At 42.2% G+C, this 144,179-nt stretch overlaps 2 protein-coding genes across 7 annotated transcripts; one reads left to right on the plus strand and one right to left on the minus strand.

The window, feature by feature from the left end:
* Positions 1–27,489: 27,489 nt before the first annotated feature.
* TMEM178A (transmembrane protein 178A) lies at positions 27,490–69,770 on the plus strand. The gene is made up of 4 exons (XM_008162216.3): positions 27,490–27,892; positions 57,558–57,671; positions 59,337–59,474; positions 69,529–69,770. The coding sequence occupies exons 1-4, from the start codon at positions 27,490–27,492 to the stop codon at positions 69,768–69,770; spliced, it is 897 nt and encodes a 298-aa protein (XP_008160438.2).
* A 17,484-nt stretch (positions 69,771–87,254) lies between these two features.
* On the minus strand, positions 87,255–110,705 carry THUMPD2 (THUMP domain containing 2). 6 transcript variants are annotated; one of them, XM_008162215.3, is made up of 10 exons: positions 110,555–110,705; positions 107,088–107,223; positions 105,321–105,730; positions 104,151–104,228; positions 102,350–102,402; positions 98,705–98,792; positions 93,364–93,435; positions 92,795–92,909; positions 89,968–90,076; positions 87,255–88,040 (listed from the first exon to the last, which is right to left on the minus strand). In XM_008162215.3, the coding sequence occupies exons 1-10, from the start codon at positions 110,687–110,689 to the stop codon at positions 87,716–87,718; spliced, it is 1,521 nt and encodes a 506-aa protein (XP_008160437.2). In that variant the 5' UTR covers positions 110,690–110,705; the 3' UTR covers positions 87,255–87,715. The 6 variants fall into 6 exon arrangements, with proteins under 6 accessions (XP_008160437.2, XP_054584394.1, XP_054584395.1 ...); XM_054728419.1 differs by lacking the exon at positions 110,555–110,705 and adding an exon at positions 110,147–110,371; XM_054728420.1 differs by lacking the exon at positions 104,151–104,228.
* Positions 110,706–144,179: the final 33,474 nt, after the last annotated feature.

Below are 144,179 nucleotides of genomic sequence, written 5' to 3' on the forward strand. Positions count from 1 at the left end.
AGAGCTGACAGACTGATTAACCCTGCCCCATCCCTTGCCCAGCCAGTCTACCCCCACACTTTATCTTCCATGACAACTGCCATTCATAGTTCCTGAGGATAGCGGAAATTCAAATGCAGATGAAGGAAAAAGAAATCGTTTCAATCCAGTGTTCTCTTAACATTTAATTCCAAACCTATGCTGTTGGATTAGCAGCACCCTCGTGATGTAATAGCGTCATGATTAAATCAAGTCTAAAGACAAAAAGGATATGTACAGCATAGTAACACTAATGCATATTTGGGGAGAAAACTACCGACTCAAGTGCAATATACATTTATTTCAGCCACATGAACTATGGTGGCTGCTATTTGTTTCTTCCTGTTCACTCGGGGATTAAATTGAGTTTAAGCAGCCTGGAACAGTTTGATGACTCATTTTTCAGCCACGGAAGGTGCCAGGTGTCCTGCCTTCAGAATCTGACAGCCTATCTGTGAATCCACAACTGAGATACTTTGACTCTTTTTAGGCCAATCTACAGACTGATTTATGCTAGACTTGGCAGTGACTTGAGAATCAGAGTGATGCAGAGCTAAGAACATGAGCTTTGGAGTCAAATGGTCTTAGGTTCCAAATCTTCCACTTCCTAATGGTGTGATTGGGAACTCCCTGCGCGGCCTCTTTCAGGTGATGATTAAACAGCATATGACAGGTGGGTAATAATAATGATAGTAGTAATAATGATAATTATTAAAGCAGCTATCATTAAGTGAGTGCCTGCTACACACCAACCACTGTGCCAAGTGTTCTCACTTAATCTTTGCAACAGTAGGAGGGAGGTACTACTAATTGATGTATACCTAATCAACATCAGTCGCTTTCTTCCTTGACTGAGCAAGGATTTACGGAGTGCTGGTTACATGCAGACATTGTACTAGGTGCTGGTGACTCACCGTCAGATAGGCCATAATCCTAGGGGGATGGGGAGAGAAGACAAAGGAAATACAAAGACAATGGCTATCCAGAGCACGATGGCAGCTATCCAGAGTTCCGCTATCCTCAGGAACTATATGGAGAGGAGACTATAAAACAGACTGGAGCCAGGAAATGCTGAGTCCCTGTGTAGCCAGACTCTGAGTTCAAGTCCAGTGCCCTCTACTAACCCCTGCTTCCTGGAAGGGTATCTTCCTAAGACAAGGCTCTGTGAAGCTTCTTCCCAAGAAAAGGATTACTTTAAGAAAAAAACAAAACATGTTGATGGTGAAAGCTTTCAGATTCATAAAAAAACTGAAAATAGAACAATAGACCCCTTTGCCAATCCCCAGAGCTGACAGTTATCCACATTTTGCCACATGAGCTATGTGAAAAGGACACTGTCATTGGGGGGGACACATACACGGGATCCTCTCCTCTCTCTTTGTCATAGAGACACTCCCCGATTCTAACAGGGATGTGAGTAGATCCTGGGATTCAACCTCCATCACTGCTGGAGTAAAACAGCCCATACATATGCTGGAGAAGCATCTTTTTTTGAACCAAAAGAAAGCATTCTTAGTGCTGTAATCAGATTTGCATTCTACATATATGGTGCCTTTTTTTTTTTTACATCGTTCGTAATGCCTGGTTTGGTGAACAATGCCTTAAATCATCACGTGGTCAGGGTAGTATGGACAGCTTTAACAAATGGATTAGACACAATGGGCATCTTAGTTAAGATGCTGGCCCTCATCAGGTAACTGTTGTCACCCACATCTATAGCTTGATAACCATCTGGTGAATGCTAGATCTGATTGTGAAAATAGATATAGACTTTGTCTTTTTTTTCCTCCTTTTTCTCCTTCAGTCTCCATCCCAGGAGAGGAGTCTGTGTCCAGATAGCATGCCCTGAGTGGTGATTCTGAAGGCAGGGGGAAAAAATAATAGAGCTTAGATTACTAAACCCGTGGAATTTATTTGTGATGCATTTTTAAAATTTTTTTTTTTGGGGGGGGGATTACAAAAGATTTGATTGAGCTTATGAAACAAGAGTAAGTCATTTCTGGAAGGGAAATCCTTTTTAGCATCCAGTAAAGAGACCTACTGAAGTTTACTAAGATTAGATAGAGTAGGGCTGCTTTTGTTAAAAAAGAAGTGACAGGAGGAAGCGTTTTGGATTGTCAGACAGGAGTCTTAAGTTCAAGTCCCAGGCTATACTTTTGATGAGCTGGGCATTTGGCAAGGCATTTTACTTATACCTCTGAATCTCGGTTTCCTTACTTATAAAATATGCAAGATCTTTTAGTCTCTGATATTTTGTGATTTTTAAGAGGCTTTAATGCAATGCAGTGGTTAAAAGCAGAGCCTTTTAAAATCAGATAAAGCTGGGTTTTAGGTCTGTGTCAGCTGCTTGATAGTTGTGTGATCTTGCAAAACTCAGGCTTTCTGTTCTCCATTTTTGTCATCTGTAAAACTAGTACAACAGTAATAGCTGCAGCCCAAACTTCTCATAAGATTAGCATAATGACTGGCACATTTATACTCTCAATAAATGGGATCTATTATAAGTATGTCTTCTTGTTACCCTTCATACCATATTCTACCTAACCAAATAGAGATACAGGCAGAAAAACAAAGCTTTTGACAAAATTTTATAGAAAAAAATGAAGCAAAATACTGGTCCTCAGGTAACATTATTTTCAAAAGTACTTTGCTCTGATGTCATGCTAACATACATGAGGAAACGATGCATTAATAGCTCAGTGCCAAGTCTATGGCTTATTTCTAATTTCATTCAGCATTCACTGAATGTCTTCTGGGTTCTTGACATTCTACTGGCTTCAAAGATAACAAGGCAAATATGACATCTTTCTTGCTATTACAGGGCTTACAGTAGAGAGGGCAGAAGTGGACTTAAACGATATTGTCACATTACCTTGTTCACCAGGTCTTTCTTTCCTTGTGCTTTGTGGAAATCTACTCAAATTTGGAACTCAGAGGCTGGTGCCAGTTTTTAAGGTTGCCCCAAAGTCAGATTTCTCTGTGATCGCCTTTGGTTCAGATGTGTCACTGCTTATATTCTCAGTCCACACAACTTCAGATCTCCCGTGTTGAAGTTTAAAATTGGTAGAATTCTTCTCTTTCAAATAAAGAGTTTATTTGAAAAAGTATTTGGAATAAACTGGGGGAATGTGCAGATGTTTGTACAGTTTTTTGAAACAAGCGTGCAAACAAACAAAAGGAGAGGGAGCCATTGGGTTCCACTTTAAAAAATAAAATGTGGTTAAGTAATACTGAGCACTCACTATGTATAAAAATCCATTAATCCTCACAACAGCCATAATAAGTGGATTCTAGGATCATTTTGCTGGTGAGGAAAACCAAGGGACAGATAGGTTGAGTAATTTGCCAGTCAGACAGCCAGTACATGGCTAAGTTGGGATTTAATCTCTTGCAATCGGACCAGAATCAGGCTCATATCCAGTAGTTTCTGAATGGCATGAGATACTGGTAGGCTCTTGCCAGGTAGCTCAGTTGATTAGAACATCATCCTGATACACTAAAGTTTCGGGTTCAATCCCCGGTCAGGGCATATACAAGAAGCAACCAATGAATGAATAAATAAGTGGAATAACAAATTATTGATTCTCCCTTCTCTCTCTCTTTTTCATTCTCCCTCTTTCTCTCTCTAAAATCAATTAAAAAGATACTTATAATAATTTTCTATTGTTTTATTAAATATTGAACTCAAGAAAATTAAATCACAGCAGGCTGCAAATATAATTCAAACTTTTATTAAATGTCAGAATATTGGATCATTGGATGCATTTCGCTTCTGGGCAATTATCCAGGTTTGAAGCATATATTTTCGTATTTGCTGCTATGATTATTGCATTGAGTTATAGTGACAAATCAGATTACACAGTGAGAAGAATCTCATTACTGACACACACTCTGAGGAGGACACCTTTTGATCTTGGTATGTGAGTTCAGATGTTGCCTTATAACCAGCAGGCCTTCTCCAAGCCTGAGTATTTCTTTTGAACTACCTGCTCTGTTGAGAGAGCTGTCATTTCACTTGGAACTGGTGAGTTCTGAAAGGGAAATTTATCCTTTTTTCCTTCACCAAGGTGCATGCCCACTGTAAATAAATGCTCTTGGTTTGTGAGTAAACCTGTAGATCCTATCTGAACAATTTTCTGTTTAGTTTGGAAAACCTACAATTGCTAACTATTCCACCATTTTTTCTTCTGGTCCCGGGCTTAGTCTCGGGCAGAGGTCAGAGCTATCGGGGTTGACCAATTGGGGCGCCCACCAGGTGGGAACGTCATAGTGAGGCCTTGACAAAGGTTGCTGGATTTTAAATGGTCCCAATTCCCACCTCACGTTCACTTCACTTCCAAAATCAATTCTGGCAGGAAGTGTATCAGCCTCGCTTTGAAATTAGTTCACACCTCCAGTCTGGGTGTCCTGGGACGGGCCACAAAGGCTAGGCTCTGGTGTCGGCTCTGAGTTCTTCCTCATCGCCCAGCACCAAGCAGCAACCTCCTGCCTGACATCACCGCTGAGCCTGCCTTAGGAATCTCTTGCTACTGTGTTCCTCCCTTTGGGCTGGAGTTCCACGTGGCCACAAACTCTGACCTGTGCCTGACTTCATTACGGCCTTGGATGATTATGCCTCAAGACTGACTCTCACTGCCGAGAGCCAAGGGCCAAGTGTACCCGTAAGCTGGGAAGGTTGGGCTGGATGCTCTGTTGCCTATGGGAGAAGTTACAGGAGTGAGTTCCGAAGACAGGCTCGAGGGACCACGATGCTCACAATTCTAGAAAAGTAGTTTAAGTATCACCAAACGAGGGAGAAGAAATGCCATCAGCCTAGAGGTGAAGGGGTGGGTTGCTGTACAAAAGAACAGGTGCCCAGAGGTGCCCAGATTGAAACTGGGGCTGAAATGAATGGCTGGCGAGCACAGAAGACAGTTAGAGATCTGGCAGGAGGAGGGGTGGGGTGGGGTAGGGTGGGGTGGGGTGGAGATGAGTGGGAAGAGTGAATCTTGCAGGCCTTTCGACCCTTTACATGTGGGCAAGTGTGCACCTGTCAGACTGGACTCAGGATCGTCACGTTTGCAGCTGGCCCTGCTTGGACTCTGGCTCACGATGCCCATTCCTGCCTGCCCTTTGCTGCCAAGGTCTCAACGAGCCTCTTGGCTGCCAGAGTCTGGGCTCTGTCCCATTTTCAGTTTAATAGAATTGATGTTACCCAGTGCTCCCAGGACACATGGCATTGCTGTGTTTGGCTCTGGCCCTGATTTCAACAGAAGGGAAAAAGAAAAGAGGACTGCCAACACGGCCATTTCCTTCAACCGTAAGTCCCACTGAGCCTCCTGCTGCTTAGGAGCGACAAGCCTGAAAAGATTCTGAGTAGGATTTTTGAATTAAAATGTTTTATTTTATGTTGTCTATCAGAGAGCATAGGTAGCAGAGGGATGAGATGATCTTTAATTGAATTCAGCAAGTGTTTATTAAATGTCTAGTATTTATCTGTATTACTTACATCTATAACCCTATTAGAGAAGTCACAGAGGCAAAAATAATATAAGATGTGGTTCCAAACTTCAAGGGTATACCCAAAAGTCATTATAACTTACAATCATCTAATGCATATGAAATGTAACTCGTATTTCAATATGGTTCAAAGATGTTGGTATACCATGACTCCAATTATGCCAGCTGAAAAGAAACCACACAGAGAACCTCTTATATATTTTTTTTCTTTCTTTATTGATTAACGTATTACATATGTGTCCTTATTCCCCCATTGCCTCCCCGCCCCGCTCATGCCCTCACCCCCCTGGTGTCTGTGTGAGAGCCATTGTTTTAGTCTTACTTTCCAGCATCAGTCTTTACAAGAACTCTAACTTTAAGCTCTAAAGTTCAATGAGTCCTTACACACACACACACACACACACACACACACACACACACACACACACACACACCTAACAAGTCGTATCGGCCATAAAGCTGGCCAATGAATAGCTACTGACTAGCTGGATGATCAGGCCATACATTGCTTGGCAAATTGGATCAAGTCACAGAAAAGTAGTCTCAGATAAAGCGAATGATTGAACATAATTTACTTTCTCATAGTGAGAGGCTCTATTTAATTTTCACACCCCTGTGTCTGATGTCTTTTCATGAAGTATTGTAGCCTACTTTTCAAAACTTCCCTGCTGGTGAAAGACATGCCTTTATTTTTTAATACATTCTTAATTTCCGATCTATTGGAATAAACCAGGCCTGTGGGAAAGAAATGCATCGCATGAATACACTTTGTGAAGGTAAACACACAGAGACATTCTGCTTTCTGTTAATTAATGACAGCTATGCCAAGCTTTTATAGGAAACCAATTTTGCTTTGAACACCAGGGAGATCTCTGAACATAAGGAACATTTCAATTTAGAAAAACTATAGCAGAGCCAAAAGTCCAAACGTAACAGGTGAATTACAGTTGGTCTAGAAAACTGGATGCATCATGAATGTTCAGTAAATACAAATAGGCTCCTGAAAATATTTTCTTGAAGCTGAAGACTACTCCAAAAGTTGGGAATTGTTCCAGCATTTTCCCAGGCATTAGAGTTCAGATAAATAAGCTTGGACTGTGGGAGCTGAGAGGCTGGAGTTGGAGAGACCCGCAGGGTAGAAGTGTGCCGTGGGCTGATGCGTGGTCGATATTCTCTGTCTCCAAATAGACTGAGTCTGACATTTTTGCAGAATGGGAGTTTTGTCTTCTTCTTATTTTTATTCATTAGAGAGTTACTTATGAATGCACACTATCTGTGACACGACCTCCATGGTATATTTAAAGCAACATAGGCTAGTGCTGTCAAAAGTTTCCTTGTACACACAGATGCCACAAGTCAGCAGGAATGCGGAGTTGGACAGGGTGAGAGGCAAACGATGTGAGGGCTGAGTCATTCTGCAGAGCCTGCTAGATAACCCCTCTTATGCAACGGGTTCTATTCTAGTGCCATTACCGACTCTGCACCATCTAGACTGCATCTGCCGTGGGCTTGTACATGATTGTCTGCCTGGAGGCGCAGTGGGTGGGAAAAGACTGATAAAAGTCAGGCAGGACAGTTTCTTAAAATGAAAACAAATGTCTGGGTTCTCTGAACCCTCCCAAAGGTATCTACCCTCTGACTTCCAGGAATCAATTCTACAGAAATGCTCAAACACGTGTCCACTAATACATAGCAATGAAGTTAATTATCGCACCGCATATAAGAATGATAAATTGGAAACAACCTAAATGGGAGGGGGCCATAATGATGATTCATTCATGCAACGGAATATTATATAAATGGAAAAACAGCCAGACGGTTCTCCATAGATAAAGTTGTCATAGATTGCTGAGGCAGAAACATTAAATTATGTATATAAAATATGATCCCATTCCTCTGTGATGAAAACTGTGTATGTAGCCCAGCTGGTGTTGCTTAGTGGTTGAGCATTGACCTATAAACCAGGCGGTGATGGTTCAATTCCTGGTCAGGGCACATGCCTGGGTTGTGGGCTCGATCCCCAGTGTGGGGTGTGCAGGAGGCAGCCAATCGATGATTCTCTCTCATCATTGATGTTTCTATCTCTCCCTCCCTCTCCCTTCCTCTCTGACATCAATAAAATGTATTATTTAAAAACTGTGTATGTAACAGTGCTACCTTTGGGGTTTGGAGTTGGGGAAGTTGAGGGAACGATCTGGCTTTCCATGTTTGTGTTACTGGGAAGTTTGCAATTAACACGTGTTACTTCTGTAACTAAATATATATTTGCAAAAGGAGATAAAATAATTTAAACGCTTTCCAGTCAAGATTCCCACAGTAATTCTGGGATTACACAGTAGCCAAGAGGAATAAATCCATAATTACAAACAGAGGTTCTCTAGTAGCTCGAGGCTGTTGGATGAAACTTTTTTTCCAAGTGTATTTCTAGGATACGTGTTCTGTCTTCTGAAAGAAAGTAGGACTATAAGTCAGAATTGTTTATTGGGGGCTCCTTTATTCTAGTGGCTTAATGATACTATTAATAATATACATTATTCATTTTCTATTCTGTAGTTTACAAAGCACTTTTTGCTTGAATCTTGAATAATACAACAGAGCTGTGAAGGGGTACTATTATCCTCGTTTTCAGGAAAAGTAATTGAGGTTTAGGGAAATTAGTCGACGTGCTCTAAATCACACAACTAGTTGGGGCAGAACTGCAGTAGAAGGCAGATAGGGACTCCATCCCCAGTTAGCCATTAATTCTAGATAAATTACTGTTTTTCTAGGTCTCAGGATCCTCAACTATAAAACTGGGATGGGGAAGTTTTCTACGGATAAAAGTATGCAGTTATTTAAATGAAACCTTTTAGGCACTTCCTATTCCCCCCTCCAACACCCCCCCCCCCCACTGAACTTTGGACCAATTCCATGGATGTATTTAAAATACGTTGTCACACGTACACCTGGGTCTGGGAGAGGCCAAGCGCCCCTGGGTCCAGGTGAGACCATGGGTCCCCGGATCCGGGTGAGGCCTCGTGCACCTAGGTCCAGGTGAGGCCACGTGCCCCTGGGTCTGGGAGAGGCCACGCACCCCTGGGTCCGGGCGAGACCATGTGTCCCTGGATCCGGGTGAGGCCTCGCGCACCTAGGCCCGGGTGAGGCCACGTGTCCCTGGGTCTAGGAGAGGCCAAGCGTCCCTGAGTCCGGGTGAGACCATGTGTCCCTGGATCTGGGTGAGGCCTCGCGCACCTAGGCCCGGGTGAGGCCACGTGCCCCTGGGCCTGGGAGAGGCCAAGCGCCCCTGGGTCCGGGTGAGACCATGTGTCCCTGGATCCGGGTGAGGCCTCGCGCACCTAGGCCCGGGTGAGGCCACGTGCCCCTGGGTATGGGAGAGGCCAAGCGTCCCTGGGTCCGGGTGAGACCATGTGTCCCTGGATCCGGGTGAGGCCTCATACACCTAGGCCCGGGTGAGGCCACATGCCCCTGGGTCTGGGAGAGGCCAAGCGCCCCTGGGTCCGGGTGAGACCATGTGTCCCTGGATCCGGGTGAGGCCTCGTACACCTAGGCCCGGGTGAGGCCACGTGCCCCTGGGTCTGGGAGAGGCCAAGCGCCCCTGGGTCCGGGTGAGACCATGTGTCCCCGGATCCGGGTGAGACCTCGTGCACCTAGGCCCGGGTGAGGCCACGTTCCCCTGGGTCTGGGAGAGGCCAAGCATCCCTGGGTCCGGGTGAGACCATGTGTCCCTGGATCCAGGTGAGGCCTTGTGCAACTAAGCCCAGGTGAGGCCACGTGCCCCTGGGTCTGGGAGAGGCCAAGCGTCCCTGGGTACGGGTGAAGCCAGATCCTGGGTCCGGGTGAGGCCGTGTGCCCCTGGATCCATCCGGGTGAGGCTGGGTCCCAGGCCCGGGTGAGACCACGCGCCCCTTGGGTAAGGGTGAGGCCACGTGCCCCTTAGTCCGGGTGACGCCGTGCCCCTGGGTCCGGCCGAGACCAAACCAGAGGGAGTCGGACCTCCGTTACCACCATTTGTCCACCATCCAGAGCTGAGGGGTCAGTGCTGACATGTACACATAAGGAACTGCTGGACATTGAAATTGGGTCTCAAAAGAACTGTTGGTCCAGGGGGAAGCTCGCTACAGACTGATTCATTTGCCTGTCAACATAACTATTATTGCTCGTCTCACATTCAGTTCTTATAAGTATATATCTAGTGACATATGATCTCGCTCATCTAGGGGAAATGATGAACAACATAGACTGAGGAACAAGAACAGAACCAGAAGCAAGGAGGCATCGATCGGACTATCGGGCCTCAGAGGGAGGAGAGGGGAGGGTGGGGGGGGGGTGGGGGGATGGGGAGAGTTCAACCAAAGGACCTGTATGCATGCATATAAGCCTATCCAATGGTTAAGTTCAACAGGGGGTTGGGGCATGCGTGGGGAGAGGGGTGGGATGGGAACGGGGGGATGAGGACAAATATGTGACACCTTAATCAATAAAGAAATTAAAAAAAAAAATACGTTGTCACTAAAAAAACAAACAAAACTTATGTTGTAAAGACAGGGCAGACATTCTTTCTTTTAGCACATTTAGGTGTGAGGTAAAAGTCCGTATATTTGTGGAGTGATTTGAAGGACGAATTATTGCAGATTGGTTGAAAGGAAGCCAAGTTGATATGGTCACATCATCCCTGCTATGGCCCAGACAGGAAACCGGGAAGCTCCCGGACATTGTCCCTCTGTACTAACTCAGGTGGCCACGGCCCACCAGAGGTGAACTGCGGTTCTTCTTTCCTGGCCTTGGTAGTTTCAGCTTGCTTATATAAAGATTCCATTTTAATTAGAGAGATGGCTTTACGCAGATCTAGTTGGTACGTGGTAGATCTAAAACATTTGCCAAATAGCTGAATTTGCAGTGTGAATATTTGGCAATGGGTAAATTGAGGAAAGAAAAAAAAAGGCTTTTCTTATGACATCATGTAGGCCAGGCGTCCTCAAACTACGGCCCGCGGGCCACATGCGGGTGTTTTTGCCATTTTGTTTTTTTACTTCAAAATAAGATATGTGCAGTGTGCATAGGAATTTGTTCATAGTTTTTTTTTAAACTATAGTCCGGCCCTCCAATGGTCTGAGGGACAGTGAACTGGCCCCCTGTTTAAAAAGTTTGAGGACCCCTGATAGGCTTTCTTAGTACCATCTCCCAAACAGCTAAATCCTAATTTTTAATCAACACAATTTTCTTTTTTTATATATATATTTTATTGATTTCTTACAGAGAGGAAGAGAGAGGGATAGAGAGTCAGAAACATCGATGAGAGAGAAACATCGATCAGCTGCCTCCTGCACACTCCCTACTGGGGATGTGCCCGCAACCAAGGTACATGCCCTTGACCGGAATCGAACCTGGGACCCTTGAGTCCACAGAGCCAAACCGGTCTCGGCTCAACACAATTTTCTTGAACCTACACCCACAGAGCTGTGTTTCAGATGTTTAAGAGGTTTAGTTTGTATTCAGGTATGCTAAGGCCCATAGATCAAGACATGGCTGTCGTGGGAAAGATAGTTTGTTACTCACAGTTCCCAAGGGAAGGGCCTCTGCCATGCCTTGCGGTGGATGTGGAGCATATAGGGCAGCACCAGGATCAGCCAGAAGGTAGAGGGAGCAAAGGGAAAACTTGGGCAAGAGTCCTTGTTGTGGTTTCCAGGAAAGACACAGGTGAGGCAGGGATACAAGTTTAGGATTGGCTAGTTTGAATAATACCAGCGGGTTCTGGGGAATAAGGACTGTCTATTGGGCGATACATAGCTCTTAAAGCAGGGCGATGGGGGCTCAGGATGTGAAAGCTCAGTAAAGGACCGGGTTGGACTGGGATCCGGATTGGTTGGTTTGCATCTGAAAGGTGTGCTCCCTGGGCAGTTCGGTACCATCTCTAGGAATTGATTAGCCATGGGAAGGGCAGTCAGCCCCTCCAGAGTCAAAGGCCCTAGATGTCAAAGCATCAGAATAAAAAGACATGCTTAATACTGGCGGATATAAACTCAGTTAGCCTTAAAAGAAAGCAAAGAATTGGCAAGCGGGAGAGTTAATAAAAATTGGATTGCCCTGACTGGTTTGGCTCAGTGGATAGAGCATCGGCCTGCGGATTCAAGGGTCCCAGGTTCGATTCCGGTCAAGGGCATGTACCTTGGTTGCGGGCACATCCCCAGGAGGGGGTGTGCAGGAGGCAGCTGGTCGATGTTTTCTCTCTCATTGATGTTTCTAACTCTCTATCCTTCTCCCTTCCTCTCTGAAAAAAATTAATAAAATATATATTTTTTAAAAATTGGATATATAACCTATTAGTCTGTATAATATTATGTGAACTAACATATTACACTTTCACTGCAGATCACTGGTTTGGCATTAATAAGTATGGGAACATTTATATGTCTTTTTTCCCTCCAAAATCACTAGATTACTTTATCATTTGAAACAGTTTATTTTTTTTGGTTTTCCTGAAATTAAGCTATACAATTACCAGGTGGCAGTGCGTTCTTAATGGTGGGATTTTCTAGCCCCTTCCATCATACCTTCATATGTATAAACATATATAAGTCACTTGTCCAGTTGAGAAGCAGTATATATTTACAAATGTGAATAACTGGGTGCAAGTTGATGTAAACACGCAAGTTTCATTGCCTACCTTTCTTTAAGGGACAGAAAGATGCCATGGAATTTCAACAAAAACGCATCTTACAGTTGAAAAAGATATATCACATTATTGCCCCTCCAACCCCACCCCATGCCTGCCCCTTCCCTTGTTTAGTTAGAGAGAAAAGGTCCCTGAAAAATGTCTTTCATTTTTTTCAGGAATGATTTATGTTAAGATATCATTGAGATCAATAGATTTGTTTGCTATACCTTAAGCAAGTTCCATCAAAAATTAGACAATTGAACATTGGTTTTCTTTTTACAATGAATGATGATTGATTGCCGTTGACTCTGTTCTCTTCTCTATACAAGTGCGTGGGTGGGGACATCCTCCTAACACCAGTGAGGCAGGGCAAGCTACAGACTGCCACCGATGCTTTCTTCTTGGGCTGGACTCTACAAAGCACTAGAGCACTGAACTGCTTCTTGGCCTGTGTGCCAAGGATTTCCTTCCATGCAGGATGGGCAAGACAAGGCTTATATACAAAAACATTTTTTAATACCTATACCCATTTGCTTGTTCGACTTGAGAAGCAATAGGTCTCTCTGCTGAAAGGTTCCGAATTAACCCTTTATTTATTTCTAATGCATTTTTATTGGTTTCAGAGAGGAAGGGAGAAGGAGAGAGAGATAGAAACATCAACGATGAGAGAGAATCATTGATCAGCTGCCTCCTGCATGCCATCCCCTGTCATGACTTCCTGGTTCATAGGTCAATGCTCAACTATCTGAGCCACACATGCTGGCCCAAGTTAACCTTTAGACATAACTGATTTCTTTCTCTCGTGACCTCACGCAATTCCTCCCAAATCCTACTCAGGTCTCCTCTCAGAATGGTGTTAATTAGATTCATGTAGCTCAACTTCTAAAAACTAATGTACTTTTTTCTTATCAGAACATCATTAACAAAGGGAACAAGACCCAATGCTGGGGCAACAGACTGGAGCAGGTGTAACTCAGCTTCAGTTGAACCCTCTATGTTCTATGCTTAAACCTCAGTGGTGTTCTTGACACCTTTCACTTTTATGATGCTAAGAATATAAACATTCTTCAGTTTCTCCCTTTTGTGTGTGTTTGTTTTGGCTGTTTCTACATAAAGCATTCATGACCTCTCCACATTCCCCTAAATCTATTAACTTAGCTCCTTTTATTTCTACTAGTTAACCTTGATGTCGTTTCTTCCTCCTGTACAATAAATCCCTCCTCTGATCAATACGCTCACTCAGTACGTACCTGCCTTATAAGTAACTCTCAGAGAACTTGGTGTTGGGTTTTTTTTTTTTTTGTCAGAGTCCATCTTCAGAGCCCAAAGGCGATCTCTAGGGCCTTGATAACTTGGGTTCAGGCAAGTAGGGCGATAGCTACATGTGCTTCATTCTGTTAGCTGCCAGGTGGAAATTCATTCTGATTGAATTCAAAGTGAAGATGAGAGAAAAAAAAACACAGTCTTCTCAGCTCATTGTTACAGGAAACAGCTCCTGGTTCTGCACACGTCTGAAGAACGCACCGAAGGCACCTTTCCTGTGACTGTAACAGACACAATCATTTGCACTCGGGCTTCTCTGTGGCTTCCTGGAGCATCCACCGCAGTCATTTCTATTCCTGGATGGCAGATAGAGTAGCACCTTGGGCGAGGGAAGAGTGCCCGGCTGAGCTAAATGCCTGAAGAAAGAGAAAGCCTGGAGTTCAGGAGGATTGGCTCAGACATTCGCTCTCCAGCTGTCAGGAATTTTAATTGTCGTATCTTTTGGAACTCAGTAGACCCTTAGAGCATGATTAAAGGGGGAGGAGGGGAAGTAGTGGGGAGCTGTCTGGGAAAGGAAGCAGTTTAACCACTGTATTTGTTTCCGATTGCTGCTATAACAAATTACCACCACCTCAGGGACTTACAACAAGACAATTTATTATCTTATAGTTCTGTAGGTCAGAAGTTCAAAATTAGTCTCCCTGGGCTAAAGCCAAGACATTGGCAGGGTTGAATTCCTTTCTAAAAGCTCTAGGGGAGAATCTGTTTCCTTGCCTTTTCCAGTTTCTAGAGGCTCCTGTATTCCTCAGCTTACTTCCTCTATTTTCAAAGCCAGCAACAGTGCATCTCTACCCGTTTTCCCATTGTACACCTCTCTCTGACTATAGCCAGGGAGGTTCTCTATTTGATTTCCTTATATGTAGAATCTAATGAACAAAATAAACTGATGAACAAAATGGAACAGACTGACAGAGGTGGGGAGGTGGGGATGGGAAGGACTGAATAAAAGAAGGTGAAGAAATTAGCCAAAGAACATATATGCATAGCCCATGGACACAGACAACAGTGTGGTGATGGCCAGAGGGAGGGGTGGGGATGGGGTCTAGGTGGAGGTAGGTAAAGGGCAGGGGTTGAGGGACATCTGTAATAGTGTCAACAATAAAATAATAATAAACAAACAAATAAATAAGTGCTTTGGATTAGATTGGACCTACATGGATAATCCAGTATAATCTCCTCATTTCAAAATTGTTAATCACATTTGCATAGTTCCTTTTGCCATTCTATATAATAAAATGCTAATATGCAAATCGACTGAATGGTGGAATGACCAGTCGCTATGATGTGCACTGACCACCAGGGGGCAAATGCTCAATGCAGGAGGAGCACCACTCAGCCAGAAGCCGGGCTCAAGGCTGGCAAGCACAGTGGCAGTATCGGGAGCCTCTCCTGCTTCCACGGCAGCACTAAGGACTGGGAGAGGGCTGATGGACCCTCCCCCCCACTCCACCCCCTACCTCCCCAACACACCCCCCCACCCCCCCCCGCCACCAGTGTACAAATGTCATGCACCGGGCCTCTAGTATAAGATAACATTTTCACCAGTTGAGAGATTAGGGGAATTATTCTATCCTACCACAAGTACAAAGTTGATATCCTCACTGAGATAGAAAATAGAAGCTTCTACATTTAGACCTATCCTTTTTTCTTTTTTTCCCTCATATCTAATGAGATATTCATAGATTTTCTTTTTAATTGTCTATTTGACATCAAATCAGTCTGTGACAAATGAAATTTGATTAAAGGCAACTAATAACATTAATGATACCATAATTTTTCTTTATTCAAATTATTACTTTAATTTCAGTTTTAGGGGTAACTTTGGTCTTTTCTTCTCTGTGTCTCTTCTTCAAACATACATGACCTTCCTCTTAAAAAAATTTTTTTTTATCTTCCTGACCTCTCTAGGTATAGAATGAGTCCTCTCCTTTCTTTGACTGCCAAAGTTCTCAAGAAATTAATCAACATGTATTACCTTTTATCCCCCTCACCTTCTATTCATCCCTCAGACATTGGAAGTTTGATGTGTCCTAATCTCTCTATTGGCACTGACCTTATGAAGGTCCCAGGGGTCATGTCACTGAGGCCCCATCTCTTCCTTCTGCTGCCAGTTGGATGTCCCTGTAATTCTCAATACACTGACCAGGCCCATCTTAAAACTCCCCATTGCTGCCTCGTGTGGCTCTCCTGATTCACTCACAACATGCTGCCAGACCCTGGTTCCCCATCCTCCTGCTAGCCCTTGCCTCCACACATGGCCTCTGCTCTTCTTTTCTACACTAACTTTCACAGACTTCTCTACATAGTTGCCTCTATGTGGATACCTGCCAAATCTACTTTCCTAACTATCTGGTGTTAGCTTAAATTTCCAAATTTGTCCTCTCTTCTGGTTTATTTACATACTTGCTTATATGAAGGTTATTATTATTATTTTTTTTTTTTTGTCGACAAATCCGCCATCATCTTAGTCATCTTGTCTGGATCTCCAGCATTTGTGTCTGACTCTTTTTCCCCCCTTTGGTTGACCTATTCACTATTTTCATTCAAACTGTTTCTGGCAGCTTTTCCTTTCCTTCCAATGCTGCCATCATGACTCTCATCATCCAGGCCTGAGTGATCTGAAGTTCTCCTCACCAATTACCTTATCACCACTGCTAAATTAATTCCCAATCTCTCTTCTATTACGTCATTCTTTTCTTCATTGCCTAAGACCCAATATTGTTTAAACTCTCTGCAGTCTGAATCAAATCAATATTTCCAAATTTATCCTAAACTTTTCAATTTCTCCAAACTCTCCGTGCTCACTGTCTTGTGAACATGGCTTGTTCATTACTATCTCTGGGTTCACATGGTTTTCCATTCCTGAAATACTTTCTCTCTCTCTACCAGTTTGCTCTCATAAATCTTTCAAAGCTCAAGTTCCAATTTCCCCAATCAATGCTTTTTGGCCATCTCTACTTGAAAGATTTCTCCTTCCTTTGAACACATTAACATTTGCTGCACACATTATAGACTAGCAGAGAATTTCTAGAAGGTCCAGTCATCCACCCACCCAACTTCCTGCAACTGTCACAATTCCTCAATTCTTTCCACTGTTACTACAGAGAAACTCTGCCTAAGACAACTTCTCCTTTACCAGATCCCTTCGCTCATGCCCATTCACCAAAGACCTCCACCTTGCTAAATTCAATGCTTAATTCTCATTTCTTACTTTGCTTGACCAATCAGAAACTTTGAGATCTTGATGACTCTTTCCTATTTGAAACCCTTTCTTCACTTGGCTTCTAGGACTCCCATCTCTCTGGCCACTCCCCCTCAACTTCTTTTGCTGGTTTCTACTCATCTCCTACATCTCAACTAGTAGCAGTTCCGTGTCTCAGTCCTTGGCCCTCTTACTCCCTGGGTGACAACATCCAGTCTCATCGTTTAAGTACCATTTATGTGTAGATTCTGTTGGCTCTCAAATTTATACCTTTAGCCTGAACTTCTACCCTGCCCACTCAGCATCTCCACTTAGATATACAATAGGCACTTTAAATCTAGAGCACCCCAACTGAGCTATTGTACTTTATAGAGCCTTCCCCCCACGAAAGATACTCTATCCAGACCCCCTTTTTCCTCTCTCACCACACATTGTACACATCAGAAAATCTTGTTGGCTCTACTTTTAATATCTATCCAGAATCCAAACCACTGTTGTCACTCCACTATTATCATCTGATCTCTGCCATCTCTGTATAAATGATGCAAATAACAGTAAGAGTGTAGGCCCTGGAGTCACATCTTGTAGGCTTCTATCCCCCATCTGACACTTCCTAAGAGTATAACCTTGGGCAAGTTACTTATCCTCTCTATGCTTCAGTTTCCTCATTTGTAAAATAATAGTAATAATAATAATAATAACAATAATACCACTATGATTGTTACAAGGATTAAGTGAGAAAAACATAAAGAGCTTAGTAGAGTGCCTGGCAAAAGTATGTGATCAGCAGTAGAGTGCCTGGCAAAAGTACTCAGCAAATGTGATCAGCAAATGTTAGCCACATGCTATTATTCTATGAAGCTATAAAAACTCCATGATAATAGGTGGAAAGTAGTAGACAAGAAGATCGGGGAAATGTGAAATGGCCATTCTCTTAAGCATAAGCCATCCAAATCTTTCAATACCCAAACCCACACTGAACCATGTATGGAATTATCTTTCCAACCCATTCTGATTTGTGCCTACTTCTTACTATGTTGCTTATTTTGCAGAGCTTTTACTTATAGATTTAGAGATAATACAGTTGACCCTTGAAGAACCCAAGAGTTAGGGGCACCAACCCCTGAGCAGTCAAAAATTCACATATAACTTTTGACTCCCCCAAAAGTTAACTATAGTTATCCCTTGATATCAACCAGGGATTGGTTCTAGGACTCCTGTAGATACCAAAATCCGCAGGTGCTCAAGTGCTTATATAAAATGGCATAGAACATGCATAGAGTTGGCCCTCTTCATCCACAGACTCTTAACTGTGGATGGAAAATACTATTTTCAATCTGTGATTGGTTGAACCTGCAGGTGCAAGAACCAGGGATAAGGAAGGCCATCTGTATATTTATTGGGGGGAAAAAAATCCCATTGTTTTCAAACTTGTGTTGTTCAAGGGTCAACTATAGTGTAGCTCACATTTCTTGATTTTGTATTATTTGCTATTGTCACCTCTTTTTCCTTTGTCTTAGGAGTAATTTCTATAGCTCCTCTTCTCCAAACTTCCTTTCAAGTCCCAGGAACCTCAGACAGTCTTCTTCCTGATTCTGGCTATCTTCTGGGCTGGCCTCCCGCTTTCAGGATTCTATATTGAGTTTGCTGTCATTGTTACAAATATAATATTTAAACGAGTGCTCTATAAACCCAGTTAACAATACTGGTGTGAGAGATGTTTTAAGTTCTCACTTTATTGACACAAAGGAACTGGGTTTCTTGGCAAAAGTGGTTAATCTGGAATAGAAAAGGGTAAACTGCTGAGTGAGAATGGAAAAAGCAAGTAATTAAAACTATACCCTGCCCTGGCTGGTTTGGCTCAGTGGATAGAGTGTTAGCCATGGACTAGAGGGTCTTGGGTTCAATTCCTGGTCAAGTGCACATACCTAGGTTGCAGGTTCAACCCCTGGCCCTGCTCAGGGCACAAGTGGGAGGCAGCCAATCAATGTTCTCTCTCTCTCTCTCTCTCTCTCTCTCTCTCTCTCTCTCTCTCTCTCTCTCTCTCTCCTCCTCCCTCCTACCTTACACACTCTCTGAAAGTCAATGGAAAAAATATCCTTACTCCTCAGGTGAGGAATTTAAAGAAACACACAAACACAACGTAAAACCATGCCCACAAAATGTAGGACAAAAAGAGTCAGACAGCTTCCAGAAAAGGAAATTGAGAAACTAAAGAATTTCCCTAAATATCCAGAAAATAACCTCTTGAAATTAGGATGAAACTTCAATGTTTAAAACTCTGAGGATTTATTTAGGCTACATACAAGGATCCTTAGGAGAAAATCCCTGTTTGTTGTACTTTTGTTTCAGCAGGATTCATAAGGGCATATGGTGATCTGGTTGGAAAACACTAAGAGACATCTCCCCCACTGCCAGCCCCTTCTCTGACCAGCCACTCACATAATCTAAGGATCTTGATCACATACAGATTGCAGACAACAGATAAATTAGGCAGATGGAACTCATACATCAAAGCCACCTACTTGGATTCCTTTTTGGCCATTGGTGCATTTCCTTTCTCTCTCTCTCTTTTAATTAGCCTCATAAATCTGACCCTGACAAGGTCCTACCTCTCCATACCAATAGTGGAGGTGAGATGGTAATTTGTCCTCAAGCTTTCATTTACTTCTCCACTTGAGTGACTGTCAATGCCATGTGGCACCCATTCATTACAGGGGCTCAGGTGCAGCTGTGGGGAGGTGTGTGCCAAGTCCTGCCAAACTGGATACTCCTTCCAAAAGAGCAGGATGGTTCTCCAAGCACTGTGCACATCAGATGATCACACTCCATGGGGCCTGCTGAAATCCTGGCATGCTGAGAGCTGTAAACAACATCACACATGGTTATGTATCCTTCAGAGTATTGGACTTATATTGGCTATTCACATACTGATGAACGATTACCTGGACTCAAGTAATTTTTCAAGAGGTTTATCCAAATCAAGAATTAAAGATAAAAACAGAGTTGTCCAGGTTGGGGGCCTTGCTGTGATGGGGGACCTGTGTTGAATTCATCATTTTTAGGGACATCTGACTCAATCTTTGTCTCCTGGTCTTGACAATGGGAATCTGGAATGTTGACCTAGCTCATGTGGGTAAAGTTTGGGTTTCTCATTATTCCTGGAGAGCTGCCTTCTATGTTCTAGTAGCTGCATCTTGGCTGAGTCTTGGGTCATTCCTGAGTCTTTCCCTTCTCTCCCTGCCCTTTTTCTTCTGTCATGTAGATGCTATCCACAGTTGGCTTAGCGTCCCCTTATCCTCTCAGGGCTTCCCCAACCCCTTGCACGGGGAGGGGAAGGTCAGGCACTCCCTGTATTCCCCTAACATGATTTGCATCCCCCAAAATGCAGTAACTATGAGCGGGCATTTTCTGCACAGGCTTTTCTATCTAGTCCATTTAAAGTCCTTGAGAAATGGAGATACCTCATCGCACTCTGACAGCTTATTTCGGCTATTCACAAAGCAGTATTAAACCTCTTTTTATGGGCTCCTAACAGCCTATTGAGAGAGCATAATGGTTTCTCATACTTTAGAATGCCCACCATTCCACCAATACTATAGACAATTTATGTTTTTAGGGGCCTTATGGTAGGCCTCCATGCTTTCATTAGGGCATAATTCTTGGGAGAATAATGTTTTGTACTGCACCTGAGATCATGGCTGGCACATATGAGCAGTCACCAGATATTGTTGGTGATGATAAATGACAGCAATGACAACAGCTGCCATTTATATATGGAGCACTTATATGTCAGCCTTTATGGTCACTCTGTGCTAAGTGCTCTATATTGATTCTCACAGAGACTTTAAGAAGGATATTATTGCTCTTATCCCCATTTCACAGACAAGAAAGCAGAGGCTTGGAGAGACTAAGCAAATCCCTCTCCCCACACTAAAATTTGAACCAAACTCTCTATGACTCCACATCTCAGACTTTATATTGTCTTGTCGCTGTCATTATTGTGTATCATTAGACTCCCCTGTCTTGGCTTTGGGTACATGCATTTTCTTGGTTTTCCTCCCACCTTCCTTCCCAATCTCCCCGTAAGTACTTGAGTGCCTCAGAGCCTACCTTGACCTGAACCTCTTCGTTTTCTAGCTACACTTTCCCCTAAGCAATCTCATCTAGTCCCGTGAATTTAAATATCAAGATACATATAACACCTTTACGCTGACATCTCTAAAATCTAATCTTCTTTCCAGACTGCTTCCCTCCCTCTCAGTTTCATCAGTCCAATTGAGATTTCTAAATGGCATCTCAAAATTAAGTTCAAAACAGAGTTTCTTTTTTACTTCTCCTCCAAGCACGTTCCACTTCTCAGTGCATGATACCACCATGCAATCACTCAGACCAGAAGTGTAGGCCTGGTTCTTCATTTCTCCTTTCCCTTAGGAGGTGAAGTCACAGTAGTTCTGATTTCGATCTCTACTCTTCTCTGTTTCTGCTGCAGGCTCTTTAGTCTAAACCAATGCTCGGCAAACCGCGGCTCGCAAGCCACATGCAGCTCTTGGGCCCCTTGAGTGTGGCTCTTCCACAAAATTCCACGGCCTGGGCGAGTCTATTTTGAAGAAGTGGCATTAGAAGAAGTTTAAGTTTAAAAAATCTGGCTCTCAAAAGAAATTTCAATCGTTGTACTGTTGATATTTGGCTCTGTTGACTAATGAGTTTGCCGACCACTGGTCTACCCGATTAATACCCCTGTCTGGACTATTACAGCAGCCTCCTGACTGGTGTTCCTGCTTTCCACCCCTAGTCTCAATTCATTTTTCACCTAGTCTTCTGAGTGACATTTAAAACATGACTGAATTCATTCCCTTCCCCTGCTTAAAACTCTTCAAAGGTTTTCTTTTGACTCAAGTCCAAACTCCATCAGATGGCCTTCAGGACTGTGTGTGATCTGGCCATTGGCTGACTCTGCCGTGCAATCTCATACCACTTGCTGCCTCACTCACTGCTCTCTGCTTGTGGTGGTCTCTTTTCAGTTCCCAGTGGCACAAAGCTCTTCCATGCCTCAGGACCTTTGTCCTGGAGGTTTTCGCTGCCTGGAGTAGAACTCACTGTCCCACAAGTGCTCAAATGTTAGTTGAACAACTGAGAATAGTAGATTGCCTCTCCTTATATGAATAATATAAATAATAAGCACATTGAAAAATGTTATTATCAACTTATTTAGCCATTTGTATTGATGACATTTAAATTATATGGGCTTAACATTATTAAGCAATAAGTTTTCTAAAGCATGTTTATATGTTTACATGAATGGAGTAGGGAAGAGAAGAGAGCAGGAGCGGGAATGGGAGGAAACATAATTAGCATGCGATAATCATGAATCATTAATCCTGTGAGACAGATGTTAATGTCCCTGTTCTTCAGAACTCAGGTGATTAGAAGAGGTTAGGTAAGTAACTGGCTAAGGGTGAGCAGGTCAGAGGCAATGGGTCTGGAATTTACAGGTGGTCTGACTCCAGCAAACAGGTGTGGTCCCCAAGTCCTGGTGCCTTGGAGCAGACACAGCTGAGAGATGAGGTTTGAGGGTGAGAAAAAGGACACAGAGCTGGAAACACTGGCTTTTTTGTTCACATGGGAAGCAGCACCGGCTGCTGTGAGTTGGAGAGACTGGACATCTTAGTTATATCCCATTCTGCCTTGGTTGTCAAACATGGCCTGTAGGAGCTGAATCAGGCCCCAACTTCAAAACCCAGTATCCATACACACAGATAAGGTGGGAATACAGTGAGGTATGACAATTAATAAGCCGCCATCTGCTAAACATCACACTCTGAGTGGGACTTAACATGGTTATGGGTTTCTTTGAACATTTTTTTTTTCACCATATGTGCTTGAAGTCTCTAAAAAGGAAACAGCTTAATCCAGGAATGTGAAAAAGAATGGTGACATTCTGTAGTGTGTCAGTGAAATGAGAAACTTATCAGGCACTGTCTATTTTGGGGGTTTTGTGGTATTTTATGGTTCCAGCCTTCCAGTTAGTGACAAAATGGCGCTGCCAAGATGACTGAGCACATGTGTGGGGTGGAGAAGAGCAGTGTGGTAGGTGCTACTTCTAAAAGTTACTTTTGGCTTTGCCCTGGACTAATTTTGACACACATACAGAAAATACCCCTTTTCCTCCAAAGCCTAACGGAAATAACATCTAATCTGCTTGGCTTACACACGTTCTTCCTGATGGATAGTATCTCTCTGTTGCATTGTGTTTGCACCTCTGTGCTAGCACTCATCCCAGGCCATCCCTCTTTTAGCCTCTTGCATTTCTACCTTCCTCCTCCACTAACCCACAGCTCCTGAGGGCACAAACCATGCTTTTTGTCATCTTTGCATACTTCAGTGGGACTTAGCACAATCCCTTACACTGGAGGTGCTCAATATACTTTGTTGAATTAAAAAATAAAATTATTTTAGGAAAACAATTTAGAATCATGACTGTAACACAACATTCCTCAATTATTTATAGATATGACACACTGTCGATCGAGAACATAATGGACTATATTTTTACATTAAATGCTAAAAAAAAATTACCAAGAAAAAAAAAATCTCCACTCATTGTGAAAGCCAGTGTGTGGTTTAGGTTAAATTGCATTGAGTAAATTTTGTGGAATCCAAATGTTTGAAATAAAGAGTGATGTTGCTTTTGGTCTTGGCACTGGGGCAAAGGGTGAAAGCCTTTTAGAATATTCATGGTTAGCTTAGCATAGGTATGTCAATAAATCATGGCCATAGCTCTCTGATGATCAGATCTCTCTCTCTCTCTCTCTCTCTCTCTCTCTCTCTCTCTCTCTCTCTATCTCTATCTCTATCTCTCTCTCTCTCTCTCTCTCTCTCGACATTTTTATAGAGAAATATTATTTAAAAACTTCCTGACTGTAAAGAGAAATACAATGAATGTCATAAAGCACCTATATATTATGGTAAGTGTGTTTAGAGCAGGCAGAGTGTTTTGTTTTCTAAATATTTAAACATAGCCAACACATTAGTTGGGATGTTAAAATGCTATGGGAATACTGACAGCAACAAAGAAGGACTTTAGAGCAAGATAGTAGATAATTCTCTCTAACCTAGAAAGGAGAGTGGAAGATGAGGGATTACATAATCAAAGTAACATTTGAAGAAGATGCATTTGGCCACAGTATACAGGATAACTGCAGGCAGGGTTGCTCCTGGGAGGGTGGGGACCAAGGAGGAAGCTGCAATAAGAATGCAGATGTGAAGTGAGAGAGGCATAGTGACAGCAAGTAGTAGACACATAGAGGAAAATTTGGCTATTAACGACACGTGAAAGAAAAAACCCCCACGACTGTGAATGTGATAGATATTTCTAAAATAGTGAGTCTGAGTGACTTGAATGATTTGTCAATACATAGGGAGGGGTAGCTGAACCACAGGGAAATATGAGTTTACTTTTGGACATGTTGAGTTCAATCATACAGTGAGATTCCTAGATGGAAATTCTCTGGCTCCATCCTGTCATTTTAGGACATTGTTGTTCTCAGAGGGATGCATGGGGGATATCAGATCTGGAGACGGCAAAGAGATATTTAAGACAACTGAAGGACAAGCTAAGTTTGAAAACGTTGAGGTCACAGCACAGCCACAGCTGAGAGACATGCTACAGTGTTCTGGCAGGATATTTGATCTCACAGCATGCTGCCTCCCTGCCAGGCTAAAAGCCCTCATACATTGACTGTATTCTGGCCTAGACTTCTGTTTCTACTCATCTATAAGTACTTAGCTTGTAGTCAGGCATTAGAACATGACAACTTTAGAATTTTTTAAATGTGGGGAAAAAAATCCTTATTTTACAGTGGCCTGAAATATTGAAGCCTCCAAATTTGCGAGGTAAACATGTAAATCAAAGAGTTAATATTCTGACCTAATGACAATATGCCTGTCCTAATCCTCCTGGTAAAGTTTAATTCATCCTTCAAGAACTCAAAGGTTACTGTCTCTAAGTAGCTGCTTGACGCCCCCCAACAGTTAATTTTTTTCATTGTCCATAGTCCCACAACTCTTGGTTCTTTCTTATTTCTCCTAGAGCACATAGAACAGTCTGTGTGTCTATGGGTTGCCACTAGACTGGGAGCATCCCGAAGATGGGAACTATTTATCTGTGTATTCCCCACTTCCCTCACACAGTGGGGGTTAGTGGGTGGCATTTCATTGTTGGAAATACCCAAAAGAGAAATCTTAAGGACACGGATGGAGCAATGTGCAGTTGCCGTAGCAAAGCCTGTGTACGCATCATATGTCACATCCCTGCTGATGGCGTTAATGCTGCACCAGCAGAGGCAGTGCGCTCATTACATGCTGCTGGCCCGTATTTGTAATGTGTGACATTTTTTAATGAAATACTGTCAAGGGTAATTCATCATATAGTAACTTTTGGATTACATGCGGAGGCTGGGCTTACACATAGACAGACACGTTGAACTTCGAGGATAATGCTGTTTTCGAAGGAGGGCATGATCCAAAGGTTCTGGCTAGGAAAATGCGGCTGAACATTATGCTCTTTTAAGTTCACCAGATGTGCCTGAAAAAGAGGTTTCCTTTTGCCTACTCCAGTTCAGGACAGGGGTCGTTGTGTAAAGAGAATCAGGTGACTCTGAAATGTGGCAGACTATTTCTCTCCTGCAGGACATCAGTGTTTGAAAAGGGAGTGAAGGCTTGCTGAAGGTTTGTAATCACTTTATCTCAAAAGGCGTTTTAAAAAAATAAAAGGGCACGTGACAACTTGAGTGAATTTCCGATGTCAACTGTTAAAGGTATTCTCTCTGCGTATCCACAAAGATCTAGGATTTTACACATATTACAGAGAATAAGTAAAAGGAAGTTTTAAGTCTCATCATTTTTGTGTTAAGTCCAGATAAGACGCCTTTGATGAGCTTAGCATTTCCTTTTAAGGGAGAGCTTATAGGTGAGAGGAACACTAAAATTATAATTCTTTGTCTTCCTTAATTAGACTGGAGCTTACCACAGATCTTGCTGAAGCTGTGAGAAAATCCAAGCAATAATTCACATTGTCAGGTCAGCAGAAATGGGCACGGGGGTCCAATATGACTGAAAGATTTGCTTAAGTGATCTATCTATTAACTGCACAGCTCAGAAGGGGTACAAATCTTCATTGGAAATACACCCTCTGAGGGTACTGAGTACAAACAGCGATGAAAAAAAAATCTGAGCAAGATTCTTATACCACCTTTGCAGATGTCATTCTAGAGGAACTATATAAATCACATTAATACCAATTGATGTGGGGGCACTAATTAATAAGCCCCATTAAATGGTGGAGTAATGACATTTAGCATCTAATGACTGCCTCATAATCTTTTGAGCATTAATATTTCATAGCATAAGAACACAAGAATTGGCATCCCTGGGTTCATGCAGCACGGCTGCCCAGTCTCTGACATGGCCCCAAGGGGACTAAGTGGCACAAGGACTAAGGGTATTGCACCTCTGTCGTGAGAATGCACAACATAAGCAATTAACTCTTTCAGTGCCCTGGGTCCTAACATTTCCTCATTTTAGAAACTGTGCATCTGCCTGCCAGTCTCAGAATTAACATCTGTGACTACTGCGTGCCCTGAAGACCAGAAGGGAGCTGACATGGGGGACTTGGGTGTGTAGCATTGCTCTGTTGTTGACCCTCCCAGCTCATGCAAGACACCTGCACAGGAGAAAAAGCATTACTCTGATTTATTACCAGGGCTTTCTTTATTCAGAGGCAATAATCACCTCCCAGAGCAGGTGCCATAGCAAGGGTTTATTGATCCGCTGCCCTCCTAGAAATTCCAGGAGGATGCCACTCTGGCAGGAGATGGAGATTTTTAACGAAAAAGGAGTCCTTCTCTGAGCAGGCTGCAGCGAAGTGGAAGAAACTCTCTGGCCATTGGGTTTACCACTCAGAAGAGGGGCTGGAGCAGAGAGAACTGGGAGCTTGCAATGGGCACGTGAGAGGGAAGGAGGAAGGCGACAGAGCTGCCAAGGGCGGGAGAAAGGGTCTTCAGCTCCAGATCCAGCTTCCAAAGAGTTAAATACTACCAAGCAGCCCGACCTGGGTGGGATTTGCTTCTGGGTATAAAACAGGGCACTGATCAAAATCGAGTGGGACAAGTGACAAGGCTGAGTCTGATGCTGGTGGATGTCTTGGACAGGAGGCAGGCAGTGTGCTCAGCCAGTCCAGGGCAGGGACCAAAAGGGACGCGGGGCCGGTAAAAAGAGGGACAGACGGGAGGAGACAAGAGGGAAAGAGTTGAAGAAAAGTAAGGGGAAAGTAGGAACTGGGGTAAGGGGAGAGAGGAGGCTATGAGAGAGCACCGTGAGGGCGGCGAGGAGGGATTAAGAAGGGAAGGGGGATCGCTGGAGAGAAGGGCCCACAGTTCGATCCGGAGGAGGGGAGAGGGGCGCGGGGCGTGAGCGCGGGGTGGAGTGGGGCGCGGAGAGTGAGAAGAGGGGCTGGGGGGGGGGGGGAGGAGGGCAAGAAAGTGCGATCGCACGGCGGGGGGAGGAGGGGGCGAGGATTCTGGGCCGGGAAGGGGCCGGGAGGCTGGTGGGGAGGGAGAGAGAAGAAGGGGAAGAGGGAGACGCGCGGGGCCAGCAGCCGGGTGGGCGGGGAGGCGGCGGGAGGGAGCGCGGAGGAGAGCCGAGGCCAAGTGCATTGTGTCTGGCGGCGGCGCGCGAGCCCACCGGCGGCGGCGGCGGCGGCGGCGGCGGGGCTGCGGCGGGGCGGGAAGCCATGGAGCCGCGGGCGCTCGTCACGGCGCTCAGCCTCGGCCTCAGCCTCTGCTCCCTGGGGCTGCTCGTCACGGCCATCTTCACCGACCACTGGTACGAGACGGACCCCCGGCGCCACAAAGAGAGCTGCGAGCGCAGCCGCGCCGGCGCCGACCCCCCGGACCAGAAGAACCGCCTGATGCCGCTGTCGCACCTGCCGCTCCGGGACGCGCCCCCGCTGGGGCGCCGGCTGCTCCCGGGCCGCCCCGGGGCGCGCGCGGACCCCGAGTCCTGGCGCTCGCTGCTGGGGCTCGGCGGGCTGGACGCCGAGTGCGGCCGGCCGCTCTTCGCCACCTACTCCGGCCTCTGGAGGAAGTGCTACTTCCTGGGCATCGACCGGGACATCGACACCCTCGTCCTGAAAGGTGAGCGCCGGGCGCGCCTCGCTCCCGGGGCGCGGGCAGTGCCGCCCGCGGCGGCGGTTCCCCTGGGGCGCGCCGGCCCCCGGGGTCTCACCTCCCCTCTGCGCCCCAGCCCCCGGGCCCCGCTCCCCGGCACCTTCCTTCCTCCTTCCCTGCCGCCTCCTCTCTCTGTCCTTTCCCCTTTCCTCCCCGTTTCTCCCGTCTTCTCCCACTTCTCCCACTCCCGCACTTCATTCTTTCCGCAACTCTCTTCTTTCCTCCCCCTCCTGTTCTTCCTTTTCCCCTTTCCCTCCAGTCCGTGCTTTAGCCCCCTCTCCCCCCGCCTTTCTCCGCTGCTTTCCTTCCCTCGCCTCCCGAGTCCCCGCTCCTCGCCCTCTCCTCCCTCTCCCCGGTCCTGCACACCTGCCTCACTGGGAACGCGTGTCCCTTTCCCTGAAGCGGCTCCCCCCTGGGCTCCCAGGAGGCTCCGTCCCTCAACTTGTGCTTCCCTTTCGGAAACGCTGTTGGAGGAAAAGTGGTGCAGACCTGGGAGGAGGGGGAGAGGGGCTGTTTCTGGGATGGAGCTGATGCTGGTGGCAGAAGGAACTGATGTGGTAGCTGGCAGGCTAAGGGGGAGCTGAGGAGGCCCGAGCCACCTTCCCCCAAACCCCCTCAATTGCCGGGTTCTTAAGGGATTAGACCTCAAATAACATCCTCAGGGCATTGGTGGAACGCAGCCGGACGCAGATCGGACAGCTACTTTTTTTTCCCCCGCCTCGGTGGTGACACTGCACACCATCCTCAGTGTCTAGGCACACCCGGGTGAGGAGAGGAGAGGACCTGCGCGCACCCCGGAAAGTAGAGCTTCCAGGATCTGCGCGTGGAATCTCTGCATCATCACTCTCTTTCACTTGCGTGCCAGCTTTGTAAGGCTGTGTCAGTCGCTGTTTTGTCATTTGGCACCGAGTTGGAGAGAGAGCATCAGCTTGCTCCTCTGACATCTATGCAACACCTGGGTCCTATGCATGGAATCACATATTTTAAAAAATAATCTCATTTATTCAAGGTGACAATCCTATTGGGGAAGCTCATTTCTAATTTTCAGAGCTCCAGCCTTAATACACTTTTTAGAGATGCAATAAATAAGTAAATAAATAAACCTTTCTCTTGGACTAGCAAAAAAAAAGGAAAAGAAAAGAAAAGAAAACGTCTAAAATCAGTACATGTTTGTATTTAGTAGCCATCCAGGAAAACAAATGAACAGACTAGTGTTGAATTCCACTTTGGAATGGAATTGCTTAGAAAGGAGGAAGTTAATAATATTTTGGCCTTCAGAATCTTGTTAGTTGGCATAGTCTTCATTTCTCAAATGTGTTGACTTCCTGCTTCCTATGGCTAGCTCAGCTGGGGGGCTGCCATCTGAAACCTGTCTGTTCCTGGAGGGACTCCAGCGCTTTGGGGGATCACATACAGTCACCTTCCTTTGGGAAGTGCTCCTCTTTCTTTCCTCTCCTAACTTGCATCCAAATCTGATTTCTCCTCATGAAGATGCTGCATAATTAATTCTGATAGTAGCATAGCACACGAACAAACTGTAAGCGCTGGATTTGGAGGCTCAGCTACGGAATGCTCATTTAGGCAAGGCCATTTAGAAAGATAAGCAGTGTCGTCTGTCTTTGGGAATGACAGAGCTGCGTTTCCTTACACTCTTTCTGTGCCTAGAGTATTTGGTTGCAAGTAGATTGGATATAGAGTCATGCCTGTACCCTCAGGGCAGAGTCCAACCCAACTGCAGGAGAGGGACCCCTCCAGGACACGGCACAGTCCCCGCCTCTGCAGGTGCCCTGGCTCGCTGAGGTGCTTAGCTCCTGGGTAGTCCAGAATCAAATAATCCTAGAGACAGGGGGACTTTAGAGGTCATTGCATTCAACCTTCCATCCATTGTTCAAACTCCCTTCCTCTACCATCTTTCTGACAAATGGTTGTCTAGCCGAGTGCTTCCATAAGACAGAATTTATATACTTTATAGTATTGATGGTGTGTAGCCAATCCTTTGTGCAGAACACTAAAAAGTCCTAGTTTGTAATCAGAAGGCATGGGCTCAATTGCTGGCTCTGCTGTTCAATTGCAGTATAGCCTCCAACAGGTGGCCAGGCCTCCTTGGTCTTCAGTTCTTGGCTATAGTATTAGAAAGGCTGTCTATTCTTTAGGGCACTTTGTAGTTCTGAAAGCTATCATTGTTGTAATCATAACAACGTAAATTTAGCTTCTTGGGAAATTAATGAGCTGTCATTATTAAGACAGGAGGAGTTTGGAGAAAATGGCAAGACATCAGTACATTATGGAATCATAATTTGTTGTTTGGGAGATGGCCAAAAATGCCTCAAGGACGTTCAACATTGCTACTAACCTACCTTAGGCTAAGTAAGTCTAAGATTTAGGTAACCTAAGTCTTCTGGATCTCAGGTTCATCTGTGAAGTGAATGGATAAAATGAGCAGCTTTAAAATTATATGAATAATTTGAGAAAGGCAAATGTTGCTGATATTTTCCTTTCTCAAAACAGATGATTTTGGCACCTGTATTAGGTAAACAGTATCACCTTTGTTTTGACGTCTGACATTAGTGGCTGTGGTATGAATTTCTTTACATGAGTCATATATAATTAGAAATTGACATCACATCCAATAGAAAAGTTGGATAAGTAGGGTCTCAAGTTCCATTCTTATTTTCTTCTCTGAATTACCTTGTTTATGAGTCCTAATATTTAGAAATTTTAATAATAGGAACTCAAAAATATAGACTCAGATGGCAGAGTGGGGAGGGGTGGGGAAGGGCTTCAAGAACCACTTGGCAGAGCTAGTGAGCTCTTGAGATAAAGGAGATCAGCCTTTCCTTATTTGGACTCAGAGGGCAACGCCAGGAGGTGAGCGGACATTGCAGAGGAAAATGCAGAGTTGATACTATGGAAAACATTCTCACAATTGGAATTGGTTGCATTTCTTGTTACTGGAGGCAAGTATTTTTGAGAGATGTATAGTAGAGGAGATACAAATAGTCAATATGGATAGTGAGAGGTTAGTTTAGACAGAAAATGTGAGACTCTATAGTCTTAACCTCTTGCACTCGGATGTCGAGTGTGACTCGACACGGTTAGCATCGGTAGCAGCTCTTTTTATACTCTTTGAATGTATCAATAATTTGAAATATAAAAAAATCCAAATAAGTTTGTATGAAAAGAAACCCCAGTTTTTTATTCTACTGCCGCGCTTTGTAAAATCTGGGGTATTTAAAAAATTAAATCCGAGTAGAATAAAGGAATCGAGAAAAAAGCAAGCGAGTGCAAAGGGTTAATCCACTTAAGAGAAATCACGTGAGCCAGAAAAGCATTGATCTTAATGGGATAAATACAGTAGTTGGGAAAAATCATCAAATCCTGATTGTTAGCCTTTCATTATGATTCCTGTTCACTTCTAGCCCAGAGTGAGCCTCGAAGGCCTAGATTGGGCCTTCACCCAGGACCTTCAATGAGAATAGAGGTGAAGTTATTGATAAACCCATAAAGAACCAAGACTAGAACCCATAGTCACCCTACCAGGCTGACTTTTGGTGCTAAGGAAGCTTTGCTGGTCATAGTAAAGACTGTCTCTGACAAGTATGCAAATGAAGTTATCCTCTACTCAGCGATAAAAGGGTAGAAAAGTTGAGGGAGCCTAGTGGTAGGAACTTGAGAGAATGGACTTTGGAGCCGCAGGCCCCTTAGTACTTCTGGGGCTGTCAGGGGTTTGAAAGAAGCCTTTATAAATAAAAGCTACAGAAAGGCAGACAAGTAGGAAGGTGTTATGGATTGTATAAGGAGTCTAGGATATGAGAGGAGGTGCCCTAAAGTTAGGTTCTTTATTCCACATCACTTCCCTATCCTAGAGGTGGCTTAACATTAAATTATGGCCTTACCTTTATGAAATTCTGTAAAATGGGGCTGAAAATACTTATTCATTCATTCATTCACTCAATTTAGTTACTCAACCAATATATATTGAGTGTCAGGAATTGTTCTAGGCATAAAAGATACAGGAGTGAACAAAATGGATAAAAATCCCTGCCCTCATCGAATTTATGTCAGGTAGTGGAGTTATTATACAGTAACTACTCTTAGTAGGTTATTGGATGAGCACTTTGGGAAGGCTGCTAGCATTGGTAGGCAAATGACAGAAAATACAGTGCAAAATGATGGAGCGCTTTGGGGGACTCTCAGTCATTCTGTTCCAAGTGCAATTCTTATGTTTAAACTACTGGATAAACAGTAAAATAAGAGGACAGATGGAAAGAGACTCAGATGGAAACATTATATAATGCTTCTTTCAGTTACTGAAAACACTGACTTTAATAAATAAACATTGATGAGACTAGTGAGTAGAGGAGAAATTAATTTTGACTAGGAATTTGTCATTGAAATTTATTAAAAGTTCCAACTGTTCTTGCTAGCCTTAATATTAGACTGTAAAAATTTTTTAATTAAAATTTTTCATTAAAACAATTAACATTACTTTTCAAATATATGTACCTTATTTATGTAATTCAAATTTTAATATTACATATTGCTTGCAATAAACAAAAGGAAAATTAATGCTGTAGTAATTTGTTTTTATGAAATTTAAAATGAAAGCATTCCAGAAATGTGAAAATTGTAATTCTGTATGCCTAATGTTAACTCGTATAAGTCATTTGGGATTGAATTCTTGAAACTTGAAATAAAACATGTCCTTGTAGTTTCAGAAGCATTTTTCCTCTAATGAGATAAACAGAGATGTCAAAGACAGTGGGACATAAATACTTTGTCATTTTGCTCTCTGCAAGAAAAAGAAAGGGAAATTGGTAGGAATTTACTGGGTCTGCTCTTGACTCTGCCAATGATTTATCTGTTTCCCCTGTTGCTTATTTTCCATGAAATTAATAGGCTGTACAGGACCCACCAAGTTCTACCTGACACAGAAATAGATTGATGATTTTCTTCAACTCATTTGTAGACCAAAGTATCATTTGTGTTGGAATAATTATCTTCTAAGAGCAGATCTATCTGAGAGGCTAGGCGCTGTTTCTCCTTTCTGACCCCCTCGTTCACGTACTGTTCTCTAACCTTCTCTTGGACCAGAAGATGCTGCTGACAGAGGTGCTGGGAATATCATTAAGACTTCCTTTTTATTTCTTTACTTCTTACGGCAAGTGGTCTCTGAAATTATTATTATTTTTAATACATATATTTAATTGATTTTAGAGAGGAAGGGGAGAGAAAGATAGAAACATCAATGATGAGAATCACTGATCAGCTGCCTCCCACACGCCCCCTATTGGGAATCGAGCCCACAACCCAGGCATATGCCCTGACTGGGAATTGAACCGTGACCTCCTGGTTCATAGGTAGATAGATACTCAACCACTGGGGCACACCAGAAGGGCTCTCTGAAATCATTTTGAATATCACTTATTATGTTTATATTTATTCATTTTTAAATCATGTGCTTAAACTGTGCTAACAGAGACATCATTAAGCAGAAACAAAAGCAAATTTTGAAGGGATGTGGTCATAAATAGATATAAATGGCAGTTCAACTCTTTCACCCCTCATTCCAAAGGATTGCTTGTGTACTCTCGGGCAGGTGCACACTTTGAAGATGGCTTCTCTCACTGCTTAGTAGAAGAGCCAAGTTTCTCATCTGAGCAGGGGGAGGAGTGATTGTTCCTGTCATGGCTGAGATTTATAGCGGGTCCCCCAGTGCACTGTTACATCACACACATTTATCTTGCACGGGGGAGAGAAGAAGATGCACTTTATTTCTGTATCCTTTCTGACATTAGACACAGGATTAAATGAACCCTTGTCATTTAAACAACTGCCAGCTCATAGCACAAATGATTAGATTTGTAGTTTTGTCCCGCAGTGTTTTGAGGCTCACTATACCCACGTGTGATACTCTGTGTTTCAACACATTCTGTTGTTACCACTCCTGAAGGTTATGTTGAACAGAAATGAAATTCTTCCTTGCCGATTCTGTGCTCAGAAGACAATACTTGCTCCCATTCTTTCCATCGGAACACAAGAATTGTCTTTTAAAAGTAATTCATAAACACAAAAGTGAATGGTGCTTTAAGTGGTTTGTGATCTCAATTGCCAGAATAAATGACATTTGTATCCTGCATGTTTCATGGATAACACTCAACCATGGCCTTGAGGGGAAAAGAAGAAGAGTTTTTGCTATGTCATAGAAAGTTCACATCCAATTATACCCAAGTTGCTATGTGTTTTTTTCCCTTAGCTACTGATTTTTCTCCTTCAAAGCTCAAAAAAGAGCCCTCAAACTCCATCAGGCAGACTGCTCATAATTGCAAGTGTTCTTGATTGCCATAGACGATAAGCTTTTGTTGGGGGAGCATCTGGATGTTACATTCCATTGAAGGAATGACCCAGACTCCCAATGTCAATGCAAAGTGGGAGACCAGAAGGAGTGGGAACGTTGAAGGAATTTAGGCTGGTCATAGGGTTTTCCCACTAGTGACCAAGAATGAACTCTCCTTCCGTCTTTGAGTACACCTGCAGTATACCCTAGGATTACTGATCTGTGACCTCTGACACGCAAGCCCTGACCTTGAGATGGACTATCTCCTTATTTCCTGAGCTCGTCTTTCTGTGCCCACCTATGTTTCAGGGACAATCCACCCTCCTTTTTTAATACTCAATTGTGTGAACATCTGGGGCTCTTTTTCTTGTATTTTTTTTTTTGCTGGTTAAAAAGAATAAAAATAATCAGATTTGGTCAAGCTCCTCAATTCCCACTCTCTTGCAAAAACAACTGGTGAAATGGAAGGAAATAGACAACCAAACTGGAGGATTGGCAAATAATACAAATAGCAAATATACCTATGTTGGAGTAAAACATTAGCTCAATGTTTTGGAGGCAATTCAGATGAGATCATTTTAACCATGTAGACGTGCTTTAAGTTAAAAAAAAATGGTTTTTCTACAGTTATTACTTTTTTAAAACCATCACACCATTGATATACAGCTTAGCACAACTGGTTGTAAAGATTGTTATCAAAATAAAGGGATTTGTAAATAGAAAATGGTCTTTATCTTCAAAACCTGGTAAAATTCATGACAGTTCATTTTTCCCCCCTGCTCTTTTATAGTGTTTCCCTGTGGTTTAAAGTGATTGCAGTGATTAATCTGTTTTACAGCAAGTTTTAACTAAAAGGAAGTAACTGAACTTGGAGCAGGAGCGAGCCAGCATGAAGCTGACAGCCTTTGTTTGCTGCAGAGTACCGGGAAACTGCCTGCTGCACTCCATCTTTCTTGTGACTCAGCCAGAGAAGCTGATTGCAGACCAAACAATAATGTCATGGGGACACCCATCGGGGAATTCATTAGCAAGTGAAAAAAGGGGAACGCTGCAAACCAGATTTTAGTTCCCATTATTTGAATGACTGACAACACACTGAATTATTTTCTATAACTTGCAGGCTGTGTCCCCCAGTGCTTAGACTTTTTAATATGTTGTTCATTGGTATAAAAAAATCAATCAATTCATTCCTCCTCGAAGGATCTAAAGGCTGCAATATGCTCCCTTTGGGTTCTCCAAGTTATTTGACACTATGCAGGTAGACAGGGAAGAGGTTCCAGAAATACAAGTGTATAGGTAATTCTAGAAGGCTTAACCGTCCCTTTAGAACAGGTCGCTCAACTACAAATTAACACTGATGCTTCCATCTGCCTTGCCGACAAGCGTTGATTTGCAGATTTAGGGTCTATAACATCTGAACAGGTAGGGTAAGGGGAATTGGGGGGAGGGAGAGGCGATACTTGATTTGGATCTCTTTGGGCTGCATTTTAAGGAATTTTTGTTTGGCATAGGGGATGCGAGTATTTGCTTCACTCAACCGTCAGCCAACCCATGTTACTACTGGGTGTTGGAAAAGAAATGTTTTTGAAAATAAGAGGCTGCTTAGTGAAAAACATGGGTGCTCTGTCCTTCTGGTCCCATGGGGTTGTACTTCCCCTGACCACACCCAGAGCAGTGAGGAAGGGTGTCTGAGTAGGCGGCAGAGGGCTGTTGGTCAATTTGAGTTTGAATGCCATTTCTTCTCACAATTTTGAAAGCTGCTTCTAGTAATGGGTATAGTTGTCATGGGATTTTAAGTATGTGCATCCTGTTAAATGGTACTCCAATGAAATTATCCTGAAAAACAACAGATCATTTTCCATGTGATTGAAAAATTGTGGAGCAGATCATCAGAGTGACAATTTGACATAGAAGATAAGGGGGAAGAAACAAAAAATATAATGGCCAATGGGAATAATTGAGTCTAGGCCAGTTGGAGCTCAGTATTTGTTTTATGGCATTGGTATTTAAAAATCACTTATCTCAGGTGATTTAATCCTTAGTATCTAACATATTGTAGGAAAAACTTTTGTTTGGTGTTCAGAGAGCCAGGGTAGGCCTGACCAGGTAGCTGAGGTAGTTAGAGCATTGTCCAAGTATGCCAAGGATGTGGGTTTGATCCCTGGTCAGGGCACATATAAGAAACAACCAATGAATTCATAAATAAGTGGAACAACAAATCGATGTGCCCCGTCCCTCCCCTCTAAAATAAAATTTTAAAAAATGCAGACAGCAGGGAGTATTGACTGAAGGAACCTAAAACTAACAAGTACTAGCAAATAAAAACTAAGCTGAACTGAAGAGTGACAGGAAAAACAACAACAACTACTCACACGGACATTTCTGAAAAATGCTATCTTTTTGTTCAGGTGTTTGAAATAAACCAAAAGACACAAGGAAACTGTTTACTATTCAGCAATAAAAGATAAAATACAGCCAGAAGATGTCCACCAAAGAAGCATCGAAGTCATGTTATATTTCTTTATTTTCTCAAGGGTTACTTACCTTTTCTTCCTGAAACTTAAATTGGTAGGAGGAAAATGGGTAAGCATATATAAAATCAAAGATTTATGCAGTGATCCTTACCTGATTTTAATTTATAAAACAGAGTCTATCATTTGGACAGGGGCGGCCCTTGAATCTTGCACAGAAGAGGCTTAGAGACAGCAGTCTGATGGGCAGTGTGGATGGGACTTTATCCAGACTGTGTATTTTTTAGGGGTGCGGGTTGTAAGGGGAGCTGATGGGTATTGTGAGTATGGGTGCTTCACCGCCCGAAGTCATCCCCAGGTACCATTGATTTGGAAAACTGGAAACTATAAAAATAACTTATTACCTGTTAGACTTCTGATCCCAACATACCTGATTTGCAGGCGGGGGGCGGGGGGGTGGCACTTTAATGATGGGGGAAATCATAAAAGGTCACAATTCTGTATGCCCTCCAAACGTGACAGAGTTATTGAACTAACTATGTACGAGAGGCATGAAACAGAGCAGTTCAGTAATATTCTGATGATGCCATGAGGGAAATTGCTTCTTACTAATAGGCTCCAGATTTTCATTTTGGAAATTTGTGGCATGGGTGTTCTTTAAGAGCATGTTTTTATTTCTAAATTACCACAGAGTTCTTGCTTTAGCACTCTTCTAGTTCTGTTTTCAGGCTGAAATGGTAGACTTGTTTTCTTCCTGCTCCCCTCCCTCCCCCCAGGTATTCTGTATATGTAGTTTTCTGGAGTTGTTATTATTTCTGGAAAAGCCAGGCACAGCAGCATTTCTGGTTAGGTATGAAACCTTATCATTTGGGTTGTGGGTCTAACTTTTTAACTGCAATTAATAAAGTGCTTGATAAACACTTATCCACTCATGTGGGTGAGTTTATCAGTGAAAGATCTTTTAATGCCAAATAACAGAAAACCCAAATGAAAATGGACTTACCAGGAAAATGTATTATCTCCCATAACAAGAAGTCTGGAGGAGGCCTGCTCTCAGGCTGATTCAAGATGCAGTGCTGTTGGGCTTCAGTAGTCCTAACATGGGTGATTTGCCTTCAGGCTTGTCTCTTCCTGTTCGCAGCAGTGCCATGAGCCACTGCCTCACACAGCAACAGTGCAAAGGCTAGGAGGCCAGGGAGGCCATGCCCCCTCCTTCCCCCGCCCCCCAACACACTTTCTGTGAACCTTTCTTACAATGAATCTAATTTCCCAGAAGTCTCCCAGCAAACATCCCATTGGTCAGAATTATGTCACATGACCACTCCTAAACCAATCCCTGACAAGTGGAATGGAATCATCATAATTCCCTCATACCAATCAAGCTTCCCTCCCAGCGCTGGGGAAGGGCCCTGTCTCCCCAGGAAGCACTTGGCTGGCTGCCTGACACCTGAACAAAGTCTGGTTTCTGGGGGCTAAGGAAGGGAAGCATGCCTATGGCATACAGAACCCTGGTGCTGCTGCCGCAGGGAAGTCCTCATGGCCGTCCTGTCCTTCCTGTGTGATTCCGTAGGTGAAACAGGACTGAGAGGAGAACCCAGATTGCCTGCAACCAGAGAGACTCCACATCCTGCCCTGATACTGGGGAGGAAAAACATATTTTTCCCTCTATACTCCCAGGTTCCCCGGCTGGAACCCTGTACTTTAGACCGACAAAAGGCAGATTAACAAGAGGAAAATAAGACACATGGACCGGGGAGCACTCGGAGATGAGTACCTCAAAGAGGTGGTTAAAGCGTGGGCTTTTATGGCATCTTAACAAAAGACCAATACATTTTTAGAGAAGTGACAACACAAAGGAAAAGGACTTTGAGTGTCCAGGGCTGGCCAATTTGGGGAAGGTAAATCTACGGGGGAAACTAATGGTAGAGGTAAGGGTGAATTTTAGCAATGTTTTTATGTGGATTCCTCTGGTACTCTCTCAGGGCTGATAAAGGTCTAGAGTGGTCTCCAATGATTAACTTCTATCTTTACTCTTAGAGAGGGGATGTGGGGCACCTTTTCAAATTTATGTCCTGCTTTTAGCCAAGTAGGAGTGGGGCAGAGAGCTTTTTGTACCTACTTCTTCTCAATCGCTTTCAGCTCACAATAACACTTACGTCAAAGTGGCCTGTTTTGGGGTGGCGTGTTCTGCTACCCTTCATGGGTACATGGACGTTCCCTGAAAGTCCTGTGCTTTGCTTTTGTGACTCTGTGATCTCTAGTGACCCAGAGGCTGCATGGCTGTTTCTAAGGAGGCTTATTTATAATTGTACTTTTAAATGGAATGTAAATTGTTCTAAACTGTGCATTTTAAGGGATATCAATGAACTCTAAGATTTGGTAGTGCAGTTCCTGTAAATTTAATACACCCTGGTTTGGTGAGCTCAGGGCCTTAGCACTTCCCAGCTGCACATCCAGTGTCCCCAGACCTTCAGGGTCAGGGCAGTGCACTCCAGGGCCAGCTTCATGGAAATCATTATTCTGAACATGTCCTCCCCCCGCCCCCATCAAGCCAGTTTATAAAATCTGTTTACCCCCCAATAAGACTTGTTTTGGGTTTTTTGTAGGAAAACAAGAGTGACAATACCATATTTCAGTCCCATCCCTTGACTGGTAACTGAGTGACCATCATTATGACTTCCAAGTGCACCTGTAACTGTAACAACTTTGAGACAGAACATCAGCACATCGCTCTTTGCTATTGCCCGATGTGTGGGCAGAGGCACACATTCCAAATCTGAGAAACTAACCAATTCTAGCTGGAAGAAAAGCCACTTCACTTGTGTCTGTATTGGGCTTGAACAATACTTGAAATTTCTGTCAAGAACTGTGTTTGCTTTCGAAATCACAGCCCTGGAAGGCCACCTGAGAAAGTGGTGGTTTAGCAGAGTCTGATTCTGTGTTTGGAGCAGGGGGATGCAGGGGGAGGGCATTAAGATGAAGCCCACACATCTCATCAGGAATGTTCATGTTAGACCAGTCCAGGGCGCCTCACGTTTCCTGAGGGGACCTCCGTTTGAAACTGAGAGGCCTATTTATTAAAGCTTGATGCCTCTTGAGAGCAGGGATATCACAGCAAGAAAACAATCTGAACTGCTGCAGATGGGCTGAGCAAGCAGGATTTTAGCACAGAAGCCTCAGAAGATGGTGTAGAGCCACAAGGGATGTGGGTGGACATATATTTGGGCCACCAGATTGCATGCCAATTTGAAGGTTCAAATAGAAAAAAAAAAAAAACACACACACACCAAGAAGAAAACAAGAGAGCAGGCAGGAAAGAAAGGAAAGCAGGAAGGAGCAAATGAGCAACTATTTGGTGGATATTTGGGCACCATTTCTATGGGATCTTATTTCTTTAACATCTACTCAGTACATTTATATTTCTAAAATACAATCAGATCCTTCCTTTTATTATAAATCCACCTGACGGTTTCCTCAGTAAGTTAAACAAAGGATTACCAAATGATCGAGCAATTCCATCCCTAGGAATATGCCTAAAAGAACTGAAAACAGAAACTCAATGTCTACATAAGTGTTCATAGCATCACTGTTCACATTAGCCAACAGGTGGATACAACCCAGATGTCCAGCAGCAGGTGAATGGATAAACCAAGTGTGGTATATCCATAGAATGGAACATTATTCACCCATAAAAAGGAGTGTGATGTGCTGACACATGCTACAACATGGATGAGGCTTGAAAACATTATACTAAGCGGAAGAAGCCAGACACCAAAGGCAGTGTGTTGTAAGATTCCATTTATAGGAATATCCAGAATAGACCAGTCCATAGAGACAGAAAACAAGGAGGGAGGAATGGGAAGTGACTGCTTAATGGGTACAAGGTTTTCTTTTGGGGTTGATAAAAATGTTCTGAAAATAGATAGTGGGAATGGCTGCACAGTGCACTAAATAAAATTGAATTGTACACTTTAAAATGGCTAAAAGGGTAAAAAAAAAAAATCTCTAATGGTCTCCCGCTGCTTACAGCTACAAGTCTAAATTTCTCAACAGGTCATAAAACAGCCTTCACTGTGTGGCTATAGCTACCTTTCTGGTTATATACACCAGTCACTTTTCCATGACATCTAGGATCAGGTTACACCAGCCCATTTGCCATTCCCTCAGAGCATATACCCTTCATTCACTCTCTATGACATTGTGTGTCCTATTTCTTATGCCTGGAATACCGCCCCCCTCCTCCCCCCGCTTGTCCATCTGAGCACTCTTCCTTGAAAGCTTAGTTCTATTGTTATTTTCTCTCTAAATTTCCTTGACTCTCTCCTTAGCCCCTCATCCCTGCAGAATTAATTGTTTTATTAGCTGGGATCCCAGTGTGCCTTATATGTACTTCTATTACAGTATTTTCTACATTGTACTGTGGTTTGTTTTCTTATCCATTTTTCTCCCTTAAGGCCAGGGACAGATGCTAGTATCAGACACATGGCTATCTTTCTATAGATTGGCTGCTGAAAAAAATTACATTGGATTGATTCAAATCACAGTCATATCTGGTCCATTTTCTTCTCACTCACTTCAGTTTTTGGTTCAATTCCAGGGCAAGGAGTAGACAGAATTATTCTGTTTTCAAAGAGTAGGCCATTAATAATTAATGCAAAAAAGACAAAGTGCTTGGTATTTGAAAAAAAGTAGCAATAATAGTAGAAATAAAAAAACACTTGGGTATACTTTTAGTTTTGAAGTATTAAAAAAATCGGTGTAAAATTAGCAGAGTGCTTCTTAATGGGGGATTTTCCTCCTACAATGTTCTGAATCCTTAACTAAAGGATTATATTCTGACTGAGCTTTTCTTGTCTTCCTGCTTATCTCCATAGGAAGTCCCTGCCTTGAAGGAACTGCTCCTTTGTCTCTCTTCTCTCACAAGCCCTAACAGGGTGGTTTTTCAAATACTAGTAACTCAATACATAGGTGATGTTTTGTCAGGTTCATTCTAAGTATTTTCTTGTGCCGTCTTGGCATATTAAATATTCTCTATTTTCAATGAAATTGTTGCAGTTCCAATGGCATCCTTTGGCCAGGGGGCAGCATCCCTGGGATGGCTGCTGGAAGCCTCCGGTAGCTGCCCTTCCTCGGGCTCTTCCCTGAGCTGTTCTGCGGTGTCAGCCTTGTTTGGGGTGGGGGGGGGGTGGCGGGGGGGGGCTCTCCTACACTGAGAAAGCCTGCAGAGTCACATGGGGAGCCAGTGTGCTCTTCAGACTCTTCCAACAGAGCCAGCTCTCCAAGAGACCTGTGACTTCGCTGGCATTCTGAAGTGATCTCCCTCCCAGCACGTTTATTTTGCAGTTTATTGAGGTGACGGAAATCAGCAGACTTGGGGCATCTTCCCTCCGCTATGAACTAGCTCCGTGACCTTGGGCACGTCCCCTCCCCTCTCCAGGTCTTCATTTTCTCATTTATAAATATAGAGGCTGGATCCGTGTAACCTGTTGGGTCTCTGGCAGCATTAACCAGCTGTAATTATAGGATGCCCAGAAAACAGCAGCTTAATTAACTCTGCAAAATGTAAGGAGAGTAAAAGGTCAGTTCTCTGTAGGAGCAGGTAAGCATTAGCACAGTCCAAGTTTGAGAGTCCTTTCCTGTTTTCAGATTGTTCACCCACATGCCTTTCCTTTGCCCTTTCAAATGTGACATGATTTCTTATTGCTAATTTTCTTTTTCATTTCCTGAGGGTTTCCAAGGAGAAAGCAGGACTCTCTACATTATTCCAGCAATTCTCTTCTGTGGGAGCAAGGTTTGTCATTTAGTTGGAAGGACTCAACTGTATAATTTTTTTTCTTCTTAGATGATTTCCCAGGGAATCGGTAATAGTAAGTTATGTCTGGTTTTAGGAACTGGAGTTCCAGTTTATAATAGGGAGCAAAAAGGAGTACCCTTTAGAAAATTGCATAGTATAATTTACATTTTGCCGTACTTGCTCATTTTAAATTTCTTTGAAGAAGTTTTGAAAAGATCTTGATGAAAGAAATATACTTTTTTTTGTTACTACAGGAAAAATTTCTAGGTTTATTTCTTCTTTCCTTCATGAGAGTATTTAATACGCATAATCTACATGAGGTAAATGTGAAGTCTTCAATTATGTGTCATGCTTCATTTTGTTCAAAAGTTTTGGAGATGTGCCTTCTGAAGGTAATAATCCATTAGAAGTTATATTTGATCACTTTCATTTAATTTGTATTGTGAATCTTGACTATTCATTTCAGTTTCTTCTTTGTTTCCTTAAATGGTATTTTAGGCGGCTTGCCCCATCGTGTAATTGGCATAATAGTTAATTTCATTGAAAGCCCTCTTTAAAAAATTTGAACATGCTATGACTTTCTTGACCCCCAAATTTCCTCCTTTATGCAGAGGGAAGGATTTAACCCAGGTAGCCTTTTCAGTTATCGCTGGTGATGATTATCATGTTAGATCTGTTGCTCAACTTCTGATTCTTGAGAGGACCAGCTGTTTTTACTGAAGTCTCTCCACACAAAGCAGAGATTCAGTAGACAAGTCAGTCATCTGCATCATCCCCATCAAGGCTGGGCTGGTGCTTACTGAGAGAGCAAGAGTGTGACTCTCAGAAGACAGACTGAATAGGGTCAAGGTTTTGAGCCTTTGCCTGTCATAAGCATTTTGGTCATTTGGAAAGCTTATTTAGAAGATTATCTAAGAGAAGGAAATACGCATATTTAAAGAAGGTTAACTAACCTACACTGAACGGTGATGGGAAAGATGGGGAGAGGCAACTCCGTGGAGAATGGGAGGAGAACATCACATAATGGCCTTAACTTTGGTCTCTTGATATGGAATATATTTCTTACAAAGTTTCTTCATTCTTCAGGGATTTTGTTTGTTTGCTTCCTTTTACAAACAGTAATAACAGGGAAGAGCCTTACAAAGTCCATGGGAGATTATGAACTAGGGAAGTGAAATTACTCTGGAGTGGCCATATGAGCAGGAGTGCAATACTCCTGGAATAGAAGAAAAAGCACCTTAGATGCACACAGCACATTGCTTCCACATAACTCAAACCAGTTTTTACAAAGAGGAAAAGGAGCCCTGCTCCCTGACTAAGCATGTGTGATGGAGGAGAATAACATGGAGACTGCTGGTAATTACCATTTTCGTACCGAGGGTCACGTGTCCATGTGGTAGGGTGGGGGGACATGAGGCACCCTGGGCACCAGGAGCTACAGGCCTGGTCCTGGCTCTTTGTGCTACAGATAGGAGCTTGGCCAGTCATTTAAACCTCTCTAGATCTCAGTTTCTCGTTGTAAAAGTGGGAGGTCAGACTTCACGATTTCTAAGAATTTTCCAAATGATTACATTTATGATTTACTTAGAGCATCGGAAAGTAAAGGGTGAGTTTTCCAGATAGCTAAAACCTACCTTTCTCTGTGTCAAAGCGTGCCATTGCCTGAGGCCTCTGGGGTGTTCTCCTGTGTTGCAGTAAGCACAGTATCAAAGAACATGGCACTTCCGATTTACCAAGTGATGTCAAGCTTGTGACCATCTTTACTAGAGGAGAAAAGGAGAGAGCAGGGTAAGAATGACTTTGCCTAAGGGACTACAAGAAGGCTCAGAAATAGAGAGGGGTCGCCAGGAGGGCAGATGGGCGTGTCTATGAGAGTGCCCGGGTGATTGACAGGCACAGCCAGGTCTCATTTGCAGGGCATCCCACCCAGTCATCCTGTTCATGGCCTTGGCAGACTTTCCCATAACAGCCTATTACTCCCTCCTTTAGAAAAAGCAGATACAGGGGATTGGCTGTAGCAAGGCTCAGTTAGAACCCATGGACGCTGAACTTCTTCTGGTTAATTGTTATCCTATTGATCCTCAGGGCCACTGGCCGTAGATTAAGAACATGCACATTGGTTATTCATTTTCTGTGTATTTACATGTAAATGCCACTTTATTGACTTGCAAAATACAGTATTGTCCATTTCAGCATAAATTTGGACACTGACTAATTTGCACTTGTTTAATCTGCAAGCTTGGCAATTTGGGGAAGCCTCCCACCTCCTCCTTTCGTCCTCCCCATAGTCTCACCTCACCCATGCAGCAAAGCCAAGAATGGTATTTTAGGCTATAAAAACACCACTAGATTCCTCTCTAAGCTTTTCTGAAGTTTTAAAATAAGTAAATAAAAATAAGTATCACATAGGCCAGTCTCCCAGTGGGGCCATCTTTGCTGTGCTTTCTGGGTTCACATGGAAGAAAAGCCTTGTGCTCTCCTGTAACCACAGCTCCCTTGTCCAGGAGGGGGACAGGAGCTCATCCAGACAGGAGGGAGCCAGGAGGGTCTAATATCGGTAGCTGCGGCCTCATCCAGGATTGTGTTTATTCAGCTCTTGAGGGTGGTGGCAAGATGTGGGGAAATGGCCAGTAAGTAAAGAAGCAGGGCTGTGTGTACTACGGCTTTGGGCATGGGAGTGAAGCGTGCCACGACTATCCTCTCTGCACACGATCACCATGGGTGAGGATGGGCAGGCACAGGTGGAAGCGGCTTCTGCTTTCTTCCCTTCTCATGCTGGTTCCTCTTTGCTCCTAGAAAAATGCTGTCATAATTGAGCTCGGGATTCTGGAATTACAGCCCACATAGCAGCGTAGCCTGCGGCCTTATTTATCCACGGCTGTGGATTGACTTCTTTTTTATTGATCTAGGCCGATAATCAGGCAGTCTGTTGGGCTGTCTCTAATTATTTTGGCTCTCTTAATTATGGGATTGTGCATGATCCGTTCTGTTCAAATAATTTCTCAGCAAAAAGAATTGACCCAGCTGAGGAGTGCGCGCACCCACCCGGTTCCTATCTGCTCTGCCTTAGCCCTTTGTGTCATGTTAAATGAATCATTTTGCTTCCCTGTTTTCCATTCTCCCTCTCTGTGAACACAGAGAGAATGATATTTATCTTGTGGCTTAAGATTTGGGGTCACTAAATATCAGGCACTAGCAAAATGTGAAATTGTTGCTGTCAGTTCAGTAGGGCCATTCACGCCGACTTCATGTAGTTCAAATCTTTATTTTTTCCTAATTATGAACTTTCATACATACATGCTCATTGTCGAAAATGCAGAAAACTGCAGAGAAGAAAACAAAAATCATCTAGAACCCTGCAAGTTAGTTATATAACCCTGTTAAAAGTTTGATTTATTTTCATCCAGTCTTTATGCAAACATATACACAAGCACTTATTTGAGACAATACGATATATGCTGCTTTGAATCTGGGATTGATCCAAAAGAATTTTCCAATTTTAATCATGTAACCACTTGCATAATATTTTAACTGGGGATGCATAGCCTTCTAGTTAACAAATCTTTCCTGCTTCCATATCTCCTCATAGGCCTTCCCCCCCTCCCCCACAAAAACTGACAGAACATCTATCTGAAATGAAACTTGATCTTATCACTTCTCTGCTAAACCCTTCTGTGGCTCCTGATAACTTCCTGGATGAGGCCTTGTAGTGTAGGGGAAGGGGCTCTTCCTGCCTGGTCTCTGCCCGCCTTCCCTCTTAGAGCTTTAGTTCTTGCCACTTTCCCTCTCATACTTTATATACCTGCTCCAGCCATACCAACCTCCTGCCCGCCAGTCCCTGTGAACACTCCTTCTATACCTTCCCTTTTGCTGTTCTTCTGTCTGGAATGCCCCCTCCTTCCCCAAACACCTCCCACCTCCTGCCCCAGACCTGGCTGACGACTCAAATTTCAAATTCAGAGGCCTTCTCTGACCCCCTCACTGGGAACCCAGCTCTCAGGGATTGCTGTTCAGGAGGCTGTGGTCTGCTTGAATCCCCATCCCTTCACTGACTTCCAGCCCTCTCCAGTCTGTTCTCCACCCTGGGGCAAGAGTGAAGTGTCTTACGTGTGTTTGTTTGTAAAAATCAATTTTGATCATGTCTCCTCCTAGCTAACAATCTGTGGTGACTTCCATTGAGGCTCGCAAGAGACCAAGTCTCACCCTACCTTCAGGCCCTGTGTGGTCTATTCCTCATTTCCCTCTCTAGCACACATCTTCCCTGACACCCCCTCATGCTCTGTCCCCCAGTCCTGCAGGCCTTCCTCTTCAAAGCCCAGTACCTGCCCTTCGTCCTCAAGGACAACCCTGTACATCCGAGGGACTTCTGCCTTCTTGGACTGCCTCCTGTTCTGTGGTCTCCTTTCCGTCAGACCTATAATTTTACATCTAATATTGCTGTTATTTCAATAACGCCACTGCCCTTCACTAGACTCTACACTCTCTGAGGGCAGAGAGTTCGTTTTCATTCGATTTGTAGGTGGGACTGGATGGGGGGAAATCACAAGATCCAATAACTGAGGCTAGACAAGCAATCAGGCTGGAGAAGACCAGTTAGTTCAAGTGGGGGGAGACAGGAAGCCGGACTAAAGGTGATCAGGCATAAAGAGTGCCTGGTCTCTCGTGGTCCTTGCAGTATCATTTGAAATGAATATCGCCAGCCCCATTTTACCGATGAACTAAGAGAGAATTTCATAAAGGTAGCAGTGGGAGGGCCACAATTTAATGTTAAACCAACCTCCAGGATAGGGAGGTGATGTGGAATGAAGAACAAGCTGGTCCAGGCTGTTTGTTAGGAGGTGGTGGGCCTCCTGGCATGGGGCTTGTAGAGTCCCACATGTTCACTTGCCGGTCTCAGGATGTATGTTGGCAGCTGGTAGGCTCAGTGCATGGCCTTACACCAGCCAGGCAGCCAAGTGGTGCAGCCAGAAGCAGAGAGCACTGCGGAGGCTGACTTCATCTCTGCACATGTGTGCTCCTGCTAACTAACGGCGCTCCCTGAGACCGTTTGCGTTGCTCTGCACAAGTGGGCACAGCTGCTGGCCGGAGTGCCAGGGTCCTCAGAGGGCACTGTGCTCAGTCCCCAGCAGTCACCAGGTGCTCAGACTTCAGAAAACCCGGGTACTTGAGCCCTGCAAGGAAATGGAGGTGCCCTTTGCCTGCTAGTCCAGGGCTTTTTAAGTTACTCTTAGAGTTGGCCCGGGACTGTGGGATACCCTGGAACAGTGGTCGGCAAACTCGTTAGTCAACAGAGCCAAATATCAACAGTACAACGATTGAAATTTCTTTTGAGAGCCACATTTTTTGAACTTAAACTTCTTCTAACGCCACTTCTTCAAAATAGACTCGCCCAAGCCGTGGTATTTTGTGGAAGAGCCACACTCAAGGGGCCAAAGAGCCCCATGTGGCTCTCGAGCCGAAGTTTGCCGACCACGGCCCTGGAACATCAGATATCTAGCCCCAGGCTTTGAAAACCAAACAAAGCAAAACAAAAGTCACTGGTGAAAGAGAATAATCCATAAAGGATGTTGCCAGAGAGCTTAAGAGAATTTCTTCAGAAGTTTCTTAAATTAGATTGTTTCTTTTAATTACCTAGTTATCCTTCGGAAACTTGGAACAGTCCCATTTCTTATCAACATATTCCTTGTCAATTATGCACAGGCTCAGGCTTATGGTGCCGAGGGTGATGCTTAAGTACAAGGCAGCTGGAAGTTTTCCCCCTTGGGTTGAGGGGAGTGATAAGAATGCTAATGTGCTGGGCTGGGCTGAGCTGGTGGCACAGAGCCTGGGGGCAGGGTGGGGAGCCGGTGGGGGGCCCTGGAGGGGCAGCTGGGGCAGGGCCGCCACCCCTCAAGGCGAATGGGCGCTGGGTGAATCTTTGATTTTTGTGATTCTGTCTGCCCTCGGTTCTTTGCACTGTATCCCCAAATAGCTGATTTAAGTGATGCTTAGTAAAACTGCTTATTTGCACTTTCTCTTCTTTCTGCTCAGTTGCCTATATCATTCGTGCTGCTGGATGTAAAATTAGGGCTGGGAAACATTGTGTGGGCACTTTCTGATGAGATGTGGGCTGAGATGTGGTGGTGGTGGTGTGTGTGTTATAAGATGCCATGAGCGGTCGTACAGTAGAGCTCTGAACTATATGCAAGTTATCTCGGTCTCTCTTTGTCCTCCAACAAGGATGTGATAAGCACAGGTGGTAAACAGAAAGAGGATTACAGCTCCCCTTCCTGCTGTCATTGGAACCGGACCAGGAGTACATTTGTATTTCAGGCTCAAGCACCTCATGGTTATTTTGACTGTTTGAACTATGTGGTTCGGTAGAATGGGGACTTCAGTTCAGAGGATATGCAGGTGGTGGGTGGGTGGGACAGGTTCTTTCCTCACGCATAGAGAGATCTCCACCAGAGATGGCAGCTCCACTTGGTCAATGGTGAGGTTTCCCCTTCCTATCCTCACTTGAGGGTTAACCACTCCCCCACGCCACCCCACCCCCAACCTGCCATCTGGGGCTCATGTGTGTCCAGGGGCCCTGGGGTTACAGAGAGGTGGAATCTCTTCCCCTGGTGTCCCTCTCCCCGCTCCATTCTTCCAGCACCTTCTTCTCTTTCCAGAGCCTTTCCTCTGCCCCTTCTGGTTTTCCTTGGCCTCCGCCAGGGATTTAGGCACCTGAAAACCTGTTCAGCCAGCAGGCAAGGAAATGCATCCAAAGCTTTGGACCCTGCTTTCCTGGAGTCTGTTTCTGCTTCCTGGTGGGTGGAGGGCAGTGTGAGCACTGGAAATCCACAGACTAATATGATAGAAGCAATGCCACATGTCAATCCTCGCCTGCTCTGTCCTTGTCCATTTAAAGGGACTCATTAGGCATGATCAGATACAGTCATAGTGATTCTCATCTGACAAAGTCTGTGAAGATAGCTGCGAATTGGTTTTTGGAGGCAGATGCTAAGTTCAATGCCAGCTCAGTCACTTGTTAGCCGTGGGACTTCAGGCAGACTATTGAACCTCTCTGAGCCTGTTTCCTCCTCTGTAAAACAGAGGTAATGACAGAACCTGCCTCATGGGGGGAAATGGGCGTAAAGCTCTCAGCATAGAGTCGGGCATGTGGCACGCCCTCAGTAGGTTATCATTTCTATTCAGATCAGCGGTCGCCAACCGGTGGTCCGGGGACCACTGGTGGTCCGTGAGGTCCGAAAGGTTGGTGACCGCTGATGTAGATCCCTCAAGTGGTCGGTGCCTTGTTTTCCTTATATGTAAAAAGGGAAGAATGTCTGCCTTTTGTAACTTACAGAATGTGTGAGAAGGCACTTTGAATACAGCCTAAGAGGCCATGTAATAAATAAGAGTGTGATTATCCTTTTTCCTAGAACTACGCTAACGCAATTCTGGCGGTCTCAAAAGTGTGCTTATCTGCGGCAGATTTCGGTCATGATTTAGCAATGCCCGTGGAGCTGTTGGAGGAAGCAGGGCACATGGGAAACAGTGATAAAGGCTGCCAGAGACAGAGGGCCCTGCCCCTGAATCTTTTGCAGCTGCTACAAATGGCTTTGGGATCTGGCTTCTTCCTGCCGTAAGGTTCTTGCCACTGGAAGGTGGTGAGTGCCGTTCTCTGCTCTCGTTGGAGTGAATTCTTGGTCACCCATCCAATTTGGCAATTTCACTTCTTGTCTCTGGTACCTATCAGACCACCTAATCATGAGAGAGTAAGCTGAAGAAGCTAAAGAAAATGAAATTCGGACTTGTCAGTTTAGCTTGATGATGGCTGAGCCTTTATCTTGACTTAGAAAAAGTAGAGAATATTGTTTAAAATCCGTTTATTTTTTATTTTTTTTTTTAAATGGATTTCCATAACCTGTCAAAGCCCAGGGGTACGACTCTATCAATTATGGAGCCAGCTACCGCACAGGCTCTCTCTTTAGATCCTGCAGGGTGTTTTAAAGGGGCTCCCAGTTTCCATTTATCTTGATATGTATCTGTGACACATCCCCTCATAAATCCAGCAGCCCATCTGGTGAAGGGGACATGAGAACATTGTTCACAGTAGCAAATGTGTTTACGTTTTTTTTCACAGTCTGAGCAGAGCCATTGCCCTTGCCTATATTTTCATGCATTAGCTCTGCCAAACATTGCTTTCCCAATCTCTATATACAGGAGTAATTAGTCAATTCAATTTGATCCAGGGCTCATTCTCATAAAGGGAACAAACTCCTGACAGTGCCACTCCATTAGAAGGATTCTATCAAGACACCTGGAAGGGGCTGACAGTGCATTGTTTTGAAGGACAATTTGCCCGGAACACTGCCAGCCCATTCTGAATGGGGCAGCCTTTCTCCACTAAGTTGCTCTTTTTTGAGTATTTGGGAAATTGCTAACTCCATCAGTGTTTATAGGCCATCAAGGCGCAGGTGGGACACCCCTCCCCATCTCTCTCCCTCCCTTCTTCCCATTTCAGAGTTACAGTTTGTTTTGTTTGTTTTTGTGGTGTCATATTCTAGATGCGGAAAGTATGTCCTCTGTCTAAAAGGCACTTGCTAAATAAATGTTTGTTGAACAAATGAATAAATGAATGCGTGAAAGAGAATAAATGATTGACTTTTGATGGCAAAAAGTAGTGGTTGAGACTTGGCAACTTACTTCCTCCCAAATGCTGAAGATGAGGATGAAATTACAAGTACAGTTGACCCGTGAACAACTCAGATTTGAACTGCTCGGGTCCACTTATATGTGGGTCCCCTCCACCCCCCGACCCATATGTACATTTGGCCCTGCAACCCATGGGTTTCCCATCTGCAAATGCAACCAGCCTTAGATCGAAAACAGTATTTTCACATTCACAAACATGGGTTCCCAACTGCAGGTGCAAAATACTGTTTTCCCTTGGGTCCCAGGTTGTTTGACTCAGGGATTTGAAAGGCCCATGGAGAGTCAACAGTTAAGAGGATTTTCAAATGGGAGGGGATCGGAGCCCTAACCTCCCCTCCATGCCCTCCCCCCACCGCCACAACATTGTTCAAAGGTCAACTGTACATTCGATCCTCATGACAATTCTGTGAGCTTGTATTACCCTTATTTTACAAACATGGAAATGCAGGCTCAGAGTGGGTGAGTTTAGTGCTCTAAGTCACACCGCTGGTTTCAAAGCCAATATTCTAGTTTATACCCTTGCCTGCTGCTTCTTATACACACATATTACATGCAGGGGGGAAAAAAAACAAACCATATTGCCAAGTTTCTTCCTGTTTGAGGGTATACAGGCTTAACCTTTTGATTCAAAAAACAGCCTATATTCACTGATGGGCACATTCACTGAAAAAGTCATGCTGGAGAGAGAGGAAAGCTTAGATTTGCTTCCCACGCTGACTAGATGCCTCCCTGAATCCAGGAGATTTGAACATCAGGTGTGTATTAACAGCAGCTTTAGACCCATGTGCGATTAAGACAGCTTTTGTTCAGACTGTATCGATTCTCTGAGGTCAGCATGTTGTGACCAGACCGAAAGTAACCAACAGCCACTGTGGGTCTGTCCCTGTAACTTGGTATCCCCTGTGGGAAGGAAATAACACAGTGTGTTGTGGTTGAGCATCCACTGAGTCGATGGCTGTATTCGATTTCACATGGGTTGGGGCTGAGGGAACAAGGTACGGGACGGGGTGTCTGTTCCTGTCTGTGTCTGCCTCCCACAGAAGGAATGACATTATCCAATGCCATAATTATACCCCCTTCCCCACATTGGCAACTTTGAGATGGAGACAAAAGAATAGGAATTGCCTCCACACTGGGGTTCTCCCATCTCCAGCTAGAGAGGGAAGGTAAAAAGGAAGGAGAAAATAATAATGGGGAGGGAAGAAGAAGCAGAGAGCAAGCTGCCGGGCTGAAATCCCCCATAGGCCACATAAAATCGCATCCTCTCCAGTGAAGAATACCCATCCCCACAGCTGTGTCACCGACTGTATGTGCCGGGATGGTTCTGAGAAGCGGAGACTCTCTGGTTTTAAATCTTTTATTACGTTTTAGTGTAGATACCCAAAAAAGTACATTAAAGGAAAAGTAAAGCTTAACTCAGGGAAACCAGTGGTCATCCAGAGAAGAGAGTGTGAATGCAGATACTAAAGCTCCACATTACTGAGAAGCTGATTTCTGCATTAGTAATACGAGACAGCTACCGACAATTCTCGAACAAGAGAATATATTGTGGAGAGAGGATCTAAATAAAGAATGACTTTCACATCTTTCAGGTACTTCCTACACCCAAAAGTCTTGCTTTTCACTGCTTTTACTTGAACACCTTCTCCTGGAAATCTCTTCTTTCGTACAATAGCCACCAGCCCCATGAGACCACTGAGCACCTGGAATGTGACTTGTCCAAGAGACGTGCCGTAAGTGGAAAACACACACTCCGTTTCGAAGACCTCGTATGAAAAAGGGATCTAGACTATCTCAACAATTTTCAAAATATCGATTGCGTGTTAAATGAAAATATATGAAAGCTAATCTCACTTGGTTTTTTTTTTGGTGTGGCATTTCGAATATCTAAATGTGCCTTGCACTGTGTTTCTATTGTGCCATCCTAGAGGTACTCATTTTGTACCTCTCGCCTTTCATTTCTGGAGTCTTGATGATGGGGGCTTCAGGACTCATTTCAGCCATTTGAGGCTTAAAAGACAGCACTAAGCCTATTATACACCCACTGCACTTGGTTTATTTATTTTAAGTGTGGGCTGTTCACACCCATGAAAGGAGATGATGAGGACAACCTTTTCTTTTGCCTGCTTAGCACCGGATTCCTCTGAAATCACATCTTTCTGACCAGAACATGGCAGCTACTTTGCCCTGTGACCCCCACGATTGATCTTTCCTTTTAAACTGGGGGGGTGTGCAGTCAGAGCTGGTGGGAAAAGAGTTCTTTACTCTTCGGCCCACGGGTCAGTTCTGGAATTCCCAGTGGCCTTTGAAATGTTTAGGAAACTGTTCACTGACCCTTCCATCCGCTGGAGAACCCGGAGCCTCGGTTACCCTGCTGTTGTCAGCAACTGTTGTTGACATGTCTCTGAACTGTCACGAGCCCAGGAAAAGGTCACGGGCTCAACTCTTAAGGAGTTTGGGAAATCCAAAGGGAGGCCGACTTTCTGATCTATAAGGAAATGACCAAGCCTGAGTACCCAAGCCAGAAGGTGTGGCTCAGCCTCGAACAGCAAACTCAAGCCAGAGAAGGGGGAAGCTGCACGGGCTGCTGTGTTTGGGGAGGGTTTTTTGAATGTAGGCAGCGGCCTGGAGGGACAGTAGGTTTTGGATTGTCCTAAGGCAGTGGTTCTCAACCTTCCTAATGCCGCGACCCTTTAATACAGTTCCTCCTGTGGTGGTGACCCCCAACCATAAAATTATTTTCGTTGCTACTTCGTAACTGTAATTTTGCTACTGTTATGAATCGTCATGTAAATATCTGTGTTTTCCGATGGTCTTAGGCTCTCTACAGCAGCGGTTCTCAACCTGTGGGTCACGAAAATAATTTTATGGTTGGGGGTCACCACAACATGAGGAACTGTATTAAAGGGTTGCGGCATTAGAAAGGTTGAGAACCACTGTTCTAAGGTGTGGGTGTAGGTAGAGGAAGAAATGGGCACCACCTGGCCAGGGCAGGGGTCTGGGAGGTGTGGGGTAGCCCCTGGGGGTCAGTCCCAAGTAAATGTAAGTGAGGTGGGGAGCCAGGGACAGATGCTAGGTACCTGGAGCCTGGGTTTGATTCAGGGGGAAGCCAGTGGTGTGTTCTTGAACAGGGGTGAGACAGAGCTGGACGCTGCAAACCCAGGCTTACTGCTCCCAGGGACCAGCAGGGAAGTCCCCATCTTCTCTTTGCCTAAGTGTGGAAAGTGGCACATCGGCAGGACATTAAACTATGCAATGAACCATTATGTAGCACTTACTCTGTGGCACTTTATTTTTAAATAAACACATAATTCTAAAATAAATACATAATCACATTACGGCGAGAAAACTATTTCCCACTTATAGTGGCCAATTTAAAGAAACATGCGAAGTTAATGATACTGTACAAGGCAGGTGGATAGTGTAAAGCCTAACGGTTCTCACGCTGCACGTAGCGGATGAGTGACTGAGGCTCCAGAGGCCGCCCCGTCTGCACACAGCAGGTTTATGAAGCAGAGGCAAGGCAAGGTGGTCGGAGGGTGGAGAGAACAGCGGCAAGGAGGCCAGTTAGCCGGCTTCCAGGAGTGAGCATGGAGAGGAAACAGGAGAGGCGTCGGGTGGGCCATTGTTCAGGCAGCTGTTGCATGTGTCTGCCTGGGTGCATCTGTGATGCCCATTTCACAGACTCCTCGTGTGTGGCAATGGTTCTGCACAGAGAACGTGGGCAGGTCCCAAGAGCTAACTCATGATTGAAAGCTGACCTTTATTTGACAGTGGACCACACCCTACGAACTAAGTCCTTGAATTACCCTCTTTCATTCCTCACTATAACCCTGTACATTGTCTGCCATTATTCCCCGCTCTTTTCCAGATGAGGGGGCTGAGGCTCCGAGAGGTTACATTTGCCCAAAGCCACGCAGCTGGGACTCAAACTCAAGTTCGTCTGACTGCAAGGCCTTTCGCTAGCACATCTGCTGCCTCCTTCTTGATTGGCACTAACGACATTTTACGGCACGTCCTGTTTCTCACATTTCTCCCTCATTTAACCTGGAATATGGGTTTCTATGACGAAGCTTGGAATTGGATTCATCTCTCTAAGCACCAGAAACAACAGCCATTCTCCAGCCCATAAACCCCGTTCCTAACCCCTGTGCAGCATATTAATAGATCTGATTCTATGGTTAATATCGTCATTAAAGTGGCTCTCCTTGGCCCTTTAAGAAGCTCATTAATCACTAAATATAGACCACAACTCGTCCTTTTCCACCCTCCGCATGCTGCTTCCCCCCATTGTGTGATGCCATCTGGTGCTATGAGATCATGCTTTTTGTGTTCCTTTCCAGAGAGCCAGATTCATTGCTCTCTAAACCCGGAAAGCCAGTTAATTCCAACTGCACGCATGGCTTTGAAAAAATTTGAATCTAATGCCTCCTTGTGGACTTTCACTGTATCACTCTTGACCGTCACATCACATGGAACTTCTGTCTTTACCGCCATCCAGGTACCTGTGTACGCTCCGTCTTTTTATCAGAAGGACCTAATTTGTCTTTGATAAGCCATCAAGAAACTACAGGTCTTTTCCTGTGTGCTTTGTGTTAAGCTTCCATGTGTCAGTTGTGCGTGTGTGCTGGAGGAAGCCAGACCTTAATCATGCACTTTCCTCTTGTAATCGGTTAGACTTTCGGCTATGACAGTGGAACAAGCTTTTCAGAACAAGGAAATAAAACAGCTAATGGCAGGCCTCTGACACTGCTGCTGATCTGTCCTTCACTCCCACGTTCCCTTCTAATTCTGCCCGAAGTCTCTAATCGTCTCCAAGGGAGGGGAGCATCAGGGCTGTAGAACATTTTCTTGCAAACTCAGCTGAGGAGCCCTGGGCTCATCATCAGACTCCCAGTCTTAGGGGTCTGTGAGGACTGCTTGTTACTACTGTCCAGGGCAGACCTTGCCACTCTCCCCACCTCCTTTCTCTTCTCACTCCAGGGGATCCTGGCAGTTTAAATTTAGCCTGGGGGCCTGGCGGGGAAGGAACGGTAACGTGGTGATATGTGCACTGCTTACGTCATTCCTGGCACCGGCTGGACTCCCCTAGGGGAAGCGGGGAGGGGGACTGGGCAGGCTGCTCCCCTCCTTTCTGCTACTCTCCCTGCCCACTGGGATCGAGCCTGTTCCCAGCAAGGGTCAGAGGAGGCGATGGGCCCTGCGGATATTTGCAGTGATATAAAAGGGACCCACACACTTCCTTCCCTAGCACAGGAGTTGTTCCAGAGCCAGCCCTTCTGAGTCTAGAGCAATTTCTCCCCAGTCCACATCCCATCACCAGCATTAAGTATTGTACTTACCGAAATTCCACTGATTATTTTGCATTTATAAGGATTTTTTTTTTAAACAGCTGCCAGGATTAAAGGATGAACATTCACTCACATCTCTTTTAAAATTAATCTAATCAGATTGCATTTATCCCAACAACTGACCAAGATGATTTACAATGGAAGAAGGAAGTCCTGTTGTGTTTTAATTTGAAGGGAGGGTAGATACTTTTATAGGATTCAGAAGGCTTTAGGGGGAAAATAGTCCCATATTAAGTTATGCAGTAAAAGTATGGGTTGGAAGGGAGGACAGTAGAAGGTACTAGAAGTAATGGATACACTTGCCCATTTCAAAATATTGTGCCTCGGGCAGGGAATTTTTCAATATCACCCTTTCTCCCAGGACCCAGAGTTCGGGTCAGTGAAATTCATGTGTAGGAATTACATCAGGTGGCCTGGGGTTAAAGAGGCTCTTTCGGTTGCCTGAAGACCTAATCACCACCTCAGCCGCCTAGCAGAAGGTTGTCGTTATAGAAAAATGTCTCTGGTTTCCAAAAACACACACTTCCTAGTGAACTTTTTGATGCAACCCATTTGAGAGTTAGTGGTTGGACCAGATTCAGACCTATGCAATTTATCTGTGTTAACTTCCTGTTTCAAGCTGATTTCTCCCAACCATCTGTATACTTTTAGGCCATTTCCCCTTGAGGAGTTTTGCATTTAGTTAACACAAACTCAGGGTTGACATGCAATAAAAGGAGTTTAGATCTTTATCCAATTGAATACATTCAAAAGTGAAACGTGGAGTTTTTTTTTTAAAGGTAGCACACTGTAAAAAAAAAGAAAGAAACACGATTTAAAAAAATTATTTCATGTTTTAGGTTTTTACTGCTCTGACTGGCCTCTATTAATGAAAATAATCAAGACACTCCGACGCCCTCCCCCATCCCACTCAGTCTGGAAGACGCTATTCGGCCTCGGGCCTCCAGAACTCCATTACAGATGCAACTACTAAATCACTTCTCTTGTTTGCCTCAAGGTATTGCGCAGCGGTGCACAGCGATCAAGTACCACTTTTCTCAGCCAATCCGCTTACGAAACATTCCTTTCAATTTAACGAAGACAATACAGCAAGATGAATGGCATCTGCTTCGTGAGTATTTCTGGGCAAGGGCCAGAGAGCAAATGGTGTCTTTCTGAACAACAAGTATTCGTAGGCTTGGACGGGAAGATGTTGTGTTGATCCTACATGGGCCTCGGGGCCAACTCGACTTGGTCCGAGAGACTCAGGGAGTCGGTTCCCTGTGCCGTGGTCACGCCTCGTTGACACATCAAATGTGTGAAAACCAGGCATAAGGGCTTCGTAAGACAGGGCAGCATGCGTGGTGCCCTGGTGGCTTCCTGAGTCCTTTCTCTACCGAGTCATCAGGAATAAGGACCTGCAGGTAGCGGGCCACTTGTCTTAGTACACCAGAGAGGTTACACCTTAGGTCCTGTTTTTGTTTGGCTTCTACGCTATTCATTGTAGCTGCTGTGTCTATCTCAGACCTTGGTGTTTCTGCTGCACTATTTTTATGAGCGTATGTCCTAAGCTTCTCAGAGGGTGTCTGTTACCTCTGCATTTCAATGGCAGATGCTACCCTTTTTCACTGTTAGGAAAACGTGAAACCCTAGAAAGGATCATGCAATGTGATGCTTAAGAGGGCTGATGTTTCCTTGAAAACTGTTGCTCTGTGCTGCCTGGTGAGAGAGAACTCGGGAAAGCAAAAACGAACGCATCTAACAGTGGGGTGTGTCCCTCATCCTAGCTCCATGTGTGCACAGGTGTGCGCAGACCTGTTGCCTGGCCCCAAGGGCTGCAGACCTATCTTTGGGACCTATTGTTTTAAGAAGCTAACGATTTAAAAAATTGGCTTTGTTAAAAAAAAAAAAAAAAGGCAGAGGGAAGGAAGGAAGAAAACAGAAAGACGCAAAGCTAGCAGGACAGTCTGAGTGCTGCTTTAGGGTAGCAATCAGAGTGGAAAGGGGTCCAGGTACCTGTAGACAGTCCGTCCCTTGGTTTTGCCTAGAAGGTGGGGGAGGGGCTGTGTTCCTGGCCCAGTGATCACAATTGTGTTTTTGTGATAGATGAAACCTGACAGTTGTGGATACAGTGGGAATAGTCCCTCCTTAACCTGGGGCAGTGAGTGCTTGGGTGGCAGGGCCTATGTTTAAGGGGGGGAGGGTGGCTATGAGCAGATGTCTCCTATGTGCTCTTTGGGCCCTATATCAGTCACCACAATGGCCTTCACTTTCTCCAATCCTTTTTGAAAATAGGCAGGAATCGATATAAATGGAAAAGAAAGTAGCTGGCATCCGTGGTGCTCAGGTGAAACCGTATTTCACTATAACTCGCTATTCAGGCTCTTTCTCCAAAGTCAGATGAATCACAGCCATTGCCATGGTGGAAACCTGCATTTCTATTGCGCTTGTAAAGATAATAAAGACATTTTGCACACCTACCTTGCTCTCAGTGTACTAAGTGACTTGCTATCTGTTATCCAAGTTGACCCTGGCGCTGTCCTCTAGTCTCTTCTCTACTTGGTATGGACTTCTCCACAGACTCGCAGAGGGTAACGCCGACCCCTCGGGGTGTTACACCCCATCTGTCCTCTTATGAAATGGGAAGGAAGTGCCCGAAACCTCGATCGTGTAGGCCCTAAGCCTGTCTGTGCAGCTTATTAATTTTCATAACATATACAAAGCTCTTCTTTCTCTAATTTCCAAGGACTCTCCTTCTGCTTATTATTTTGGATGTCTGTTTGTGTTTCGAGATTAGATTTGAGAAGAATCACCGCCGGCTTCCTGGGCATGGCCGTGGCTGTCCTGCTCTGTGGCTGCATCGTGGCCACGGTGAGTTTCTTCTGGGAGGAGAGCCTGACCCAGCACGTGGCCGGCCTCCTGTTCCTCATGACAGGTACGTGAGCCCCTCAGACGCCTCTCCCGGCCAAAGTGAGGCTGCTCTGGAAGCCGCTGGCTTCCCTTTGTTATCTCTTCATTTATTCTGTTTTCACTCGTGAGAAAAGTGGCCCGAAGAAGGTTCGTTTGGCATTGGTGGGTAATACAGAATTTAAAGAAAGAATAGTGTTCAAAATGCACCCCCAATTTCTTCGTTGTGGCCCATTCGAAGGTTGGATGGCAATATCTTGGGTTTGAACTCCATATGAGTCAGCTCTGATTTTTCTGTCCCATTTTTGCATACTGCACCCCAGCCCTGGCCAGACTCTCAGCAAACAAGGAGCCCCGAGGAGAGAGAGGAGAGAGAGGGTCCGTGAGGGGCGCAGCCCATCCCCCCCAGGCTGAAAGTCAACTTCAATGACACCCCTTAGTGATGGAGTCATCGGTGTCATGTTTCGACACAAAACCTTCATTCATTTCATCCTACACGTTGTTTTTTGAGGACTCACTATGTACCTACCACACACTGCTCTAGGCACTAGAGACACACAATGAAATAGGCAGACAAAATCCCTCTCCATTTTTGTTGTGGGGAGGCATAAACTATTCATGAGAGTGATAAAAGCTAGGAAGAAAATAAACAGGGTGGAATAGGGGAACCCGGAAGGCCTTGCCGAGGCAGCGCTGCAGCTGAGGAGAGTGGGGGTGGGCGGGTGTATTTTGCACCACAGAAAGCGGACTGGTGTGGCTGGGGGCAGGGAAAGAAAGGGGAGGATCACATGAGAAGCAGGCGGTGGCTTGGATTTAATTTGTGGGTGATGGAAGCCACCAGAAGGTTTTAAGCGGAGGAGTGCCTTGATCTTAAAGCAGGAGATTGGAAGGGGGTGGGGTGGAGGGTGGAGGTGGAGACATAATTATGGCTTTTTTGATTAGCAGGGGAAGGACATTTTTGTCTAAAAAGGAGGCAGGATCTAAGTTGATGGTGAACACTGAGTGCAAGGAAGAAATCTTTCGTCTGTTCCTTATCCTATATCCTATATAATAAAGAGATAATATGCTAATTAGACTGAACAGCAGAATGACCATCCAGACGACCGTCCGGATGACCTTCCGGACGAAGCTGGGGCTGCAAGGGCCAAGCCCCTTGCATGAATTTCGTGCATCGGGCCTCTAGTTATAGAATAAGAGGGCTAGGACAGCAAAGAATCACAAAAAAATTAGTGCATGCATGATTCGTGAATGCCAAATTAAGAGTTTCACGAAGGATGCTCAGTATTAGAACTAGTATTACTCTAGATAAGTGGCCATCTATAATAATAAAAGCATAATATGCAAATCAACTGAACGGCTGAACAGCGGAATGACCGTCTGGGCGTCCTTCCGGACGACCTTCCGGTCGAAGCCGGGGCTGCAGTGTGGGTCGAGGCAGCCGCTGCTGCTGTGAGGGAGGGATCGAGGCACTGCCCCTGCTGTGAAGGCCTACTCTTGCACGAATTTCGCTTATTTCTATTAACCTGGAGTTCTGTTACTCAAGTGACCACAACTGGGTTTTCTAGCACTTCTCAGGGTAGTGGTCACCTACGCAAGCCTTGTTAACTGGAGGTGGCAGCGCCCCTCTGTGGCTGACACTGGTTTCTTTCTTTTTTTTTTTTTCACTTTTTTTTTTAATTAAGGTATTATATGTGTACATATCTTACCATTGTCTCCCCTACCCCACACCCATACATGCCCTCACCCCCCACTGACACTGGTTTCTTTCGGTCTGTCTTCCAGGGCTGACAGGTAGGTGGCGCTTTGCTTTCTGGTGTGCTCGACCAATCAGCCCAGGAAACTCCCACCTGCCCCTTTTCCCGCCCTGTCAGTAATGGGGGTCATCATGTCAACATCCTGACAGAGCATTCAGAAGTCACGTGGCCCCTGAGTAGTTGTGAGCAGAAAACCAATTTAGGTTTTCCCGATGTTGTTGAATACACAGCAGAGCACAGGGGGCTAAAATTCTAGCGCCTGCGGTTTTGGAGGAGGACTTGAACCCTCAAGACTACTCATCAGGTGCCTGCCTGAGGGATTCATTTGAAGTCCAAATTGTAGACTAAGTGGGCCAGGACAACAAAGAATCAGCGGCCCGTGCTGCCCAGAGAATTCCTTTATGCCTCTGCTGGGGCTCACTGGTCATAAAAAATCCTCCCCATTCTCCTCCCTCCCTTTATTAGCTGAGCCCCCATTTTCCTGACTCTTGTCCCCATATACATGAAATAAATGCAAATTCACCCCCCTGCCCCCCAGCCCTGGGCGGGCCCACACCACATCCCCTGGTCAGGAAAATGAGAGAAGCTGTGGATGACAAAAGCCTGAGTAGGAGTCCAGGCATACCTCGTTTTATTGTCCGTCACTTTATTGTACTTCACGGAGGTTGCTTTTCTTGTAAATTGAAGGCAAGACCCTCTCCTGGCAAAGATTATGATTCACTTGATTGTGACACTCACTTTATTGCGGTGGTCAGGAACTAACCCGCAATATCTCAGAGGTATGCCTGCAGTTTTTAAAGGACACTCTTAATGTGGTTAATACATGAATAATTTAGCATATAAAACAACTGTTAGCAATAAAATAAATCACAGGGACCTAAAAGCCAGGCCCAGTGGATTTTCCTTGGGAGACTGAGGGGCTGGTTGGGTATTAAATGAAAGAAGGGTAGGAGTTCAGTGTTGGGTTGGCTCAGAGGAGAGCTAGGAGCCAAGTTTCCTGAGCTGGCTCCACCTGTCCCTGGCTCAGCCCTTCTTTCTGATCCACATGTCACCTGTAACTTGGGGCCAGACTAGCTCAGGGATTCTCAGGCTTTGTTACGGAAAGCCCCTGGGCAATTGTTAAATAAAAACAAAACAACAGTCACAATAATAAAAATCCATAACAACCAAAACAACAACAACAAACTCAGAAACTTGAAGTTTGATTGCCATTCCTGAAGGACAAAGAGACACAACACAACATTGTTTTCCTTCTTGTGCCTTTGGTTGCCCAAACAACATTTTTGGAATAAAGGAAAAATTCACTTATAGATCCCATCCCCTAAAAAATTAGATTGTTTAATTATTTTTCTTGCTCATGAGTTTGCCTCATTAGAGAGAGAGAGAGAGAGAGAGAGAGAGAGAGAAACATTTGTGACCATCATCACATGGAAAGTATATAGTCTTCTGGGCTACCATTTACCATCATACCCTCACCATTCCTCATGTCGCTACATCGTCCTCTACTCAGTGTTTAAGAGCTTCGTGTTCTTCCGTGGAGTGGCTATGCTGTGTTGTAGTCATCTGTTTCTTTACTGTGGGATTCATGGAGGTTTGTTGTATTTTGCTACTACAAATGCCTCTTTGTTACCTTTGTAAACAGCAAGATAACTATGTGAATCCACTGCAGAAGATTCCTTAGTTGCAGCAGGACAGGAGAGCCCTAAGGGTTAAAAGAAAAAATTGATTTTAATTAAGCAGAAGTGTCTTCAGCAGCCCTTGTCAGAATCACGCCCACAGATTTTTGATGCTAAACTTAGCCCCTTCTAATGTGCTGGCGTCTTCATTTTCCACCTGAACTTATTAGCCAGACCTTCAATGAGGAACATCAGCGATGTGACAGTTTGAGACCTTCCTCCTTCTGCCTATTGCATACAGACAGGCCTTGATTCCCCACACGTGGAACAGCAGTGCTGCCGACTGTCAGTTCTCCCCGGGGAGCCAGGCTCTCTCCCCCTCCCTCTTTCCTGGGGCCTCTCAGGGGGTGCTGCAGAAGGACCAGGGCCAGGCCTCACATCCCCCAAGGGCTGCAAATGTAGCCCTTTGGCTTCATGTCCTGTGAGGCGACACACACGGTCACAGAGGCATCAGAGGACGGAGGGGATAAGACACTCACCTTCTAGCTGTGACCCGCTGCCCGTCATTAGAACACACTGCTTCCAGGGCACTGGGAAGCAGTATTTCCATCAACGTTAAATGATGCCTTCCATTCGGTAGCCATAGTCATATTATTATGAGAATACGTTGTTATAAATATAAATATTTTAAAGGCTTAATTTGTTCAATGCAAACATTTTTTTTAAATTTTTCAATTACAGTTATATTCCATATTATTTTGTATTGGCTTCAGGTGTACAGTATAGTGTTTAGACAATCATATGCTTTACAGAGTGTTTCCCCCAGTACTTCCAGTGTCCACCTGGCCCCATACATAGTTATTACAATATTAGTGGCTATATTTCCTCTCTTATACTTTATATCCCAAGACTATTTTGTAACTACCAGTTTGTACTTCTTAATACCTTCACCTTTTTCACCCATTCCCCAACCCTCCTCCCTTTTGGCAACATCAGGCTGTTCTCTGTATCTATGAGTGTTTCCATTTCAATGCCAACATTTTTCAATACAATTTTTTAAAAATACGTTTTTATTGATTTTTAGAGAGAGAGGAAGGGAGCGGGATAGAGAGAAACATCAATGAGAGAGAAACATCATCGATAGGGTGCCTCCTGCATACTCCCTACTGGGGATCAAGCCCCAAATGCCATCATGTGTCTTGACCGGGAATCACTGGTGACCTCTTGGTTCATGGGTCAATGCTCAACCATTGAGCCACACCGGCCAGGCTAAATACAACGTTTGTGTCTTGTTGTAGGGTCCTTATTATCTCCTAATGTACTGGTCCTCCCTTGATGGGGGTCTCATTGCCCACTGGGTCCATTTTATGCCCTGAGTGGCCACAGTGACAGCAGATAAAGGGGAGACAAGAGCCCAGGCGGACCCAGCAAAGCTCAGGAACAATTAAAACCCCAATTAGGCTATTCATTGCTTTGCTTCAATGTATTCAAATAATAATAATAATTTTAAAAGACTAATTCATTCAAATAAAAATAAGACTTGGCCGCAGTGGCTGTATTGAATTATCTAGGTTATCCGTTGATTATGACTTAAAACTACAAGTCCTCAAATGCCTTATCTGAAACCCTTGGGGACAGGTAGGTTTTGGAATTCCAGATGTTAAAGTTTTCCTTTAGAAAGGGAACATGGTGCATATATTATCTAACACCTTCAGCAAGGTCTGTAATCAAATACATTAACATGTCTGCAGCAAAACATATCCTGAGCTGGATCGATGTGGACTATAAATAGCCTACGTCCCATCAGGTCAGGCTTTGCCTTTAAATGAGATTAAGCAATCTTTCAGGAACAGGGTGAGTGTTTGGGGATTTAATAATTGCAGACTGTGGATTTTTTATTTACGTTTGTGAGGGTTTTTTTGTAAAGTTTTGTCTGTCTCTATTACTCCTGCCCAGTCATTCAATCTGTGTGAAAAGTAGCATGAGGCATTTTTTTTTTTTTTTTCTGGAAATTGAAAAGAGACCAGGATGATGGGCAGGTCATTCTTTGAAGAAAGGGTGGCGGGGAGAGAGGGGAGGAGGGCAGGGGAGCAATGTTTATGCCTTTGGGCATTGCAGTTATGTTATTTATCAAGCAGGCTAACCAGGGTGAAGTAACTGCTTCTTCTTTCAGCCTTTTAAGCACATCAAAGGAGGATGGTCCAAAGAATGGGCCCAGTTACCCTAATTACATCTTACCAGCTGGCCACAGGCACCATGAAGATTTTAGGGAGGGAAATTAGGTTGATGATCTGGGATGGCCGCATAAATTTTCTCTGTCTCGACCCGAAAATATCCCTTCCAGCCCTATAATCGTGTGATATCATGGTATTTTCTAATTAAGAATATTGGCAGAAACCCTCTTAATATTTTATAAGAAGATGAGCTGCATGCAGGGCTTTTCAGAACCAGTAATTATTCACCCTTTTGAAGATGCTCTCGGCAATAGCCAGGACGGAGCTTGGGACTTCCCTCCCTGGGCGCCACCAGCTGGGCTGAAGAGTATCCGTGGTAGCCACAGGTCACTCCCAGCTGGTCAGGGGAGAAGGAAAAGGGAAGGAAAAACCTCCGAGAAGAATGGAGGAGAGGCAGCTTCTCTCCTCATGCGTTTTAGGAAGTGCCATTAGATTTGGAACATTGGAATGCGGGGCGCTACCTTATCTTCTCATGCCCCTGTCCCATGAACTAGATTGCTACTGACAAAATGGCAGCATTATTTAAAACTAGAGGCCCGATGCACAAAATTCATGCAAGGGGCTCAGCCCTCCCAGCCCCGGCTTCGTCCGGAAGGTCATTTGGCTATCCGGTCTAATTAGCATATTATGATTTCTTTATTTTAATCATAGATATGGAACCAAAATGGAATTCCACGGTATAAAAATTGACCTAGGACTAACAATCCAGGTACAACAAAGATGTTTAAACAACACTTTTTCTTGGTGCCTTTTAAGTTAGATGGTTTTATTTTTACTTTTTAAAATACCTAGAATGGGTCAGGCCTCTTTTTACAAAAGCTTTGGACACAACGCTTTGTCTAGTCTCCGTACCTTTCCTTGTAGTATTTCAAACACAGTCCTGCCCATCCCACAAATGACATATGTGGGAACTTCTTAGAGATGTGAGCCTCTAAAAAGGAGGAACTCTCAGATATACTCTTTTGTTAATCTTGGCTTTCCTCTCATTCAGAGCAACTTCAAGGACACCTTGGAAAGATGAAAGAATGTCACTAAAGACCAGCCTGTGGGGGCATTTGTGGGACGGGGGAAGGACAGATGGAGGCATATTTGTGGGCTCATGGTAACCCTTTCTACCACTGTCAGCTGAGTGAGTCAAGGCCTCAGAAAATAAAGCAGGTTTTCATCAAGGTTTGAGGAGTGCCCTATTCCAAAAAGAACTTAAATGGAACAGAACTGCATATAATATTTTATGATAAAATAAACACAACCAAGTCATAAAAATAAGACGAGCAATCAGGTTTGCAAGCATGATGGACCCAAGGGTGCGCTTAGTAGCAAAAAAGCATGCCATAAAGCCCCCGACTTTTGCCCGTGGTGGGCCCCTGATTTAGTTTTAGGGAGTTTCAGCTTTCTGGCAACTCAGTCCAAGAAAGACATTTTATTAGTGACACGTTCACCGTGTCCATGAAGTAAGCACAAACCAGGTGCCCAGGGAGAGCACCACCACTCCGGACGCGGAAGGCAGAGAAAACCAGCCTCTGTGACGTCTGCAGGTTGGATGGTTTCTGATCATCCCTTTCTGCTCAGTGTGAGCTAGACGTGTTCTGCTAAACTTCATTTCACCTAACGCAATTTTATGGAGTTGGCAGGGGAGAGGCGCTAAAAAAAAAAATCAACGTTTCGTGCAAAATCAAAGGGAGTCAATACAGAAAGAAAATCCATGACAAGCTGTTTTTTATTTAGGTGCTTATTACCAGATAATAGATTCCCTAGGACGTTTTTGGAACTACGCCACATTTTGGAATAACTGAATTACAGAAATTTGACAGTGTAAGGGACTTCAGTAACCAGCTCCCCACCACTCCTCTTTTTTTCCTAGATGAAGAAATGAAGGCTCAGCGAGGCTAGGTAATTTCAAGGTTGCACAGTGATTAGCAGTGGATCTGGGGACCAGAAAATGCATTTCCTGCATCTCAGCCTATTGCATTTGGACATCAAAGGATGCTTAAAAGTCTAAGTTTGGACTCAAGCTTTCAGAGGTCATTAAAACCATGTTACTTGTAAAAAGACTTTTTTTTTAATCCTCACACAAGGATATATATTTTTTATTGATTTTTATTTTACATTTATTTATTTATTTATTTATTTATTTATTTATTTATGTATTTATTTATTTATTTTGCGAGAGGGGAAGGAAGAGAGAGAGAGAGAGAAACATAGATGTGAGAGAGACATCGATTGGTTGCCTCCCTTATGAGCCCTGACCGGGGATCAAACCTGCAACCTAGGTATGTACCCTGTACAGGAATCGAACCCACAACCTTTTGGTGTATGGCACAGTGCTCCAATCACATGAGCCACCCAGCCAGGGCAAAAAGCTTTGTTTTAAGCATTCAGCTGGGTGCAGACAGTTAAATGCAGAATGGATTTAACTGCAAACAGGTCATTTTTCTATTATTATCTTGTACCTGTTGAAGATGGGATTTTTTCTAACTGCCTTATTGTTCTATTCCCAGAATCGGTTAGAAGGACCTTGTTATATATAAACACTGTCTTTGTGTTGGTGCCAGGGAGAACATTCTTGTAGATGTAAGAACATTTGCTCTTCACAAGATTTGAAAAGAGCAGAGGAGTATTCTTTTTTTTTTTTTTTTTTTTTTTGCCGGGTTCATTCCTTTATGAAAGAATTATTTCTATGATGATCTTTCTTTGGAGAACTCAAAGTGACATGTTTGCCTTTATATTCCGGAGCAAGGACTCGGAAGACAAGATTTTATCCTTTGTAGAAAAGCAATCACTTTAGAGTTTAAAAACAGAATTAGGCCGAGTAGAAAATATCAAATTATCTCAGATCACGCATCCTTTTAATTGAAAACATTTCTTTTCTAAATGAACATTTGGAAAAGGATTCAGGCAATGTGCTCTTACATGATTTGAGTGGAGGCAGAATTGCAGCACTTAAAAAATTGCATTCAGGTCATCTTTATTTCTTCCCGATTGCTGCCGGCTCTGCGTTTATTTTTCTGGTAGTGTTTCTGATCCCCAAAGCTCTGTTTAAAAGGGGGCATTTTCTTATTCCCAAATCTGTGCCTCTGTTTTCCTATGGAGAGGCTGCATAGATCCCTAAAGTCACCAAAACAATTTCTCAGCGAATAAGTGTGACCTCCACTGTACGCAGCATAAACCGAAGAACGAAGGAGAGCCGTGTAAGACTGGGACCAAAGTGGGCATTCCCATAGGTCAGAGGGGACCAGATTTGGTTTTTAGTGCCCATCTTCAGCTCAGCAACAGTCTCATTCTGATCCCCTGCCCACCCAAAGGAGGATCCTTGGGGGTCCATTGTGGTGGAATAGGAGCATCACTTGAATACTTAACAGCCTGTGTTTGGGGGATTTTTATCAGAGTCTCGATTTTAGTGGCAGGACAATGATACATGTGTTGGTATAAAAAAGTAAAATTTCAGGTCTGTCCATTTATATCATCCAAATCGCCTACATTTGGAGTGGTTGAAGTATATGACCTGCTTACTCAGCTATTTTTACATCATTTCCAATTTCCTGGATTTAATTATATTATCTCAAAGTTTTTAATCATTCATTAAACACACACACACACACACACACACACACACACACACACACACACACACATCCCCACATGATTTGTTGAGGCCCTAGTATGTGCCAGGCTGTGTAACTTAAGAAATGATTTAGCACTTGTAAAAATTAATTTAAAGTATTATTTACAGGCAACATGACAAGCACTAATGCTGGTGGTAATTCAAAGAGAAAGCAGGCTTTGTAGGATGATTGCAGCTATATAAAAATGGGGCAGCCCTAACCAGTTTGGCTCAGTGGATGGAGCATCGGCCTGCGGACTGAAGGGTCCCAGGTTCGATTCTGGCCAAGGGCATATGCCCAGGTAGTGGGCTCAGTCCCCAGTAGGGGGCGTGCAGGAGGCAGCCAATCAATGATTCTCTCTCATCATTGATGTTTCTATCTCTCTCTCCCTCTCCCTTCCTCTCTGAAATCAATGAAGAAATATATATATATGTAAATAAATAAATAAATAAAATAAAAATGGGGCAAAAATGGGGTATGGAACAAGAGAAATGAAAACTTTTACATTAGGTTTGAGTGGTTATAGAAGAGTTTTAAAAATAATTACAATTTTTATTAACTTTTAAACAAATGTCAATTTAAATATACATACCATTCAAGCAAGATAATTCTGAATAATTCAAGTTATTAGAATTCTCCCCTGTGTTCTTCATTCCTGCATCTACAATGCCTAGCCTACAGTCTGGCACATAAAGGTTTTGCCAATCTTTGCCGCATGAAGTCATTCAGGTCCAAAAAAAATTATAGATCCTTTCTTAATTTGGAGTGATCGCCTCATCGGTTGGTCTGATTTTCACAAAGGCCAGTCTGGCATTTGCCTTGCATGTAGCCGGCAACACTGTCACTGACCCTTCGTTCCCTTTGTATTACTTACAGGGATATTTTGCACCATTTCCCTCTGCACTTACGCTGCCAGCGTCTCCTATGACTTGCACCGCCTCCCGAAGCTGATTTACAGCCTGCCCGACGACGTGGAACACGGCTACAGCTGGTCCATCTTCTGCGCCTGGTGCAGCTTAGGCTTCATTGTGGCAGCTGGAGGGCTCTGCATCGCTTACCCGTTTATTAGCCGGACCAAGATGGCCCAGCTCAAGTCCGGCAGGGACTCCACGGTATGACTGTCCACGCTCAAGTTCACCGCTCGGTGGCCCGTCCACAGGGCACACAGCTCCTGAGGGGAACGGATTGGAGTTCGCGCATCAGGATCCCAAGCACAAAGCGGTCTTTTACATTCCAACCTGTTGCCTGCCAGCCGTTTCTGGATGACTGATACAGACCTCCCCACCTTCCTAAGGACAAGACTACTGTGGATTCAAGTGCTTTAATGACTACGTATGCTTTGACTGTGAGGAATAGGGAGCCAGTGCCATGGGACACGTCTCGGTTTTAGACCAAGAGGAGGTTGTAGTGGAAGAATCTGTATGATGGCCACTGACCGCAGAAAGCTTGTATATAACGATTACCTGAGAGTCATTTCTATTTGCAAAAGGATTCATCACAAAGCAAGTCTAGTTTTCTTGTCATTGGACCATGCTTGTTAAATTTTCACACAGCCTCCTCAGAACTTGTCCTGATGGTGTCTCGCTGTGTCAGCACCAAATGTCTGTGGGCGTTCCTTGTCACAGGAGGATTCTTCTTCTGTTGCCTTATTTATTTTTTTAATTGAAGTCTCTTCTCCGTCTTTGTACTGGAATCAAAACCATAAGGAAAACAGATCAGCTGTGTTAAGAGCTATTTCGTGACACTATGCAGTTTTGTTTGAAGTCCTGTGTGTTGTCCACCCGCGGTCTCTTTACGTTAACTGATTTCTGCATTAAATGGCTGCCCCCTTGTTAATCTGGGCGTGTTTTCCGGTCTTTCAGCCGTGGCGGCACGTTTCCCAGCCGAACAGACAGATGAGACCCTTGTTTTAATAAGACTGTCACTAAGCCTTTCTAATCACTCCATTTCGATTAGGTTGGCCATTGTGGCTTATCTTTTGTATGTAGCAACCACACACTTGCTATGGAAAAAAGATGCCATTAAAATATTTTTAAAGTATATTTTTTATTGAGTTCAGAGAGGCAGGGAGAGGGAGAGAGAGATAGAAACATCCATGATGAGAATCATGGATTGTCCGCCTCCTGCAAGCCCCCTACTGGGGATGGAGCCCAAAACCTGGACATGTGCCCTGACCAGGAATTGAACTGTGATTTCCTGGTTCATAGGTCAACACTCAACCCATTGAGTCACACCAGCTGGGCTGAAAAAAATTTTTTAAACCTTTCCATATTATTTTAAATCGCGCTCCCCCCCCGCCCTCTCCCTTTCTCTTCCTTTACCATCTGCCTGGTATTTAGCCAGTATTGAGGATACAAAGTCTCTGCCTTTCTCTCTGGACCACCTAGGCCAGTAGATTTCAACCTTGGCTGCCCATCAGAGTCATCTATTCCTTCAATTGCACCTACACTGGACCCCACCCCAGACCAATTGACTCAGAATGTCTGCAGCTGGGCTTGAGTGTTATTGAAAAAACATCGCACGTAATTCTGACGTGCAGGTGGGATTGAGAGCCACTGTCCTGCCCCACGGCGGCAGTTACCCTCTCAGCCGCTAACATTTATTTACCTCTTATGATGTGCCAGTAACGGGGCTTTGTTTATTCCAGGCGTAACTTCATGTAATCCTCTCCATCTCTAAGGTAGGTACTCTCCTTCCATTTTCCTAGCAAGGAAGCTGAGGATCAGACGCAGAATGCTTGCTTCATTTTTTTCCTCCGTCCTTCCCCTACGTGTGGATGTAGGAGGAACGGTTTAAATCCTTCCATTGTGTTTCCTTATCTTTAACTGGAAGGGTGGGCACTAGCTCACTTCTAAGCTTTTCCTTTTAACTCCAACATTATCCTCCATTCTATACACAATGTGTAATAAAAATGCTCTTTAAAATAGGAGAAAATGCCATATCCAGAAGTAAGACACTCTGAGTTTTTAATTTCAGAAAAGATACAGTTTTTCTTCTTTTCAGACACTGATTCGGTTCTCATAAAAGGCTAACGATCATCTATCCGCCTCCCCTGACAAATAAAGCCTGATTTTCAAGTGACAGTGTTTGGAAGAGGTTAGATGACCCCAGAGACTACACGAGCGCTCGCTAAGGCCTGTGGGTATGATCCCTGGCCATCTTGCAGGCCTGTTTAATAAACCCGTCCCTGGGTGAGATCAGAGATACACAGCACGGAGCAGTTATTTTTATTTATGACTTATATGGGAAATTCTCAAAGCAGGAGCGCTGTGTCTTTGAAGTCGTCTTTGCAGATCCCCATAGAAGATGTCGAGACTCTTGAACATTTATATTCCAACCACCAAGCCATGTCTGAGTGACTGACTTTTGAAGTGTCTGAGAAGCTTCCTAGGGGCTGGGGGTGAGAATGGAAGAAAGCCTCGGAGGGACAGGAGGTGGGAGAGTTCACGCACCAGAACGATTTGCCCAGAAGCGGGGAGAGTTCGGTTAGGATTCAAACGTGCGCTGGCGAGAACAGAGCCTCTCCGCCTTCCAGCCAGAGCGAGCTCCCAGCGAGGAGCGGCGTGCCCACGGTTTCTGCCTTTCTATTTACTGTCAGGGAGTGCGATCAGATGTTGCCAAAGCCTAGCGTTTGGCCCCCCAGTCCTTGGGCTGCTCTTAGGGCTGTTTTCTTAATGAGCCTTCGAATGAAGACGATTGAAATGGCCGCTGCAGTCCTGCGTGGGGCAGAATACTTTATTGAGACGGTTTGTTTTTCTCCTTCTGTTCTCTCTGTCCCACCGCTAGTTGCATGCCTGTAGCCAGACTGTATTTCTTTGCCTCGGGGTTATTTTTGCCCGATAGAAAGCGAGGCAGCTGAGCTCCTTGCAGTGAGGATACAGCGGGTCTGGCAGGGAGGCCAGGCCAGAGGACTGACTGTGAGCTAGCGGAGTTCAAGGGCATCCCAGAGACTGGAAAGAGAAAAGGGTGGCAACCCCGTGACTAGGTGGGCCTCACGCCCCGTGATGTGACCGTGTCAGTGAGGCAGGATAGTTAGGTGCCAGGAGAATGTTGGACAAGTCAGAAAAGGGAAATGGAGACAGGTGGTTGGACAAATGGGGCCAAACAAGTCAAACAATTGACAGCCAGTTAGGAAATCACAAGATCTCATCTTCCCTAAACCAAGGACACTTGAGAGCAACTAATTTGCACTTCTCCTCCCTAACCAGAGCGTAAATAGCTTAAATCACCCAGTCAGGGACATAGATAACAGAGACCTAATTAGTACCATTCGTGGCAGCCAAACCCATGGACTGATAAAGAAAGGGGGGGGGGGGGGGGGGGGAGAATAACAAAACAAAATAGAACCAAACAAATTCAAGATACAGGCAGAGCTGACCAGAAAATGACCCTGGTCCCTCTATGCACGCATTTTGGTACATCAACATATAATTTTAAAACACACCTGGAAAACTGATGAATAATCTGCTGAGACCACCCACCCCCCTAGTTTCCTGCCCAAAAAAGAGAGAGAAAAGCCTTAAAACAAAGGATGTCAGTGTGGGCTGTCTCGGGAGCATGCCCACGCCTTTTCTTTCTCCTAACCTCTAAGGGTTCCCACGAGACTTGCAACCAGGGGAGCAATGGGCAGTGGTAGCTTGTCCCGGGCTAACCCCCCCGAACCTGTCTCCCAGGCCCCTTTTCTCTGCCGTTTCTAGAGAGCCAAAGCAGCCCCGCCTAGGCTCTCTCGTGTTGCTTCTTCTCTCTCAGGCCCTTCCTTGGTTCCACTCTCCCCGCTTTAATAAAGGCACTCTCCACATCACCTGGACTCCTGTTGTAAAATCTTTCCTGCACGAAGTCAAGAACCTACACATCGCAGGCCAGCCCAAGGCATACCCGCTCTGGGCCTGGTCCCTTTCTGGGGACGTCAGGACCTCAGAGAGAATGGCTGTGTGGGGTGCCCAGGGATGCTGGGCTTTTGGTACAAGGGCTCTCATGCCCCAGCCGTGAGCAGTGGGTTGGGAGGGACCAAGCCTTGGAATAAAGGGTTTCTCAGTGATAGCCAGTCTGACCCTCACAAGGCCCAGAGACATAGACACAACTGTGCGTGTGTGTCCTTAATGATAATTGAGGGCAAATTCCCCCAGTGCTGCAAGATAGAGCTTCGACTAGAAAGTGGATTTACAGAACTCCTGGGATTGTAAACTAAGAATCGTGTCCACCTGCCATATATAGACAACATTTACCAAAAAAAAGAGGGCTTTCCTATAGGCCCACAGGCCCCTCCTTTTCACAATGTCGTTCTTGGTTTGTTTGCAATGTTAGAACCATTGCTGCCTACTCTGAGGGAACCCTCCCACCTCCTTCTTTGGAGCACCATGGACCCTTGATAGTCCAGAGTCCAGGATGTGCGGAAACCTACATAGAATGTCATTTCTCCATAAAACTTACTATACCTTTCAACAAATATCTACTGAATGCCTACCTTGTGCCAATAGGAACCATCCAAAAAGCAAAACAGACAAGGGTTCTTGCCCTAGTGAAGTTTATTCTAATATAAGATGCACTAAAGTATAAGTGGAAAATGAGATCTTTCAAGCCCTAAATGTTTTCATAAATCCAGGATTCAAGTAAATTGGCAGAGTGAAATGTTTCTTTTGAATGACATTTTCATTGGCTGTACATTTTATTTCATATATCCTCAGCAACATAAAGAGTACATGAGCTTTTTTTTTTACTCTCTTAAAGACTTCCCATTTGAAACTTAAGGCTGAGAACGACAAAGGTATACTGCACAGGTAAGCCTCAGTTACCTGAGCAAAAGGTGAAGAGGAACATGGGATCCTGGAGGCTCAGGAGGCCACAAGGTAAAGATCAACAACCCAATGGAGGCCAGTGCATGCAGGTGCGAATGCCGCCTCATCGCTGCCTCCAGGGCGTTGCTCAGGCTGTCCCCGCTGCTGGGGCCGCCCACTTCTCCTCTGCCTGGCTCACGCTGACTTTCCCTTGTGCCTCAGCTTCAGCACAACCCCCCCTGGAAGCCTGCCTTGAACATGCTCCACTATATTCTAATCACCTATTCACCCCTAATGGGATCAAAGACCCTTGTAAGGTGGAAACTCCCTTGTTCATATATTGTCTCCAGAGCTTCGCCCTGGAAACCAGTAGGTGCTCAGACATCTTTGTGGAACAAGTGCATGAATTCAGAGTCACAAAGATAAACTCTCCTCTTCCCTGGGCAGAGCTCACTCCCTTAGCACCAATTTTAGGGAGCCCATAAAAAAATATACAGTAGTAAAATAGGCTAAATGGAATGAGAATATAGCTTGGTAAGCAAGTAAGCTTCGTTGGAATAATTAAAGGGGCTATTAACCCAAACTAACCCAGATATAACTTGAAATGTGTTATGAACTGAGCACTATGGAACATTTATTTGATGGCTCAAACAGCATTAAGTTAGTAACCCCAGTGTGGTTTTACACCTCAATTGAGAAGCTTTCCCATTTATGTTCGGGTATGTTTTAAATCTCTAATTGGAATTCTGAAAGGACGGCTTCAAAAATGACTGCCTTTAAATGCAGAAAGCTCTACTGACCAAGAACTCATTTAAATTGAATTATTTGAATTTCTCCAGGCCCCTGTCCTTTGACCAGAAAGGGAGAAAGTTCTCCTTGCTGCAGGGCAATCACCAATGCTCCAAGATGCTCAGGGCACCCCATTGCATACCGGGAACATGGCTAGCCAATATATTTCCTCTCTATATACAACCTATATTTTGCCAGCCTTCAAAGCAAGATTTCTAATTGTTCTTGAAACTATTGGAATATGTCTTCTTGAAGCTTCCGAGAGGAAAACAAATTGCTTGGCTATAACATAAGATAATTTTCTGTCTTTATTGCCTAATTTCCCCCCATTAGCATGTAAGTTTTGTAAAGTACTCTCTGCTATATGTAAGGCCTTGGACTACTCGTGGGTTGCCCTCAGCGCTCTCCTAAGGTCTCTCTACAGACAGAAACTCAGAGGAGACCATGGGGCTGGAGTGGAGAGAGCAGGGGCAGTGGAACAGGTGAGGTTGCCAAGATAGGCCGAGCCTTGCTGACTGCTGTAAGAAAGCTGGGTTTTATTCTGGCAATGGAAAGCAGTGAAAGTGCTTAACGAAGGACCATGATGTGATCTGATTTCCACTTTAAGAAAGTCAATGTTGCCTGACTGGTGTGGCTTGGTGGTTAAGAGTTGACCCATGAACCAGGAGGTCACAGTTTAATTTATGGTCAGGGCACACGCCTGGGTTGTGGGCTTTATTCCAAGTAGGGAACATGTAGTAGGCACCTGATTTATGAATCTCTCTCATCATTGATGTTTCTCTCTCTCTCTCCCTCTCCTTTCCTCTCTCTGACATAAAAAAATCCTATATAATAAAAGGGTGATATGCAAATTGACCGAACGGCAGAACAACCAGTCAATATGATGCACACTGACCACCAGGGGGCAGATGCTCAACGCAGGAGCTGCCCCCAGCCCACAGGCTCCAATCACCAGATCGGGGCCTGCTGGCCAACCTCTCAGTCCCTTCCCTCGGGCAGCAGGCTTCAATTGCCCAATGGTGAATGGGGAACCGGAGGTGGGTAGCGGCAGACGCGGGCGGCGCCAGGCCAAGGCCCCTGCCCCGCCGGTTGCCCCACACACAGAGGGTGACTGGCTGTGGGGGGCAGGGCTGATGAGCGGGTGGGAATGGCCAACCTCTCGGTCCTTCCTCCCAGCCAGCAGGCTCTGATCGCCTGATGGGGAATGGGGAACAGGGATAGGTGGTGGCAGGGGGCAGGGCCGGCTGCTGGCAGCCGGGGAAGATGGCCCTGATCACAGGCCAGGCCTAGGGACTATACCTGTGCACGAATTTCATGCGCTGGGCCTCTAGTATACATATATTTTTTTTAAAAAGAATGTCATTGTTGCACTGGATAGAGAATGGATTGGAGGAAGACAAGAATGGAGGTGAACAAGCTAGGTAGGAAGAGGGTGTTCTAGAAATCCAGGCAGCCCTAGCCGGTTTGGCTCAGTGGGTAGAGGGTTGGCCTGCGGACTAAAGGGTCCCCAGGTTTGATTCCAGCCAAGGGCACATGCCTGGGTTGTGGGCTTGATCCACCCCCAGTAAGGGACGTGCAGGAGGCAGCCAATCAATGATTCTCTCTCATCCTTGATGTTTCTCTCTCTCCATCTCTCTCCCTTCCTCTGAGAAATCAATTAAATATATATATATATATATATATATATATATATATATATTTTTTTTTTTTTTTTTTTTTTTTAAAAAAAGAAGAAATCCAGGCAACACAACTGGACTGAGAAGGTAGAGAGGAAGTGGAGAGAAGTGGGCGGATATATTTTCTAGATGGAATTGACAAGATCTGCTGGAAAATTAGAGGGAGAGATGGGGAGAAGGGTAGGGGCATGATTTAAAATGACAACTAAGCAATTTTTAGAGTTAGGTTATTTACTAAGGAAATTATGGCTCTTGTATAAAAGAGGGGATAAGATAACTTGAAAAAAAAAAAAAGGAAAAAAATATTAAGTTTCATGGTAAATCCGGTGTCTCATAGGATGACATTTATCCTTTACTGAGTGGAGCTCAGGTTGAAAAGCTGTAGTGAGAATATGGTCCAATGACCCCAATGCTCCTTCTCTCTAACTTTTCCAACTGCCGGCCTCACCCTCTTTGGTTTCTAGTTGTTTTCCAGAAGCTACCTCTACCGGAGTTGGCAAATCGGATTCAGCTTGAATGTGAATTTGGTCAGTTACTGGTGACTGGGAAGATTTCAGCCCAGGCCTGGGGGAAAGAATGTAGTAATTCTGAGTGAATGGGAAAGGTGGATGTCACACACGGCCCACCCCCAGCTTAAATCCCACCATAGACTATTGTCTGCTTTCATTAAGCCCCAATCATGTCTTAGGGCTGGTGTTGCCAACATTCACAAAATGCACAGACCACTTGCCTTATGATCTGCTTCACTTGCATGGCCATCTGATGATGCCACCACGGTGAGTGTGGGCTGTGAGGGTGCAGGAACTATACCCTCAGGCTCTTTAGGAAATGCTCTATCTGTGGAGTGCCATCCTCTGGTAATTCTGGGAAGTGCATTGAAGCCTTGCTATAAGGGCTCATGGGGGCCTTGTTAAATCTTGTCCCAGACAAGGAGGGCTGGGACTCGTGCTCCCAGACCACAATAGGGCCCTCACAGTCACAACCAGAAGTCAAGCTCAGGACCTTTAGTCCTTGAATCATAAAACACCTTTTATTTTTATCCCCAAGGCTTTGCCCGTCAGTCATGTTGACGGTGATGATAGCACAAATACTTGCTTTAGAAACTTGGCCGTGACTGAACTAAACTTCACTCAGCTGCGTGGCTTCAGTGGGCCTCAAACTCATCCCTCACAGGTAATTCACATCACATCTTATCACACCTGTTGAAGCTGTTAAACATAAGAATGCAAGAGGAATCCAGAGACCGGCATTCATTGTTAAGGTCTTTTCATTTCTCCCTAACCCTTCGTTTTCCATGTTAGTTCTAGACTCTATTGGGTGCTCAAAACAAACAAACACACAACACGCACCTCTCTATTAAAGCACTTGATTCTAAGAGGATGGTGCGAGAGTCCCATTCCTGTCAATTCCAAGTCTCCTTCATTCTTGTAAAGGTTAGATACAAAGAAATGGAAAAGAAAGCCCTCATTCTCAAGTCCTCTCTCCAGTTCTGTCCCTCGGCATTGATGAGAAGCCCAAGGGACTGACTCCGCGTTTCCTCTGTGACTCTCCCAAGCCACGCTCTTTACACACACCCCTACTTTATGGATGGAGAACTAAGGCTCAGAGAGGTTAAATAACCTTCCCTCCGGCACTAAGTGGCAGAGCCAAGCTTTGGATTCTGGCCTGTTCACTCCAATCGCTCCACTTTCTCGGGTAAAAGGTACGGATCACTTACCTGAGACCCAGGAAACATACCAATAGTGCATTTTAAAACAATATCTGAGCTTATTTCTCAAAATTGTATACATCTAGATAGCTTCACATTCCTCTTCATTTTTCATGGTTCCCCTTGGAAGTTACTGCTTTGCAGTTTTTAATCAAGCTGCTATGTTTCTAAACCGGAGCACACACGGCCCTTTGGAATTCTGTAAAGAATGCCGGACCTGTTTTTATAAGCACAGAACCTCTCCTTATGTGGCTGACCTTCAGGAGACCCCGTACTCGGCAGTAGCCTAAAGGTATGACAGCAATTTTAATTAACTTCTTGGCACTCCCCCTCCAGAGCATTTTAAGAAATTCCCATGTCACCAGGGCTGCTGAAAGATTAATATTTAAGTGGGTAGGTCTTCCTTACTTTGGCCTGTGAAAGCATTCCCGTTGGCTTTTAAAAAACTATTAAATGAAAGCTATTATTAAAAAAAAAAAAAAAAAGGAGGTTAGATCACTTTGTGGTTAGAGAGAGAATGAGAACTCAGAGACTCGTGGGTTTTAGTCCTGGTGAGTGACTGTCTTCCTGCGAGGCCCTGGAAGTCAATCATCTCTTCCTAATCTCTGGAGACGATCATGGCTGATGTGCCTTCCGGGGGCGTTGGCGATCACCCTACACTTAAAAAGCCCACAAAATGCTTTGAACACCTCTATATAAACTTTCTATTTTTTCCCCCAATTTGCACATGAATTTTTTTTTTTTAAAGCAGTATGGAAATTACACGATGTAATAAAGCCATCTGATGTTGAGTCCATGCAAGGGCATCTTCCCAGTTTTTTTGTCATGCATCAAGGAGACTACTTCATTTTATATTTTCTCTTTGAGAGATGGATTGCTAATGCAGTGACTTCAGAACAAAACAAAACAAAACCTCAAGACAGGGAGGTATCTGAAGGTTCTGACTGTCATTCCTGTCAACAATGGAGGACACTGAGACTGAGCATTAACCAGGGTCTCTCAGCCTGTCTCTAGCAAGGTGTCTAACTCCCCAGCCGATGCGCTAACCAGGGTTTGAGGTCGGCATAAATGAGTAAGTACCTGCACTCCTGCAAACATATCAATGGAGCAGCAGCCCCTGCTTTATGTGCCTCTGCTGTGACTACGGTAAATCACTCGCATGCCAACATGTCTCTCACATAAAATGGACCCGGGAATTGAAACTAAACCAACTGTGAAAAGTAAACCGGGGGAGATAAAACACGTGATTAATGCAGTATTGATTTAAAGAATGAGCCAGTTCTTAAAGAGTTTTCCCAATAAAGTAACAGTTTAGAGGGTGTTCACAGGGGTGGAGAATGGTTTTTAAGAGAACTGAAGTGAAAGTGAGCTGGAGTAAGGCTGCTCAGGGGTAGAGAGCCACCTGGAGCCACATGGGACCACATGGAGCGGGACTCGTGGACTCCCTCGCACAAACTTATCAAAAAACCCCCACCGAAAAACAGGTGCTGCAGGAAGCCAGATGAGTGAAGAATGAAACGGGTTAAGCTGAAATTGAGTACAATTTCACTAGTTTTTAAAGCAATCAGCCTGTGGGTCTGTGATCCGCCTACACAATCACAAAGGGTGTCACAGAAAATGTCAAGCTTTTACCTAGTAATGACTGAGCCACTGGTTCTCTGTGGCTTGATTCCATAGGTTTCAATGTCACAAAGGAAAAAAGGGAAAATAAATCTTCCTTTTGGGGATGAACAGTTGAAAATGTTTTATTTTTTCCTTTGTGACACTGGAATGCATAAATTGGATCAAAACGAGAGGGAACTCAGTCCAGCATCCTGGGACTTCCTGCCTCTGTTCGTTTGGTTGGCAGGAGACCATGAGAAGGCATCTGCATGTGGTCATTTGTTTACCTGACCTAGACTGAGTGCCTAGTATATGCCAGAGACTGACTTCAGTGCAGGGGACAGTCAGTGAGCAAACCAAGAGAGCCATTCCCCTTAAGAGCTAACATTGTAATGCAAAGAGACAGACAATAAGCAGACGTTTGTGGTGCTAGAGGGAGAAATGGAGACCTCTAGAATTGCATGTGAAGGGTGAGGGGATAGCTCGTTTAGATAGGGGGGCCAGGGATGGCCTTGCTAATAGGGGACATTGGAGCCGAGAGCCTGAGCAATGCAGGTGTGTGGAAAAGTGGCCAGGGGAAAGGGAACAACAAGGACAAGGCCTGATATGGGTCTGAACGGTGTATATTCCATGGTCAGCAAGGGGGCAGAACAAAAGGGAGAGTGTCAGAGATGAAATTAGAGGGGGATCAAGAGCCAGATCAAGACTTTGAGTTTTATTCTGAGTAAAATGGAAAGTGATTGGAGGGTTTTGAGCTGGAACGTGATACGACTTACAGAAAAACAATAACTAAAAATCCTCTGGCCCAGTGAATTCATTTCCCCCGGTTCCCATGTTAATACCCAGGGTTAGGGTTTTGGCTGGTGACGTGGGCTATGAAAGAATTCACAACTGAGAGAAGAGACAGATTCAGAGAGGAAGTTTATTTTACTTTCCCCAAAGGGAGAAGGCCTGTGCATTGCTAATCAATACAAGGGCAAGAAAACAAAGGGCAGCTTCCCCTTTTAAGCCCTGGTTGTTGCTAAGCAACAAGGAAGGGATGGGAACCCTGGGCTGCAGTTGAGCAGACATCAGGGGGGGTTGTCTTGAAAAGTTTGTTTGCTTTGTAGGAAACAGTCCAGGAAGATGTCCTAGGGAGGCGTCTTATCAGTGTTTTTCCCAAGCCTGTAAAACATGCTTAGAGCAAAAGTTATGAAGAGTTCAAAGGAGGCTTGTTTGAAGGGGAGAGGGAAGGGAACTTTTTGCTAACTAGAGACTCCTTGGTGTGAATTATCCCTGAGTTGTAAAAACAGCAGGGGAAAGGGGGATACAAGAATGTAGCCTTGAAAGTAGCTTGTCTTGTCTTGCAGTTTGAACAGAGGGGCTGTTTGAGTCAGAGAAGCTAACAATCTTGGGGTTTAATTACCAGGTGCTTGTGGAAGGCCTCAGCAAAGAAAGAAAGGCCCTTTTTTTTTCTGTTCTAACACCCAGAGTCCAGGACTGGGCATTTGGGACCCCTTGGCAGAATACATGGTTAATATGCATGCTCTTCCAAGCTGAACTCAGTCTCAAACAGTACAGACAGCTCAAGAGTAGGAGTCACAAAAGGGCAGCCAGAGGGATGACCATTAAAAGGTAGAAATAAAGTGTAAGAGACAGGGGGGCAGGCAGAAAGGGCACCCAGAGTAATTGCTCTCATTTGTCACACCCCTGAGAAGGCAGTTCCTGCTGAAGGAACTTGATGAAAACTGACAATATTAAATGACTGGCACTCAGGTGGCAAACTTATACCTCCGATCTCTTGATTCTCTCGAATGAGCCTGTCTGATTTAAAGCTAAGCTCTTCAAGTACCTAGGCAAGTTTTCAGTTGTTTCTTTAAACTCCCAACAAGTCCCTTACTTTTTACTCTTATTTTCCTGGGCTCTGCTCATCTTTCTCTGTCAAGCTTTTTTTTTTATTTTTGAGAGGGGTTTCATCCCTCCACTTCCAGAAGTCAGAAGTAATCCTATCTCTCACATACTTGGACTTCCGATTGGCACCTTCCCATTCCTGCTTTCCTCTTCCTAAAAAGCCAACACAGCAGCATTTCCAGCAAGACCAGTTTACCAAGGAGCATCCCCAGAGCCTGACACATAGCAAGTATTCAGTAAATGCTTGATAGCTGAATGAATGAAAGAGTAAATGAATGAGTGAAAGAAGGAGAGAATTGAAAAGGCCAGAAATGCTAGGGGAAAGTGGTGTTTGCATAATAAGCATAAAAATACTTACCTGAGATTTCTCAGTTACCAGGATATCTTTCTGAAGACCTTGCATCTCACCTAATTTTAGCCCAAAGGCCTCTTGCACAGCTCCTTGAACAATTATATTTCTCTGGTATCTAAGTGAGGGGCTCCTCTTGAAAATCCATGTATTTTGAATCCTTGATGAGACTTAGCATTCTTATGGAGAAAGTCGCTGTCTCCTTGACAGCTATCTCTAGCGTGACTTTCTTCCGAGTGTCCCTTTGATTCACTGTCCTCAGATCGGCAGCCATTGGTTCTCTTCTAACAGGAGCTGGTTTTAATTAGTTTGAAAAATACTAATTGTTCTTATGTGTCACACACACCTGGTGCCAAAGGAAAAATATTATAAACTACTCCAACTATAAGATAACCTTAAATTTTGGAAAATTGTCCCAAAGCTTTTTTGTCTTATGCACTTGATATTAAAGATATTCCAGCCAAAACTAAAACCATGACTTAATTCTATGAAATACACTGAGATAATTAGAACCACTGCCTCTAATGATCTCCACCACTGTCATTTGAGTCACTGAAGAAACATGTTTTTCTACCTCTTGGTTACATACACAAAGGTGTTCATCCCCGTACATATTATTTCTTCTTAAAGATGTAAGGCTTAGACACAGAAGTAAAAGAAAAATGTATTGTTCAAAGTCTTTGTAAGACCAAAACGTTAAAAGTACTTTGGAGGGGACACTCCATGGGAGCATGAAATAGGCCTGCACAATAGGAGTGTGCTTCAGTAACCCAGGTGTGCGGGACAGGGTGTCCAGTTACAATGAACAGAATCTACTCCAGGAAGTTTAGCAACAAAGGGGTTGATTTAAAAATATGTTAAGATGTTCAAGAGGGCCAGCAAACTAGTCTGGGTGGCTATTTGAGCAGAAACACCATCCAACCATATGACCCACTGCAGCCTCTGCTAGGCACTCACACCATAGCGTGCACCATTGATGGTGAGCCCTAAATGCTGCTCTGTCCCTGCTGACCCGAAGGCCAGAAGCTTTGGCCGTCACCTTCCAGAAAGTAGGTCCCATTATGGTGCCCACTCAGACGTGATCTGGTAATAGGTGATCTGGCAACAGGTACCCCTCCCACTTTCACCCATTGGCCCTTTATTCTGACTTTGAGAGAAAGAGCACCATCTATTGGTCGCTGGGTCATAGTACACCTAGCATCTTGTAGGGAGGCATCTCACCCTCAAGGAATTCTCTCTCTGCTGGCACAACAAATGGAGTGCTTAATGGGCTGTTCCACCAAGCCACAGGGCCCTCTGTTCCAGGCAAGCCTGTCTATTGTCTCACATCACTCTAGGTGAACTCTGGTGAGACGCATTGTTGCGTGGAAAGAAATGATAGTGAATAAGGCCATTTGGTAAGTCCATGAAAGGTGTTGCTGACCTGAGAATCCAAATCAAGAAAGAGTAGTTTTTCCAGTGAGGACAAATCATTGCCCTCTCCACAGGGAAGAGTCTCCACTACAATTTCCCTCCTGGATGTGGTGTTATAACAAGTCTCAGAGTTAGTTACTGCTGCTGAAAATTAACCAGCCTTGGTGAGGAGAAGTCCTTATTGGGCCAAAGCATTCTCTCTGTCCCTGAAACCATGGCCACTTTGTTCATGAGGCCACTGAGCGAGGGTGGCTGGGGAAAGGGAAAGACACAGGCAGGCAATCTTCTTCCTGCACACTTAGACCTCCCCCACAGTGGGAACTCTTAACAATTCCAGTTGGACACCAATATCCTTCCATACTTGGGCCTGAGATGTCCATCCATAGTCCTCTTCCTCAGACATCCTTTATGTTGCTGACCATCCTTTCAGACAGGTAGCTAGTGTCCATGACATGGGGAGCATCTGCCTCTCAGGCCTTCTCTCCTTCAGCAAAGTGTACCGTGTGGACCACTCTCAGTTCTCCCTAGGAAGGTTTCATTTCCCCACTGTCCCTCAGCCCCAGTGGGGCAGAAATTCCCCAGCAGTTAAATTCCAGCAAAACTTGCAGAGCTATCTGTAAACCAGATTTGACTTTTTACCTCCTTGGCAAACTGCTCATTGGGAATTCCCCGTGAGACAATGGCCGTGAGGGAGGGTAGCACTGAGGCAGGCAGGAGGCACATCGCAGGATACCATGCACATCACCAGGACCCTAGGGCACCTGGAGCTCAGAGCTGACATACTCCATTTCCACCTGAAGAGGGCGTGATGCAGGGCTGGGCCCACTGAACTTTTGGCTTGGTAGATCAAATCACTCCCAGTTCAAGATGGGTAGTTTAGTGTCCTGTGGTCAAGCCCTCAGTAGCAAGCCCCAGGAGCAGGTCAAGGATTAGTATTTCCAAAAGGAGAATAATTACTTGTATAAGAGCGCTTGGCTTTGCTCCAAAAGCTGAGGCTGCAGCTGTACTTCCTTTATTAGGAGTCGCTGCAGGCTCCACACAGCATTCATGGTCAGCCATGGGCATTCTGAGACCTCCCGGGTTATTAAGGGCAAAAATGCAGAGCTGCTTACAATGGGCCTGGACCAGCTGGAGAGCCCTCTCTGGCCCAGGCCTCCATTAAAAGGAACTGAGTCAGAGCAGCAAACCCAAAGGTGACAGGTTGATTTTCAAATGCCAGAGTTCCATCAAGCATCTGCAGTAGCACTAAGAGCTGCAGTTCCTACAAAGATATGGTATTGCTTTTGTTTGGCTATTTTGGGTTGTGAGCAAAGCCTTAAGGAGAATGATCTTGAACCTCCAATCATGGACACGCTTCCTCTATGGGTTGGAAGCTACTGTGGGGATTCTGCAATTGCCGAGGGGAGCTGTTCCCACTTAGACTCAGGAACTGGGAAAATTACCACATAATTTTTCACTGAGAAAATGGAAGCAGTCAGAAGAGAACTTGCAGTCTACCTTCACCACATCTGCACACCTTCCCGCATCTGCTCCCACTTGCGGTCTGTTCTACAATGCATGTTTCTGTAATGTTAACTCATATATTCTGGCTCAGTCGGGGGATGATGTCACTGTAATGTGGAAATTGGGTGGGTTCGTAAGTGACTTTTCCTCCCAGCACAATTAAGGTTTTGTGCCACCAGATAAGAGCAGCTGAATGGGAAGGACACCAGTGGAATAATTCAAATGAACAAGCTATTGAATAGGTACTTTACACGATGCCTATTCACCACATCCTCCTCTTCTCGGGTCAGGGTGGCCACAGGTTCGGTCTTGGAAGTGCTTATAGTACAACTTCAGCAGCGTCTACCCTCCCATCAGATTCTATCAAGCTGTCTTTGCCCCTTTCTTGGGAGTGAAATTATTTACTGATGTATTTATTATAAATATATCTGTTTTTAAATAATTATGGTAATTGGTGTTTTTGTTAGTACGAAGGTTGCAAAATTAGGTAGATTTAGAACAGTCAGCTCCAACCTGGTTTTTTCCATAAGTTGTTATTTTTAGTGCATGAATTTGAGAATAAAAAATTTTCAGGAGCACATTTATCATGTTATTGCAGAAATGCCTGTATACTGCCTTCCCACTCGTAACCATGGAGAAATTATTCATGCTCTTATCGAAAGCTTATTCCTTCTTGTGCAGACTGTGTTCTTCTTATCCAAGGACACTTCTCCAGCATTTATCCTTTTTTCCTACTTCATCAGTTTTTCATCTTTCCTGGAACAGTCTTGTCAACATTAAAAAAAAAAAATCATTGTCTTGATTCCACACACTGCCAACATACTACCTCCATTTTCTCCCCTTTTAGCAAAACTAGGTGAAAGAGTTGTCCATACTCCCTCCAGCTCTTTTCCTGTTTTGTTAAGCCTAATCAGGTCTGGTTTTGTTTCTTCTCCACTCCACCGAAACTCCCATTGTCAGGAATGACTTTCCCATTGTTTAAGCCAATGGTCAATTTCCTGTCCTTTTATGACTTGGATAGCTAGCAGTATTTAATAGCTCATCACTGTCTCTACCATAACCCTTGTTCATTTGCCTTCCAGGCAACCATTCTTGTTTTCCTCCTGCCTCAATCATTCCTCCTCTGCTCCCAAGCTCTTAGTGTTGGAGACTCCCCTTTCTTCCTCTCCCACACAGTCCTGGGGTGATCCCATTCAGCTTCATGGCACCTACGTGATGAAAATCCCCAAATTTGTATCTCCAGAGCAGACTTTTTCTTAAACTGCATGCTCATATATTCAATTGCCTACTCAACATCTCCACTTGGTGTAATACACATCTTAAAATAGCAAGTCTAAAACTGTACTTCTGACATTTCTCACCTAACCTGTCCTTCTTGTGGCCTTTTCCCTCTCATTTGGTGCAAACTCCATTGTTCCAGGAGTTTGGCCAAAATTTTGCAGTCGTTTCTGTCTCTTCTCCATCGATCACACCACATACACATCAGATCTTGTTGGTTCTACCTTGAAAATACATTCAGAATCCAGCCGCCTCTTACACCTTTATTGCTACCACCCTGGGGCAAGCTACTGTTTTCCCTTGCCTGGATTATTGCAAAAACCTCTCAACTGGCCTCTCTACTTCTACTCTTGCCCCTCTACAATCAATGCACAATACAGCAGTCATAGTGATCCTGTAAAATGTATGTTAGATTGCTACCTGTTCAAAACTCTCCAGTGGCTTTGAGTCAAAGTAAAAATAACATCCTTCAAGGCCTTATAGAATCTAACCTGCCATCCCCAACTGCCACTCGCGTGGTCTTTAAGCTCTCATTCTCCAGCTCACTCACTCTACTGCAGCCACATTTGCCTCTCTCCTGTTTCTTCTTCTCAAGTAGTGAACACAAGACTGCGTTTAATTTAAGTAAGAGTAAGGTAACAGTTTATTCATTAGTTTAGAAAATAAAGCAAACTATTTTCTTACCATGTTGGAGGATATTGGCTTAATTCAGATTGTTATTATTCCCATTCATGTTTCACATGAGTCATATAACATACAAAATGTATTGCACATAACATTTTCATTCCAGTAGAGAAAAAAAAATTATAGGTTCAAAAATCAAGTTTGATATCAAAACAATTAACATAAAAATACAAAGTTTAAGAGTATTTTAGTTTAATTATATACTCACTGTTCTTTGTCAGAAACATTAAGCCCTTTAGAGCCTAAAGGAGAAACTTATTAAAATCCTGTGTCCAGCAGCCACGCCCCCTGGACCTGTCGACTGGTTACTCTGTGGCACTATCAGGACCCTAGAGGCAACCACTCTCTGTAGGGCTGACATGTAAGGCCTTGAACTTGGCTCACAGTATCTAGCCTGCTACAGTCCAGAAGAAGATGACTTCTTATATTTGTGTATAAATGCATCTGTTTTCCCAAGGCTAACTTTGTAGCATTCCACCGGCACCAAGGAGCCAAATGGTGGCATTTTATGTAAGCATTCCTGGTGATTGGCTTCAAATGAAGATGACACTGTCTCTGATATGCCAGTTTTTCCTTCGAGAACCAAGCATTTTTCAACTCCAGGTTCATCGGAGTGGCTGCCTTTGGAATTCAAAGGGAAGCCGCTCCCTTCACAGTCTTGGAGGCGCCTGCGGTGATCTTCACTAAGCAACAATACAATGGTCCCGCCAACATGAAGCACTCTGTGACAAAAAATGATACTGGTGTGAGCATGTCCTCCTTTTCAGATAATAAACAATACCACTTTACTTAAAATATTTGGTGTTTTTAATTTAAAATTTAATTTTATTTAAATACTGGGATTTTGATAATTAGGCAGTATCTTCCATAATGCATATTCATTATAGTAATTATGGAATCGCTAGTACAAATCTGCTTTAATTATCTATTTTTACTCTACTTAAAAGGCAAGCCTCAAAGTAATTTATAATTATATTCTAATAAATGATTGTACAAAAGGAAAGGCAAATGAAAAAGTCCTAAGGAATCAGCATATATTAAAGGCAATGGGCTGATGGCAGAAGAAAACCACCAGGAAAGAAAGAAGACATGAACAAAGATTGGCAAAAGGGAAGATCTTGAAATATCAGTTTGTTGAGGAGAATTCCTTTACCCAATCCTCTGGCCAAAGTCTGTATAGTACTTATGTGGAAAAAGTCATGAGTGACATACAGTCCTCTGAGTTGCTAAAGAGATTACCGAACGGTAGGGGAGAGGCCAGCAAAGAGTGGGTCCCAAACCTACACTGCGAGTTCAAGGATAAGCAGGTGAGCCAGGCCAAGTGACAACTAGGGGCTGGAGTGAGGGAGGGTGTTAGAGGCAGAGAAAGCATCAGAGACAGGGAGGAGTCAAGAGGAGGCAGCACTGACGGTAGTTTGGCATGAGGGTGAATAAGAGGGTGATGGGAGGAGGAGGGAGGAAAAGAATTCTGTTTGGATATCAGTGTGGATTCTAATTGGCAGCTGGATATACAGCCTGGAGGTAATGAGAAAGACCAGGCTCGAGGAGGAGATTTTTGAGTTCTCCACAGTAAATGGTAGATAAAGCCATAATGGTGGATAAGATCATCTGAAGTGGCAATGCAGTGAGAAGAGAAAGGGGGCCAAGGAATAGAGGCTTAATAAGGAAGGATAGAGCGGGAGAGCCCATGAAATACAACCCTAGGGGAAATCTAGACAAAAGTAATGTCATGGAAGCCAAAGTAGTTCAAGAAGGGAATGGTCTCAACAGTGTCAAATGCTACAGAACTAACAAGTGACTATGGTTGTAAGAAGTCACCAGTGAACCTGGAGAGAACAATCTGACTTGAGGGCAGGAGCAGGTGCTGGTCTGCTGGAACCAGGAGGGGACTGGAAGGTGAAGAGCAGAGATGTCCAGTACAGACCACTGTCAAGCAGTTTGGCTGGGTAGGTAAGGAACCAGCGTGACAGCTAGAGAACCGAGAGTTACGGAGGATCTCCACACACCCAGCAGAGATGTCAGGACGATCAGAAATCCAGATAAGTCTGTCTCTAAACGACACCACATCTACATCACTCCCATCCTCAAATCCAGCTGCACTACTGCAACCATCTCCTTTCCACTCTCGTTGCTCCTCCCACTCTCCCCTCCCAGTTTCCACATAGAAAACAAAAGTAAATGCCTGCTAACTCGCTCTTCCACTATACTGCAAATAAATTCTAAACGCCTACACGATCTGACCCTCACCTACCTTTGCCACTCTATTGCCTGCTTGCTTCCCTTTGCTCACTATGGTCTGAGCAATTGAACTTCCTTTCAGTTGCTCAAACTCAATAAGCTTTTTCATCCTAGAACATTTGACCTTGTTGGTCAGTCTGCACTTAACACTCATTCCCTTGTGTGCTTTCTCATTATTGAGGTCCCAGAGTTCAACTACCATGTCCTTGGAGAGCCCTCCCTCACTATCTACCTAAAGTAGCCACTGCTTTTCTCTCAGTCATAAACTTCTGATTTAAAACCTTAGAAAATTAAGCTACAAAAACTCTAGGATATTACTAAAATGCAATCAAATCTTAACTGAAGAGCTATAATATATTTTGGTGAAATGCCCAATAGCTCAAAATTATTGAAATAAATTCAACACCTTACCTTTCCATTTCTTGTAGAATGCTTTTGATGTCTTTCCCTAACTTAAACTTTTTCCCGAATGGGATGTCAGAAATAATAATATCGACACTTTCTGAAGGCAATGGCAATTCTGAAATACAGAAATCAGAGAATACTATTAAGTAAGTTCAAGTATTTACAACCTGAAGATGACAAAATTAAAATATGCAGGATTATTTTTGCATATTAAATAAAATTTAGGTTAGCTGATATTATGTATAAGAAATTACAAGTTTCTAAAAGGATCTCAGAATCACTGAAGGTAAATGGTACAGCAATTATGTTCTGTTCTTTGGTTTTTCAGGTATAATAAAATATAAGTTAAGCAGAATTTTAAATTAACCAGAAAATTCAATTCTCTAAATATAGTACATGATTAGAAAATTGCCAGACAGATCCAAGAAGAAATCCATTAAATTGTCTAGAAAAACCTTTTACAAAATTATATTCTATAACTTTCAATTCCCTTTCATAGTTATATATAAAATTATGCATGTATAGATCTTTTTATTTTTGAGGGAGATGAGCCATAACTTTCATTGAAATTTATTTTATTTTATTTTGGAGAATGAGATTCTTTAATTCAGTTGCTTCATCAAAAGAATTTAGATGATAATCTATATATATAAAAGGCTAAGTGGCCAACCGTCTGTCCAGTACATATGACATGCACTGGCAATTTAAAAATAAATGTTGACTCACTCATATTAAAATAGTTTGTATTTTAATTTTATAATACTATTTTATATATACTATTTTGACATGTAATTTAAAAAATAGATATATCTTATTGATTTTTTACAGAGAGGAAGGGAGAGGTATAGAGAGTTAGAAACATCGATGAATCAGCTGCCTCTTGCACACTCCCTACTGGGTATGTGCCCGCAACCAAGGTACATGCCCTTTCTTGACTGGAATCGAACCTGGGACCCTTGAGTCTGCAGGCTGATGCTCCTACTGAGTCAAACCGGTTAGGACTTGACATGTAATTTTTTGCAGTAACATAATTACCGCATGAGTCTTTCTTCTAATTAATTTGCTTTCAATGTACACGAATCCGTGCACTGGGTCACTAGTATAAGATAAATAGATAGGGCACAAGACACTTTTTTCAAAAGTAATACATTATATTTATATTACAGATGAAAATTTCTCCATGTGTTATGAACATGTAAAGCTATGTGATGATAAATGTTTGAATGTAACACAAAAAAAGACAAAATAATTTTAAATGTTTTAATAAGAAATCCTAGGCATATAGGTTTAAGGCATACTGTTTTATTATGGTTTATTTAAAACATCTCTTAGTATGGCCACAGAGAATTTGCCTGACTGATAAAGGGCTTAGTAAATATGGACCTAATAAAATATGCTAGGTTTAGCATCTATGAAGAATATATTTTACCAAGTTATTTCACCAGGAATAGTCAAACACTATGTATTATGAGTACGTTGATTATAGCCATATTTATTTTATTTTTAGCTTTCAATGAATTTTTAAAGGGAATCCAAAATGTTAAGAATATCTACTTAAGCCCTAAGCCTAAACAATCAATAATCAACAAGTTGAAGATTATCACTAAATAAAATTAAAGTGTTTGATTATGAAATCTAAATTTCTTTCTCATCTTTACATTTTTGTCTCAGAAATGAGATTATCATATGGCAATAGACCCAATCTTAACTTCCATATTTTCTGAGGATATTTTTCACTTTCTACTTATTTTACTTCCCACTCATTTTTATGTACAAGAGAAAACTTGGAATTGAGAATGAGCAGACTTTCCACCAAAGACTGAAACCTGCATTTCCCTGGCTGGAGCTGAATCACTGGAGACCTCTCCCTGGAGCAGAGCAGAGCAGATGAGAGCAGCTCGGCCTGGCCCCGGGCAGCCTCACAGCCATGCTGTTTCCACGGCGGCTGCAGCACTATCCAGCTGCTCCACAGCAGTGCTGCTTTACAGTGGAGTTGTTTGCACTAAACTACTTCTTCTCCACACCCCAAATTGTGGATTCCTATTGGCATTTGAATTGGCACAAATGGCCTTCAGCTGACATTCCATGACTCCCAACTCGGGGCTCTGAAGTGACAACCAATTTCCTGACACCGTCCTGAAACCAACTCCTCTGGCGCCTCAACAACCCTTGTGCTCAAGCTGTCTTCCTGGTGGCACCTAAGGATCTCAAGAACTGTGCATTGCAACGAACTGAACTGAACTTGAGACTAACTGAATCTTTATAACATCCTAAATAATTATCATCATCATCATTCCTAAAATTCAGAGAGGTTAAATGCTGCTTTCAAGGTGAGACAGCCTTTGAATGGGAAAGCCTGGGGTGAGGCCGAATTATCGAATGCTGGCCTGTTCTAGCTGGGAATGTGACTCAAGGCCAACATGGCGGTAGGTCTTGCTGGGATGGAGTTTCCCAATGCTCCAGCGTGATTCCTGCACAGATGTTCAGGTCAACAGAATCATCCCACCCTCATAAGTTGGGGAATCCATCATTCCCTGTCATAACTATACCTGCGTGCCACAATTAACTCACACACTCAGTATTCCCATAAGGGAAGACAGCCGTTAATTCTGCCCCTGAGAGTCACATTCTAGAGTCTCATCCTCTCATTGGACTCTACTCAAGACTGAAGGCTTCTAAATAACTGTCATTCCAATAGCTCTCTCCCCCTGTCTTTGCATCTACAAATAGTGAGGGCTTGCATATGGCTGAAAAAGGGGTTTATCCAGATGAATAAAGGTATTTACATATGTTCATTTTCCCAAGTGCTTAATAAGCATTTTTAATATCTTACCTATAACAGAGACTTTAAGTAACTCAATTTTACCCGTGAGGCTTGCAGCTTTCAGGTTGTCACATGCACCTTGTAACTGTGAGTCGCTGACATCAGCGCCCACATAGTACACATCCTATGGGGAAAGAAATTCTGATTTTAAGCATAAATAAAACTGTAAAGAAAACTTACTGCCATTTTCTCAAATAATGAAAGTGAAGTCAATAGATTTGTTCATTCAGGTTGAAACAAATTTATAGTATTTCTTTAAAATGATACTCAATAGCAAAAATTTTAAAATCTATTAACAATATTTTACAGTTACAAATGCCTAAAGAATTTAGAATTAGCATAATGTCATGACTAATTATTAAGATTACTCATATCTTGCTAAATTTGTCATACTATTTTAAAAAAAATAACATAGCAATTTAATTAACCCTTCTTAAGCCATTTGACAATAGTAAATAGTGACTCATATAATTAAAATAATCCCCAAAAGATAATTACTTATAAATAACTGGTAACTAAACATACAAATACCAATTAAAGTGAATATATTTCTTAGTTTACCAAAGTTTAGAATTTACCGGCCATTCTTTAGCTGCTTCCAGAAGTATTGTACCGAGTCCACACATTGGATCTAAAACAAAGGCACCAGCCTATAGACAGAAATATTGATTTGGTATTATTAAATCTAATAGGCACCATAAAAGAAACCTAACATTTGAGGAATCAATCTTTTAAGAGTCAAGATTCCTTTTTACACTTTAGGAATTTCAGGTAGTTCAAGCCCTAAGGCAAGTATATGCTTGGCATGTTTAAAGATTAGAAAGGAGAACAGTATGGCCAAAGCACACTGAGTGAGTGAGAGGGAAAAAGTGGCGATCATATCAAAGAGGTTGGCAGGTGATTCCATCAAGATGGGCTGGTTTCCGCTGCCTGTAGTAACAATGTGCAAACCTTAGAGGTCTAAACACCATATAACCTCATGTTACATGCCCACCGTAAGGCACCGGGGGCTTCGGCTCCTTTCTCTGGAAGCCAAATTGACGAAGTGGTCACCATTTGGAGCACTGCTATCACTGTGGCAGAAGGAAAAACGGTATGGCAAATTATGGGTTAGGCCTTAAAGGTGCCATCTACAAGTGACACACATGTCCAACAACATTTAACTGACTAAAGCATGTCAGTCACATGACACACCCAATTTTAAGGGCCCAGGAAAGTGCTATCCTATCTGCACCTGGGAAGAGAACAGGAAATCTGGAGAAAAAAACTAATCACTCCCACCCTGGGTGGTCACAGGTCAGATCTGGTAGACACTGTAAGGATTCTGATTCTATTCTGAAGGATGGGGAACTATTGGGGAGTTCTGAGCAGAGAAGTAACATAACATTACATTTCACAGGGATCATTCTAGATGATCTGTTGAGAATAGAACAGAAGGGTATGAGTGTTATCAGGGAGGCCGGTTAAGGGAGCCAGGAGATGGCTCCCTTAAAATTAAGAGTGGTTGCCCTGGCTGGTGTTGCACAGTGGTTAGAGCGGCGGCCTGTGCACCAAAGGGTTGTGGGTTTGATTTCCAGTCAAGGGCATGTACCTGGGTTGCAGGTTCAAATCCCAACCTCAGTTGGGGTGTGTTCAGGAGGCAACTAATCGATGTGTCTCTTTCACACAGATTGTTTCTCTCTCTCTCTCTCTCTCTCTTTCTCTCTCTTTTCCCACTTCCTCCCTCCCTTCCACTCTCTAAAAATCAATGGAAAAATATCCATGGGTGAGGATTAACAACAATAACAAAAAAGAGTGGTGTTGGTGGAAGTGGGGAGAGTAGTTGGTTGGATTCTGGATATATTTTAAAGGTGGAGCCAACAGGTTAGATCAGATGTGGAATGTTAGAGTATAACAACAGTCTGAAATGAGTAAAGCTTTGACCGGTGCAACTGGAAGAGCAGAGGTGCCTGTTACTGAGGAGGGAAGAACTGGGGAGGAGAAGCTTCAAAGGAGACAAGAGCACATGACGCCTTCAGCGAGAGGAGAAACCAGAGTGATCTTCCCGAAACCAACTGGAAAGAACCACTTCAAGAAGGAGGGAGCTGAAGGCGTCAGAGTGCTGGTAGTTCTGGGCATGTTAGTTTTGAGATACTCCTAGACCAGTGATGGTGAACCTATGACACGTGTGTCAGCACTGACACACGTAGCCATTTCTGATGACACGCGGCCGCATGCCGAGGATGAAACATTTGCTGCTCCTGAGGATGAAACATTTGCGACTAGAGTCTTGGAGTTAGTTTTTTCCTCAAAGTGACACACTACCCGAGTTATGCTCAGTTTTTTGGCGAAGTTTGACACACCAAGCTCCAAAGGTTGCCCATCACTGTCCTAGACCAACTATAGAGACCAAGTGAGTCACTGGGCACCTGAGTCTGGAGTTCAGGGGAGAGGTTCAGGCTACAGATATACATTTGGGAGCATCGGTGTTAGTTTACTGATGGCACTTAAAGCACCAGAGCTGGTTGAGTCATCCAGGAGGAGGGAGAAGTTAAAAAAGAAAGTCTATGGGTTGGATCCTGGCGAGCTCTTAAGTAAACTAGTAGTAGACGTTTGGTAGATGAAGATGCAGCGATGCAAGCTGAGAGCTGCACATGCTCATGTAGGAGGAGAAACCAGAGTGATCTTCCCGAAACCAACTGGAAAGAACCACTTCAAGAAGGAGGGAGCTGAAGGCGTCAGAGTGCTGGTAGGGTAAGTGTGAGATGAGCGGTCGCAGGGGAGTGCTGTTGAAAGCCTAATGGAAGTGGGCACAAGAGAGAATGGGAAGAAAAGAGGGAGAGACAGCAAGTATGGACAACTAGTTTTATGAGTTTTTCTGTAAAAGGAAACAGAACAGGGGTGGTAGCTAAAGGAGCATGTGGCTTCAGGAGAAGAATTTTTTCAAGTTGCAAGACATTATATAGCAAGTGTTCCCACTGATGTAGAATGACCCAGTAGAGAGAAAGTCCTAATATAGGTAAGAGGGACCAAAATCCAGTCCACAAGTAATGGAGTGAGACAAGGGCAATGTATGTGGGCACAGATACTGGTTCGCTGGTAGATTTGGTGAGGAGAACATGCTGAAGTTCACTTCTAATTCTAGTATTTAAGTCATCTAAGAATCAGGAGAGTTAAAAGCGTGAGCAAGGAAATGACTGTAATGGTAGAACATAAAATCCAAGCTGTGAGGGGAAAAGAGGGCAGGTGGTAAGTAATGGGCAGGGGTGGGTCAAATGACTGGAGGTCCAAGAGGTTAAAGAACTATGTAGGGTGCTGGAGGATGTGAACAGGAAAGAGAGATGGTTAAGAGCAGGACTCATGAAATTGAGGTTTTGGGGAGGCATTCCCTTCTGGGTATAAGAAGGTCTAGGATGCGACGAAGGCAGGTCATTAGAGGTAGGAAGCCAAGACCTTGAGGGGCCAGGTTCCAAAGTGGATATCAGGATCATAGAGAATTACTAGTATAACAGGAATAAGGTCTCCTACTCTTACAGAAATGACAGGAAGAGACCCATTTGTAACTGCAATAACCTGATGCATGTGCCTCAGAGGCACTGAGAGCTTTTAGGCAAAAGGAACGAGCAAGCAGGACACCTACCCCACCTCCAGGCCCAGTGGTCCCTCGATATGTCTACAGAGGAAGCAGAATGCTCAGTGGATGGTCAGGTGTCAGTCAAAGCCAGAGGGTACCTGATGGAAAGAAACAAAATGTCCTGAGAGAGAAAGAAAGAGAGAAAAAATTTCAGAAGCAGAAAACAGAGTAGTTTAAGGTTAAAGTCACTAACGCAAAGCAGTTGAGGTAATAATTAAATAATGAGAAAAAGTGCCTGAGCTAGAGAAATAATATATTTTTTAATAATCATTAGCTATTCCAAATAAGTATTACAACTATAATTATTACTATAATAGCTAATATTTATACACTTTCTCATGTTAGGCACTGTTGAAATCACTTGATAAATGCTAATTCATTTGATTCTCACATGACTTTATGAAATTTTTCTTTTCATTTTGCAAATGAGAAGCTGAGGAACAAAGATGTTAAGTGTCTTGCCCAAGGTTTCCCTGACAGTAAGTGGTGGAACCAGAATTAGAACCCATGCCGTCAGGCTCACCGAGTTAGGGCTGAATAGAAAAGGCATTTATAGAAGTATATCCTGGTTCTATTCCTGAACTTTATAGGACTAAAGAGGAAAGTCTTATGAACTTCTGAGCAGAAAGAACAAGGTAGCTATAAAGGAAAAGAAAACCATATTGGCACGGACAACTCAGCTGTAACACGGGAAGCTAAAAGACAATGGACAGCACCTATCGACATCCGAGAGAAAAGGACTCCAACTCAAGCCAAGATGGGCATAGCCACCAGGATGAAAGGGAACATCTGAGATATATAGACATTCAGATAGAAAATTATTAAAATACCACATGTGAGGAAAATACCTAAGCCAAGACCTTAACCAAGCGATAAACAAACCCGCGCAGAGACCTCAAATGGGAAAGACAATGTGAAGACCCATGGTAAGCAGTGATACACCTTGCAATATATCTTTGTGTATTTGCACAGAAATATGTGTTTCCTACATACAATTCTATCTTAATAATGAAGGATAGGCTGTGTAATATAAGGGCTAAATAAGAACTTTTGAAACAGAAGAGATATACTTTAAGGGAAATCTGATAAATAATTCAGTTCAATCTAGTAGCTGGGGGTTGGGAGTGAAAGAAGATGAAATCTTTCAAAGGTCTCACTGCAGGGAGGAGTAAAGGTGGGCCAGGAGGAGAGAAAACAGTACTCTAGAGGTCTCATCTTATAACAGGAACAAGGGGAAGACTAGAATGTCCTGGTGGTAAAAACTGTCTTGGCAGAGGAAGGAGTAGATATCTTGCTTTAAAATAACAGTAGAGTGCTTGCTATGTGTTTAATTAAGAGAGCTGGGAAAGGGGACCATTCATGGACTAGACAAAAAAGTAAAATCTCCAACCTCAGGGAGAACAATGAAATGATTACAAGTAACTTGATCAAGCTAGCAAAAATAAAAAGAGTAAACTGTAACTAGTTATAAGCAGAGTAAAATAGGAGAAATACAATCGAGTGTGTCTGTCATTATACTGAGTTCTCTCATCGACAGCCAGAGACCATCAGAGTGGGATACAAACAGAGCTGTGTGTTTGTAAAAACTCACTGAAAGCAAAGTTGAAAATAAGGGAGGGTAAAAGATATATTAGGCAAATGCAGAGATAAAGAAAGGAGTGAAAATATTAATAATACATGATAAAATTTAGGTTTTTACTCACTATTTGAGATAAAGAAAACTTGTGTAACAATAAAAAGGTATAACTCATGATGAAGCAATAGCAGACTGTGTACACCAAACTACTGAATAAGGCAACCATTAATAAAAATGCAAAAACTTAAAAAAAAGTATCAATGAGATTTCAAATACCTTCCAAAAGTAAGCAGATAGTAAAATAGTAAGCAAAGACAGCGAGGACATTGACTACAAAATAAATTTTTTTCTATGTCCATGGAACACTTATAAAAATTGATCAAGATTTGGTCACAGGAGAAAAACTTTTAAATTTTAAGAAGTAGAGGTTTTTCAGCCCACGTCATTGTAACACAAAATATTAGGAAGAATAAAATGGTGGCTATCTTTTAACCCAGCTTTTTCATAGTCAAAATACTCTCAGTTCAACAATATTTAAAAACATATCACTGCAGAACTTCGTAAATGTAATGGCAATGACAAATACAAACAAACAAAACTAGCAAAAGAAAATGATAAAAGAAAACAACAAAAGCAATCAATCAAAATGTCCATAAATAAAAGACTGTGTAAGTTAATTACGGAAAGAACCTCACTAATGTATTAACAAGAATGAAGACATTTTCCTTACCTTAATTTCAGCGACAGAGGCCATTGCCCATGCTATGGTAGACCTCAGTCCTGCTGTCCTGATGTAAGCTCTGCTGGCTAAAGAAACCCTACAAAGGAAAAAGAACCTGATGCTAGATCCAATACTACTGCAAGTTCAAGAAGAACCTGATATAAATAAAAATGATTAACCTGTCCATGTCTGTGAATTATCTCACCGTGTTCATGCAACACACACTGAAGTATTCTCTGAGTTGGGAGTATTTAACCCTCTTACAGAAATACCTTCTCTAGTTGGCACCTTGTTTAACCAGCTAGTGTGGTACTTTAGAAAGGTCAAGTTTTTAAATAACAGCAATTTAAACTCTATTGTGTTTATTTTATAAAAATGTTATCATATATGAGGGGGATTTTTCTAAAATGTTTTAGTAGTTCCGTTTCCCATATGGAAGTGACCTTTTGTGTGCTGATCAGGAATCATCAAGAAGCACATGCTGTTTTGTGACACGGATGTAGTATAGGCAGGACTGGATGGATACTAACACTTGAAATAGTTTTCTGTAAAAAGTCCCTTTTGTAAGTTTGTTTTTTGTTCATTAGCATCTCTCTCAAAAGATGAAATGAAGCATGACATTGCACTGTCTGCATGAAGCAGACATCTCCCAAATGAGTTCTCTGGTCTCATTATCTACCACTTCATACTTCATCCTCCACCCCATCAATGCTATCAGTGTTTCCAGATTTGATAAAAATTTTCAAAATATTATTTCTATGGTGTCTAATGCAATGAATAAATTCCTTAAAAATTTGAATGCACTTTTCTATTTCATTTATATAATTTGTTGGTAAGACATGACTATTTGATTTTGAGGATTAGTGCTTGGTTGTTTTGGGGGTAGGCTTGTTCCAAAACCACTAAGAGGCTCTTCTCCAAATATTATACAAAGTCACAGTGTTCTCCAAACCCTGTGTCATTTTATAAAATGATAAAATGTCTTTTGTCATTTTATTTCTGATCTGTCTTTGACTTTGTTACCCTGTTTTGTATGCGTTTATGGTAAACCTCTTAAAATGTTACAATTAGATGAGGTATCTCTTTCAAATAAAACAGTGTAATTGTATATTTACTGTTACAATAAAGAAATTCTGCAGGTAAACCCATGGGAGTTTTGTTTTTTTAAAGGTTTTTCAGAAAATAATTCACATTGCAGACAGTATTATAGCCATAGATTTGGAATCTGGAATATAAACTTTGCAGGTGAAATGACTAGGAAATATTTTGATCAATGAATCTTGATACTACAGTCTAGGCTGGGCAACTGTCTTGCTACAAAACATATTAAAACCAGAATTGAGAGATTGTTTTTCACTCTTAGATACCAAAATAGACTTGGTATGGAAAACTGTCTTTGTCCATATACAGGGTATCCCAAAAAATGTATATATGCTTTAATAGCTGATAGCCCAATTTTGAAATAAAATGTATTTTAATAAACACTGCCTTTATAATTATTCAAAGTGTGCATATACATTTTTGGGGGACACCCTATATATTGCTAAGTGCCTTTCTAAGTAAGCATCAGGGATTTATGTAGAACCTCTGAAAGTTTTGACAATTATTATATATATTTTTACCAAAAGAGGTTTTATTTTATGGGAGCCAACCCTATTAACATGTGACCAAAGTAAATGTTTTTATTTTTCGTAAACCTGGAAAAATTATCTGCTGTTACTTCAACAAAAGGGTCCAAAATTATTTAGGGGAGAAATTATTCAGAAATAAATTCCTTGAAAATAAAAATACTTCTCCACTTTCATCGAATCTGGCTAATGTGTTCAATCATAAAAGTAAATGTAGTTTTGATACTCCTCTCCACATATATGTGTTTCATCTTTATTATCTTACATATTAGCTATTACCAAGATGAAGACGCTCTTATCTACATTTATAGTCTAGACTTGTCATCTGAATCCCAGATCTTAATTTTTAAATGTGTGTTTGGACACTTTTTACCTAGAGTACTGCCAATTCAACATGTGTAAACTGAGCACACTCCTTTCCCTGTATTTCATATCTTGATACATTTCTTCATTTTCTCGGGCCACTTACCTTCTGTATATTGCGTATCTTAATCTAAATCTCCAGCCTAGACCTGTTACCGGAACTCCTGAGCTATAACTTAATTATCTACTCAATAGACATCTTTCACTGAATACACTACTTTCCCTACATTGTCTATCTCAGTGACTGATACCAGTATCTACTAGTTGTCCAAATCAGGTATCTGGCAATTATTCTAGGCTCCTTCACTTTTTTTATGGAATTCATGCCCTCCTTTTTGTGATACAGTTCAGCTCTTCATCATTTATTGCCTGAACTATTGTAAGAGTTTAAACCTCCTTCTTCTTTTCATTTCCCCTTCATTAAAAAATGTAATTTCCTTAGTAATATCTCAAATATCACAAGTCTGATCACATCACTCTGCTGCTTCATATTCTTACTGCTTTTAGAATAAAATCCAAGTTGCTCAGCATGGCTTACAAGACACTTCATGACTTGCTTCTAATCGCTCAGTCTCATTTTCTACCGCCCTCCTCACGTATTCCCTGTCCCATCTGTACTGAGACTCTGGCTGCCCCCACATAACGCAAGCTTTCTCTGCCTCCAGGCCTTTGCAAGTCTTTGCTTATAAGGTCCTTTCCTTCTCTGGTCCAGTTGGGGAACTCCTCCTTAGTGCTCTCCACTTAAGTGACTCATTAAATGATTCTCTTCTATGTTCGTTTGCTTACCATCCTCCATCAGAGTTAGGTCCTCTTTTCTACCTCTAGCCAAGCATTTTTCACCAACCTTTGTTCTTCCACTAAAGTGAATTCCTTGAACTTAATAAACATCTTCCTCATCTCTGAATGTTGATAACTAGCACAGTGCTTAGCATGTAGTAAGTATTCATTAGACATTTCAACTGAAATTAACTGAATAAATTAATCTTACTCTAATGTCTCTCCCTTTCTTCCCTAGTTACTGATCTGTTTCAGAAATAAGTTGAAATTTATTCAACACTTACTGTAGCCTAGAAATAGTACCAAGCATTTTTATGCAGGTTATCTCATTTAATCCCAACCACAAAGCAAATGAAGTAGGTACTATTATCTTCCTGCTTTTATAGCAGAGGAATATGATAATCTGCCCAAACTTGCAGTTAATCTGTTGAGAAGGTAGACCTGAAGTCCATAGTTCTTATTCACTATGCTATACATGTACAGTATGGCATAGCTGTATATAGTTAATGTTCGAAGTGAATTTTAAGAATTGTGCAGTACTTTTTATTTTAATTAAAATTCCAAGATGCAAAGAGACTAAAAATTTTAGCTTAAACAAGGGCCTGTGAAAATCATTTAATAATAGAAATAATTAGATATAATTTTCAGTCTGAATCATGCAATCAGTGGATTATTGTGATAAATTCTTTCACAGCTCTACTGGTCAGATCAAATCATATCCACTAAGCTCCATGGAAACACTTTACTGGCTAAAGTAAAGAACTCACAAGCTTTGCCTTTAGCCCCCTCTGTTGTACCAATGTTTCATACTATAAATGAAAAGCATAAAGTTCTTAATTTTAAAAACTCTCCTAAAGGATAAATCTGAAGTTTAGAATATAAATACCTGAACACAGGAATTCCCATGACAGAGTAAATGTCATTTAGATGTATAAATATCTGAAAGAACAAATACATAAGTTAGAATGGAACAGAAAATGCATTACTAAATTATTGATAATTTGAAATTTTCTATTTTGAACCTATATAAACTATGTTTTTAATAAAAAATCCCAAGGCCTTATTTGTCATATATGGAAAAATGTTTCACACTATTTTTCTCGAGCAGAGATGAAATAAATTTTAAGTACATTTCATTGAAAAATTTTGAGGTTAATTATGTATACAAGTTATATGGAGATTCATGTTATGAAGAACTCGAGATCCACTTTCTTCCTAAAGATTCTCTGAGTTATCATAACTGAATCGGACTTTTCAGCATTTGGAGTTAGAGATTTCCTAAATCCATCCTAATTCTAACCTCAGTAAGAGCTGAGGCCACACAGGACTTCCACAGGCTACATACTATTAGAGTGACAGCAAGCTTTCTTCAGGTCAAATATATTGTCGACAAGGGTGACCTTTTCTCTATCTACTATCTGTAAGTGAGTTTCTTCCTCTCTTTCTTCGTCAAACCATGAAGTTCTTAAATGTCTCAAGTTATAATTAGTAGCCCAAATAAACTTTAAAAGTTAGAATCTTACTTTTGTAATCTGATGAAGTTTATGGAATATTCTAATTCTGCTGTTTGACCTCAAGAGCATTGAAACCACAATACTTTCACTCCCAGATTACTTTTATATATATGCAGTTTAATCAGGATTATTCCAATATTGATAAATTTTCATCAAGAAAAAAAAGATCTGAAATGAATTCCCTTTAGTCAATTTAATTCCTTGATCATCACAGCTAAAGTTTCCAATTTTTTGTATTATTCAACTTTAGCAAAATTATTTATTGAGATTAATTCTATTTAAAATTTATAGTAAATATATACTGTTATTTTTATATTTCAAATGTTATTAAGAATAGCTTCTCTCTCTATGAATTTTTTTCTATTAATTTCACATAGTAAAATTTGTTAAGATTTGATTCTTCTGTCAATTTTGGTCAGACATTTTACTGTGTGATTTTTGTGTTGCCAATTTTGTTTTGTGTTGATTATTTTCATCAATAATAGCTAACATTAATTGCATTAAATGGATGATAGGGATTCAATTAACTATATTTATTCATGAGCTAAACTATGGAAAAGTGTAATTCTGAGACAGGGAGATAATCAAAAGGAAGACGAAGAGGAGGAAACCAGAGAGCAGAAAGGGGAGATGAAAGGAGGACAGGCCCCTTATGTCAGAATATTCTTGGGGTCAAAGTATTTTACGTGACAGGTATAAAAGACATACACCAGGCATTACTTTTTAAAAGTGAAAAACATATTAAAAAATAAAAAAATAAAACAACACAAAGTGTTCTGTTTTGGCTAGCAATTACTTCATTTACAGGTATATAACAATGAATTTACAAATGAATGGTGAAAATGATGATTCTCAAAAAAACAGTGAAGATGATTTTTTATAACTTGTATTTATTTCCTCATGTGTTTCATTTTGTTCCAATTAACAGTGTAACCTCATCAATTTTTAAAAATAGAAACAGAAAAGAAAAACATAATCCCACAACCCGAACAAAGCCATAATTAACATAATTATCTGCACTGTTCTATACAAGAAAAAAATCAGACTGCTAGATCCATGCAGACATGCTTTTTGAAACGCTAAAGCAAAATTGAAAAGTACAATAGATTAGTTTTGACATTGTCTTTAAAGAATTAGGTTATAAGCATATAAAATAAAATAAACATTCATTACCTCTAAGTTTGGATTCCTCAAATCTGCTTTCCATCCAAACTGTTTCATAAGAGCAATTCCAATTATTCTTCCTACTTCCTGGAAAAGCATCAAGTTATAGAAAAGATAAAAATATTATAAATGAAAAATTTAAGTATCCTATATAATAAAAGCATAGTATGCTAATTGTCCCCTACACTGGGAGTTCGTCCGGGAGTTCGACCAGGGGGCGAGACCTGGGGGCACGGCAGGCCAGGGGAAGGGAGGGAGGCCCTGGCTGGAAGCCAGCAGCCACTAGGAACCCTACCAGTGCACGAATTTCATGCACTGGGCCTCTAGTAAGATATAAGATTTTCCTAACAGTCAGTAGGAAAGTCAAGGCAGACTACCCAATGGTAATTTAGAATTACAATATTAAATTATAATATTAAAATATTACACCCTCTTTCATCCCCCCACCCCCAACAACATTCTATGGCATTAATATCTACTTATGTGCAATCTCTTATTCTTGTGATTTTAGAGACATGAAATAACCAAATCATGACCTGATAAAGCCATTCTGGGTTTTAGGAAATGGATGCAAACTGAAAGATTAATTTATCTACTGCAAGCCTATATGTTTAAAAATGGCCAGTTCGGTAACATTAGACTCGGACTTTAGGGTTTGATTTTAAGGTTGGACAAAGAACCCAGACCTATGGGTATATACCTTTTATATCACTGAACTTTGTTAAGGGTCACTAATATGGGTTTTTTAAAGAAACTGTTTGTAGTGTTCACCCTCTCATAGAGTTGAGACCTTGAGTGTATTTATGTGTGGGTTCTAGTGATAATCGCACCTATAGGGCTTGGTGCAGAGTAATCACTCAATAAACAGAACTGAACTGAAGAGAAACCCAAAAAGCTTAAGACCATGATATCAGGATTTCCAAATGCAAAAGATACCTGTGAGTTTAAGAAAACTTAGTAAGTAAAGGAGGTCAGTACATGGCATACGATTCCTATTAAGACTCCGAGATAAAGTTAAAATGGAAAATGCATTTTTTAAAGAGATTTAATTATTATATTAGGCCAAGTTATCTGCCTGAGCCGAGTTATCTATTCTGTGAAAGGTTTTAGTCTCCTTTTAAATCGAAGGAGTAGTTAATTCATCTAGAAAATAGAAACCCACTGTGGAGGTAAGCGTACCTGTGCAGAAAGGGTCTTTGCAATGGCTCCACTGCAGCGACAAGAAACTCTGAAGGTCAAGTCATTCTGGTTAAGAGTATCTCCTGCTTTTGCTACATCATTCTGAAGTTCTTCTTCACATTTCTCTCTTTCAGTGAGAGAATCTCCTCGCTCCAGGGTTTCCTCTTCTATTGGCTTTTCCAGCTGGCATTCCCTATTCTCTCGTGTCTCTTGCATTTGTTCTGCTTTTAATTTCTTAGCAATAATGCTGTCATTTTCTCCTATTTTTCTTTTTAGTGGGTTAGCATCTCCTTGAGAAAGTTTTTTCTTTTTTGCATCAAGTTCAAGAAGATTTTTCCAAATCGAAATGGCATTCAACCAACTTTCAGGATCATCATTTATAAATCTTTGCATTTCATAAAATATTTTTCCTAAATAAATAAAATTTCAGTTTATCCTATATTGAAGCTTTAAAGACAGTATATTATATTCATCACCCCTAAATGTCATTATTTTTATTTTTATAAAATAAGTTTTTTTTTTAACTACATGAAGAATGACTTCACTTTTGTATGGAATTTATATCATTTAATATAAGAATATTGTGCCAAATAGTTTCATTCTTATATTCTATACCAAACATCAAAACCATTTTAAAATTTCTATAGAATTACCTATATCATTTATACAGAAAGATCATTTGTCCTATGATAATATATGTATCTCTTTAATATAGCATGACCTAGAATGCATATCAATCTTTGAAATAATGCTAATCTTGCCTATAAAATTAAGTTGAAAAAAAAAATAGAATTACAAAACATAGAGCTCATAAACAGAGCAACTAAATTTTGAGACTATATCAGACCATACAGTATTAGCACACATCACAAAAGGAGTTTCCATAAAGGAACACTTCAGGTACACAACCCATTCATAACTTACTCAAAATAATGTAATCTTTTCTTGACGAACAAGGGTCTTCAAGATGACTCAAGAGCCATTACTGTATTTCTCTAATAATGAGAATGTGTGGACTACTGGAATGAAATGATATTGATCCCACAATATAACATCTTAGTATTTGCTTTAAATTATTTTTTTCTGCTATGTCTTGATTTCTTGCCATTTGTATCTTCCTTGATACAATTTATTATAGACTATACGCTTACATGATCTCTTATGCATAATCAGCAATCAAAATGAAGTTTAAGGCAATGTGTAATCCAGCAGTGTCTGGCCCTTATTTGTTGCTTTTATCAAGATCCTTAAGCATATTTATAAAAACAGAAAATCTCTTAAGCCCCCTTTAATTCTAATGCTTTATAAATGGTTAACAGTTTATTCAAACATCTAAGATCCCTAAAACAGAATATTTTACTACACAGTAGTTTTTCAATTATATCTCTCATTAGTTAAAAATTACAAGGTGGTAGTTTTGAACAATTTATTAAGACAATGCATTTTGGGTTCTTACATGTCCTAAATCTAAATTAATGCAACTGACCATACATAACTGTAGAGAAGGTGTTTGATCAGAATTCGCAAAGATGAAATGTGACTTAGGACACCAAAATCTTAGTAAGACAGGCAGCAGATTGTAAAAAGAAGAGACACAATTAGGTGGTAATACAATGAGGTGATAATATTCAGAAAACATATAAAAATACATAACTAATGATCTCCAAGATAGGAATGAATCTTAAAAATGTCAAATGGCTACTTATTAATTATCAAGCAGAAAATTCTGGAGTACATACTAGTATATTGTGTGGGTATACACCATACCTTTACTTACAGAAGAAACATTAAATGGAAACTGCTTTTTAATCAGCAAAAATAATCTTTCTGCGGATTTTAATGTTTTCAGCATATTCAAGTCAGAACAGGTGGTGAAAAAAACTTTTCCTGAAATATATTCAACCTAGAGATATAAAAAATAGATATTGACTTAGTCTAGTGTAGAGGAAGAACCATTCCCCCCCCCCCCCAATGAATTAAAATAGAACATCTAGATTAACAATAGAAATGACCATTTCTGAAGTATCTAGTATTTGTCAGACACTGGTTTAGGCATTCTGAATACATTTTTTTCCCTCAGCCTTACAACAATTCTCTAAGGTAGACTTTATTACCCCCATTTTACAGATTAGGAAACTGAGGCTTAGGTAGGTTAAAATTTTTGTATAAAGTCACGTAGTCAGTGACCAAGACCATAATCTTATTATGTTATGCTACCATTTGCAAACTGTGCATGTGTATATGCATGTACACACACTACTAGAAAAATAGAACACAAAATACTCAGTAATTATATTGCCAAATCTCACAGTATTTGAAAGTGGGCAAAGAAAAGGTATAATGGCTAGGACAAATTAGGTGTCTAGCCCAAGGTTAACATGTCAATGGGGATTTATTAAACACCTACTGTGTGGTATACCAGAAGCAAATATCCTAAAGATGGATAACAATACTCTGACATACAAATTAAAATGTAAAATTTGTAAGACAGTAACATGAATTAAACCCAGAAGAAAGTGAAAAAGTTTCAATGTAATAAACTTAACAATAAGCTGTATGTATGGTATGTAACACTGAATATGAAAGCCATCATTAGTAAAAGTCTTGAAGAAAAATCTTACAAGATCTGGGAAGAGGGATTCTAAGGAAAGAACAAAGGGCAAAATGCAGAGGTGGGATGACAACCTGGCTGAAGGAAACCGTTAAGTTAGCATGGCAACATGTGCTGTGTTATGCTGATCGAGTGTCAGGTGGATGGATGGTGTAGCTCGGGCCAGCCTGATAAATGGTCATGAAATGGAGTACCACAGATGGTAATGGTCAAACATTATAGACTTTTGATGAAAACTGACAGCACCAAATTAGTTTGTAGGAAAAAAATTACTTCGGAAGAAGCATAAAGGACTGAGTGTAGATGTGATGCTGGAGGGAGAAGCAGATTAGTGAGGTAGAAATAATGGGACACTTGGCTGTGGGAACTGAAAAATGGATGGAAGCAAGAAATATGCATCAAACAGAAATAGGCTTTGGAGGCAGGGTAGATATGTGGTAAAGGTGCACTTTTTATCAGGGAAGAAAAGAAAATGAAGAGCACTGACTATGGGGACTCTTATGAGGTCTGGCAAATGGTGCTCAATACCCATGGAACCCTAAACCTTTTTGGGTCAACCCAACTCCCTTAATTCAGGATGGATGTGGATTGTCCTGAAATTCTCCTTTTAGCAGTGGCTAGGGGCTGACTACATGGTTATAACTCATCTCTAGAACTGAAGCACCAGGGAATTTGGGGTACCCATGTGTTTAGGAAGCTCCCATTCAGTGGGAAGCCGAACTCCAAGTACTTTGTTTTTTTGATCTGACATGGTCTAGTTAAGCTTTTGGGATGGTAGTGTCTGGATTTAACATTCTAGCTTGAAGAGGAATCTCTGCTGAGGAAGCCCTAGGTTGACACCAATTAAAACTCAAATACTTCTGGTTATAAGTTTAACAAGTTCTGGGAATCTAATGAACAGCATGGTTATTTGTTCAGATCCCATTTCCAGGCATATCTACCTTTAAAACAGAGTAACAAAATATGAAAATTCCCAAGTCTCTTGGCATTTAATTTTTCTCAATGCCAAAGGTTTTTCCCTATAATAAGGTGAATGTTGTTGCTGTGATTAAAATACATTTCCACCCCCCAACCGCTTTTTGTCTGTAAAGATGGATGCCCAGCCAGTGTGGCTCAATGGTTGAGCATCAACCCATGAATCAGGAGATCAGTTTGGGGCTCATGCCTGGGTTGCGGTCTTGATCCCCACTAGGGGGCGTGCAGGAGGCAGCTGATGGATGTTTGGCTTTCATCATTTGATATTTCCATCTCTCTACCCCTCTCCCTCTCCCTCAAATCAATAAAAACGTGTGTGTGTGTGTGTGTGTGTGTGTGTGTGTGTGTGTAGATAGATAGATAGATAGATAGATAGGGAACAAGCAGAGAGGGTCTTTCTTTTTTCTGACATGCCCAGATTGGGTCAAGCCTTCTATTTTTCATACCAAGAACTCTAAGTTAATATTTTTAAAACAAATTAGTGCAGCATTATGTCATGGTCAGAGAGAGTGGTCAAGGACTGGAGCCAGGAGTCAGCCTGCCTGACAGCTTGGGTTCGAATCCCAGCTCTGCCATTTTCTGTTACATGCCTTGAATAATGTATTGCATTTACCTATGCTTTATTTCCCTTTTCTGTTAAATGTGAAGCCTACCTCCCAGGGTTGTTGTGAAAATTAAACAAGTGAATACAGAGTAAGTACCTAAGAACAGGTGCCTGACATACATTAAATGCTTAATGTCAGCACTTGTTACTATATTGCTTTCTAGATTAGCTACATCAGACACTATCAAAGGCTGTGATCAAATCCACAAGTGGCAGGTCGTCTAGCAAGACTGATGACATTTCCATGACCTCCTCTCACCCCACCCCCGCAGGGCAGAAACTGCTTTTGTGGGCTTCCAACAAGAGAGGAGCTGCTGGAACCGTCCATTTCAGCTCTCCTTTTCCAAGAACACATCATGTGCACTCTCATATTACCCATCAGCATAGAAGGGGTTCCGTTACATCTTTTCCCTCTGCTTTCAAGAAACCAGCTCAGCCTATTCTAAAATGAACCAAAACTGATGTTTAGGACCTTGTTCACCAAAATGAACAACTTATAAATACCGAAACGATTAACTTTCTCTGAAAATCGGGCTGGGGCCTCAGAGTACTGTGTTTCTGTAGCTACTATTTTACTGTGTGTTCAAGGTGCACTTTTTATCACTGAACCCTCCCAACAACATATAAAGTAAGTACCATCACCGGCAGGAAACGGAGAAGAATCAGGGAACTGAACCTGCAGATGATCTGCATTAAAAGGGTGGAGAAAGGATTCTAACGCTGACAGGTCTAATTCTAATGACACTATCACACGTTTTCTGTTCAGGAATCCAGGAAATAACTTGTTCCAACCCCTTTTTAAAAAAACGTCAGCCGTGAATGATGTGCGGTAACTGACGTGCAGGGACACACGACGGGGGTCCTTTCCAGCAGGGATTACAGGACCGGCCGGTGCAACTCCAAGGGCCGGGGCCGGGGCCGCGGCGCGTGTGCGGCGGAGAGCGTGGGTCGCGTCGCTTTCCCGGGTCTGAGTCGGACCCGGCGGGGCGGGGTGCAGCGGCGGGGCCTCCCTCTTCCCTCCGGGGCGCAGCGAGGCCCACTCACCTGCGTGGCCTGCAGCCGCACCCGCACCTCCCGCATCAGAAAGGGCTCCAAGCCGCGGCCCGCGGTGCAGAAGAAGCGGGCGCCCGCGGCGGGTCCTGATGGGGGATCTGCGGGCCCCGCCGCCGCCGCCGCCATGGCTGCTGGGACGGCCTCGCGGGCAGGGTCACGTGGCCTCGGGCGCGCGCGCGGCGCAGTCGGGGTCACATGGTCCCGGGCGCGCGCGCGCGCGGCCCCGCGCTCTCTAGGGGCTTAGACGGGCGGGTGGAGCTCAAGGCCCGCGGGGCCGAGGGAGCCCAAGTGAGTCACCTTGGTTAGCTGCTTGGAACCTCCTTGGAGAGGCCTCTGGAACGATCCAGAACCCCACGTGGAAGGGATAGAATTGATCCTCTAATCCATCCGTCTTATTTTTTCAGATTGAGGAAGTTGATGCCAAGAAACAGCGAGCTACGGGCACAGGAGAGGCAGGAACCTATTGGTAGACGTCTTGACACCTGGTATACTGGTCCATCTCCATCCCTCCCACCTTCCTCTCCGCTTCATCCCTCCGCACTGCTCTCCTCTCCTAAGGAGCCTTGCTCTGTCTTGACCAAGAATTGGGCCAGAGCTGGGGATCCCCAGGACCACGAGCAGAAGTCCCCGCTCTCCAACCAAATGTCTTGATGTTGATGGAAAAGGTCACTTAACCATCAAGGGAACGAATGCACCATCCAGTTTGGGCAACCTGATTTGATTGGGTCTCCTAACAGTATTTCAAGGTGGTTTTCTCCTTTTAGCTCTGAATTTTTAATCGGCAGTGAAAATATGTCTTGGGAAGAATAGAATCCATATATTACAAAAGGAGCACCATTTGTTGCGTTATCGGTTTAATATGATTTCGAACCCATTTGTTTATGACAGGTAAATTGTTTTAATCCACTTGTTTATGATGAGACCAAAAAAAGTTGCTTTTAGAAGTAAAGTTTTTTTTTATTAAGGTATTACATATGTGTCCTTATACCCCCCCCCCATTGCCCCCCCCCCACCCCATTCCGGTACATGCCCTCACCCTAGAAGTAAAGTTTTTTTGATATGAGGATGAAGTAAGTTGTGTCAGGATGTCATCGTCTCATCCGTTGTCTTTGAGAAGCACTCAGCTAAGCTGCTGAGGGGCCCCTATGGGGCCTTGTCCATAAAAACATGTGGAGAAGCAACTAAGGCAAGAGGACATTTAGACGATAAATATAGTTGACCCTTGAAAAATGGGGGTGGGGGTGGGGGTATGGATTAGGGGCACTGACCCCTGCACAGTCAAGAATGTGTATAACTTCTGACTCCCCCGAAGCTTAACTACAGTTGGCCCTTCGCATCCAAGACTTCAGTGTTTTCCACCTGAGGTTGGGAATGGGAAAATACTGATTCCACTGATGGGAAACTCGACGATACAAGGGAGAACTGTATTTATGGAAAAAAACCCATGCCCTAACTGGTTTGGCTCAGTGGATAGAACGTCAGCCTGTGGACTGAAGGGTGTCCCAGGTTCGATTCTGGTCAAGGGCATGTACCTTGGTTGCGTGCACATCCCCAGTAGGGGGTGTGCAGGAGGCAGCTGATCGATGTTTCTCTCTCATCGATGTTTCTAACTCTCTATCCCTCTCCCCTCCTCTCTGTGAAAAATCAATAAAATATATTTTTTTAAAAAGAAAGAAAAAGAAAAAAACCCAAGTGTAAAGTGGATCATGCAGTTCAAACCCGTGTTGTTCAAGGTCAACTGTACTGAGACTCTGTGAGGACCATTTGAGTTTTGGTTTGAGCAAGGTGACGCTTCCCTAACCTTAAAACCCTCTGAAGATCTTTGGGGGCAGTTGCTCCTGTGTTGGTGAGGTGACTCCTTCCAGAATGGAAGCATGTGTCTTCCTGTATTTATTCCCTAGCAACATGCTCTAGCAACAGGCAGCATTCTGTTTGTGCTGGCAGCTGGAGATGAGCTCTGGGTTGGTTGCCTTTTCTCCTGAAGTGCCTCCTCGTGTAAAAAGGTACACCTCATGTTAAATGTGAACACTATTCCTTCATCTCCCCTTGCCTGGATCAATACTGTGCTTACTCTGTCATTTGTTTGGAGTATGTTATTTCTTTATTGGCTTGTTAAAGAGATATTATGCTGTATAGTATTTTATAATTTCCACAGATAAATTGCCAGCAAAGAATCAGTTTCTAGGTATAATTTTTAAAAAATATTTTTTTATTGATTTCAGAGAGGAAGGGGGAGGGAGAGGGAGAGAGAGAGAGAGAGAGAGAGAGAGAGAGAGAGAGAGAGAGAGAGAGAAACATCAATGATGAGAGAGAATCATTGATCGGCTGTCTCCCGCATGCCCCTCACCGGGGACCAAGCTCGCAATGCAGGCATGTGCCCCTGACCGGAATCAAACCTGGGACCCTCTATTCCGCAGGCCGATGCTCTATCCACTGAGCCAAACCTGCCAGGGCTCTAGGTATAACTTTACTGCCTCCAAAACAAAACAGCATTAAATTAGCTATAGTCATATGAATAAATAGAAACCATTAAATGAATGATGATCTCTCTGGCAAGTGCTTCCCATGTACTTTCCCCTCCCCCCCCCCTCCCCCAGCATCATGGTCTATGGGACAGTATCATGAAAATTTTTATGGAGTCATGAAGCAAGAGCTTTTCAAAGACTCAGTCCTAAGACTTCTCAGATCCTTTTGTTTTGGTGAAATCATTTCTTGTTTTGCCTCCAGACTTATGTTCTCTTTCTCTTAGCAGTTGCCATAGCTCATTACAATTTCTCTCTACTTGGGGGTTCCTGACTCTCAGGTCTGTCTGGGGAGACCCATGAAATCTCCTGAGTACATCCTACATTCTGTACCCAATATGGTAAACATGCAGACATAAGGTATCCCATTGAGTTCAACAAATACTGGACACCACTTTGCCACACATCCATGAAGTCTTGAGGATACAAAGACAAGTATGCAAGGTTCTGGACTTCAAGGGGCTTAGAGGATGGTGAGATTGATTTATCAAGGATGTATGCAGGATGTGTGGCAGCACAAAAAAGGCGGCAGGGAGAGCTTCCTGAAGAAAATCACTCCTGTGCTAAGTGTGGAAGAATGTATAAGAGTTCAATGACTCACGGGAATGGTGGTGGAGGGGTTGTAGTGGTGGTGTAGTGTTTTAAGTAGAAAGAACAACAGATGTTAGTGTGTGTGTGTGTGTGTGTGTGTGTGTGTGTGTGTGTGGGTGTGGGTGGGGGGGGGCGGCAGGAAGGCGACAAGAGCAGCTAGGTGTTATTAGAGCATAAATTGTAAGTTGAGAAGTAGAGGTGGGTAGGGAGCAGGTTATCGCAGTACTGCCCAAGGTGGATGAAGAAATTATTTCTCCAGCCGAGGGCTGGTCAGCAACATTCTCGCGGGGACAGAACCAAGGCTGAGTCCAAGGCTGCAGTCCTCCAACCAATCTTCCCCTCATACTTCCCCTATCCTTTTCCCTTCTGTTGTCTGTCCCCCTCCAGGAGCTGACAGTAAGGTCAGGGCTTACTCTTCCTTCACTTGGGCGGGTCAAGTGCATTTGCCCAGCTTGGACCCTGCTTCAGCACAGCACTTCCAAGAATGCCTTTTACACACTGCTTGAGATGAGATGAAATAGGTAGAGTTTTGCCTTTTTAGGGAGAAAATAATTGAGTTTCTGTGAGGAGAGTTGCTTCAAATTCTCTCCCCATTAATCAAATACTCTGTCTTCCATCATTTCTGCTGCTTATTAAAAAATAGAGGCCCGGTGCACAAAATTTATGCATGGGTCGGGTCCATAGGCCTGGCTGGCGATCAGGGCTGATCAGGGCTTTCCTTCCTTCAGCTGCCCCCTGGTGGTCAGCACACATCATAGTGAGCGGTTGAACTCCCAGTTGGTTGAACTCCCGAGGGGACAATTTGTATATTAGCCTTTTATTATATAGTATTATCTCTACTGAAAAGAACCATTGATCCCTACAGATGTTTAGCATAATCAGTTAAATTTTGCTGTTTGGATAATAGTGCATATTCAACATGTAGGAAGTTGGAGATAGACTTACTTTTAAGTAAGGTGTTTTAGGAATTCAGAGCAAAGATCTTTTCCTATTTTGGTGTAATTGACAGTTTCTTTAGTTCTTAAAAGCATTTGATGTATATACTTAGATATTAAAGTACAAATGATTTAGATTGTTAGATCTTTGAGGAAGGGATGACCTCACTCCCCGGGACATTCCTAGAGAGCACACTGGCTTGCCTGTGGAAGGCTCTCAGTAAATGTATGCTGAATTGAATGGGATATAATCAAACGGAAGTTCACTCACTAAAGAAGCCCCCCTCAGATAGGAGGCATTGCTATAACCACCATATCAGCAGGGGCCTTTGTGATCCAGATACAGAGATAAGGGTAGAATGCTGAGGCCAGTGGAGGTCATTTAAGGGGATAGGAGGACCCCAAAGAGAAACTTGTTCACAATTTTGCGGTTGAGTGGGTTTGGTGGTGAGCCAGGACCCTTTCTCTCTAGGAAATCAGGAGCCATTGCTATATACCAACCAGTTCAACTGCCAGCTTCTCCAAAATGCCCACTCTTTCCCTCCTCCAAGGCCAGATCTTTGTTTATACCATTCCCTTTGTTGGGAACCCTTTTCTCTTCCAATTCTTTTCTTTAAGGTAAAGCTCGATGTCACATTTCCCATGATGCTCTCTCCTGCCTTTCTTATACCCTTTTACTTAACTAATATTTCATACCTTTATCATTTTTTATTCATTCATAAATATCTACTGAGGCCATGGCAATGTGTCAGCTGATATGACAATGTCCCAGCCTTTGAGAAACTTCCAGTTTAATGGGAGGTAATGGTGATGGTGTTGGATTGCTCAGAGAGACATCTAAAGAATGACAATACAATGTGACCTATGGGAAGGAAAGGAAAGGAAAGCAACTGGGTCTGGCATATAGTAGATACTTAATAAGGTTGAATAAATGGACTTATTCTGAAGTCGAGTGAGCATTTTCCATGTTTTGACTTCTCATCTTCCTTGGAGCATCTTTGCCAGGAAGGGGCATTCTCTGCCTTCTGAGGCCCACCTCCCCGTGGTCAATATATTGTTTGTAAGCACCATGGAGGTTTCATGGACTCTTGCTCATACAACTCAGCAAATTAAGTTGTAAAGAGTAGGATTTTGTACATTTTTTTTAGAATTCAGTTGAATTGGGCAAAACCATAGATACAGACACAGAAGTCTGTCAAACATACAATCCAACCAAATCAGTGCAGATTGTGAAAGAAAAAGGAACGTATTTTTTATGGCTGCAACTGTAAAAGCAATTTAGGAAAAAGCTACTGGTCACATGCTGATTAAACCACTTATATGCACACAGTAATCACCTTGAATGGTGCTTCTTGAACATGCAATTAAGAAAGAGAAAATTTAGTAGAAAATTATTGCATTGTGGATGTAAATACTGCTTTTAAAGTGATATTTATTCATTAGTGTTAATATCACTGTATTTAAATGTAGCATCAAAATTCAAAAGATGTAATCTTTATGCTTTAATCTAGAGAGACAAGTCAATTGCTTTAGCTATGCAGTGCATGAAATTATTTTGATGTACAAGTAGAGTCTGGTATATCCAGTGCTTTTTGAAAAAAATGTGCCATGTATTTAATGTATGTTTTGAAACACTAGGATATTTGATGTGGTTTTATTTATTCAAATATATTTTGAGCCCATAAAACCATATTTATATTTGATAGAGCCTTGTAATGTTCCAGTTGGAAGAGAGTATGGAAATTATTTCTTCAATAAATTTGCTGACTGAACGAATGACTGAATCTACAATTTTCTTCAATTTACTTGAATGAGCTATATTGCTTGAATAAAATAAAGCCATTTTCTTCTTGCACTTATGCTCACCTCACTCAAACTGTTGTTTTAATATTCCTTTTCTCATGTTCCATTTTGTGTGTATATTTACTGTGAATTATATTCCTTTTGATGTTTCCTATTACCTATCTTTCTATTTCTTAGTCTGAAGAAAGCTTCCATTATGTCCAAAACTAGCTAGAATACCCATATTTTGGTATTTCCCCCATTCAATACTTCTGTAAGCCTTATTGCTTTCTAGTTGATGGTTATTTATTTTGCCTGTTTTTTTTTCTGTGCTAATTGAAAAATATCACCTTGAAACTCAAACAGATGTGATTTGCAAATAAACAAACCCAACCAAGGAACATATTTATTTTCTCAGAAACATATAGTACTGTGTTTTGTATGGTACTTGGCAGAATAGAATCTGAAGGTTTTATTTGAATGTAGGCTTAATTCCATCAACTCTTCTCCCATTGTTGGCATGCAGAACTGAAAGTGGAACAGTCAAGCTTACTTTATTATATATTCATCTCTATTTTTATTTTTGTTGATGGGTGATAATTCTTTGCTGTCTAAAGGACATTCTGTGCTATTTTGAATAATAGATTTTTGCATCCTTGAAAAGTTCTTTCTGATATATAGCCACACATAATCAGGCTTGTCATCCAACAATTTTTTTATTAAAAGTTTGAAATTCAATAATTAAGAATAGACTATTTACATTTAATGCTGTAAGTTGTTTTTTTTTATAATGGTATGAATTACTTGACTAAACAGAAAAACAGTATAGATACAAAATACAAGCATGCAACTTGCAGCACCAGTTTAGGGCATCATTTGGTTCTTTCATAAAATAGCTTCGGAATAAGACATAGTGCCAGAAATTACTTGGTGCAAGTTGAGCTTCTAGATCACAGATAATATTTGAATCTTTAATCACTCTATTTTGCTTTATTGCCCTGACACTCTAATCAAGTTAGATGATACAGTTCTGCCTCATAAACTTCAAAATTGAAATTAGCCATGTTGGGGGAAAATAATCTTAAAAGCTGGCCTCAGAATTTATTGTAGGTACAAAATAGTCTTTGTTTAAGAAAATTCCTGGATGGAGTTCAATGAGGCTTCAAGTCACTGACCAAGGAAATGTAGAGATAATTAAACTGTTCTGTATAAGATGTCAACAGGACATATAGTGAGGGTGAAAAATCAGATAAGGAAAGGGGAGTATGTGGGTCAGGATTGTGGGAAGCTGAGGCTGGGGGCTGGCAGGAGTAAGCAACCAGGGAGAGAAAGATTGCCTGTGGTGTGGGTGTTAAAGACCTTCTAAGAAGGGTGGTCAATACTCAATTTAAGTTTGTTTCTGGTGCCGTCATACTAAACCCTCTCCAGTGACCCGAACTTTTAGTAAAACAAAGAGACAAAACATAGCTTTGTGATTCAGGTATTTTAGATTTCAAAGAATCAGGGTATCGTGATGTGGAAAAGGGACAGCACCTTCTATATGGATTGTGGAAATTTTGATCTGAGTAAATGCAACCAAAGCAAGAACTCAGAGAAGAGTTGGTAAGGGAGACCTACGTGTATATGTCTATTACCAGGGAATGTGCAAAGAGGGGTGCTGGGTCATCTCTGACAGAGGAGAGGGATGCAGGCCAATTTCAGATGAAGTTAATCCAGTTGGGTTCAGCTGAATTTATCCCTCACCTGGAGCAATAGATTTTATATAAACCAAGTGTCTAATATTTAAGTGCTCATTACTTACTGTTGCCAGGTATAGACATTGCAGTCTTGGGGCAACACAGGACAGATTAACTAATGGGGGTTATAATCAGCGGTTAGGCCCAACATTCTCAATTTTATACTTTTGCATGATAATTTTTCTTTTAGTTTTTAAAAGAATCACTTTAAAGTAGTACTAGCTCATGGACTAATCATTAATCAGAATTGCTTAAATCTGTTATCTAGACATTGCATGTAGTCTGTACTAGATGCTGCATGGGTTATTTACATTGGATATAGATTGTAGTGTAGCTTTCTCAGACTTTTTAGGCTGGGAATACTGGTACACACTCTTTAAGTCGACAGCATTTTTCTCACCTGTGGTGGTGAACTTGGCTTCTTTAAGTAATGAGTTCCTGAAGTGGTGAAAGTGTGTGTGTGGGCCGGCGGGAATGCTGGTACAAACCTTGAGGCTTGTTGTCTGTGGGGTGAAGATAGCAGCTAGTTCTGGAGAATTGGAGTTCCTCGAAGGGGACTTTGACATTGAGTGTCCAGGGAAGGGAGTTGAAGACACATAACAAATACTGAAAACCATTGTTAACCCAACCAATTCAAGATAAAATTGACACCCATATGTTTTAAATGTATGGCTCAGTTTAGGTATTTGCTACTTCAAACTGGATATACATAGAATTAAAAACATTCATATACATAACTTGCTTGAAAACTGTCTTAGGTGATAGCTTGATTTGGAAATTCCTTGCTCTTCTTCTTGAAATTATAGTTGTGTTTTTTACCAGATGCTGTCAAAATGATATTCAAAAACTTGACGCTCTAGCTGGTTTGGCTCAGTGGATAGAGCGTCAACCTGCAGACTGAAGGGTCCCAGATTTGATCCCGGTCAAGGGCACATAGCTGGGTTGTGGGCTTGATCCCCAGTGGAGGGTGTACAGGAGGCAGCCGATCAATGATTCTCTCTCATCGTTGATGTTTCTATCTTTATCTCTCTCTCCCTCTCCCTTCCTCTCTGAAATCAATAAAAAATATATTTATAAAAAAAAAACTTGAAAAAAAAAATCTCAATAATAAGATAAATCTGATGGGAACAGATTCAAGGAAAAAATGGAGAAGACTGGCTGGGCAGAAATGTAATCCAAATTTAATTTACAAGCCTAACTACTAAAAGTGGACTGCAAACTGACCACAAATTAATATATTTATTAACTGTTATTTAATATAGTATTTTTGACATTCATTACAATAATCTCATTGCTGACATGGATATGAAAGTAGAGAAGTTCAGGGAAAAGAATAAAAAGGACCTAAGGAAAATAAATCTCACGTGAAAGATTGAAAGGAGTTGGAATTGTTTAGCTTGCTGAAATGAGAGAAGGTTAAGGAAAGCCTTAACTAGCTTTAGGTATGTCCTTGAGATTATTAGTGGGATGCTGGCCTGTTTGTAAATAAGACTGGAAAAAGTCAACCCTTTAAAGCCTTTTGAGACTTCTCAGTCCCATGGTCTGATGGCCTGGCATTTTGGCCTCTGATTCCTCTCCCATGAGGGTGCCTTCTGGGTGCCTCCAAGTGCAGCAACTGCTGTTACCATTTGTTGACCACATTCTAAGCAAGGTTGATGTCCCAGGACCAGGCCACAAAGGATGAAATTAAAGGGCAGAGACAGATGGTTACTGAAAAGGGTAGTTGGGCTGTTCAAAGATTTTGATAAATGAAAAAATATCCTTTGTTCTCGCATAAACTCTTTAGTCTTATTTCTCAATTAAACATACTAATAAATGTTCTTGTAGGAAGTCCAGTGGGAAAACTTCTTCACTAACTACCCCTTGGCTTATTATTATTATTTTTTAAAGAAGAGTCTTTTTCAATGTAATAGGGGGGGTAGGGAATGGAGCAAACATGGAAAACCAAAGAGAAGGCTACTCTTGTGCAAAAATATCCATGAAAAGGACACAGTTCACCTTTAGCCAAACTGTAGCCATGTATGGGAATCCTCATGCTCTCTTTAGGGGGACTGATTATCATAAGTGTTTGCTCATAAAAAATTATGTGGAACAAACAGGTTTCTGGAGGTCAGGGCCTTCCAGAGATGTGGTCCAGGTTGGTTGATGTTTTATGGCTGTGTAGTTTCAGCCCCTTTTGGCTTTTTAAGTGAGAGGAGAAAAAAAATGTTCTATTTGGTCTAGTCTGTGTTCTGCTTTCCTCCCTGAGTTATTGTGATGGCCTTCTGGTCTGAAGTTTTATGGCACCAACTGAAAACTCTTTATTTTACCCAGGCTTCAGCATCTGACAGAGCCAAAGCATCCAATCTTACATCCTGGATTAAGTGTGAACCAAAGTGTGATAAAATACAACCTGAGGAACAAATTTAAAAAATAGTAATCATCACTGGAAACATTTTTAATAAGTTTTTTTTTTCCTGTTTATTCCACATGATTGCATTAACCCTAGCACTGCCTACAGAAATGAGGTTTTTGTGATATGACATTGTTCTTTCCTTCCTTCTCCTTACTGTTCAACAAGCATTTCAATAAATAAATGTCAGAAGGAAATCTACAACTAATTCCAAGTTGCTTGGTGTTGCTTCTATGATTTTAAAAGTCAACACAGCTATAAATTTTGTGCATGGTTAGGCCTAATTCAATAAAAATATTTAGAAACCAAAGAAAATCTTTTCCCTATATGCCATGGGAAAAAGATCAGTAGATGGAGTATTGATGAACTTGTTTTAATTATTTTTCCTTTGGAGTTGATGGTATTTATTTAAATGCAAGTTTTAATTCAACCACTTCAACATTTGGCAAGAACAACGAAACAACTCAAGGTATTAATTTTTCAGAGTTTATTTTGGGGATGTTTTTAATAACAGTCTAAATGAAAATGACCAATTTTGATAATTATTGTTGAGGCTTGATGAGATAATAGGCCAAGTGTATTATGAAGACTTATAGGCACAAGAGAAAAAAAAGTTTAGAAAAAAGATGGGTTTGAAGGTTTTTGATGATCACTTAGGAGGTTCCTACAATTTATATAAAGGGTCTCAGATCACATGAAGCACATGGTACACAACATCAGCCATGAGTCAAATGGTACTATTTATATAAATGATAATATTCCCGATTAGAGATTTCAAATAAAAGAGATTCATAACCTTGTAAGAAACTTTACCTTAAATGATGGCCATGCTTTAATCTTTCTCTTTAGGCTTCCTTTTTTTTTTTTAATGAATCTTTATTGTTCAGATTACAATTGTTTCTCCTTTTTCCCCACATATCTCCCCACCACCCAGTTCCTACCCCCCCCTTCTCCCCTTACCTCCCCCCCCCCGCTGTCCTTATCCATAGGTGTATGATTTTTGTCCAGTCTCTTCCCATACTCCCCACACAGACACCCCTTTCCCCCTGAGAATTATCAATCCACTCCCATTCTATGCCTGATTCTATTAAGTTCACCAGTTTATTCTGTTCCTCAGATTTTTAATTCACTTGACTTTTAGATTCACTTGTTGATAGATATGTATTTGTTGTTCATAATTTTTATCTTTCTTCTTCTTTTTCCTCTTTTTAAAGAATACCTTTCAGCATTTCATATAATGCTGGTTTGGTGGTGATGAACTCCTTTAGCTTTTTCTTATCTGTGAAGCTCTTTATCTGCCCTTCAATTCTGAATGATAACTTTGCTGGGTAGAGTAGTCTTGGTTGTAGGTTCCTGCTATTCATCACTTTGAATATTTCTTGCCACACCCGTCTGGCCTGCATGGTTTCTGTTGAGAAATTAGCTGATAATCGTATGGGAGCTCCCTTGTAGGTAACTAACTGTTTTTCTCTTGCTGCTTGTAAGATTCTCTCTTTGTCTTTTGCTCTTGGCATTTTAATTATGATGTGTCTTGGTGTGGTCCTCTTTGGATTCCTTTTGTTTGGGGTTCTGTGCGCTTCCTGGACTTGTAAGTCTATTTCTTTCATCAGGTGGGGGAAGTTTTCGTTCATTATTTCTTCAAATAGGTTTTCAGCATCTTGCTCTCTCTCTTCTTCTGGTACCCCCATAATTCTGATGTTGGTACGCTTGAAGTTGTCCCAGAGGCTTCTTACACTATCTTCAACTTTCTGAATTCTCTTCTCTTCATGCTTCTCTGGAGGAGTGTCCTTGGCCTCTTTGTATTCCAAATCTTTGAGTTGATTCTTGCAATCCTCTAGTCTGCTTTTGGGTCTCTGTATAATATTTTTTATCTCAGTCAGTGTATGTTTAATTTCTAGTTGGTCCTCATGGAATTTATCGGCCTTTTCCATGAAATTCTTGAAAAACCTTATAACCGTGGTTTTGAACTCTATGTCCAGTCGCTTGTTCTCCTCCATTTCTTTGGTTTGTGATCTGTTTCCTTGCCTTCTCATATTCTCTGCTTCCCTAAGTTGGTAGGGTAGTTTTGTGTACTAGGTGTCCTATTGGTTCAACGGGTCAGCCTCCCAGTTACTTGAGGTGGACACTCTTGGTGTACCCTTGTGTACTGTGTGTCCCCTAGCAGGAGCTACAGCAAGGGCTAGTTTTCTCCTCCTTTGCTTGGGCGGTTTTGGAGCAGTCTGACTGGAGCTGCAGTTGGTTAAGCTGCTCCAGAACAGGCCATTTATATGCAAAAGCCGCTGTGTGGAGCCGGGGCGGGTTTGTAGAATGTGCGGGACGGGGCCTCAGGGCGGGGCCTCAGGGCTGGGTGGGGTCTCAGGACGTCACTAGGCTGGGGCGTGGCCAATGGCGATGGCTGCCGTCAGCCGTCTCTGCCTTTCCACGTTTCCAAGTCCCTGCGCCCCGCGCTCCAGCGCAGTAAACAATGATTGCTGGGCGCACCACTGCAAAAAAGTCACTCTCACTTTCCGACCCGATGGCCGAGAGTCCAGCTTCTCCCCGTAGGTGCCTGGGTCCCCCGAGTGTCCCCAGAAACTGGATTTCAGAGTGATCGGGAGCTTGTCTCCCTGCGGGTTGAAGAAAAGCCGCGCACCCAGCCGCCCGCTGCCGGCCCGATTCGCGTGCCTCCGTACCTCAGCTTTTCAGCGATTGTGCTTCTTTCTCTTCTTAGTTGTAAATCTTCCACTCAGCCAGCTTTCCCGTGGTTCTGGGTGGTAGACGTTTTTGTCTTTTAGTTGTATTTTTGAAATTGTTGTGTGAGGCAGCAGATTAGTTGTTTAACTATGCCGCCATCTTAGTTCCTCCCCTAGGCTTCCTTTTTTACTGAGATGGTTGTTCTCTGAGTGAATATTAAAATTAACATGTTCACCTGGAGATATGTAAAGTTAAACTCCTGGCTACCAACCATCATTTTTGTTGCTCTGCTTTTATTTCTGATACCTGTATAAATTGGATCCCCTGCCCTGGCCGGTTTGGCTCAGTGGATAAGAGCATCAGCCTGGGGACTGAGCATCCCGGGTTTGATTCTGGTCAAGGGCATGTACCTGGATTGCAGGCTCAATCCCCGGCCCTGGTCGGGGCTCCTGTGGGAGGCAACCAATTGATGTGTCTCTCTCACATTGAAGTCTCTCTCTCTCTCTCTGTCTTTCCCCCTCCCTTATACTCTCTCTAAAAATTAATGGAAACATATCCTTGGGTGAGGATTAATAAACAAAATGGAATAAATAAAAATAAATTGGATCCCCTAAATTTTGGTGAAGCTTTGTCTGTCTTGAGGTCTGATAACCCTGCCACTATATATCTTCAGTTCTGATTGAAATGAGATATCGCTTTTTGAACAACAGCATCATGGGTACAGTTAGAGTTAGGAGAAAATATCCTTTGCACCTATATTCTTAAAATTGATTTCCTATCAGAGAGGACCTTGGCGCTAACATCTTGCTTTCTGTGGTATTGATCATAAAAACATCTCTACTCTGACCATCATTTGTGATCGTCATTATTAGGAGACATTCACAGAACTAAATAAAAGACAGCCTCCCAAACTTGGATTTCCATGCATTTTGAGTCCATTCCCCCTTCAGTACAAATACTCTGCCCTTTCCCTGCCCTCCTCCCCACAATGCTCTTGCTTCTAAACTTGGATATTATTAGTAAATGAGAGAATAGTGGATAGGAGCAACCTGGACTCTCAAAATACAGCTAGTTCAGCTGCTAAAACAGGAAAACGATGTTTAAAACTGAAAGTAATCTCATAGCACATTGTTTGTGGAGTCATGGTGGTCTCACATTTACCAAAAGATACCATCCGATACATCTACTGAAAACTTCCTGTGCACTAGGAACTATGCTCAGTGTTTTCCTTTACATTATCTCACTACTCCCAATGCCTCTATGATCAACTGGGTACTATTATTAACCTCATCTTACAGATCAGGAAATTGAGGCACAGAGTGGTTAACTGACTTTCCCAAGACACACATTGCTAAGGGGCAGAGCTGAGAATGGAATTCTTGCTGCTCTTATACTTCACTCTTTCTCCTTCAAAGGACATGCAGTAGATGTTTTAAGTAACTGTTCATTACATGCTTATTTAAAACTAGAGGCCCGATACACGAAATTCATGCACGGTGGGGGCGGGGCGGTGTGTGTCCCTCAGCCCAGCCTGCACCCTCTCCAATCTGGGACATCCCTCTCACAATCCAGGACTTCTGGCTCCTAACCACTCGCCTGCCTGCCTTCCTGATTGCCCCTAACCACTCTGCCTGCCAGCCTGATAGCCCCCTAACTGCTCACCTGTCAGCCTGATTGATGCATAACTGCTCCCCTGCCGGCATGATCATCCCCAATTGCCCTTCCCTGCTGGCTCGATTGCCCCCAACTGCCTTCCCCTGTGGGGCTGAGGAGACTAGGGGACTCCGGCTGGATGAGGCGTGCGGCGCCTGCTGCCTCTCCCTGCGCCCCCCCTCCCCCCGCCCCTTAGGGTTGAGGGGACTGGGCGCCACCATCTTGTGGCTGTGGGCGCTGCCATCTTGTAAGGGTGTGATGGTCAATTACCATATTCCCTCTTTATTAGATAGGATGTGTTGGCTAATAGTCACAGTTGCATTGAGACATTTTACTAATGTGTGCATCTGCATTCATTTAAATTAGTACTAAAGATCTGTACATTACTGGCCCATTCAAATGCCCTTTCTTAAGAATTAATTTTCTTCTTCTTTACCTGGTTCTTATGTTTATTTTAGTCTCTAATATTGTGATTGGGGCTATATTTTGGACAGCTGTGTTATTGTGTGAAAATGATGGAATTAGAGCATTATAGTAATGAGTTTGATGCACTGTTTGGGAGATGTGTAGACTTTCTTTTTTAGGTGTAAAATGCTCTATATATCGGTGGTTGATCTGGTTAATTTCTTTTGGTTTAAATCTTCTATAGCAATTGCTGGGAAACTTTCTTTAAAGGAAAAATAGTAAATATTTTAGACTTAGCAGACCTCACAGTCTCTGTCATAACTCCTCAATTCTGCTGTTGTAATGCAAAACCAGCCATAGATGATATGTAAATGAATGAGTCTAGCTGTGTTCCTATAAAATTTTATTTACAAAAATAGGCAGCCAGCCTGCAAGCCATAATTTTTTGACCCATGTTCTATTACGTTATTTGTTATCTACCTGATCTATCAGTTTCTGTAGAGTGTGTTAAAATTGCCAAATAAATTTATTATTTATTTACATCCTTAAAAAACTTGTCAGTTGTTACTTTATAATTTAGAAGAGTAGCAGGAAATAGAGGTTCAGAATGTGAATTAGACAGTCTGAGTGTGTCTTTGTGCCCCTAAATCCTCTGTGTCTCAATTCTCTCCCTTGTAAAATGGGGTTAATAATAATATTTACCCCCTAGCATTGCTGAGGATTAAATGAGTTAATACATGTAAAGCTCTTAGAATACTGCTTGGAATATGATAAGCACTAAATAAAGGGGAAGCATTATTATTTGAGATGTTAGGTTCATTTAGGGATATAATCCTTATACCTTTTGATATACTTTTACTCTTTATATAATATTTATGCTTTTCCCTGCTTCTTTTGGCCTTGATGACGCACCTGACATTAAAACTGCTTCTCTGCCTTTCTTTTGTTTCATACTTGCCTATTAAATCCTTTTCCTTCCCTCCATTTTCAACTTTTCTGTATGTGTGTTTCTATAGCAAACTTGTTTTTGCATCTTATTTATTTATTTTTTTAAAAATATATTTTATTGATTTTTTACAGAGAGGAAGAGAGAGGGATAGAGAGTTAGAAACATCGATGAGCTGCCTCTTGCACACCCCCTACTGGGGATGTGCCCACAACCAAGGTACATGCCCTTGACCGGAATCGAACCTGGGACCCTTGAGTCTGCAGGCCGACGCTCCATCCACTGAGCCAAACCGGTTTCGGCTGCATCTTATTTTAAAAAATATATATATTTTATTGATTTTTTACAGAGAGGAAGGGAGAGGGATAGAGAGTCAGAAACACTGATGGGAGAGAAACATTGATCAGCTGCCTCCTGCACACCTCCCACTGGGGATGTGCCTGCAACCAAGGTACATGCCCTTGACCAGAATCGAACCCGGGACTCTCCAGTCCGCAGGCCGACGCTCTATCCACTGAGCCAAACTGGTAAGGGCTTTATTTTTGTTTTTAAACCAATATGATACCCTATTTCTTTTTGTTGATTAATTTAAACATTTACATTTAGTTTAGTTATTGTCATTTAGAGTTATTGATACCATCTAATTCATATTATCTCTTTATCATACTCTTATTTGTTTAAGTTATTCCTCCTCTTCTTCCAATGAATAAATCAAATATTCTTATGCTGGTTAGACAGTTATACATATTTTATTTTTATTTATCTAGTGGTTACCTAAAACTCAAGATCTACTCTTATGTTTTATTTTCCCTGTCACAGTTCTTGATTTTATCAATATCTATATCTTCTCCTTGAAGACTGGACTATGAGTCAGAATGCCTGAGTTTGAATCTTGGCACTGCTTTTTATAGGCTGTGTGTCCTTGTATGATTTTCTTAACCTGTCTATCTGTGCCTCAGTTTCCTTATCTGTAAAATGGAGTCTTACTTCTCTCTGACTGCAGCCTCTACTTCCCTCTTCCCTAAAGAAAGATCATTTAGTATCATCTTGTTTTAGTCCTGGATTATGTATGTTTATATTTTTGCCCTTGCTCTTTTAGACAAAGTAAACTTTACTGAATTATTCACTCACCCTAACTTCCCTGATAGCTGGCTTTATTTATTTATTTTCTTCCTGTCAGAGTACTTTTTCAGCGTAGTTTTCACAGCAGGTATTTGTGTGGTAAATGTTCTGAGGCTTTGCATACGAAGAATAGTCTTATCACTATCTCATATTTATTTATTTATTTCCTTTTAAATTTTTATTGTTGAAACTATTACATATGTCCCCCCTTTCCCCCCCATGCCCTCCAGCCAACCCCGCCCCTCCCCCTCCTCCCCCCCCCACCCCGCCCGCGCCACACCCCAGGTCCTCACCACCCCATTCATTGTCTGAGTCCATGGGTTATCCATATATGCATACAGTCTTTGGTTGATTACCTCCCTCCTACCCACCCTCCCCTGACTTTCCTCTGAAACTATCTCATATTTAAACAATAGCTTTACTGGACAAAATTTTAAGTTTAATATTCTTTTCTTGAAGCATTTAAAAAATATTTTCCCATTGTCTGTAGTGTAGCTGTTGAGAAGACTAATAACATGATTTTATTCTTTGTAGTTGAATTGCTCTTCCTTTCTAGAAGTTTTTAGAATTTTCTTTTAGAGTTTGAAGTTGTTTAGTTTTCCCCATTGATGTCTAGATTTTGGATTTTTGTATTCCTTCTCTCTCTTCTGTTTGGCCCTTGGCACTCTATATACCTTCTTAATCTAGGCCTTTCATCTTTAATTGTGGAAAACTGTTAGTCGTTAATTCTTCAAATGTTTACTTCCTTTTGTTTACTCTCCCATTATACTATTATGCAGATGGTAACACTCACATCTTTAACACATTTTCATAATATCCCACATATATTTCACCTGTTACTTGATCACTGAATCTTTCTGCACACTAGTTTTCACTGTGTCCATACTGCCTTTCATGATTCTTCATTGATTCTTCTTTAAAATTCTTGTTTCTTCATCATGTAACCAATACTTGATTCTTATATTGACTTTAAATTCTTAATGTCCTTCTTCCATTAATTTATCTTGCTTGCTATCTGTTATGGTGTGTTGTCTTTTGCTTTACTAGCACGTACTCTCGTCAAGTGCCACTTTCCTTCTGGGCTTATATTCCCTTAGGGATATTTGCTACCTGGGCTTTTAATAAGTATCCAGATAGAGAATCGAAGCTTGAGCCCTGGTTTGTAGACCTCTTTGTGAGATTTCCATTTCCTCTTCTCTCAAGGTTATAACCACCTTCTGGATCTTCAGGGGGTCTCTTAAGCGTTTTATGTTAGATTTTTAAGTGTATGTGATTCCCTCTTGGTTATTTATCGTTTTGTTTGGTTTGTTTTTACTGTTTTGGTTTGGTTTTTTTAGGGTTGGGTTCAGGAGAGAGAGCTAGCAGCCTGGGCTAGTTCAATGTCATGCCACAAGTATACATTCCTTATACTATTGCCAATTCTCAAGCTGTATCGCTGTGTTTGAAAGGATAGTGTATACCATGGCTCCTAAATTTCAGTAGTTTTAATAATCACTGCATATTACTATGTACTTGGCCATACCAATCACTGTTTCTGGAGGCTGCTGACATTAATAGGTAGAATGGCATGCCTATAGTATATAGACTGGACCCAACTTTCCTTTTCCTGATGGGCCCAAAGGGCCAATGCTTTACTTTCAAGGGTATAATGCATGCCCTTGAATGATGATTCTCTGGTTCTTACCAGTCGTGATGATTTACTATGGCAGGAAAGTCACATCTTAAAATTTATGTTATTTTAATAAAAAGTTTAAATTGAATTTTACTTTCATTGATTTCCACACAGTCAAAGACTTCATGTCTGCATCATAAATCCTGCACCTGCACCAGATCTGTCCAGCATGATGACCAAGAGCAATGCTGTGCTTTACATTCTCTTGCAATTTCCTGCTTTTTGTGGGGAGGTTTGCTTGAGATTTCAACAGGGTATCTTATCACCAGTCTTAGGAAGCTCATATAATACAGTATTTATCTTTTGGGAGAAAAAAAAATGAGATTTAAGCTGTAGATAAAATTAATTTAGTTTCTTAAAAAAGAAATTCCAGTTAAGCTTCTGAATGAGAGTTAATTTCGTTGATGAAAAGAGCTGGTGCTAAGTCCTGAGATGACATGTAAAATCTTTCTCTGGAGGTCTTTAAATAAAGGATATATCTTTATCTTTCTGAGGCGGCTAGCTTAGGGGTGTTTTTAAAGATGGAAGGATTGAGGTGCTGTCTTTTCTAACTCTATACGAGCCTTTGATTGAACCTACTCTTCAATTTTAGCTGAGAAACGCACCCTTCTAATAAGTGCTTTTGTGTAACTGATATTTTTCAAGGGGATATAGGAAAGACAGACATACTAGAAGGAATTATATTTCATCTGAATTTTGTATTAAGCAATACTTCTTCCCTGTCTCTCCCAGTGGTTTGTATCTGCTCCTACGATTTATTTTTATCTTAATAATTTCTGGAAATATCTAAGGCACCCTCTTTACCACTCTCTTACCCAGTTATAGGTTTTATAGCTTTCTTAAGATATGCCTTATGTGTGTACTCACTTTCTCCTTCCCTAACCTCTCCTTCTCCCACCCCACAAACACTATGTTGCAATGCCCTAGACTAGAACAATATTTCTATGAGAGTGGCCTGAATTTTCCATCGCTGTATCAGTCATTGAAATGTTCTTGTCCACTCTCTGCCCCCTCACACAGTCCTTTCAGGGGAAAAGTGAATTATTTGCCTGGAAAACTTGGGAATAGGAAGTGGGCACACAGGGGCCCCTCTCCTTTTCTCATGGGACTCAGTTGCGCCCTAAAAGAGTGCATTTTGTTCTGGTTCTCCATGATGCAAAATTTACAGCATTAAATACCTTCTCAACATATCCTCTAAGTACTTTCCTTTTTCCCCCCTGAAATTTCTGGGCTATATTCTAGATAGTTTCTTTGCCCTGTCTTTCAGTTGACTCAGTTTCTCTATCTGTGCCTAATATATTGTTTAAAAATCATCTATTGTATTATTAATTTTAGGCATCATATCATTCAGTTCTATCCATTTTTTCTCTTAGATCCTCAACTTCTTTCATACTAGCTCTTCTCAGCATGAGAAATAGTCTCATCTCTTCCATCTTTACATAATCTTTTTCTCCCATGACCCCTTCTAAATATTGCCCTACTTCTTTGCTTTCCTTTATAACCTTTTTATAAAACATGCTAATTTACTATCTCTGCTACATTTATTGTGAGCTGTAGTAGATTCTTTAAGGATAGAAAGACTGCAGAAGAATTTGCCAACTTTATTATTCTGAGACGGGAGCAGGGAAGAGAGAAATAGGCAGCTCTCACTTCCTGCATGTGGTTTGTGGTGCAGGTGGTAATGTGTGGGGAAACCTCAGAGCAGAGGGTAATTGCTCCGTGTGCGTGTGTGTGTGTGTGTGTGTGTGTGTGTGTGTGTGCGCGCGCGCAGAGTAGAGGACAGGTATTTGTTTCCTATTACTGATGTAAGAAATTGGCACAAACTTAGTGGCTTAAATAGCACAATGTATTATCTTACAGTTCTGGAGGTTAGAAGTCTGAAATGAGTCTCCAAGGGCTAAAATCATGGTGTTGGAAGGCTGTGTTCCTTCTGGAAGTTCCAGGGGGAGAATCCATTTTCTTGCCTTTTCCAGCTTCTGAAGGCTGCCTGCATGCATTCCTTGGCTCATGGTCCTTTTCCTCCATCTTCATAGGCCGGTTGATTTCTTCTCACATCACATCACTCAGAGTCTTCTGCTTCCTGTCTCCACTTCGAAGGATACTATTGATAACATTGAACCCATCTATATAATCCAGGATTACCTTCTCATCTCAAGGTCAGATTATTAGCAACCTTAATTCTATCGGCAACCTTGATTCCCCCTTGCAAGTAACATGTTCTCAAGTTTAGGACATGGACATCTTTGTGGGGCTGGCCATTCTTCTGCCTATCTTAGGTGCGTAGTCTGGGACAATCTGTTTGCCCCTCAGTTTGACACCGTGTGGGAATGACACGTGCAGGCAGTATTTGTGGAGGGCATTTTCACAGAGTCCTGCAAGTGTGGAGAAAGCAGCCATGCATTCTCAGTCCTTCCATTACAGAACAGAAATGCTGAGAGAACCAGATGTTCAGACAGGCCTGGGCTCAGGAGGAAGAGGGTCTAGTGGTGAGGACTTCAGAAGAATCAATGGGGCCAGCTACATCTCACAAGCACCAGCCCCACAACTGGGGGTCAGACTAGACCAGCCTCACTGTGAGGGCCACCTGTGAATCATGGGCTCCCTCTAACTGCATGAGTATGTACAAGCCTCACTTGCACTCAGGTACCATCTTGGAAAAGAGGATGGGGAGAGGCTAGAAATCTGGAATCATTGAGCGTTAACCAAAAGAGACTGAGTTAGACAACAATTAGGCTTCAGTTTTAACTGTAGGTAATTGTTTCCACCGTCAGAGGGAATATGGGTCTAGATAAGGATGAACTTAGTTTTGCTGTGGGTATATCTTGTTCCCCCTTCTCCAATATATATAGTAAGCTCTGTGTGAGGGTGCATGTGTTTTACTTAGATTATACTTCTATTTGGTGTGAGCTTGAAATTGCATTGTACTGGGTGCGGCTTTGAGATGCCCCTTCTGAACTGCTCCCCGAAGCCCCCACTGTGGTCAGTCCCGCAGCAAATACCAGAGTTCAGAATGCAGTTGTCCCATCATTACTAGCATATGTAAATTGGTTTTTTTCTATTCATTTTTAATTTTAATTAATTGTTTCAATTATACTTGTTGCAGCTATATCTCTAACCCTTATGCCTACCCCTCCAGGTCCAGGAGCCAACCTGTCATGTGTCTTTAGTCTCCTTTAATCTAGAAAATGTCCTGAACGTTCATTGTCTTTGTCTTTTTTTATGGTGACATTTTCGAGGAGGGTAATTATTTTGTAGAATGTACCTCAATTTAAATTTGTCTGAAATTTCCGCAGGTGTTGATAGAGGTGATATAAATGTTTGGCAGGAAACCACTGAAGTGTTGAATACTTCTTAATGCATTCCATAAGGAGGCACATGATGTCTTTTTGTCCCAGTATTGGAGATATTAGCTTTGATTTCTTAGTTAAGGTGATATAAATATTAAATGACAATGTTCCCTTTTCAATTAACAAGTGGCTTGTGGAAAGATAATTTGAGACGATGTAAATATCCTTTTTGTCTTGAAACTTTCGGCCACAGCAACGACACAGATCATCATATGCATGTACAGAAGCATAATTGTTGCTGTACATTAATACGTCAGAAATGTGTTCTGGAGAGACAGTTTATTTTAACTTAACAACTTGGAGTTAAAGTAATTGAGAGTTCACACTGGAAAATCTATTTATTTCCTACCTCTGGCAATGGGTTGGCTGTGAAGCATACATTTTTTTTTAAAGCTCTGTGTCTAATATTCCAATTCAATAAGATGCTGGTTTGAAATGAAGCTATTTCAGCTAATAACTTTGCATTCTCTGGTGAGATTTATGTTGCAATTTAAGCAGCTGCCTGAAATGCAGTAGAATATGAAATTATTTTAAAAGTGCAGCTAGCAAAACCGGTATCAGACGAAAACCTCTTGAAAGTGAAGTATTTTTGCTTTTTAATAAGGCACAAAAGGATTGAGCTATATAAGACATTAGAAACTTAGGAAATTCCAGCCATAATGATTAATGCTGTGGGTCAATCACAGAGTACTAAAAAATATCTCATCGAACATCCTCATTTTCAAATGAGAAAAATGCTCAGATATTAATGTTGAAAAAGTTGCCAACATAGTGAAAGCTAATTGTTTTTCCTGTTTTTGTCCTTTCTCTCCCCCCCCCCCTTTCACTAATGTGTGCTTCTAGTTATATTTGGTGTTATGGAGTGTATTCGACAGTGTGAAGCTTAACTCAGGTGTCACTCTGTAGCTGGAGGGAGAACTGGGTCCTCCCTGGAACATCTACTGGAGGGAGAACTGGGTCCTCCCAGAACACAGATGAAGGCTCAGCTAACTGTGTAGGAAGAGGAGAAGGGAGTTGGAGTTCACCCAAAATCACGAAGGTTGAAAAGGAATTTGTTAGGTGAGAACCAGGAGATCAGTGGGAGGACTTCGCCAGCAGAGGGAATTGCATGTGCAAAGGTAAGATGCGATTTTTAGCCGCCACATGTGGGTGTGGGGCCAGCCCATTCCATGGTTCTGAATGATGATGGTTCTGTAGTTTAGTTGTGATTTTGATGTGGTTGTGGGAGGGTTCGAGTACTGCATTTACCTACGCCACCATCTTGACCAGAACTCCTGCTTTTAGTTTATGTATTTTTCATATCTTTGCCTTTGGACTTTTAGGTTGTTGGCTGCTGAGTCTATGTCTCCTTAACTTTTGAATACCAGTAGAATCTAATTATGTGTTATTGTTTGATATATTTGTGGAATTGAATCTTTTCACAGTCATCCTGCACATCAATGATGACACTTGCTGTCAAAGAAAAATGCTATTAGCAGTTAACATATTATTTAGGTTATTTACTTTATTGGTGTCCTGTTTTCTCGCCTTTATTTGTAGTTATCATTTACCAGTGTGTCTCATTGAATTTACTCACTTAAATTATTAAACCAATAAATTTTAATTTACCTACAATTTTAAGCCCTTCCCTGGCTTAATGGTGACAACTGCTATTGTACTTTACTATTCTCTTAAATAGTAAAGTACAAGCATTTTTATGATAATCAATCTCTTTTTACTTATTTTCTCAGTTATTATCTGTGTTGTGGATGATTGAAGTTGCCAGAAGTTAAGCTGTTTTTTTTTAACATTTCATAATAAATGCTTGTGCAAATGTATTGAATAATGATCATGACATTTTCTTTACAGCCCAATAGACTTTGATTAAATTCCACAAATGTTAATTGGGTGCCTACTACACACAAGCCACTGTGGGTGATAAAGAAATGAATAACACACAGTCCCTGCCAAATGGGAACTTTTATTCCGTGCAACTACTTGGAGAAGCTTCTATAACTTCCCTTTTATATTGCGTTCATGTAGAGGTGAAAGGTAGATGGTAACAGATGGGACTTCTCATTTTATTCAGCTTACAGTCTTGATAATCACCAAATGTTACAATTCTGTTTTACATTATAAATCGTTTTACTGTATCCAAGTCTTATGAAATTATGATTGATTCATTCTTCACAGGTGGTAGCATTGTATAATAGGCCATCATATTCAAATGCAAATTTGGCTAAAAATTGTATTTACATATGGCATTTATTTTTTAATGTTAAAAAACCATTTTAAAGCCAGACAGTTAAATTGACTCAATTCTTTTCAAAATGTATTGGTCAAACATCAAGGCATAAAAATATTGAGTAAAAATGAATGCTTTTATATAATCCTACTATTTGTAGATTGTGCAACAACTATACATGTTAACCATACATTCTACCACCCAAAGATGGTGATCTTTATCTAAGTCATAATTATATCCCTCTTATAAAACAACTAATTGCATGTTATAAAACATATAACATGGATATATTTTAGTTTATTCTGTTTTTAGTAGGCTGTTTATAATTTTTCAATATTACAAATAAATTGCATTCTAACAGATGTGAGGTGATACCTCATTGTCATTTTAATTTATATCTCTCTGATGATTAGTGACTTTGAGCATTTTTTCATATATCTCTTGGCCTTCGGTATTTCCACTTTGGAGAAGTGTCTATGTAGGTCCTTTGCCCAATTTTTAGTTGGATGTTTGTTTTCCTATTGTTAAGTTGTAAGAGTTTCTTATATATTTTGGAAATTAACCCCTTGTCAGATATATCATTGGTAAATATGTTCTCCCATACAGTGGGCTCCCTTTTTATTTTGTTGATGGTTCCTTTTGCTGTGCAGAAGTTTTTTATTTTGATGTAGTCTCATTTGTTTATTTTCTCCTTAGTTTCCTTTGCCCTAGGAGATGTATCCATAAAAATATTGCTATAAGAGATGTCTGAGATTTTGCTGCCTATGGTTTCTTCTAATATTTTTATGGTGTCATGACTTATATTTAAGTCGTTTATTCATTTTGAGTTTATTCTTGTGTATGGTGTAAGTTGGTAGTCTAGCTTTATTTTTTGAATGAACCTGTCCAATTTTCCCAACACCATTTATTGAAGAGACTGTCTTTACTCCATTGTATGCTCTTGCTTCCTTCGTTGAATATTAATTGAGTATAATGGGTTGGTTTGATTTCTGGGTTCTTTGTCCTGTTCCTTTGGTCTGTATGCCGTTCTTGTGCCAGTACCAGGCTGTTTTGAGTACAGAGGCTTTGTAGTATAACTTGGTATCTGGCATTGTGATTCCTCCAACTTTGTTCTTCTTTCTTAAGATTGCTGCAGCTATTCTGGGTCTTTTTTGGTTCCATATAAATTTTTGGAATGTTTGTTCTAGTTCTGTGAAATATGCTATTGGTATTTTAATAGGGATTGCATTGAATCTATAGTCAGAATAGCTATCATCAACAAATCAACCAACAACAAGTGTTGGCAAGGATGTGGAGAAAAGGGAACCCTCGTGCACTGCTGGTGGGAATGCAGACTGGTGCAACCACTGTGGAAAACAGTATGGAGTTTCCTTAAAAAATTAAAAATGAAACTCCCATTTGACTCAGTGATCCCACTTCTAGGAATATATCCTAAGAAACCCAAAACACTAATCAGAAGGAATATATGCACCCCTATGTTCATAGTAGCACAATTTACACTAAATTCTGGAAACAGCCCAAGTGCCCATCAGTACATGAGTGGATAAAAACTGTGGTACATTTACACCATGGAATACTATGTGGCTGTAAAAAAGGAGATCTTACCATTTGAAACTCATGGAGGGTCATGGAGAGTATTATGCTAAGCGAATTAAGCCAGTTAAAGAAAGATAAGTATCACATGATCACACTCATATGTGGAATCTAATGAACAAAATAAACTGATGAACAAAATAGATCCAGAGACATAGAAGCATGGAACAGACTAAGGAATTTCAAAGGGAAGGCGGGGGTGGGGTGGGGAGAGCTTAACCAGGGACATTATATGCATATATGTATAATCCATGGACACAGACAACAGTGTGATGAAGGCCTGGGAGGGGCAGGTGTGGGGTGGATAGGGTCACACGTGTGTCTGCCATACCTGGTGCCTGATATTATTGACTGTATTCCCTAATCTGAACTTGACATCCCGGGACTTATCTATATTATAACTGTAAGTTTGCACCTCTTAGTCTCCTTCACCTTTTTGCCCATACTCCCACCTCCCAACCTTCTGGCAACTATCAGTTTTTCTGTACCTTTGAGTGTGTTTGTTTTGTTTGTTCATTTGTTTAGTTTTTTTAGATTCCACACATAAGTGAAATGATACAGCATTTGTCTTGACAACATGGATAGACCTCAGGGTATTATGCTAAATGAGATACAAATTCATCTTTTAGCAACAAGACACTAGTTTGCATATATCAAAATGTTACACAAAATGGCAAGGTTTGAAAAGCGATAAAACTCAAACTGCAGTGTGAAACCATTGCTCAGAGGAATGTAAATTGGTACAATCTTTCAGAAGGTCTGTTTAGCAATATATTTAAAAAGTCTTAAAATATGCATATTGTTTTACCCAGAAATTTTATTTTCAGTAAATTTTTCCTAAGAAAATAATCAGAAATGCAGACAAAGATTTACATAGTGTTATGTATAAGGAGGATCGCCTAAGTGCTTAATAAGTTGGGGGATTTTAAAATACATCTGCATAGAGGAATTCTGTTAGCATTAAATTTCATGATGTGGGGAAATGTCCACACTTACACTATTATATTGAAATCTACTGGTGAAACTAGTGATATTTTTATAAAGGAGAGGAAGGAGAAATTAGGAACTACCAGCCCTAGTAAATGTGGTTTAAGGTAATGTTAATGTAAAAAAAAACATTGAAACCTGTAAAGAATTTTTGTGAGTTTATTTGACCCAAACTGTTGACATATGCCGGGGAGCAGAACCTCAACGAATTGAGATAATACTCCGGAGAATGGCGGGTTACATTTGTATTTATACATTGCCATCAAAGGAGGGACATAGGTGGGTTACATGAAATTCATTGGTGATAGATTAAGGAGGTGGGATAAAGCAAAGCTGGGGAAAACCCCTGGGATTGGATAAAAAGTGAAATGATGGACACATACTTAGGTGGGTGCAGGAACAATTAACATGAATTTGTGGTATCTGTCCTGGCACCCACCACATTGGGTTGTGCCCCAGGGGCTCCAGAAAAAGGGAAGTTAGAAGTTACCCAGACATTTCAAGGGTATGTTATCATAGATGCAAAAAGACAGATAGGCTCAGTTAAGGTAAAGGTTGACCTTGTCAGCGAAGATACTGGCCTAGGATGTAACTGCCCACCATAACTGCGTTTAGTTAAAGTTTAATTTCAGACCATCCTTTGTGGTTACTGTAGGTCTCTGAGTTTGCAAGACCGCCATGCAGGCCTCCCCTGAGCCTGTCAGGTCAGCATGTGGCCCCGTTCGTCCACAACATTTGCAAGCCTTTGAGACTGCCTCAGAAGTGGGAGGTTGTGATGTAAAAGCTACAAAAGAGCGCCATCCTGGGCACACGTGTGTCTGCCATCCCTGGTGCCTGATGTCAGCGTGAGGAGAATACAGAGCTGGACCTCCGACGTACATGTAAAAAAAGCAAAGGTCCTCTCCCCTGGAGTCAGATCTCTGAAACCAAAAGTTTCCAGTTCAAGTTAACTCCCAGGAAAATCATCGTAGTGTCAGAGTTCTTGGTATCAAATAAAGTTCTGGAACATTTTTGCCTTTTCCCCTCATGGCCTGAGTGTGCAGGGCTTTCCTCCTTCCCCACACTGTGATGAAAACTCCAACACCGAACTGTTGTAAACCCCAGCTACTGTGCTCTCCCCCAAAACAGGCCAAGTGCTGTTAGAAGTAAAGTGCCTGAAGCTGTAATTATAAGACGGGTACTCATGTAGGCAAGTAAGCAAGGAGAGAGAAATCTCAGGAAACCTGAGAGCGGGGTCCCCCGCCCCAGTGGAATAAAGTGGGGAGAGGAGCGCACAGCTGTGCGGAAGGGTCTTGTTTTGGTGGCTGGGTTGTCAGATTGTGTTTAATAAACCAAGCACCTTCCACCACGGCTCTCTCTCCCAACAGCAAATGCAGCCACGAAAGGGGAGGCAGAGAGGGGCTGGTCCTGTAGGGAAAGGACATTTTAAAATTCGCAGAGTTGCTCAGAGCCAGATGTTTTGCTCATAGGGAGAGTCAGCTCATGGAAGTAAGTTGTGTTTGTGCCACAAGATGCCACCCTTCCCTCGAAAAGAAGAGACTAGGGTAATTACATAAAATGGCAGTGTTTTCTGAGTCCATTGCTCACGTTGGTACCAACGAGCTTCATCTGAGATGAAGTGTTTTGTTTTGCAACATTGGGTGTAAGGGAAAGAAGCTAGTTCCTTGTTAGCAATTTCTAAACTCTCATAAACTGCTTCAGAAACATTACTTTTTCCATCTAATCTGACAATGGATTGCTAGCAAGCCTTAATGCTTTGGGTTCTTGGTGTTAGCCTAGCTTTTGATGTACAGTTGAGATGTTAAAAAGGTCGAAAAATAACAGATTGTCACTCGTCACAATTTTAAGCTTCCAATTTTCTCTAAGAGAGATGTTTAGATCTCTCATCTGTGGAAGCAACAATGGATGTGGGATTTGTTTTTGATCATTTGTTCACGGGTTACTTCTACAGAAACCCCAGATCCTCTGTGTATCCATCAAAACACAGTCACCTGAATGCAAAGTTGAAGGTGGCCAGAGCAAAAAGTGATTGAATTGTAATCTGAAAATCAGTGAAAGTCATAGTCAAATAGTCTTTATATGTGTAGTTGAAATCAATATATATTTGTTAGTCATAATCCCTGAGTTCATCTTTGAGTTATGGTGAAAGCAAAATGTCAAGAATTACCTATATTGCCTCGTCCCTTGCCTTTCACTTACCATGAGGCTCCCAGTCCTAGTAAATCAGTCTGGCGATGGTTGGTCCTCAATCACCTTTCTGCACTGGTGAGAAAATATGGAAAATTTTCACTTGTTCTTCCTGAAGGGAAGTCATGAAATAGACGTGACCTTATATAGCTTACTTAACCTGTAGTTACCTCCATTTTAATTTGTAAAATGAGGTGTTTTACTGGCTACTCTGTAAATTGTCTTCTACACTTTTTAGGAGATTTTTATGATACTCCCCCATTAACATTTTGGATAACCAGACTACTAGTAAATAGTAGGAAAATATTGGGGATTTGAATTTGTATGAAATTCTGCAGTGATTCCTATAATCCCATTTCCACAAACCATTCTGCCTCCTGTAGCAATGTGCTAATAGTATCACAATAAAAAGCTTATTTGCACATAGATATACTAATTTTTAAGCTTGTCATGGTGGAAGCATTTTATATTTTATTTTCCTCCATTTGACATTTTGTCATGGAGGGGAGTCAAAAAAGGTCTAAGTGTTGCTCTCCCTGTGAGAAAAGCAGTACAAATTGTTATTTCTGCATGACATTTGTGTGGTGTGTGCCATGTTTGTAGAGTGAACCATTTTTGGTCACACTAAGGGTCAATATGTAAGTCAAAGTCTTCCCATGGAGAAGCTTGGGCTCTACCCAACATAGCGACAAACCAAACCAAACACATCCGCTCTGTATTGGGACATAAATGACAAGAAATGGGTCACTAGTGTTTAAAATTTTTTTCCTCTCAAACATTAGCCTCTATTTTTAGTTCTCCATTAGACTTTTTTTTTTTTTTGGAAGAAACAGGTGTAGGGTTGCCAGACAGCCAATTAAATTTCAGATAAAAATAATTTTTTGTGTAAATATGTCTCAAAATTGTTTTTATATTATATTAAAACTAGAGGCCCAGTGCACGAATTTGTGCATGGGTGGGGTCCGGCTGGCTCGCCCCAATGGGAAGCTGATCTGGCCGGGCTGGTGGGAGGGAGGGGCCAGCTGCAGTGCACATCATAGCTACCAATCATTCAGGTCGTCCTGGCATTCCAGTCACTTGGCTTTATATAGATTAAACTGCTATACTAAATTATATTTTATAATAACTATAGTAAAATTAGTTGTTTTTTTAAACTTGAAATAAAAACTTAACTGGTATACTGTATATTTATTTGCTAAATGCAACCTTAACTAGGACTGTAAGGAAACGTGAGGATGCTGAGGTGGTTTCTGTGCTCCAGACATCCTCGCAAACAATGGCAGCAAACCTCTATCACCTGAAAGGATGTAATTATCATAAGGTAAAAGTCACCCAGTACACCAATATGCACTTTCCACTACCTCCATATTGGCATATGTTTCTTTCAGTTTAAATTTATGTATTTTGCCTTTTCACTTAATATATACAATATTTCTATGTCTACATCTAAAAACAATATATACAATTTTCTATGTCTACATCTAAAAACACTATATACAATTTTATGTTGTAGAAAAATTAACATCTCCCTGTTATTAAATACCTAGATTCTTTTTTTTTCTCTATAAATGTTTCAGCAACTTCTTGATGCACATAGCACTTGTTTTTCTGTTATCCTCTTCTGCTAGACTAGACTCCGGGTAGTGAGATTAGTGTGTCATTGGGAATCAAGTGGTTATTATGCCTGAATAATCACATTCAGGTTTCCCTTTTCAATTGTTAAAAGGGGTACAATTTGGAAAAGGAGACTAGAGAGATGCATGTGCATGCAATTTCGTGCCTTACAAATTCTGCAAGTGGACAATCTCTGTATAAGAATATTTTACGTTTCCAGGAGGAAGCCATTTCTATTTTTAACACCAGTAGTGAAGTAACAGGCATGGGTGTGGTTTGTAAAAATTCAGCTGAATTTGAAATAGTTTCATAACCCGTAACTTTCCTTACCAGTATGCCACCAGGCTTTTCTGGCCACCATGAGTGGCTCATCGCTGCTCCTGGACTGATGTGATTGCTTCTCAAACATGTTTTCTGTGGTTACATTATTGGGGGACATTGCATTGTGCATCTGTTCATAAACCAATCATGCACTTCTCCCCAAGGTGTTGTAGATGAGAAATAGTTTGAAAGAAATTGCTTCTACCACAAGCTGGTCCAAGTGATAAACCAATAACCAGTTGATTTAATAACCCTATCCAGAGAGGAAAAGGAGACATATAACAAACCAGCAGGACTATTTTCTTTTAAGGTAAAAAAGAGATAAGAGAGGAGTTGAAGAGGGGCAAATATAAGGTGAGGGGCCCAGGAAGGGATCATGGTAATTTGCTCTCTTCTTTGATGTTGATCATCACTTAAAACAATTTAAAACCAAAAAACAAGATAAAAATGAAATAAAAATATAGAGAGGTAGAAAGACTCCAAACTAGGTGTTTTTTTTTTTCTAGTTGCTTTGTCTGTCTGATTAACTTCAGCTTTATCCCATTGGAATTAAGCCACCTGCAGGAGATACATGGCTATTTGCAGCTCCCCAGGCAAGCTCCTAGGCAGATAGCTTAGGCCAGGCTGGGAATACTGTGCTGCAAGAAATTCAGCAGTCAAGGGAACTATGAGTTTAAGTTGACGACTTAAAACTATTTCAATAGAGAGCAATAATGAGAGATAGATAGTTCAACAAGTCCTATCGATGTGAAGCATCTTCTTTAGTGTCCTACCTTGAAAAAGATCCTCTTCCTTTCCAACCAGGCTGTCGTTGGGAGTTTCATCAGCATTTACTAAATTGTTTTCAGAGGGAATACTGGTAGTTTATCAAGATGTTAACAGCTGCTCTCCAAAAGTGAGATGCAGTTAGCTCGGGAAAGTTACTTGTTATGTATTCTTTCTTCGCAGGTACATGGTGCCCATTAAAAGGGTGAAGGCTCCGAGGAACTTGCAATAGGAAAACCTCTTCAACTTTATTTAACTTATAAATCCCTAAACTTATAACAAAGGAAGTCAAATGTTCAACTCTGATGAACATTTCAAGGACTGCCCAAGTTACAAAGAACAATTTATGCAAAATTCAGTTAAACATTTATCTATGTAAACAAAGGGGTATAGACAGATTTGGCTGGAGACCCCCTCGGACTAATTTTTGATGTGTATTGCAGCCTCATTGCTTGTCCTACGCACACAGAACTTCTCTACCTCTGCTCAGTCACCTGGGATGAGACATCTATAATTTTTTTCCCAGAGATTTGAGTCTCTGGGCAGGGAAATAAAGGCGAAGGGAAAGGTGGTCCAGGTTTTATACTCCTTTATCCCGGTAGTTAAACACTATGTCTTTAGAATAGAAAGGAGAGTGGGGAAGTGAGCTGACTATAAATATTGTTTAGCAGAGCAGGCTTTTATCTACTAAATCATCATTTCTGAACAAAGAGACAAGACAAAATACATCTCATGAACACTGAGAAGGACTCGGTTAGAGGGAATGTCTAATTGATAAAGGGGGCTCAAAATTGAACTGGCCAGTGAAAGCAGGAGACTGGGATGAAAGATAAATTGGTCCCATGGGGGATGATGCTTGGCAGATAAGGAAGCAGCCGAGTGGAGGTGATGGTGAATTATTTTCAAGTGGACTTGCAGTGAAATGATTTGGAAATAATATGTATTATTTCAGATGCCTAACACTAATGTTCAGACTGTGGAGTGAAAAAGAACATTTTAGGTTTTCTAACAATGAATAAATTTGTTATTCAAGGAAATGAATAAATATTGATTACCTGTCATGTGTAGTACACTAAAAAGGAATTTTAGAATATTAAGGCAAATCCTGCTTTCAAGGAATGAATACTATAAATAATTTAGTAAGAAAAGAAAATAAGTACTATATACAAATAACATGTAAGGCAGAATACTATCATTTTGAGCAGACGAATAATGTGATTAGAAGTGAGTTTTGGAATATCCATTACCAGTGATAACCGGAAGGGGTTGGAGTATAGATAATAAAAGTAAGGAGACCAGAGAGTGGATAAAAGTCTTAATTTTAAAAATGGGAATTAAACCATTGGGGTTAGCAAACTCCATAAAGTGTCAGATAGTGAATATTTTGCCTTTCGATGCAATATGGTTTCTGTAGTGTGCAAGCAGCCATAGGCAGTATGTAAATGGGTGTGGCTATTGTTTTCCAATAAAACTTTATTTAGAAAAATGGGTGATAGGCTTGACTTTGTCCATGGGCTATAGTTTTCCAACCCCCCTGAATTAAATAAAGGAAGCTTAAAGTCAATTGCTAATGAAAATATATATTTAAAAAATTAGTGTATCATAAGGATATAACAGCTGTGACCTTTAGAAATATTAATGAACAAATCATGGTTTACTAATCCATTATAAGAACTAGAATAACTGAATGTGTATACACGTACTCATGCATGCCTAAGCATCAGAGAGCTATTCAGACAGTAGGGACTTGCAGGACTGAAAATATAGAGAAAATTAAAATTGATGGCAATAATTGTACAAAAGACAGAAGGAATAAATGGAATGAATATGTTCAGCAATTGGTAAAACCACAAATGTAAATTAAATTTTGATAAAACAATGGTAATTTTTATGGTTAATATTATAAGAATAGTAAAAGAATGTATTTTATAGCTAGAGGCTCATAAAGGGGAAAATGGAGTAATGCAATACAGCTTAGTCCACAATGAAGCAAGAAGGTGAAAAAAAAAATAGAACAAGTAGGATGAAAAATATCACAAAACTTAATGGGAGGTTTAAACGCAAATATATTTGTAATTATATCACATGTAAGTGGGCTAAGTATATGAGAAGATAAAGGTTGATTAAACTAAAAAACAAAAACAAAATT

This window comes from Eptesicus fuscus, chromosome 16 (genome assembly GCF_027574615.1).
Source record: "Eptesicus fuscus isolate TK198812 chromosome 16, DD_ASM_mEF_20220401, whole genome shotgun sequence".
Classification (NCBI taxonomy): Eukaryota; Metazoa; Chordata; class Mammalia; order Chiroptera; family Vespertilionidae; genus Eptesicus; species Eptesicus fuscus.

What these genes read in the sequence shown, in the direction of transcription:
- TMEM178A (XM_008162216.3), top strand. Translation starts at nt 27,490, where the DNA reads ATGGAGCCGCGGGCGCTCGTCACGGCGCTCAGCCTCGGCCTCAGCCTC. An exon ending in CGACACCCTCGTCCTGAAAG is followed by an intron (nt 27,893 to 57,557) that starts GTGAGCGCCGGG and finishes GTTTGCCTCAAG; the next exon opens with GTATTGCGCAGCGGTGCACA. An exon ending in AGATGAATGGCATCTGCTTC is followed by an intron (nt 57,672 to 59,336) that starts GTGAGTATTTCT and finishes TTTCGAGATTAG; the next exon opens with ATTTGAGAAGAATCACCGCC.
- THUMPD2 (XM_008162215.3), bottom strand. Translation starts at nt 110,689, where the DNA reads ATGGCGGCGGCGGCGGCGGGGCCCGCAGATCCCCCATCAGGACCCGCC. An exon ending in CCTCTGTCGCTGAAATTAAG is followed by an intron (nt 93,436 to 98,704) that starts GTAAGGAAAATG and finishes TTCTGTCTATAG; the next exon opens with GCTGGTGCCTTTGTTTTAGA. An exon ending in ATTCTACAAGAAATGGAAAG is followed by an intron (nt 88,041 to 89,967) that starts GTAAGGTGTTGA and finishes TTTTTGTCACAG; the next exon opens with AGTGCTTCATGTTGGCGGGA.